We start from the raw sequence: 130,858 nt of genomic DNA, 5'->3' as shown, positions 1-130,858 counted from the left end.
AAACCGGGCCGGCTGAAAACCGAAAAAAACCGGAAATGTTTTTTAAAAAAATTAAACCAAACAACGTCGTTTGTTAAACGAGCCAAGTCGAACTCGAGTATTGTTGAGCTGGACTCGAACTTGAAAACTTTAAAAGTAAGCTCAACTCGATTCAAACTCACAAGCTAAAAATTATCAAGTTCAACTCAAACTCGAAATATAATATTGAAACTTGAACTCAAAAAGGCTTGAACTAAAAAAAATTAGAAGCTCGATTGAAGCCTAAAATTCGAGCTTGATTGAAGTGAAAGAATAGTTCACTCAATGCTCACCAAAAGGCTCCATGATTATAAATGTCAAATTACCTCTATTATTTATAGAAGTTAGTTGTGATGTTCTTCTATGTTTCTTAGCAATGTGGGATTGTTTTGTTCTCATATTTTTACTCTTTAGACTTTTGGGATACTCTTCTATGTTTCTTAGCCATGTGGGATTGTTTAAAAAAAATTAAACCAAACAATATCATTTTGTTATGATTTTTAACCCCAAATTTATTTTTTAATTATAGTTATAAAATTATATTTATTATTTAATATGTTTTACCTTAAATATTATGTTGTAGTTAATTTGAATCATTTTGTTTCACTTGATTTTATGGTTTTTAACTTATATATGTTATGACTTGCTTTGAATATGACTTGTGATATAAAAAATTATTTTTTATTAAATATTTTTGGTATTTTTATTTAATTTTTTAAATAATTATGACGTCGTCCGGTTCTTCCGACCGATCGGACCGATTCAACCGATTGAACCAATGAACTAATAGCATGGCCGGTTCGCTACCCGACCCGGTTTTGAAAACCATGTGTATTGCTCAATCTAGTAAGAACCCTTCATAATAATGGTTATAATTCAGAGGCCAAATCATAAATAAATTTTATTTTAATATTTTATGAATTTTTATAAAGCTTATTTACTTTATTTTAAAAAAAGTTAATAGTATTTTTATTCTTTTAGAAATTTTTAATATTTAAATGTTTTTTAATTGTCATAACCGTTTTTAGACGGAACAATTATTTATTGTTTTAAAAAAACATTTACGACTTTTAATTTGGAAAATTAGGGATTTTGAAATTAAATTGGATAGAATTGAAAAATAGTCGTAATCGGCCTTTGGGTTAAGTAGGTCGAATACCTAAAAACGTCTTTCAAAAACAATTTTAAGAAAAAATATTTTTAAGACGAAAAACTGGTCTGCGTTTACAAAGATTCGATTAAAACGAATTCAGGAGTCAGTTACAGTCAAGGAAGGATTAGCACCATTGAACTGCCCTTTCGGTATCGTTTAATTTGTCGATTGTCTTAATTGCGAAAATTAAAATTAAAATTTAAAAATTCAATTCAAATTATTTACCTTTTATCGATTGAAGTTACTACTGAAAAATAAAAAAAAATATTAGATGGTAAAATAAAATTTTGAATGCTAAACAAAAAGAAAAATTTTAGAAGATTTTAAAAAAATAAGATAAAAATAAAAATAATAAAGTGAAATAATGTCACATGATAAATAAAAATGAAGAAAACGTTAAATGATCACCTAGTAATTAGACAAAATACCAAACACACAAAATTAGTGATTAAAATAAAATTAATATAAAATAAAAAGATCAAAATAAAAGAACATAATTTACATTAGTGACTAAAAGAAAACATGCATAAATTCCTAGGTCAGATTAGAATAAAAATATAAATTAGAGACTAAAATGCGAAAATGAAAATAATAGTAGCTAAATCAGAAATTAACAATGAATAAATTAAAATAAAACAATATCAACATGCATAATCAGAATAAAATAAAAAGGGGTGATCATAGTATAAACACGCTGAAACTGGAGATTTATGCGTGATTTACCCATTAATGTACGTGAACCAAGAAAAAGTATCTTAGAATCTGGGGACTTAATGCTTAATTAGCCCAAAAGTTTTTAAAGTTTAACACTCTCCCCCTGTTGTCGTTTCTGTCGAGATTTTCAAAATATTTTATTATTTTATTATTTTTTATTTAGAGAGAGAGAGTCTACCTTCTCTCTAAAATTTCGGTCGGTCGTCGGTGGACGTTGGCTACCAAAATTTTAGGGTTTGTTCGTCTCGTCGCGATGGTCATGGATCTGGGCTCTGTTTTGTCAGGGGACGCTCTGATCGTCGTGAAATGGCCAAAATCGCTCAGATTTCCCGGGCTTCGATCTGCGTCGTTCGCCGTTGGATCGAGCTCAAATTTCAGTATGTTATTCCCCTCCTCAAGATGCTCCTTCTAACCATTCGGTTCGTTGAACCGACCCTCTGAACGCCGACGAGATTCCAGTAGAACGGTAAAACGCCATTTTCCCCTTTTTTGTTATTATTTTTTATTTGAAAGCTAATAAATAAATAAAATAAAAATATCAAAAAATAACTTTGAAAATTTTTCTCTTCTTTTTATTGATGAATCCAACCCCTCATTTACATTTTTTGTTCGGGTTTATATAGCTCGAATTATACATTTTTTCTTGTTTTTTTTTCAACATGTTTGAAATTGTAGCAGTGGCATGTGGATGAAGCGGTGATAGTGGAGAAATCGGTGGGTAGCTTCTAGAAGGATTAGCGGCGGACTGGAAAACTGCGACTAATTTTTTTTACCCGGACAAAACGGGTGTCTACAGCTGCCCCTCTTTGGACATTTTTGTATTAACAAGAATAGGGCAAATATGAAAAAGACAACCAGTTTTTGTACGATTTTTTATGTGTTTGATGCTGGAGGACAACTGTAATTGAGCTTCAGGTTGAGCTTGAAATTGGGACTTGGTCTTCTTATCGATTTAAAGACCTCGACTTGAAAATTCTTCCAGAAAATAGTTACTCGTTGCTACTATGCAATGGATATGCCTTCGAACTGAATGAAATCGAACTTGAAAATTCTTGTTGACAGATAACCCTTCTTTGAGTTGGATATCCTACGTCGTGAAGTTGAAATCCAATATAGAGATGGATGTTGCTTGTGTGTACGATTCCCTTCATTGTGAAGTTGAAACCGTGGATGGCCCCTTCGTCGTGAAGTTGAGCTTTGACTTGAATATCCTTCGTCGTGAAGTTGAAATCCAAGCTTGTTCTATTTTGAGTCCAATATCCTTCGCCGTGAAGTTGAAATCCAAGCTTGTTCTATTTTGAGTCCAATATCCTTCGCCGTGAAGTTGAAATTGACTCTGAAACTGGAAAGTTTATTGACAGACACTCCTTCTTTGAGTTGGATATCTTTCGTCGTGAAGTTGAAATCCAATCTAAAGATGGATGTTGCTTAAGCGTACGATTCCCTTCGTCGTGAAGTTGAAACCGTGGATGGCCCCTTCGTCGTGAAGTTGAGCCTTGACTTGAATATCCTTCGTCGTGAAGTTGAAATCCAAGCTTGTGCTGTTTCGAGTCCAATATCCTTTGCCGTGAAGTTGAAATTGGCTCTTAAATGAAACTGGGAAGTTGTTTGTTGACAGTCAGTTACCCCTTCGCTGTGAAGTTGAGCTTGTGTTGTCTCGAGTCCAATATCCTTCGTTGTGAAGTTGAAATTGACTCTGAATGAAACTGAAAAGTTGTTTGTTGACAGTCAGTCGCCCCTTCGCTGTGAAGTTGAGCTTGTGTTGTCTTGAGTCCAATATCTTTCGCTGTGAAGTTGAAATTAACTCTGAATAAAACTGAAAAGTTGTTTGTTGACAGTCAGTCGCTCATTCGCTGTAAAGTTGAGCTTGTGTTGTCTCGAGTCCAATATCCTTCACTGTGAAGTTGAAATTGACTCTGAATGAAACTGAAAAGTTATTTGTTGACAGTCAGTCGCCCCTTCGCTGTGAAGTTGAGCTTGTGTTGTCTCGAGTCCAATATCCTTCGATGTGAAGTAGAAATTGACTCTGAATGAAACTAAAAAGTTATTTGTTGACAGTCAGTCACCCATTCGCTGTGAAGTTGAGTTTGTGTTGTCTCGAGTCCAATATCCTTCGTTGTGAAGTTGAAATTGACTCTGAATGAAACTGAAAAGTTGTTTGTTAACAGTTGCCCCTTCGTTGTGAAGTTGAGCAACCTCCATAAATTTCTGAATGTGTTTTTGAATTCTTTCATCTTGAAGTTGAAACTGGACTCTAAAAGCTGCAATAAAATCATGTATGCTAAAAATGATAAATATGACACTCTTAAATATGTCTAAGATGCATGCAATATGAGTTAGTTCTTGTTTTATCTCTTAAATAGAGCCTTGTTTTTTTGTCTGCTTGTTCCTGCATGTGGAGGAAAGGCCTTAAGAAGGTCTAATTATTTGCATTGGGATATTGAATTCCCAAAGATGCCCCGATATTTGACGTTGAAGCTCAAAATATGCCCCAACATTTGATGTTGAATCTTCAAATATGCCCTCTATTGCTTCAGCACTGATTTTAAACATGAGCTTTGCGTCTGAGAACCACATGTCAAATATCAAGATCCACTGTAGAGAGATTGTCTTGTTTGAAAAGTGTTTTTTTCTTCTTTTATTTTCGAGATCTGAAAACATCAATTATAAGAGTTTTGAAAAATGTTTGATCAAAAAGACTTGAAAATATTGCCCCTTTCTCGGTTTCATAATTGAGACGAATCATAAAACTAGATTTCATTGGACATCAAAGAATTAATTACACTGTTAATCCTTCAATAAATTATAGCTATTTGACAAGTGTCAAGATCAAAGCTATCTTTGGGAAATGGTTAAGTAAGGAAAGGAAAAAAAAAGTCTCAGGCTATTGTGTTTGGTCAATGGTTTGGCCTTCTTATTTCTTTGATGTTCACTGATCGGATGGGGTAACTTGTATGCTTATCTACTGGAAGTGTTCTCCGACTCCCAACTTTTATGGTCACGCTCGGATTGTGTGGTGCTTTATCAAGTAATTTGTACGATTGCTTCAGCTGCACCATTTTTATATTCGAGCCACCTTTTCAGGTTTTCAACTCGAATTCTCCTTTGGTTTCAAGACGTCATTTAGAATTTACATCTTGAACCCCCTTGGTTATTTTCTCTATCATGCATTAAATATTTTAGAAAACTCTTTGCAAATAAAAAATTAATCCTGATGGGCGGGATGAAATATGAAGATAGTCTCTTCTGTTTAGAAATCCATGTATGATTAGAAGGGACTTTTTAAGGCACGTAATGTAGGTCATGGTTCATGGTTATGAAAGAAAATGATAAATAGGCCCAAATAAGTGTTTCAGGGTATTGAACCAAGGATCAATTCATTCTGATGCCTTCAATTCTATCTTGCTCAATTTGAATATGCTCGTATGAGTTTCTCTTGATTTTCTCTAGATGCTCCATGATCTTCGAGTGAAGTGATTCTGTAATGATTGTGCTTGATCAATCTCATAATTTGAATCTCGATGCATAATTTGAATCGAGAAAATCTTTGCATATGTGTATTGTCTTCTTTTTTCTTCACTTATTCCTTTGTTTTTGTTTTGATTGGATCTTTGCACTTGGCATTTAGTTCACATTTTGGTATCTCCTTTGGGTTGATGTCTTTACTCATGTAGTAGATTCCTTCCACCTTGCCCCCAGTGTGGAGGGTTATCCTTGGTTAGGGTTGAATCAGAGAAAAAAATACTATAGGCACAAAAGAGGACAACAAGGGATATATATACATATATGGATAAATGAAACAAAGCCGTTCATCATCTCATACATAAAATTCCTCACAGAAGAGGTATCCCCAAGGGATAGATTTTCAAGATTAATTCTATTCACATGAAAACAGTGTAATTAATGCATGATAGAATTATTTCGAATGAATTCTTCTTTCTGCTTCTTGTTCCCAACATGTCTCAATGTTCAGACTTCTTGCGAGATGCCCCAAGTTATCTCTTAGAAGAATGCTCAAATGAACAACTCAATGCGTTAGGTTTTATTGAAAAAAATGTTGGCTTTACGTCTAAAAAGACTATAATGTGACTTTATTGACTCAAAGGTATGGGTATGACTCTTTGTATCTTCATGAATTATTTTGGGTAAAGAATCAAGGGATTTTTTTGTTTTATATAGGATAAGAAAGGTCTGATCTTGCCATATGTCAAAAATCTATAATTCTTGAAGAATTAAAAGAATCATTAATTCATTTAATATTCGAAGAACTAAAGATTAAAACTTTTTCAATTATTCCACCTTAGAAGATATCATAAATTCAATCGTTTAAAACATGAAATATCAAAAACATGTTCAAACAAAATAATGCTCTCAGTGCAAATGGTAGGTGCAATGCCCCCTTCTTCGATTGTTTATGCCCCTGGATCCATCAGTTTTTAGATCTTACGCTTCAGTGCCTTATAGTTCTTAGAGGAATGTCTGGAGCTTCCTATGTGGTAACTGCACACAACTTCAACATCGTAGCCCTTAGGATATGAGGACTTTTTTCTCAGACCATCTTCGCAGGCTTGGCCCTACAATCAGCTGATCAGACTCCCACTGTACTGATTTCAGTTTTAATTGTTAAAATATTTCTTCCATGTGGTGTTACGTGATTAAGAACACTCCATCAAATCCTCCATGAAGAGATTTCATGTTTATGAAAATGCATAAAAATAAAATGTAGATGTAAAAATGCAAAATGCATGAAATGCTTGAGGCATTGATCCGAAAACATGTATGCTATTATAAATAATCCTTATTGGGGACAAAAGTGTTTTATCTTTTAAGAGACAAAAATATCATGACAGCTTCTGACATATTGACTAGTCTTCTGCCTTCGTTTGTCACCGGTTGAATAACATGTCGAACCGATTTGGCTTCTCTGGATGAACCGTGCAAATGTTGAGTTGCTTTTTGTACTGGTCCAAGAAGACTCAAATGATTGTATCTCTGGCATTTATCTTTTGTTGAACCTATTCCCAATGAATACGTCATTGGAGCCCTCAATTGATGGAACTATATGAAGTTCATTTGTCTATTTCTTGAATTCGTCAGCAATGGTCTCCAATTTTAGCTATCGTTTTGTCATTGTTATCTTTGAAGGGACTCCCAAGATAGACTTTCATTGTGCTTGATGTAGACCCGGTTCATTCTGAGTCCTTTATAATGCAGCAGAGTGATATACTTTTCAATTTTAGGCACCATGTCTTCTGGATTGAATGTGACACATAATCGTCTTGTAGACTATCTTTTGCATTTTTCATCTCTTGTATTACAACCCCTTTGTCCATTAATGCAAATTATTTAAGTTTAACGAACACGTTTTAGTGGATCAACACCTATTTTAAATGATGCAAATGATAAAAATAAAATGAAAGAAAAAATGAAGAAAAAAAAGTTAGTGGGATAATGATAATAATCAAAACAATAATGAAAAAAAAATCCTACCCCACATGCTTATTATTCCTACTCGGACATGATCTCTATCCCACATGTTAATTTTGAACAAGTCCTAACCGCATAAATTTCTAGTTCATATTCTTTGAACATAAAATAAAGCAGGAAATAATCTCAAAATAGCCTAGGGTTTGAAATGAGGTTTTGGGGTGGGCTTTAACTCCTTGTAATCTCCCGGTTTATGTTCTAAAGAAGGTACCCGAGTTCTCCTTGCTGGTGCCCCCTTGGGCTAGCCAGACCCTTAGTCCTAAGCCCATTACAAGCTTGTGTGGACTAAGTTAAACTCGAGAGGATACATTCCCTTATGTCTGTGCGGTGAATAAATTCATACGAAGACATAAGGTATATGAATCCCGAATGCTACTTGCTAGGCCTGTGCGGAGAATAAATTCTCACGAAGGCGTCACTTTCACCCCCACTTAAAAAGGGTTTGGAGCTCGGGAAGAAACATGAGATGAAAACTTTTGAAAATCTTAGGTCATTGCAAAAACGTCAGTACAACTATTTATTTGAAAAATAATCAAAGATAAATATTAGAATCAAATAAATTAATTAAAATTAAAATTTATAATTTTCGCTTAAAAAGACAACCGGAAATTAATTCGGCCTGACTCACTTACCTAAAGTCCCCAGTGGAGTCGCCAAGCTGTCATAACCGTTTTTAGGCAGAACAATTATTTATTGTTTTAAAAAACAGTTACGACTTTTAATTTGGAAAATTAGGGATTTTGAAATTAAATTGGATATAATTGAAAAAGAGTCGCCATCGGCCTTTAGGTTAGGTAGGTCGAATACCTAAAACCATTTTTCAAAAATAATTTTAAGAAAAATTATTTTTAAGACGAAAAACTGGTATGCGTTTACAAAGATTCGATTAAAACGGATTCGGGAGTCGATTACAGTCAATGAAGGATTAGCACCCTTGAACTGCCCTTTCGATACCATTTAATTTGTCGATTATCTTAATTGCAAAAATTAAAATTAAAATTAAAATTGAAATTTAAAAATTCAATTCAAATTATTTACCTTTTATCGATTGAAGTTACTACTGAAAAATCAAACAAAATATTAGATGGTAAAATAAAATATTGAATGCTAAACAAAAAGAAAAATTTTAGAAGATTTAAAAAAATTAAGATAAAAATAATAATAATAATAAAGTGAAATAATGTCACAGATAAACAAAAATGAAGAAAACGTTAAATGATCACCTAGTAATTAGACAAAATACCAAACACACAAAATTAATGATTAAAATAAAATTAATATAAAATAAAAAGACCAAAATAAAAGAACATAATTTACATTAGTGACCAAAAGAAAACATGCATAAATTCCTAGGTCAGATTAGAATAAAAATATAAATTAGAGACTAAAATGCGAAAATAAAAATAATAGTAGCTAAATCAGAAATTAACAATGACTAAATTAAAATAAAACAACATCAACATGCATAATCAGAATAAAATAAAAAGGGATGACCATAGTATAAACACGCTGAAACTAGAGATTTATATGTGATTTACCCATTAATGTATGTGAACCAAGCAAAAGTACCTTAGAATCTGGGGACTTAATGCTTAATTAGCTCAAAAGTCTTTAAAGTTTAATACTCTACCCCTGTTTTCGTTTCTGTCGAGATTTTCAAAATATTTTATTATTATTTTTATTTTTTGTTTAGAGAGAGAGTTGACCTTCTCTCTAAAATTTCGGCCGATCGTCGGTGGACTTTAGCCGCCAAAATTTCGTGGTTTGTTTGTCTCGTCGCGGTGTTTATGGATCTGGGCTCCGTTTTGTCAGGGGATGCTCTGATCGTCGTGAAATGGCCAAAAACCGCTCGGATTTCCCGGGCTCCGATTTGTGCCGTCCGTCGTTGGATCGAGCTCAAATTTCAGTATGTTGTTCCCTCCTCAAGACACTCCTTCTCACCATTCGGTTCGTCGAACCGACCATCTGAACGCCGGCGAGATTCCGGTAGAACGGTAAAACATCTTTTTTCCCCTTTTTTGTTATTATTTTTTATTTAAAAGCTAATAAATAAATAAAATAAAAATATCAAAAAATAACTTTGAAAATTTTTCATTGTTTTTAATTGATGAATTAAACCCCATTTACATTTTTTGTTCAGGTTTATATAACCCGAATGATACATTTTTTTTGTTTTTTTTCAACATGTTTGAAAACATGTTTGAAATTGTGACAGTGGCATGTGGATGAAGTGGTGATAGTGAAAAAATCGGTGGGTAGCTTCTAGAAGGCTTGACGGCAGACTGAAAAATTGCAATTGATTTTTTTGACCCGGACAAAACGGGTGTCTACATTAATATTTTAATTTATTATTGAAATTTTAAATTATTAACAATTTCATAATTTTATTTTTTACTTACAAATTAAAGAAGTCCTCTATTACGTCCTCATTTACACATGAACCATTATACCAACAACATTAACTTCCACATTACTCAATATCAATTAAAGATGATTTTCATTGGTCGAAAGATTTAATTAATGTAATTTTTAAATTTGATAACTCGATTAAATATATTTAACCAATTAAGTTAGAATAAATTACACGTTTAATATCTAAACTGTTATTTTTATTTTATTTTAGTACCTAAACTTTATTTTTTTTTAAATCATACATAACATTTAGTTTAAGTTTTAATTTGATATCCCACTGTTAAAAAATTAATAGAACTATTGATGTGATCTTTTTATTTTTTCAATGATGATGTGACATTACCTTATGGTGACATGTCAACATCATCATTAAGTTTTTAACAATGGCAGGGGCGGAGCTAGAAAAATTATTTTAGGTGTCAAATTTAGAGAAAAATTATTTTTAAGTGTCAAATTTAAAAATTGTATGAAAAATTATTTTTCAAGCAGATGAAAATGAATAATGAGTATCGATTTATATTTAAAGTTGTTAATATTCTTTTAAAATATATTAATTTTATCTTTAAAAAATATTTTTATGTACATATTTTTTTCCAAAATTGTTTAGTGTCATATGATACCCTTTATTATAAGCCGACTCCGCTAGTTCTCGATTATAGACAAAATTTTAACGACACATTTCAAAATAATAGATACATTTTTTTAAAAAATAAATCATATTTTTTTACCGTAAATCTAAATTAAGTTCAACCCACAATTTGAAATATCAAATGTAATATAAGTACGAATAATTAAAGACGGAGTCATTGTACGAATCAATTAATATTACTTTGTAATCACTTTAGTTTAATAAAAAAAGATAAAGTCATTAAGAAGTTGAGAAGGTTATATCTTCATTTTCTATTATAATAATATTTTTAGTTTTTTTAATTTAAATATTAATTAAATAAGATTTTTATATTTTCTAATTTTATATTTATATACTTAATAAAGTTTTTGTTCTTTTGTCGTAAAACAATTTAGTTTCTCTCAACATTTGATCGTAACTTTGCTCCTATGAATAACTATATTTTAAAACCAAGAGTGCAATATATAATCACAATTACAAGAAATATATATATATATATATATATGAAAAGATTATAATCATGATGTATGCATTACAAAGCACGTGATTAATAATTGAAACATGTAACCAACAACCAGTTGGTCTAGTGAGATAAGGCTTTAGGTCTCTTAAACAAGGTTAGGATTTGAATCCTGGCGTTTATGAATAGAGCAAATTGGGTTGGGAGGATCGCCCTTGCCTCTGCAGTACCTAATCTAGATTAGTCGATCAATAGATCGAAAACCGATGGTTATATAAAAATAATAATTGAAACACATCCATACCCATCAAATGACTTCAATGGTTAAAAGTAGTGTTATTTTTCTTAGAGGTCTTGGATTTAAGCAATTGTGTTTACAAGGTGTAGGCATGTAAATGAACTGAACGTTCAACGAACCGTTCATGAATCGTGCGGCGGGAAGTTCGTTTATGTGCGTTTATTTATTAAATGAACGAACATGAATAAGATTTTGTGTTCGTTTAATTAAATGAACGAACATGAACATAGGTATCGTTCATTCATTTACGTTCGGTTATGTTCGTTTATGTTCATTCGGTTATGTTCGTTTATGTTCATTCATTTATGTTTAACCCAATATTCTTAAATTAATTTTGGGACCAATTTGTAAGTATCTTAAAAATATTAATTAATCTGATATTCTGATGACCAATTCCATAATTAACCTAATTTTATTTGGAAAACCCAACAATATTAACATGGTTTAGTTCTTTTTGAACGATCCATAAGCTGCATACCCAGCACCGTCAACATCTACTGTGCCGGAACCCTATGTGACTGCACCACCAGCTGGTTATCCGATGAGCAAAGAGGAGTCCCAGAAATCGGTTGCTTTCGAAACCAATTCCAAAGGTGATGGATTCCGGAATGGATGTTAAGTATTAAGCACCGTTTCTTCTACTCAAATAATCTTCTTTTCTTTCATATATAATGGAGTATTCGAATTTACAAGTAAATAGTGATCAACCAGCAACTCATGTCAACTTACTTTGAACTCAATAACCCAATAATGGTGAGGCCTTATTCCATAGGTTGAGAAGTTCTTTAACGCGCTTCATCAAACAAATTTTGTGCGCCATCCTGATATAGAAGTTTAGCCAGCTGAGAAAGAATGGTTTTTGATGTATGAGTTGATGTGAACAATAAACCAACCTACTTCTCTCATCTCCCAATTTTCAACTTCTACATAGCACGAAGCTAAGGACATGTTTGTTTGATCCCCAAGGATTAAGGTCGGCAATCACATGAAACACAATCTGTGTTCATCTCGACTGTTGAGAAAGGAAGAAAGAAAGTGGAGAAACGTTATGCAATCCCACATCAGTAGCAAACAAGTAGCTCGGGTTGGTAACTTAAATAAAAGAAGATGGGGGAGAATAGGTTTAAGCATCTTTGCGCTTGGGGCAATGTTGAGCTTGAATCGAGCTCAAAACCGAGCTTGAATCGAGCTCAGAATCGACCTTTAATCGAGCTTGAGTTTCGAGTTTTAATCGAGCTCTTAATTTTTTTTGAGTTCGAGCTTTTTCGAGTTCGAGTCGAGTTTCAATATTATATTTTGAGTCGAGCTTGATAATTTTAAACTCGCGAGTTTTCGAGTCGAGTCGAGCTGACTTTGAAAGTTTTCGAGTTGGAGTCGAGCTCAGCAATACTCGAGCTCGACTCGGCTCATTTACACCCCTAGGTAGGGTCTTCAACTTTTATGTTCGTGTTCGTTTATGTTCGTGTTCGTTTATTTATTAAATGAACGAACATGAACAAGTTATATTCCTTAATAAACGAACATGAACAAAAAAAATTATTCGTTTATGTTCGTGTTCGTTTATGTTCGTTTATTTATTAAATGAACGAACATGAATATACCTCCGTTCGTGTGCGTTCGATTCGTTTACAGGCCTAACAGGGTGAGTGTGTTGTCAATCTTTAAGAAATATTATGAACATATACTATATTGTAATCATCTAAACTATTTAAAGAAAACAACTCACATAAAATGAAATCTTAAATTAGATTATAAAACAAATAATTTTAAAATATTCTATTATTTTGAATAGTGAAATGATTCATTAAATCAATTTAAGCTAAACAATTTTTTTATTAATTTAGGGCGATTATAATGTAATATTTGTTCTAAAGGATTTATAGTCATTTGACAATAAAAGTTCAAACATCATTGCAGTCTCTGGAGTTTGAACCTAAGACATCTAGGAATAACAATTATTCTTTTAATCACTAGGATAAGTTGGTTTGTGTAATATTTTTATTTATTTAAAGTTTCTCGTAATCCCATTAGAAAATAAAATAAGTTGAGTTGGAAAAAATATAACATACCGAGTCTATCGTCTTTATAATAAATATTTGTAATATCTAATTTAAATTAATCGATTAATAAATTAAATATAAAATGATTATAAAAATTAATTAGTTTACCAAAATAGTATTTAACCATCCGAGATTGGGTCAAAGTCTCGACAGATTGATATCGAAAGGTAGTTACTATAGATTTCAATGCACCCAGCTGTCATAAAAGTGTAGTTCAACTACTTTTTAATATGTCAACCACAACTACTTTTTAACATAATAAAAAATATACATTTGGGTCTATTATATTATATTATATGATAGTTTAATTTAAGATTAATTTGTGACTGATTTTAATTTAAAATGTTATTATGTCTAATCTAAAAAGTTATAAAATTTGTAAGGATTTCAGTTACAACCGACAATGTTACATTTAAGTGAGTTTTAACTTAAAATATTATATGTATACTCTAAAAGGTTACATAATTGATTATAATATCAGTTATAACCGTTAGTGTCTTGAGTCTTGACGATAACTTTTAAAGTTACAATAAGAATAATTATGAAATTTATATGATTTGTTACGGAGAATATAATATTTTTTATTTCAGTCAAAAATGTTATTTTGTTTACTTTAAAAGATTACAACTTTGTTAAATTTTTCTACAATTGATTTTTATTTTTTAACTTTATATTAATCAGTTATATTTTAGACTTACATAAACTATATATTTATATGGTATTCATAATTTTCCTTTTATACGGTCAAATAATTATAATCTTTTGTTTTTATATGAATTTATAATATAAAGTATTTTTGTTTTTAAAAGAATATAATTAAATTATTGGGAATCCAAAGGGAGTAAATTTTAAGTCGAGTATTTTTTTCATATGTTGTTCAATTTGATTTAGGTTTAGAGAGACATCATTAACTTAATTTTTAGAGTAAAATTTTATATTTGTTCTTCACCCAATCTTGACATATATATATAAATCATTTTTATTATGTAAAATAGAGATATAATTAAAAAATATATAGAGAAAATATAATTATAATATAATTATGATTATCTCTAAATATTTAAAAATATAATTATATTATTATTTTGTGCTGGATTGAGTAATTTTTACCTTAAATTTGAACTTGACTAGATTCGACCGCATCCTTAACAACCCTAACTTGATCTGACCCTAACATATTTATTTAAAAATGATCTTATATGATTGAGTCAGATTAAAATTCATTGGATATGACTCAAATATTCATCCTTGAATCATTTTTTTCTAGTAAATAACTTCTCATTACCTTGTGCTTATTTTACTATCTATTTTTATTCATCTAACGATCTTAAATCTATATAAAATTAAAGAATTTTACACTGAATAATTGGATGATATCCCTTTATATATAAGGGCGAATACACTTGGCTCTCTAAGGACCAAGTACATACCCATTATTTTAGATAAATTATTAAATATAGTTGAATATATTAAAGAAATATAAAAAATTACATACACATTATGTTGAAAAAATATATTAAAATTTGTAAACCCTATTTTTAAATATTTAAATCCGTCGCTATATACACACACGTCATTTTGTACACGTATTACACAGGCACGGCATTCTTCATCAAGACTAGGAACCCACACCGGGCATTGTTGGGCAGTATATTTAATGATGTCATAAATGAATGAGAATGACTTAATTGCTGTCGTAGGGTTCTTGAATTTTTTTTTGGGCTGAATTAAGGTGTTGTTGAAATTATTTCTCGAGATGATGTAAATGCTATAGTAATCGGAGAGTTATCAAAAATACAATGCACCTTTCGGGGAAGACGTCGGAACACAATGCGTCTTCCCGTGAACACAATGTGTTTTTCCCATTTTTATGCCATTGGACAAAACCGAAGACGCATTGTCTTCCCGACGATTTTCCGAAGACGCACTGTGTTCCCGGCGACTTTCGACGGGTACTGTAGCATTTACATTAGACCAAAAAATAATTTCGGTGAGATCTTATTCTATCCAATAATGTTTTCAGAACACCATAAGAGCAATTCAATTGAATGAGAAGGGAATATATAAAATAATTTATATTTTATAAAATATTATTATTCAAAGTTTTATTTTATAGCACGAATTATAAATTATTTATCAAATAATTATATTTTATATCTCATTTATCATTGTCGAAACGGTTTTTCTTAAAAAAATAATTTTTAAATGTGATTTTTAAAAGATCTCGTCTCGATTGATTTGGTGTTTCCTTTTAATAAAAAAAGGTTCGAGGAGTCGCCACCAATATTTGATTAGCGTGTGATTGGGCATCTAAAAACATATTTGTCATTTTAATAAAAATATTAATTTCAATTAAAACAATAAATTTACGGTATGCATAACCAAAAATTTGAGTTCAGGAGTCAGTTACGCGCGAGAAAATATTAGCACCCCACAACGCCCTAAATCGGTACTTGGTCGATTAATTAGTTGTCTTTGCAAAGAAATTTACGAATTCAAGTTTAATTTAATTTAAGATCCCTGCCAATAACATTCCTTGAATTTTAGAAGGACACACAATAATATTTAATTATTTCATATCGAGAATAAACGATCTCTCATGCCTTAAAGCAATCATTTCCTACTCCAATCGAAATAAATAAATATTACAATTACATTGCTAAAGTTCATTAATTCTAAATTCAAATGCTTAAATAACAATAAAATAAAATAAAACAAATTAAATTTAATATTTCTTTTTAAACACATTCCTTGAATTTTAGGACGGAAAACGGCAATATTTAATTATTTCCAATCGAGAAGAAAAATATCTCATGCCTTAAAGCAGTTATTTCTTACTCCAATCGAAATAAAGAAATATTATAATTTCATTCTAAATTTCATTATTAATTCGAATGTATGAATGAAGATAAAAATAAAAATTAATTAAATACGAACTACCAATTTTTTTAGAAAGAAGAAGGATGTTCGATTATTTAAAAACATCGAGATCGGACCTTTTATAAGTTCTAATGATCATTTCTCGATAAATTTAAATAGACAAACATATCTTTTTCTCTCGCTCTCAAATTTTATGTGTAGCCAATTTTTAGGGTTTCACTTAATGGGATACACTTTTATATTAAAATTATCGAAAACAACTTTCTTATACGTTAAGACAGTCACTTCACAACAATCTTAAAATGATAGAATATTACCCTTAGTCAAATTATCTCGATTCGAGTCAAGTCGTGCTTATGAGGGTTTCATACATATCAATTAAAATAAAACCTAGACCTATATGCATCAAATTACACATTTACATACATAACATTTCATAAAAATTAATACTATATATATATATTCATTATTATATTTAGTATGCAAAGGTTAATAATATAGCACATATGTATGATTATTTCCATGAATCGACATACGCAATTGTTGAGTTAATCGATTGACGGAATCGGCCAAGAGGGGGGTGAATTGGCAATTAAAATTTTGTGGAAGCTTTTGCAGAAAATTAAAAGTAATTGCACAGCGATTTAGAGTGGTTCGACTTTCTCAATCAAAATCTACGTCCACTACCTTAACTATCCACACTAAGGATTTTCCAACAAATTCACTAATTTGTTCTTTCTTTTGAGGCCAAAGAGATAACCTTACAACACCCTCAAGAATATACCCCAATTCTTGAGAACACTCTTTCCCAAAGAGAAGATTACAAATTTGCAAACTTACAAGGAAATCCTCACAAGGTAGATTGTTTGCACAATTCTAGAACAAAGAAAAGAACACTCAAGAATGAACACAATTGAGTACAAGTAGTGTTCTTGAAAGCAAAATGAATATTGAATGAAAAATAGGCTTGAAATGCACAAACTTGAGGTTTGATGATTTCTCTTTGATTCTCTCTTGATTCTAGTTGATTGTTGTTTCTTGTTGTTGATCAATGGCTTCTAAGCTTGTTTAAATACACCTTGAGTCACTTCTGAACGTTGGGGATCATTAATGAAGTTATTTGAGCCGTTTAAGTGTGAAAACAATTAATATTTCTGGTTGGAGCGTGGGGGGAATCGATACCCCCTCATGGGGAATCGGTTACCTAAGTGTAAAATTCAAATATTCGACCGTTGAACAGTGGGGGGAATCGATACCCCCTGGGGGGGAATCAGTTCCCTCCGAGCATACTGGAATTTCTTGGAGCCAAACAATTCAGGGGGGAATCGGTACCCCCTTGGGGGGGAATCAGTTCCCTCTGGACAAACTGTAATTTTTGGCTTTGAAACGGTTCGAAATACTTTGTAAAATTGTTTTGAAATTATTTTTAGATTAAAACTTAATTTTACACTTGAGTAAGGATTAAAAATGACTTTTGAAAAATTTGGAGTAATATTTTGATATTCGAATAATTATATCGAATATACTTAGAAAATCTTTAGGAAAATCTTAAAATTCATTTATCTTAATTTGTTATATCGAAATATCAAAATGTAATCAACAATCTCCCCCTTTTTGATATAACAAAACATTTTTGTAATTTTAAGATTTTGAAATCAAGTTTTGAAATTACTCCCCCTTACTCTAACACTACTCCTTTTTAAAATGCTTTTTAACATTTCTCCCCTTTTTTGTTAAATCAAAAAGACTCGTAAAAGATTTTAAACAAGGTTTTTGAAATCACTTAGCCAATTGATTATATATAGTTTAAGCTGCTAAGATCACAATCAAGAGAAATGTTAGCCATTAGTTTCATAATCAATATTCATAAACAATGTGACATGGTAAAATTGGCCATATATCTAACATGATGTAAATGATGTAATAATGAATAAATTTAACCACACCAAATATATAATTTCAAACCATTCATAAATCCAAACAAATTCAAAGTCAATCAATCCACAAATTCAAATATTCCAAAATATTCAAAATGTTAAAATAATAAGCTTTAAGTTCAAAGTACTAAAACATAACACAGAATCAAGCATCCGTAGGAGGAAAATGAGCTCGCATAGCAGCCATCTCATGTGAGAGTGCATCAATGCGTTCATTCATAGAAGCGTTGTTTGTGCATATCTCCCGGAGAATTTCCAATTATTGAGCTCCCATTGTGGATAAATGAGATTCTATGGAAGTAAAGCGAGAATCCATGGAAGCATATCGGAAATCGAATGTCTCCATAAAGGATCGAAAGTATGGAGGCATTTGATCCTCTGGTTGTGCTTGTTTCTCTGCTCGTGCTTGTTCCTCGTGCTGTTCTGGTTCATCGTCGGAGTCGTCAACTTCATGCGGTTGCTCACTGGTATGAACCCAAAGACCAGTTTCTTCATTGATCTTCCATCCCGATTTAGTTAAAGAGAATAGATTGATTTGGTTTTTGAGGGGAAAGAAAGCATCAAGACCTACTCTAAGCCCATCATTCTTAAACAGATTAATAAGAATACAACCATAAACTAAAGAGAACAAGATTTACGGTTTCGACAAGTTCAGCAAAAATAATATGTGGAAGGTTAATTTTGTGATTATTTTGGACACAATGAAGCCAAAATAGATCTAAGGCTCGAAGAGTAGAGTAACGGCCTCCGGATGGTCGAAACCACCAAGAGATCATGAGGTGAAGAAAACGGTCATGAAGGTCTAGAACACTTGCACTATCCCTTCGCTTATACTGAGATCCTACCATAAGTTTTTCATTGTCTAACCCTTCATTATCTAATCCTAATGCTTTGGCAATGGATTCCGAGTCAAGATGAAAGAATCGTCCTAGAAGATAGGATCGAATCCCTATGGTTAAGTTTTTCTCTCGGTTTTTAATGCAAACAGCATTAGAGTAGAAGATATGAACAAGTTGATGGTAGACAATGGGTTCAAGCTCAAAGAGTTTTTCAAATTTCCACTCATGAAGAGTAGGAAGATGACGAAAATTGATGTCTAGCATGGCTTGAAGAGATGGGATACGTTCTTCCCGGATTTTGTAGGACTCAAAGTATTGACAAAACCTATACTAGATATTTTGTTTACGACTGGGTTCATTGAAACAAGAATTGAGAATGGTCATGTTTGGATCATCGGGATTAGGAATAGGAATTTGTGGGATAGGTGGAGGATTTGGAGGTGAGTTTGGAGGTTGGCTAGAACGACTAGAGGAGGCCCTAGAACGTTTATGAGACATGGTTTAAGATAATCGGAATGGAAAGATAACCTGCATTTTTTAAAACATATGTATGCAAAATAATCAATCCCAAAACTCAATTGAGTCCTCAATATTTCAAGGTTCCCCTTCAAGGGGGTATCGATTCCCTCTGCCCTATAATTAAAAAATCTGTATTTTAAACACTCAAAATGCTAAATTAATCTTCTCTAGTGGTTTTGGAAACTCATATATCAAAAATTAATTATGGTCAATCAATCAAATTAATCCTTAAACTACATTTGAACATAAAGTTAATTTTTCATCAAGAATCATAAACTCCCCCTAACTAATAGCAATGAATGTAATCAGAAATTACTATTATAAGCATTTTTCATTTATTCTTTAAAATGCTAAAATTATTTTAAACACTTAGTGAAGATAGGTCAGTTAAACCTAATTCTCTCCTAAGTGTCCAAAAATGTTCCTTGTCTAAAGGTTTTGTAAAGATATCCGCTAATTGATGCAAAGTATCAACAAATTCTAGAACTACATCTTTCTTAGTGACATGGTCTCTAATGAAGTGATGTCTTATTTCAATGTGCTTAGTTCTAGAGTGTTGGATGGGATTTTTAGTGAGACAAATAGCACTAGTATTGTCACACTTGATAGGAATGGTACCTACTTCAATTCCATAATCAAAAAGTTGTTGTTTCATCCATAAAACTTGTGCACAACAACTACCAGCTGAAATGTATTCGGCTTCAGTGGTAGATAATGCAACATAATTTTGTTTCTTTGAAAACCAAGAAATCAGCATATTTCCAAGGAATTGGAAAGTACCGGAGGTTCTTTTCCTATCTAATTTGCATCCTCCATAATCCGAATCAGAAAAGGCATGCAAGCTAAAGCTAGAGTCTCCAGGATACCAAAGTCCTAAACTAGGAGTGTCCTTAAGGTATCGAAAGATTCTCTTAACAGCTAGTAAATGTAATTCCTTAGGACATGATTGAAATCTAGCACATAAGCAAACACTAAACATAATGTCTGGTCTACTTGCAGTTAGATAGAGCAAAAAACCAATCATTGACCTATATAATTTAACATCCACACATTTACCTCCTTCATCAAAGTCAAGCTTTGTAGAAGAGCTCATTGGAGTGTCATGAGGTTTCCCATTTTCCAGTCCAAACTTCTTGAGCATATCTTTGACGTACTTAGCTTGATTGATGAAGATGCCATCTTTTCTTTGCTTGATTTGGAGTCCCAAGAAAAATGAGAGCTCCCCCATCATGCTCATTTCGAATTCGCTTTGCATTAGCTTAGAAAATTCTTGGCAAAGAACATCATTAGTAGAACCAAATATTATATCATCAACATAAATTTGAACTACTAATAAATCTTTACCTTTATGCTTTAAAAACAATGTAGTGTCAACCTTCCCTTTTGAAAAACCTTTTTCAATTAAAAAGTTTGACAATCTTTCATACCAAGCTCTAGGAGCTTGTTTTAAACCATAAAGTGCTTTTGTCAACTTAAGAACATGATCCAGAAATTTTTAATCTTCAAAACCTAGAGGTTGTTCCACATACACTTCTTCTTTTATAAAACCATTTAAAATGCACTTTTAACATCCATTTGATATAGTTTAAATTCATGAAAACATGCAAATACTAATAACATTCTAATTGCTTCCATCCTAGCTACGGGAACGTATGTTTCATCATAGTCTATGCCCTCTTCTTGAGTATACCCTTGAGCAACAAGTCTAGCCTTGTTTTTCACTATATTACCACTCTCATCAAGCTTATTCCTAAATACTCATCTAGTACCTACAGTAGATTTATTACTAGGCCTTTCAACTAATGTCCATACTTTACTTCTCTCAAATTGATTTAACTCTTCTTGCATAGCCATAATCCAATGTTCATCATTTAATGCTTCTTTAATATTCTTAGGCTCTATGCATGAAATAAATGCAACATAATTAAAAATATTTCTAAGAGAAGATCGAGTTGTTACCCCTTTGGATGGATCACCTATAATCTCACCATCCTTGACATAGTTGTACTCTCTTGGATAAGATACTTCATTTTCTTCAATGGTTGGATTCTCGAGAGGATCATGAGTTTCCTCATCTTTCGTTTCTTCCTTTGATGATGATTCTCCAACGTCGTGTCTAACGTCATGTGTATTTATAATACATACATCATCATTAGCACAAGAATCCTTCCTCAAAAGGAGATTATCATCAAAAATAACATGTATAGACTCTTCTACAACTAAAGTTCTTTTATTAAATACTCGATAAGCTTTAGAATTTAAGGAATAACCCAGAAAAATTCCTTCATCACTTTTAGCATCAAATTTGCCAAGGTTTTCTTTACCGTTGTTTAAAACAAAACATTTACATCCAAAATGATGAAAATAGCTAATGTTAGGCTTTTTATTTTTGAAAATTTCATATGGAGTTTTCTTTAAAATTGGCCTAATCATTACTCGATTTACAACGTAACAAGCGATATTTGTGGCTTCCACCCAAAAATATTTTGGCAAATTATTTTCACAAAGCATGGTTCTAGCCATTTCTTCTAAAGTTCAATTTTTCCTCTCAACAACTCCATTTTGTTGAGGGGTTCTAGATGCTGAAAAATTATGGCTAATACCATTTGAATTACAAAACTCATTAAATCCAAGATTTTCAAATTCAGTGGCATGATCACTTCTAACACTAGTGATAGAGTAACCTTTTTCGTTTTGGATTACTTTTGAAAATGTGATGAAATTTTCTAATGCTTCATATTTAGTACTTAAGAATAGAACCCAAGTATATCTAGAATAGTCATCTACCAAGACAAATGCATATTGTTTTCCACCCAAGCTAGTAGTCCTAGTTGGCCCAAAAAGATCTATATGGATCAATTGTAATACTCTACTAGTTGACACATCATTAATGGATTTAAAAGAAACTCGCTTTTGTTTTCCTTTAGCACAAGCATCACAGATTTTATCATTATCAAATTTTTGTTTATGCAGCCCTCGAACCAATTCTCCTTGAACTAACCATTGCAAAACACTCATGCTAGCATGTCCTAGTCTCCTATGCCATAACCAACTATCATGCTCATCCTTAGCAACTAGGCACAAATTAGTCATATCAATAGAATCTAAATGCACCACGTATATGTTTCCTATTCTATGACCAACAAGCATAACCCGATTAGATGCAATGTCAATCACTTTACAACCATTAATTTCAAAAATGACATTGAATCCCTTATCGCATAATTGACTAAATAGATTATGCTTTAATCCATTCACATATAACATATTTTTAATTTGTATGGAAGAGGCATTACCTATAATACCAATAACTTCAATGTGACCTTTTGAATTATCACCAAAAGTCACTTCTCCTCCATTTTTGGCGTTAAGCTCTATGAACCGGCTTTTGTCTCCGGTCATGTGTCTCGAGCACCTACTATCAAGGTCCTATGAATTTGGATTTGTTTCTCGTGCCTTGTAGCAATGCTCCTTTTCCTACAAACATAGATTAAATTCTAATTTTTGGTACCCAAATTCTTTTGGGTCCATATTCATTAGTTTCTAAAATCCTTGTCCCCTTTGGTATCCATTTATGAAGGACATCCTTATCTTTAGTAGTAATGAATTCTTTAGGAACCCATATACTCCTAACAATTTTACCATTCAAGGTTCGTTGAGGACTTCTATGATTGTAGCTTCTAAAACTTTTCTTAAAAAAGTTGGATTTTGAATTCTCACCTTTTTCAAAACTTTTTGTTACAACCTTATTAAAAGAAGTTTTAAGATCATCAATCTTCTTTTGATGATCATCATGAAATTTTGAAAGTAAGTTATGCAAATCAGTATTTTTCTTTTCAAAATCATTAATTTTGATTTGAAATTCTTTCATCTTACTTTCAAGCTCATTGTTGGTCTTGGATATAAGACTATTTTCATTTTTCAATTTTGAAATATCATTTTTGTATTTTGAAAATAGAGTCTTATAATCCGAAGCCAACCCATTATAATCCTCTAATAACTCATCATAAGATATTTCATCCAAATCGAATGAGTTAGAGGTTACCTTAGAATCTTCCCCGATAGCTATCAAGCACAAGTTTGCAACTTCTTGTTCCTCTTCATCGGAACCTTCTTCATCGCTCCATGTAGCTACATGAGCCTTGTGCTTTTTTTTTGGATTGACCATTTTTCTCAATTGTGGGCAATCATATTTGACATGCCTCGACTTTTTACATTCATAGCAAATGATCGGGTCTTTCTCCTTCGATTCAATTTTGAATCCTTCATGAAGTTTGAATTTTCTTCCTCGGTTAGGCATCATCAACTTTTTGAATCATTTGGCAAATAATGTCATTTCCTCGTCATCATCATCGTCATTCGAATCACTCTCATGTTTTGTGGATTTGAGAGCAACTCTAATGTTTTTCTTTTTCTCATTCTCCTTTGGTGTCTCGTCAATCTTATCGAGGTCCACTTCATCTTCAAGCATCATTTAATGAGTGAGAATGGAACCGATTAGTTCTTCAAGAGTTAAGGACGTTAGGTCCTTAGACTCGATGATTGTCGTCTTCTTTGATTGCCATGATTTTGGAAGGGAGTAGACTAACTTCCTCACAAGCTTTTCATTTGAAATGATCTCTCCATATGATTTGAGACCATTGACAATCATTTAAAATCTATCCGTCATAGCTTTGATATCTTCATTTGGTTTCATCCTAAAATTTTCATAGCTATGTGTTAGAATACTAATTTTAGATTTCTTTACCTCATCGGTACCTTCATGAGTGACTTGAAGTTTGTCCCATATTTTTTGGCGGTTGTACAAGATGAAACTCTTCCGTATTCATCTGGTCCAAGAGCACAAAATATGATATGGATGACTTTGGAGTTAAGCTGGAACATTCTTGTCTCTCCTTCACTCCACAATCTTGGATGAGTGAGAGGCTTGATGTATCCTTCTTCTATGGCATTCCATGCTCCCATGTCACTTTCTTGAATGAAGTACATCATCCTATTTTTCCAATAGGCATAGTTAGCCCCATTGAAGAAAAAAGGCTTGTTGACGGGCATCGAATCGAGACCGGAGTCGAAGTTTGAAGTAGAGGCCATTGATAACTTTGATTATTGATGTAACTCTTCCCAAATCGACTCAAGAGGCGATTAAACCTTCAAATGAGTTAGGCTCTGATGCCAATTATTGAGTTAATAGATTGACGGAATCGGCCAAGAAGGGAGTGAATTGGCAATTAAAATTTTGTGGAAGCTTTTGCAGAAAATTGAAAGTAATTGCACAGCGATTTAGAGTGGTTTGACTTTCTCAATCAAAGTCTACGTCCACTACCTTAGCTATCTACACTAAGGATTTTCCAACAAATTCACTAATTTGTTCTTTCTTTTGAGGCCAAAGAGATAACCTTACAACACCCTCAAGAATATACCCTAATTCTTAAGAACACTCTTTCCCAAAGAGAAGATTACAAATTTGCAAACTTACAAGGAAATCTTCACAGGGTAGATTGTTTGCACAATTCTAGAACAAAGAAAAGAACACTCAAGAATGAACACAATTGAGTACAAGTAGTGTTCTTAAAAGCAAAATGAATATTGAATGAAAAATAGGCTTGAAATGCACAAACTTGAGGTTTGATGATTTCTCTTTGATTCTCTCTTGATTCTAGTTGATTGTTGTTTCTTGTTGTTGATCAATGGCTTCTAAGCTTGTTTAAATACACCTTGAGTCACTTTTGAACGTTGGGGATCATTAATGAAGTTATTTGAGTCGTTTAAGTGTGAAAACAATTAATATTTCTGGTTGGAGCGTGGGGGGAATCGGTACCCCCTCATGGGGAATCGGTTCCCTAAGTGTAAAATTCAAATATTCGACCGTTGAACAGTGGGGGGAATCCCCCTGGGGAGAATCGGTTCCCTCCGAGCATACTGGAATTTCTCTGAGCCAAACCATTCAGGGGGAATTGGTACCCCCTTGGGGGGGAATCGGTTCCCTCTGGACAAACTGTAATTTTTTGCTTTGAAACGGTTCGAAATACTTTGTAAAATTGTTTTGAAATTATTTTAAGATTAAAACTTAATTTTACACTTGAGTAAGGATTAAAAATGACTTTTGAAAGATTTGGAGTAATATTTTGATATTCGAATAATTATATCGAATATACTTAGAAAATCTTTAGGAAAATCTTAAAATTCATTTATCTTAATTTGTTATATCGAAATATCAAAATGTATTCAACAGAAATATATTTATTACGTACACATACACTTAGACATTAACTAAAAGCATACGTATATATGTAGCAATGGACTAAAATAAAAAAAATCTATACATATATAGAAAACTAGAATGTAAAGCTACAGAAATTTAAACAAGCTACATCAATTTTTCACTAAATAAATAAAAAGAAATAGTAACTTTAAAGACCAAACAACAAACATAGCATGATATTTAGAGAAGTAGAGAACTAGTCAAACTATATAGTATACATGTGTAACCATTTCATACATAGAGAATACATATACAAAAGTAAAATAATATAATAATGTATACATGAAATAAATATACGATATGTTATTACTATAAATATACATACATATGTGCATTTATACATAAAAGAATCATGACATAGTGACCAAAACGATAAACAATTTTAAGATCCTAATAACAAATATGGCAAAGTACAAGTATTCGTATGTGAAAATTCATGAAATATAAGGACACAAAGGAAATAAACATATAAACATAAAGCAGGACTAAAATTAATTACGCGTAAAACAAGAGAGCCAAATCAGAAAACCTAAGAACCTCGAGTGATGACCAAACATGTAAATAATCCATAATCATCAATCGAAATTATAAATTTACCCAAACACATCATCATGTAATTGGTGACTAAAATGTAAATATAGCAAAATTTAAAGCTTGGAATCAAAAAATAAAAGTTACATTTAGTTACTAAAGTGAAGATGTTACAAACATTGGATGGCTCGTTATCCGATTATCCCATGCGCTGAAATCAGAAATTTTCTCCCTCAAAACTACGTCATTTTGGATTATGTACACAAGTCTCATTTCCTTTCATTTTCATTTTCATTTTGTTTTGTTTTTTTTTTGTTTTTTTTTTGTTTTTTAGAGATAGAAACTTTCTATTCTCTCTACAAAACCCGGCGAGGATTCTCACCGACCGTGACGGCCACCGTACGCCGCCGTTCTCTGACGGCTTCTTGAACCCAAATTTCACGAGATGTTTCATTTCGACGTACCGAACATGGATCACCGTAGATCTACAAAGAAACATGCGGCCCTTTTTAATTTTTAGCGACCCTTCCTCTTTCTGACGAGCTTTAAACCCGATAAGATCTTCTCCCTTTCCCCTCTTTTTTCGATTCTCTTCTTCTCTCTCTCATCTTTCCTTTTTTTACTCATCTCGATTTCTTCTCTCTTTTCTTTTTGCCCTTTTTTTTGAATCAATCTCTCCCTCTCTCTTTTTCTTTTCGAATGGTCTCCCTTCTCTGTTATATTTTTCTTCCTTTGCGTGTTTGGTGAGTCTAGAACCGAGGGGAATGATTGCTTCAACCCGAGCCCTAATCATCCCGTATTTTCAAGATTTAATCCCTTTTTTCAATGGGTTTAGTTGGATCTTGGTTTTTATTTGATTTGACTGATCTTTTCTCACTGTTGATGCGGGATGGAGAGGTTGGGGATGACTTCAGCAACAATGGCACAAGCAGTGACGTGGCGCCAGTGGGACTCTTGCCGGTGGTGGCGACGCTTGGAGGCCAAGTAACTAGGGTTTCAAAAAACCCTAAAACGTTTTGGGTTAATTAAGCCCTTATTGGTTGGGTCGGGGTCTTTTGTAATTGAGCTTTGGTTTTGGAACGACTGGTTCCTTGAATTGTAATTGGGCCCTAGGGTCATTGGGCCTGTAAAATAAAAAAGAAAAAAATATAATAATAATAATAACAAAATATCCGGACGAAAACAAATGTCTACAATCATAATATAATTTTATATTGTAGTTACATTATTATATTATATTTGATTTGTTTTCCTTGTCTTATACCTTGTTTTTTCTGGGTGGCAAGATGCTTGTAATAATCATCATTTCAATAAATTCTATCTTAGCCTAGGAACAAGAAAAAAAAGTCTAATTATGTTTCAATCATTGTACTCTTCAAACTTTTAAAATTTAGTCCCCCTGTTTATTTGAAATATTCTCCATAAGTTCAGGCATCAATCAATTCATTCTAAAAATTCAATGACTAAATTGAGAAAAGATCATTAATTTTATACACCAATATGTGTATTAAACCAATAAAGAAAACATCAAATAAGTACTGAGCAACAGCTGCAAATAAATTGATAAAAATCATGCACTGTCTTACCCTTGGTCCCCTCTACAAACCCATTTCTCCACTAAGGAGATTCCAATCCATGTCCATAATGATGTACGTGGAACAACTTAGGATTTTATATTTGAATTTTTAAATTTATTAAACGTTTAAAATGTAAAATTATAAAATTTTAATAATATAAAATTAGAGATGAATATTTTATCTGAATTCGATGGGTTTTGATTCGATTTAACTTAATGGGATTTTTTTTTTAAATCTTGTGGATTGGGTGTATAAAGTTGAATTGGTTAAAATTTAGGCTGAAAATATTTGACTTGACCCAAGAATAATATTATTTTTTATTTTTATATATTTCAGAATAATTGCTATAATATCTCATTTTTATATATATGTACCGGTGATTGGGTGCATGTTTTTAATCTAAAAATGAGTTAGATTTTGGATTGGTTGAAGCTTCCCTAAACCCAAATCGGATCATAAGAGGGGGTGTTGTGCTCGAGTCGATTTTAGGTGAGCCAAAAACCTGATACAGCATACGATCACGCCTATATAAAATTAGGTAATAAAAAATATAAAATAATTATTTAAATTATACGTTTTTTTTTTTAAAGATTACAATCGTCTTAAAAACCCTCTCAATCATTCCCACATGTACATGTGTATATGACGATGATAGTGGGAAAAAAGGAAACTAATTGAGGCCATTTAAGGCATATAAATATTGGTTGATTTTTATTTAGTTTAAAAAGGTTAGGTTTATGGCAGTGAATGAAGCAGAGACGTAAGTCTTCTTGGAGATAGGTACCTCGTACCTACACTTGCAGCTACACCGCCGGATCTGGGACCAGTTAACACCATAGGACAGCTCATCCTGTGGTCACGCTGCTGTGATTTCAATTAATACCAAAATTTAATACCAAAATAAGTCGTATACAATTAGTAGATAAAGTATTCATTTTACGTGTTGAATGTTATAAAAATAACATATTTATATTATTTTAAATAAAATTTTCTCAATGAATAAAAACAATCGGTTAATAAACGGTTAATTCTCTAAAATAAATATTTTTTTATCTCGAAATAGAATATTGAGGGCAAAAAAAACTCCAGGAAAAAAGAATAAGAGCTGAAATGACTGTTCGGTGAAACGCTACAAATCTTTAACCTTAAAATAAAACGTCAAGGATCAAAATACTAAAAAAGATAGGACCGAAATAATCATTTTAATAACTACGGAGAGCTACGACCATACTTTAGAGTCGGAAAATTAGAAGTACTAACTCGATATTGGTATTCGTAGAACTTTTGAGCCGTTTAAAGATATTTTAGTGAGATGATATAACCCCCATCCCTCATAATTGATAGAATCCCTTTAAAGATATATTAGTGAGATGATATAACAAATAAAAAAAATTGATGGAGTCCGTATAAAGATATATTAGTGAGGTGATATAACACTCGTCCCTCTTAATTAAAAGGGGGTTATACAGTAATGAAATAAGTGTTTAAATTATAATTTTTTTAAAGAAACAAAATACTTGTATAAAACTATAGCCATGCAATTCCTAAAGAGATAATGCAAACAATTTAGTATATTTTTCATGTTCATCAGCATAAATATTACATTGAAAACCTCTCTACGATACAAACGACGCCCACAATAATTTTTAATCTCTCTTTTATCATCACTCAAGGGCCAAGGCCAATGGGGCAAAAATATTAGACCTAAAATCAGGAATACTATATATTTTATAAAAAAATGGGGAAAATACCAACCCATTTGAAGGAACCACCCAACTGCTTTCTACCTGCCTTTGTCTCAATTTACAGGGAGAGAAGTGATAACTATGTAAAAAGACTGTTTTCTATCTTTTTAACGGCATAACATTTTAGTTGCATTTAGGTCATATTTACATGTGGTGGATAAATTTTACCTAGGCAATATTTATTTAGCTTAACTGATACTGCTGAGGAGAAAGGTTCTTTATTGGTTGTGTTGATGCAGGAACTAAGGAAGAATTTATTTGTCGATACAAAAATTATTTCCCAGGGCTAGAGGAACATAAGAAGACACATTGAGAAACATATTTATCTTGTCGAGGCAAGATTTATCTTGCAGATCTGACGTGGCTCAACAATTGCTGACGTCATTTGCCCAGCTTCATGTAAATAATCCATAACCATCAGTCGAAATTATAAATTTACCCAAACACAACATCATGTGATTGGTGAAAAATAACAACCCATTTGAAGGAACCACCCAACTGCTTTCTACCTGCCTACGATACAAACGACGCCCACAATAATTTTTAATCTCTCTTTTACATCACTCAAGGCCAATGGGGCAAAAATATTAGACCTAAAATCAGGAATACTATATATTTTATAAAAATTGTGGAAAATACCAACCCATTTGAAGGAACCACCCAACTGCTTTCTACCTGCCTTTGTCTCAATTTACAGGGGGAGAAGCCCAAACCAAAACGTTCAACTACGACGCTTGCGATCCGATTCCCAAACTAGCATCTTCCGTAAACCTCGAGGCATCTCGTGTAGTGAAAAATGGCTTTCAATGTGAGAGATTACAGATTTGGGAATGCCCGTATATGGCTGCGTGCTAAATGCAGAACACCAGAATCTCTTCCAGGTGGTTGCATGAGTCCGAATGAGTATATAGAAACAAGTGGAAAGGGTCTCTTATACCCAAGCCAGAGAGCCTCGATCATTTGCTACTCGAGGACGACTTCTAGTAGGCGTTGGAGGTCTGTTAGCATTCAGCTCCTGACCCACGAAAACGAACATTAACACGAGTATTCAGAGCGATGCTCGTAATACAATTAAAGGCATATAAAAATAATAGAAGTTTAGAGAGGCAGCACCTGCATCCATGTATCGTCTACATGACGTTCTACCGATGCTTCTGGCGATGACATTGCCGGTGGTAGAGGATGAATGAGTTTCGGAACTACAATGAGATCTCTACCCAAAACTAGGATTGCACCGGCATTATTTGCAGTACCTGAAAAAACAAGCATGAAGCAGAATTTAAAGGCTGAAATGGCCTGTCGACCTGAAAAATGGCAAGTATATTAAAGCAAGGTCAGGGACACACCACGATAATTGGTTGCCGAGAAAAGAATGATTAAATGTCCCTGAGCAAAAGCCGTCCATAACACACTAATGAGCTCGAACAATCAACTGAAGATCATTGTTGTTGCAGAATTCCATGACACAATCAGGCTGCAACAGGAAACACCATTTAGGTAAGCAGAAAATGCAAAACCAGAATTCAATTAAATTAACAAAGTTTTTGAAGTAACATGCTCACCCCCAACGTCACCCGGCAACCCTTCCACACTACCATTTTCTGTTGGATCAGACCTAGAGTAGAAATGGAAGTAAAATATAATTAGTAAAGAAAAAAGCAACGAATCCTATATTTAATGACCATAACAAGACAGTAACATGATCACGCCATAATAAATCCATAAGAACAATCAAGCCTGCTTCCATTGAAATTGGACGCGGTAGATTCTCAATCTGTTCCAGGTGATTTATAGACCGGCCAATGCCACCATGCATACAAATGATTTTCTTTTCAATTAGAGCTGCCAGAGGAAGCCAATTGAATAAATGGTTTATGCGATGCCATGCCCATATTCCATCTCTCTCACCCTGTTACATACAATCATATTTGTGAATAAATGTTAATAGACGGAATGCAGAACATTTTTCTAAGTTGATAGAGCGCAAGGCTCTTAACCTTGTGGCCGTAGGATCGAGTCCCACTGAGGGCAATTCATAATGGAGGTCTTCCACGGAAGCTGCTCTCAACCTGGCGCTGGGATAGCCTACTACCCTACCTCCTCTTACCCCATTACATATGGGAACAGGGTCAGCTAAAAATCTGAGAGAATACCATGTGGTACCAATGCCATACAGTAGATGCAGATTACACACGAGGAGACGACAGTTATTATAGATATTAAAAAAATGTCTGTAACAATCCTCAGCCATGTTGATAAATCACCAGTAAAAAGCCTTCAGAAAACAATATTCTTTTCACCAAAACACTTGCGATGTCCCCAGCCGTTGAAGGTGAACCATATTCATCAAAAAGGAGCATAAGATCCCCAAACTGTCCATGCAGATCACCAAAAATCTTAATGGGAACCTTGAGCTGTAAAACAGTTGGTTCGGCTGCAAATATGTTTTCAGCATTTTCACAAAGATCTGCTATTTCATTGCAATCTAAGAAAAATTGTCTGTGAACTGGAGGTTTCCAACCACGAGGCTTAAAAAGATGTGCAATGACCTGGAGTAGACACCATTTTAAATTAATGAATTAATATTTTCGAGATTCTGAAAGAGCTAACTGTAGCTCCAACGCAAGAATAATACAATTCTTAAGAGGAATACCCACTGCCTTAGATCTAACAAATACTCAAACAAACTCTTTGTTTGGTTCAAAAGTTCTCTCTTTCCCCCCCTTTTGCTCTTGCACAGGTTCATATTTGTTACTGGGATTCTGTTTTGTTTCTGTCTGAAATTTCATCGTAGGCTTATTTTATTCATTAGATCTCTTATGACTTGTTTCGATTTTAGTTCTCACTAGTTAGTTTGTTTAATTTCTTTATTATTTATTCGTAGATCTGAATGATTCTTGAGCTTTTAAAATTGAGTTTGCAGCTTTTTATGTTTATTACTTTACATCATATTACTTATTATTTTGTAATAGTAATTTGTAGATGTATTTTATGCTTGCGTTGTTTGAATTTGAATCTGATCTGCCAAATTTTCCCAGATTTACTCTCGATTTGCATCTCCCTGTAAGGCTGTAAATATTTCCTCTGATTTTCCTTAGTATTACTAATCATTAAATAAACTTATTAATACATCAGAAACAGATCTCTCTGCCTTCCGTTCCCCATTTCGATTTCCCCCTTTTTCTCTCATCCTTTTTATATCGTTAGTCGTTAAATTAGGTGAGCTCCATTGATTCGTTTTTTGAAAATTCTAAGATTTCACCTGTTAAGTAAGATATAAATCCAATAATTGGTTTCTAGCTGTTGGCCTTCAGTTAAGTAAGATAGTGTTAATTTGTCTTAAAATCCTATTAAGTAACCAACTAGGCTTCTTAGTATTCCTCAATTCTCTAGCGTTTTATTGGTGCATCTTCCGTCTTCTTTGGATTCTTTTTTCATAGTTCCTCATAGCTTCGGTTATAGATGATTACTTGAGGTCATGTCCTTCTTTTAGATCCCATAGGGCGTATAGGGGGAGGGCTCGACAGAGTGGTGTTAAGGAGACTAGACTTAGAGTTTGTTCGTTGAATGTAGGCACATTAAATGCTAGGCTGCTGGAGCTGACCGACGTACTTAGTAATAGGAAAATAGATTTTGCATATATTCAGGAGACTAGGTGGAAAGGGGCTTCCGCCAGAGAGTGTAATGGGTACAAGTTGTGGTATTCAGGCATAGATAACGCTAGAAATGGGGTGGGTATCTTGGTATCCTCTAGGCTCAAGGAAAATGTAGTTGAAGTTTGTAGATATCGGGATAGGATCATGATGATTAAGGTTATTATAGAAGCGGAAGTGGTGAATGTCCTTTCAGTGTACGCCCCACACGTTGGCCTAGGGGAGAGGGAGAAACGTTGCTTCTGGGATCAGTTAGATGATGTACTTAGGAGCATTCCGGAGGATCAAAGAGTTTTCATAAGGGGAGACTTCAATGGCCATATAGGTAGTGCAACCGACGGGTATGATGGTGTTCATGGGGGTTTCGGTTTTGGTAGTAGGAACGAGGAGGGGCGTACATTGCTTGAATTTGCTACTGCACACGATATGATGGTCACTAACTCTTTTAACAAGAGAGATGTGAACTTGATTACGTTCCATAGCGGGGGACATCGTATCCAAATCGACTACATCTTGGTTCGAAATCGGGATCGATGGGCTTGCATTGACTGTAAGGTGTTCCCTGAAGAGGCATGTGCATCACAACACAGATTTTTGGTTTTGGTGTTCCGCGTACGCCACGGGCGGAGCACTCATAGGAGGGCTAAACTTGATAAACCTAGGATCCTTTGGAAGAACTTACATGGAGTGACAGCTGATGACTTTAGGAGTAAGGTTTTGTCTAATACAGGTTTTGGAACTACAAACTCAAATAATGCAGATATGTTATGGGAAAATATGGCAAATTCCATCAGAGAGGTGGGCAAAAATACCCTTGGGTGGTCGACAAGGAATGTCAAGGAGCATAAAGAATCGTGGTGGTGGAACGACGAAGTCCAAACTAAGGTGAAGACAAAGCAAACTTGCTTCAAGGAGTATCTACAATGAAATGACGACGAAGATAGATCGAGAGCTAAACAAAGATACAAGGAGGCAAAGCGGGAAGCCAAGAAAACGGTGGCTAAAGCAAAAGATAAGGCATACGAGGAAATGTACAAGAGATTAGACACCAAGGAAGGACAAAAATGAATCTTCAGGCTAGCAAAATCCAGGGAGAATAGGAAAAAGGATCTAGGTAGCATTAGGTTTATTAAGAACAACAATTGTGTTCTTTTAGTGAAAGATCATGATATTAAGAGGGTTTGGGGTAGTTACTTCTTTGGCTTATTTAATGACGGTGCCTCTCCCTGTAGAGATAGTATCATTGATGGGTCAGTCGACCATCATACTACGGCCAATGACTGTCCTACAAGTAGGATTGGGTTTGAGGAAATCAAAATGGCTCTTAGAAAGATGGGGATGGACAAAGCTGTCGGTCCAGATCAAATTTCTATCACTGTGTGGTTGGCCCTAAGAGAAGAGGGAGTTAAGTGGTTGACCAACATCTTTAATATTATTTTAGAGACTGCCAAGATGCCAGAGGAGTGGAGAGAGTCTACGGTGATACCAATCTATAAGTGTAACACCCCCAACCCGTATCCGACCCTGATACGAGTCCGAAGTGTCACATTGACTTTTCAAACCTTGACTCTTAAGAAAAATCCCGGGAAATTTAAAACTTTATTTAAAACAAAATACAGACTTTATCAGAGTGCTCGTACTTAATGACTTATTACATGCCAACACTTTATACATAACCAAAAACATACTTTATCAAATATTTCTGATCTGATCTTTTGGTAAGGAAAACTGACCTGTCTTGCTCCGCATCACTCCTTACTCTTCTCGAAACCTACGTGTGAAACAATCACACGCTAAGTCGAAGACTTAGTGAGGCATAACCACTTATAATGCACTTTAAAACATATATTGATACATGCATATTCTGTTCTATCATGTTATAGCAATTCCAGGCATTTTTCATATCGTATAGAATCATATCAGATTAATCGCAGTAAATTCATACATACATAATTCATCATTCACATGTTATCATATAATCACATACTTTTTCAATCAAACACTATACACACAACATCATATAATTTCTATAGCATTTATCATACCACTAACTTATATTTGTTCATATCTCTGGATTAGCCCATGTATATATGTGAGAACTATCGATATGTGAGTCTATAGAGGTTGTGCACTATGCTGTCACCACAGCTCGTATAAATGCACCGAAGTGCCCCGTAGAATTGCACCGAAGTGCCCGTAGAATTGCACCGTAGTGCCCGTAGAATGATGTCCATAAGGACCACGTAGAATTCCTTAAGAATCATATACATATACTATGGATCAAGTATGTGTCTTTCAAGACTTCACACAGGTTCCAAAGGATATACATATGTCCTAAAGAACCGAATAAACCCTCGACTCTTGGCATGCCAACTATACCCCTAGCTCTCATGACACATAACATGGGCGTTATCATTTATTTCATTTCAAATATACACATAAACTTGTAATTCACTTTCACATATCACGTATCACATAGCTTCTTTTCATATGATCACATAGTCACGTAGTTCACTTACCCGTAGATCATTTCCATATAATTCACATGTCACATATGTCATGTTTTCATATAATTTTTATCATTTCTCACCCAATCACCTTTATTCATATAAACATACTTATCATATCTTGTTCACATAAGATCATATACTTCATATAATATATCGAAACACCTAGAACACTTTCACGTAGCTTATAGTCATAAGTTTTGTCTCGTATCATATACTTGTTTTCACATATATATTTCCTATCAATTCTTATACCATCACATAATTCCTTTAACATACATAACATATCATGTAACATTATAATAGAAATACTTATAAGTCATATCACTTAAAGCACATATACTTATAGTCACATTGCTTATATCTTAATCGTATGCCTTCTCTTAAACATATATATTCACATGTTCAGGTAATTCACCATTTCATCACATAATTGGGTATTCATATAACTCATTTCATTTCATTTCATATCTATCTATATATATATATATCCTCAAGATTATCCTAATATAAATCATATAGCACTCTTATATTTCGTATTCATCTAGGACAGACTTATAAACATATCTCACTTCTATTATTTCTATATATAATCTAATCTGTTACTTAATTCAATTTCTTATAGCTCTTATAATCTTCTCATATAACTTCACAAATTTCTATCATTCAACCCATGTGTTATAGCTTTATTTAAACCTATGAATCTTTCCCATCTAGCTTATCTTATACGTTCATCTTATCATTTATGTTCAAATCCCCTAGTTGGTGTACTATTTTCACTTCATCCTATAGATCAATATTATCCAGTTTATTTCACTTATCATATAAAAATATAATTATATTTTACTATGATCACATAGTTTATATCTCATACTTTGCTTTCTCATGTTCACCTATATCATGTCATATGGCTCATATCTTTCTCATGCAGTCACATAGTTCAGTTTCACATATGTATATATATACCTTATATAGCACATACTTCTCATAACATTACATTCAAAAGCATGTCAACACATATATTCATGCATACATACAATTCATGTCATTCATATACGTATAATCATATATTCATGCATTCTAACATAGGAAATAGACTTGTCGCAAGTCTTGTTTCCATTTAGCACCATAAACTAACTAATATGCACTCACCTGGCCTCACTAGCCAAATCCAATCTCTTATCTTTCCCTTGATCGATCTTACTTGCTAAACGTTCCGGAATTGCTTTATGCGTAGAATCTACATAAATGTACATTTCGAGACCATCATTAGATACCTACACCTTGTAATTGGATACTATCAATTTAAACGAACTTATTAAATCCATATCCCCAATTTTCCTTTAGGGGGAATCGGTTCCCCCCCCATGGGGGTATCGGTTCCCCTATGACATACTGGAAATTCTTGTTCGTTTGAAGGGGTATCGGTTCCCCTTGAATGGGTACCGATTCCCCTTGCCCAGAAATCATATTTTCAACCCGAAAATTACTTCATTTCCTCTCAAACACTTCATATATCATCCCCTTTTCATCCTTAACTCTAGTATACATACTTAAACCAATCTATATTCATTTATTTCATCTTAAACCTCAAAATTCTATCTTCCATATAAGATTCAAAAATCATACCAAATTTCCAATGTGTTCTAATTCCAATTCTAACACTTCCTACCTCTTAATTTAATCCTTGACAAGTCAAATTCAACTTCACAATCTATTAACTCCTTCCATATCAAAAATTCACTTAAAAACTCATTTTTCTTAATTTCTCATAACTTGTTAATCTTTGAGGTTTAAGCCCCCTAAAGCTTTCCTTAATCTTTCTTAATATCCCAAGAATCAAAACAAGCTTTAAAACGAAAGAATTAACCAAATAAAGACTCACTTACCTTATACCAAGCTTCACGGTGGAGAGGAGGAAGAAGAAGACTGAAGAATGCTCTGGACTCTTCTTCATACGTGCTTATTACCCTTAAAAAAAATTATAAAAAATCTTTCTGGTCAAATGACCATAATACCCTTAATTTCCTTTAATAATTACCAAATAACCTTCAATATATATATTCAAATAATCATTGAATTCTTTCATTCTTCTACTTTAGTCACCAAATTCTGAAACTTTACAATTTGGTCACTAACCCGGTATTGCGGATGTTACAAATCTCCCCTCCTTTAAAAAAAAAATTCGTCCTCGAATTTTTCACTAAACAACTTAGTAAGAACATATCTTCTAATGTTCTTATGTTACTTCTTTTACTTAATCCTTCTTTCTCTTAGTTCTTCAACTACCTTTTTCCTTTATACATCCTTATCCTGTTACTTATCATATAACCAATAGCATCAGTTCTTATCACTCAAAATCCTTAATCAATCAAATTCTTTATCAATCTTTAATTACCTTATAACCATACCAAACTTGTATTTCGTCATCATTTGACCAAAACTCAAATTTAAATCTTCTTCAATGTGATTAAACATATACTTTAAGGAGTCAAACAATATTTTCACATCACCTTGCACACTGGTCTTATTTCCATATCAAAAATTGTCTTCTGTACTTCCATATTTATCGTATATGATCCTTTAAATCAATCCCTTTCATTTCTTTATTCCTTATTCCTTATACATTAATCATATATTTCCTTTCATGTTCACATACTCTTGTCTTATTACTTATACTCATCTTTATGTACCAATCTTCATTGCATCCTCATTACTTTAATAACCCATTTCTTATACATAACTTCATTCTTTATCATTCTTATACTTGTATTTTTCTTCCTGAAGATTCCATGCAAACACTTATCTCAGTTTCTACATCATAGCTATCTGCTCAGAATATACAACCATATTCAAATTCACATCATAATCAATTAACTCAACTTTATCTTTTCCTTCAATCCTATTATTCTATCCCTTTTACTCTGACAGCTAGTCAATAATATATGTTCAATCTAGGGTACAAACCCTAATCAACCAAACACATACATCCTGTCAAATCGAAATTATCTTAAAAATTCACTTACTCAACTTATCAATTTCACCTCTATTCTCATACATCCTGAAATTTCTTTTGCTCAAACTCAACATTCTGACTTCCTGTGTCTTATAATCTGATCATCGATATACACATTCTCAAACTCTTCTTATTAATCCTCAGCTTTATTTAAAGATACCAATTCTTACTTCCTTTTCCTTTACTATACCTCATTATTATGATCCAAATATGCAACTGTATCCAGATCCATTGCAGATCTGGTTATCATATCCTGACAATATTTTATATCTTATAATTCCAGTACATTTCCATCGCATATTCTTGTTAGCTAACGCTAACTTTTCCGTCTTAACTGCAAATCCTTATCATATAAACGCTCTGGCTTATACACAATGTTATTCCTTCATTTCGAACTCATAAGCTCTGACATATACATCTTATACACTTGTCACTGATGCACTTATCCTTGAGTTCTTCTATACGTAATCATCACGTCATTAGATCTTTTTAACATTCTTATGGTGACACCCGTTCACCATATTCTATCTTATTCACATAATAGCAAAACTACTCTACATCGTTTTTCCGATTCCAAACGATGAAAATTTTCTATCATTATTCAGATATGATTTCAGCTTTCTGAAATCAACTTTTGATCTTACTAGGCATTTCCTGAGGTGTCCGCTCTTCATCCTGCCTGGCCAGGGCAAGTGAATAGCTATCACAATCAGGAATATCACCTTTCACTTACTTCGAAATTATCACGATCGGATTTCTACTGTGTTAAACTATTCTTATTTTATTAGCAAGACAACGTATTCCTTACACTATCAGATCAGAAATTTTTCAATCTATGTTGGCATGTACACCTTTTATGACCTTTTGGACTTCGGTTTATGCCGAGAATCGGCTAAACCATAGCTCTGATACCATTAAATGTAACACCCCCAACCCGTATCCGACCCTGATACGAGTCCGAAGTGTCACATTGACTTTTCAAACCTTGACTCTTAAGAAAAATCCCGGGAAATTTAAAACTTTATTTAAAACAAAATACAGACTTTATCAGAGTGCTCGTACTTAATGACTTATTACATGCCAACACTTTATACATAACCAAAAACATACTTTATCAAATATTTCTGATCTGATCTTTTGGTAAGGAAAACTGACCTGTCTTGCTCCGCATCACTCCTTACTCTTCTCGAAACCTACGTGTGAAACAATCACACGCTAAGTCGAAGACTTAGTGAGGCATAACCACTTATAATGCACTTTAAAACATATATTGATACATGCATATTCTGTTCTATCATGTTATAGCAATTCCATGCATTTTTCATATCGTATAGAATCATATCAGATTAATCGCAGTAAATTCATACATACACATAATTCATCATTCACATGTTATCATATAATCACATACTTTTTCAATCAAACACTATACACACAACATCATATAATTTCTATAGCATTTATCATACCACTAACTTATATTTGTTCATATCTCTGGATTAGCCCATGTATATATGTGAGAACTATCGATATGTGAGTCTATAGAGGTTGTGCACTATGCTGTCACCACAGCTCGTATAAATGCACCGAAGTGCCCCGTAGAATTGCACCGAAGTGCCCGTAGAATTGCACCGTAGTGCCCGTAGAATGATGTCCATAAGGACCACGTAGAATTCCTTAAGAATCATATACATATACTATGGATCAAGTATGTGTCTTTCAAGACTTCACACAGGTTCCAAAGGATATACATATGTCCTAAAGAACCGAATAAACCCTCGACTCTTGGCATGCCAACTATACCCCTAGCTCTCATGACACATAACATGGGCGTTATCATTTATTTCATTTCAAATATACACATAAACTTGTAATTCACTTTCACATATCACGTATCACATAGCTTCTTTTCATATGATCACATAGTCACGTAGTTCACTTACCCGTAGATCATTTCCATATAATTCACATGTCACATATGTCATGTTTTCATATAATTTTTATCATTTCTCACCCAATCACCTTTATTCATATAAACATACTTATCATATCTTGTTCACATAAGATCATATACTTCATATAATATATCGAAACACCTAGAACACTTTCACGTAGCTTATAGTCATAAGTTTTGTCTCGTATCATATACTTGTTTTCACATATATTTCCTATCAATTCTTATACCATCACATAATTCCTTTAACATACATAACATATCATGTAACATTATAATAGAAATACTTATAAGTCATATCACTTAAAGCACATATACTTATAGTCACATTGCTTATATCTTAATCGTATGCCTTCTCTTAAACATATATATTCACATGTTCAGGTAATTCACCATTTCATCACATAATTGGGTATTCATATAACTCATTTCATTTCATTTCATATCTATCTATATATATATATATATCCTCAAGATTATCCTAATATAAATCATATAGCACTCTTATATTTCGTATTCATCTAGGGCAGACTTATAAACATATCTCACTTCTATTATTTCTATATATAATCTAATCTGTTACTTAATTCAATTTCTTATAGCTCTTATAATCTTCTCATATAACTTCACAAATTTCTATCATTCAACCCATGTGTTATAGCTTTATTTAAACCTATGAATCTTTCCCATCTAGCTTATCTTATACGTTCATCTTATCATTTATGTTCAAATCCCCTAGTTGGTGTACTATTTTCACTTCATCCTATAGATCAATATTATCCAGTTTATTTCACTTATCATATAAAAATATAATTATATTTTACTATGATCACATAGTTTATATCTCATACTTTGCTTTCTCATGTTCACCTATATCATGTCATATGGCTCATATCTTTCTCATGCAGTCACATAGTTCAGTTTCACATATGTATATATATACCTTATATAGCACATACTTCTCATAACATTACATTCAAAAGCATGTCAACACATATATTCATGCATACATACAATTCATGTCATTCATATACGTATAATCATATATTCATGCATTCTAACATAGGAAATAGACTTGTCGCAAGTCTTGTTTCCATTTAGCACCATAAACTAACTAATATGCACTCACCTGGCCTCACTAGCCAAATCCAATCTCTTATCTTTCCCTTGATCGATCTTACTTGCTAAACGTTCCGGAATTGCTTTATGCGTAGAATCTACATAAATGTACATTTCGAGACCATCATTAGATACCTACACCTTGTAATTGGATACTATCAATTTAAACGAACTTATTAAATCCATATCCCCAATTTTCCTTTAGGGGGAATCGGTTCCCCCCCATGGGGGTATCGGTTCCCCTATGACATACTGGAAATTCTTGTTCGTTTGAAGGGGTATCGGTTCCCCTTGAATGGGTACCGATTCCCCTTGCCCAGAAATCATATTTTCAACCCGAAAATTACTTCATTTCCTCTCAAACACTTCATATATCATCCCCTTTTCATCCTTAACTCTAGTACACATACTTAAACCAATCTATATTCATTTATTTCATCTTAAACCTCAAAATTCTATCTTCCATATAAGATTCAAAAATCATACCAAATTTCCAATGTGTTCTAATTCCAATTCTAACACTTCCTACCTCTTAATTTAATCCTTGACAAGTCAAATTCAACTTCACAATCTATTAACTCCTTCCATATCAAAAATTCACTTAAAAACTCATTTTTCTTAATTTCTCATAACTTGTTAATCTTTGAGGTTTAAGCCCCCTAAAGCTTTCCATAATCTTTCTTAATATCCCAAGAATCAAAACAAGCTTTAAAACGAAAGAATTAACCAAATAAAGACTCACTTACCTTATACCAAGCTTCACGGTGGAGAGGAGGAAGAAGAAGACTGAAGAATGCTCTGGACTCTTCTTCATACGTGCTTATTACCCTTAAAAAAAATTATAAAAAATCTTTCTGGTCAAATGACCATAATACCCTTAATTTCCTTTAATAATTACCAAATAACCTTCAATATATATATTCAAATAATCATTGAATTCTTTCATTCTTCTACTTTAGTCACCAAATTCTGAAACTTTACAATTTGGTCACTAACCCGGTATTGCGGATGTTACAATAAGAATAAAGGAAATAACCAACGTTGTGGCAACTACAGAGGTATTAAACTACTCAGCCATACCATGAAGCTATGGGAAAGGGTGATAGAAGCTAGGTTGAGACAGGTTACTAGGGTTTCGGAAAACCAATTTGGCTTTATGCTAGGCAGGTCTACTACGGAGGCGATTCATCTACTTCGACGGCTTATGGAGAAATATAGGGGGAAAATAGAGATCTTCACATGGCGTTCATTGGCCTTGAGAATGCGTATGATAGCGTTCCCCGCGATATGATCTGGAAGACCTTGGAAACGAGACGGATCTCAACTGCTTATATCCGGGCGATTCGTGATATGTACTGTAGATCTATTACATACGTCAGGACTACAGTTGGCGACACCGATGCATTCCCGGTTAGCCTTTACATCTTTGCCTTGATTATGGACGACATCTATTGTGCGACACCAGATAGTGTTCCATGGTGTATGTTTTTCGCTGACGACATTGTCCTAGTTGCTGAAACAAAAACTGAGTTGAATAGTAGACTGACTACCTGGAAGACTGCTCTGGAAGAAAAAGGTCTAAGGATCAATATTGAAAAGACGGAGTATTTATGTTCAAACTTCAGTGGGAACCAAAACGATGAAGATGTAGAAGTATGCATAGAAGGACACGTTCTCCCCTCAAAGGATTGTTTCAAGTACCTAAGGTCTATGATGCATAAAGATGGGGGTGTGGATGATGACGTTACACTCCGTATAAAGGCGGGATAGCTAAAGTGGAAGGCAGCTACTGGAGTTTTTTGTGACAAGAAGATGCCTCTAAAACTTAAGGGAAATTTTATAGAATGGCAATAAGACCAGCGCTGCTGTATGGATCAGAATGTTGGGCAATTAAGAAGGATCACGTAAGGAGGATGAAGGCCGCAAAAATGAGAATGCTTCGATGGGCATGTGGTAGGACTTTGTGAGACATTACACCAAACTTTGCTATTAAGAAGTCCTTGAGGGTAGTGTTTGTATCTGAAAAATTGAGAGAGGGAAGACTACGGTGGTTTGGGCATGTCCTTAGGCGACAACTGTCGGATGCGGTCAGGAGGGTAGAGTCGATTACAGTCGACGGTGCCAGAAGGAGAGGACGACCAAGGCGAAAGTGGGAAGACTGCTTGAGATCTGATTTGAAGGATTTAGCCCTTACCGAGGACATGACCAGGGTAGCCGAGTAGTGCGGGTCACATCCATAAGGATGTATCATCTCTGTCTTCTTTTAATGCCTTTGTAGTAATTTCCATGACTACTACTTTTTATACGTTTCTGTCATTGGAATTTATGAAGGCTTAGAACTAGGGTGGCGGAGTAGTGTTGTCTTAGTTTAGGTTTTAACCCATTTGACTTTATTCCTTCTCGTAGCTTGCTATCGTTGACTTCTGTGTATCTTTCCCTTCATGTTTTCTCTTTTTAAATTTAGTCGGGTCTTACGTTTCTGTCTATATGCAGAGATTTTTATGCAGGGATTTATTTGCAGCGATTACTTCCCATTACAGACGCGCATATGAAGACTACATATGAAGACTGTTCAACTATGTATTTATTTATTTATGCATGCATTGCATTTTATCTTTATTTTTAATTTTCTGACTGCCGGAGGTCTTCCACGGAAGCTATTCTCAACCTGGCGTTGGGAGCAGCCTACTACCTTACCTCCCCCTTATCCCATTGTATATGGGAATAGGGTTTTGTTGTTGTTGTTAAGAGGAATTTTTATCAGCCATAACATCATCATTATCTCGGTGACCAATAGAAAAATAAATCTGAGGTTTAATCCATGAGTTGTAAATAAGATAAGGTTGTTAGAGTTTGTTATTTCTTGTAGATAAATCTAATTAGTTTAAATTAAACAGGTTAGTATTGTATAGTTCGAGGACTCTTTTTAAGAGTAAAACTCTTTGTACTGGAGTCTATTTAAAAGACTCATTCTTGTAGATTTTCTGAGTGATATACAAAGAAAACGAATCTGTTTTCATCAGATTCAACAATCCATAAGAATTATTACAACTAGATTATAGAACTGGAAAAATCAAGGGAAAAAAGGATTTTTTATGTCCGGTAATCCAATTAAAACTAGAGAAACTCAAGGATGAATTCTTTACACTCAATAATTAATCCAAAAACATGCAGGTGCTGCTTTATCATGTAAAACGTTGGAGCTATTAATACCTTTTTTGGGACACTACTTATGGACATCTTCCTATCTAAGAGCTTCCTTACTGCAGTTGCATTCTCTGGAGTTCCATAGCTAACCCGCCTGCCTTCATTTTCAAATTGGTCAATGGAAAGCTGTCTGATCATTCCAACTAAAGCTCCACCAGTCTCAGCAGCTACAACAATCTGTTGACATAAAGGAAACATCAGACACAAAATTATACCCAACAGAAAATGCCAATATTGACTCGAGACCAGTGTTGTGTAGACCGAAATTTCCAATACTGACAACTCTATGGTGAAGCCGAATTCCAGCTGGAGTAGCATTATTTGACCCGGCAGAATCAGGCATCTTAATTGAGGTAGATGTCTGTTTTCCACTAGGGGCAGCTTCTTCCCCTCGATCCCTATCGGGAAGTTCAACTTCTCCATTAATTTGTTGTGCCTTGGCAGCAGCCAGTGTGGCACTAATAGCCTCAGCTTCAGCAGCTGATGCTTCAACCAAATGCAATATAAACCACATTGTAGCAGCTATTTGGGTTAATTGAGGAAGCTTAACCATTAAGCAAAATGACACTAAAGATGAGTGAGAGAGACAGGAACGTAGAGAGAGAAATTGAAAGGAAAGTTTTCTTCCGGGAGTGTTTGGTCGGCGTTCATCGATAATCTAAGTAGAAGAGTGTCTCGACGAGAGTTAAGGGAGTTGTTCTCAACTCAGGGTCCGGTAGTCAGAGTGCTCATTCCTAAAGAAACAAGGAATCTGAAATACAAATTCTCCACTTTCGCCTTTGTTCATTTTGGTAACGAGGAAAGTCTAAAACGGGCTATTAACAAGCTGAATGGTTCATTGATGGATGGTCGGAGAATTACAGTTGGTGTTGCACGATTCAAGGATGCTCGTATGAGGTCAGCAGAGCAGAATAGTTCACTGGAGATGACTTTAAAGCAAGTCTTAGTTGATACTTCAAGGTCAAAAGAGAAAGTTGATATTAATAGGAGTTTTAGGGATGAAAGATCTTACAAGGATGCCTTACTATCTAATAGATTGAAGAGTAATGTATTGGACCAAAGGGAAATGGCATATGAAGGTTTCAACAGAAGGAATGGCATAAAAAATATGTGGGAAATGCATATTCCTTCAGAGAGCTCCAGTTGGGTGAAGAGGTCATTAACGGGGATTGTTAAACATTCTTTTGAGTTAGAATTAGTCCAGAAGTCTCTAGTTAATGAAGGTCTTGAAGTTCAGATTGCCAGATGGGGTTACGTTTGGAATTCATGTGTTGTAACCTTTAAGTCGGATGAGGAAATGTTGGATGCATGGTCGACGAAAAAAGATGAATTACTTTTCTGGTTCGATAGGTTGGCACCTTTATTGAATGATGATGGCATTCCAATGGCTTTTTGCCTCATAGAACTATATGGGGTTCCACTATTATGCTGGCAAAACACCTTCTTGGAACGTTTAGCAGGGAGGTGGGGAATGGTGGAAGATATCCATGAAGATACAAAAAACAGAGAAGACCTCTCCACGGCGAAGATTTTGATCAGGGTGGCGAGCCCATATGATGTCCCTGAGGTGTTAACACTTGGAGCTTATGGAAGATCTTATACAGTGAAGATTAAGCGGGGTTCGGTGCTAGAGTATAATTCAGATTTTTCTAGCAAAGCGCCGGTGGGAGGTTCCGATGAAATTCAAATTGGTGAGAAGTTTGCTGGAGAGGAAGCTGACAGGAGTGTGTCAGAAAGTATGGAAAGTGCTGAACATTCAGAAGAACACAACAGACAAAAGGTACACTTATGGTTTGACAAAGGAGCTTTTATGGGTTTGGTTGGAACAGGTGGGGAAAATCATATCCCAATGCTTAACAGAGATGGGAAAAGCATTAATTGTGAGGTGTCAGACTACCAGGACCTTGGGAGAAACAATTTAGGTGATTATGCCGGTTTGGGATGCAGATTTTTTAATTTTTCGGCTGATGGGTCTGAACCCCAGTCAGTTGAAAGTGGACAGCCTGGTTCTACAGATTTTAAAATAATTCTAGCTGGGCCAGTTATTAAATTGGATAGTTTTGGGAGAATGGACCAGAACCAATTTATTGTTCAATCTGTCAACATGGAGGAAGCAAATAATGGAGGTATACCTCATTCCAGTTTGATGCCGCGCAGTGGGGAAGGAGTGTTAACAGCAGCAACTAAGATGATTGACTCTAATGCACATGCTGGAAAAATGATTTCTAGGGGAAGATCACTTCATCGATCTAATTCATCTTTAACTACTAGGAGTGAGCCGTTGGAAAGGAGAAGAACGGTTAGCTACAAAAGGGTGTATTCAAGATCAAGGGAGAGAAGACATTGGCCATTAACTGCAGAAGAGGTAGCCTTAGACAAGCTAAAGGGTAAGGACTTGGTGCTAAATTCAGTTCTGCCAGTCAGTCCAGTAGCAGATTTTAATATGGATGGTTGTGTGGAGTCTATTGAGGAGAGGCATGTTGCTAACAGCAGTTTGGGTAATACGTGTGAACGGTGATTTTCAGGAGGTGATGGTTCTGATTTCAATTCCACTACATTGATTCGAAGAGCCAAAAGGTTGTTGATAGGGGAGGCATTGGATCAGGCAAGCATTTCAACAGTTTCTTCTCCAGCTTTTTCAGTTCTATTGGAGGAAGCCTTAGCTACTTGGGAAGTCGGTAAGCTTCTGGGGGTGTCTTTCAAGGAAGGGAAGTCATCTTTTTTGGAAAAATTTATTAAGTTGGAGGAAGATTTGAGGCTGGTTTGAGCTTCGATTTTCTTGGCAGGTCTGGTTTTTTTATTTTTGTGATGATTAACCAATTAGCAATTATTTCATGGAACGTTCGGGGATTGGGAAGAAAGGAAAAACAAAGATCTGTTCAAAATTTAGTTCTAAAGAAACGCCCTATTTTTCTTTTGCTTCAAGAAACGAAAATGGAGAAGATTCAGAGGCAATTTTTTAGGAGTGGCTTGAATACCCTTAAAGGGTTTTCAGAATCTCCAGCAGTGGGTTCTTCTGGAGGTTTATTGAGTTGTTGGGATGAGGGCATGTTTGAAGTGGAAAATCATGTTATAAACAGAAGGTTCATTGCTACGTTTGGGAAATTTCGAACTTCACAACTTAGGTGTGGTTTTATCAATGTTTATGGTCTTTCTGTCGAAGAAGAAAAAGCTTGCTTTTTTTAAGAGTTGGCTGGTTTTATTTGTGGTCAGAGTATTCCTCTTTGTGTGGGAGGTGATTTTAATGTGTATCTTTCAGAAGAAGAGAAGATTGGAAGAGCCCAAAACAGAAATTCAATTAGAATTTTCAATCATTTTATCCAACAGACATGGTTAATTGATTTACCTCTGCATGGGGGTAGGTTCACATGGGGTAGCAATCAGGATATACCCACCTTTGTTAGACTGGACAGGTTCCTTGTTGATGTCCGTTTCTTGGAAGCCTTTCCTGAGACTATACAGTATTTGTTTCCTAAGGCTATATCAAATCACAATGCTATTTTTCTTGAGAATGGTGGAGTTAGTTGGGGTAAAAAACCATTCAGGTTATTTAGTTATTTGATGGATGAAGGAGGTTTTCAGAATTTAGTTGGCTCTGCTGTACAAAACTGCAAGAGTAAACACAACAGAGCTGGAATTTTTTCTATCCTGAAATCTACCAAATTGGCGATCAAGGAATGGGCAGGGAATAGAGATCAATACCCAGCTGTAGAAATTGCAGAATTAGAAAAGAATATCCACTTAGCAGAGGAAAATTTCCAGCAAATGCAAGACTATAATGGCTGTGAAAAAGCTACAGAATTGAGGACTATGAGAACAGAATTATGGAAGCTTTATAAAATTGAAGAACAGATTTGGTTTCAAAATTCGAGATCAAAATGGGTGCAAGTAGGGGATCGTAATACAAGATTTTTCCATGCATGTGCTTCAGTCAGGAGAAAGAGGAATTTTTTGAGTGTTCTAAATATCAAAGGTGAGGTTATTCCAGATCCAGCTATCATCAAAGCTACTGTTAAGGACCATTTTTTTGGAATCTATAATTCTAAGTCTACCTTAGAAGTTGAAGATTTGAAGCTGAATTTTTCTAGAATTTCTGGGGAGCAAAATGTGTTTTTGGAAAGAGAATTTACAGAGGAAGAAATTTGGGAAACTCTTCAATCGTGTGATAGTAACAAAGCTCCCGGACCGGATGGATTAAATATGGGCTTTTTCAAGAGATTTTGGTTTATTCTAAAGGTAGATATTCTGAAATTTTTTCATAATTTCTATAAGGGGAAAGATTGGGAACATGGAGTCAATCATACTTTCATTACTCTTATTCCCAAGGTGAATTAATGGATAGAATATCTACAACTGGTTATTGTTCATTTGTTTGGGGAAATCTGGTTAAATGGAGAAGTAAAAAACAAGCGGTGGTGTCTCGAAGTAGTGCAGAATCTAGAGCAATGACACTTGGAATTTGCGAAGGAATTTGGCTTCAAAGAATGTTAACTGAGTTGAAACATTAGTTTGGCAAATTGTGCTTCAAAAAATTGCAGTTAAATCCGAATTGGTTAAAAGAGGAGTTCAAGGTATTGAGGATGGCTTATGCCCTCTTTGTAAAATGGTTGAAGAATCTTCTTCGCATCTATTCTTCTCCTGTTCGGTTGCGTGGTCTTTGTGGAATAAATTTCTAAATTTTTGGAGATTTAGTTCTGTGTTTTCTGCAGAAGCAAAAAAATTTCTTCTTGCTTGGGATGAGTTGAAATCTAATTCGGTAATTTGGACTTTCATTCCTGGGGCTGTTATTTGGACAATCTGGAAATTCAGGAATTACATAGTTTTTGAAGGGGGGAAGCTCGATCAGACTGAATTATTCTTCTTAACAAGAGTTAGGCTGGCCTCTTGGTATTTAGCAAAGAATAAGGATGTTTCTATTTCTAAGGACTCCTTAATCTCTGATCCTTCTATAGGGGATTCTTACTCGTCCTACAATTTCTTGAAGTCTTCCATAACCCCTTGGTTACCTCCCCCTACGGGTTTCATCAAGTTGAATGTGGATGCAGCAATTAGTTGTGATTGGGAAAAGTCAGGTCTGGGTGGTCTTATGAGGGATCATTCTGGTGCAAGGTTTTACATGAAATACGACAGTGAAGTTTTTCACTGTTCCTTACCTTTGTCAATTAATTTATTTCATCACTTAATTCCTTTTACCTCACTTTACATTAGTCCTATTTTCAACACCATATAACACAACAAAAATAAGTGGTAGCTTACCGGGATCCTTGAAGCATGGCATTCTCAGTGCTTATGTCAGTATAAACATCCCCATTTACAGGGGGGCAACTGGATTTCCCAGCACAACTGCTCCATCAGGAACTGCTTCAGGCATTGTTTCCCTTGTTTTTTCAACAATAAATCCATATCTTCCATGTAACCGCTCAGGCTGCACATTAGAAGCTGCAGCTGCAGCATGTGAAGCTGCTGTCGTCATCTCAGCAGCAGCTAGGTCTTCAGCGACAAGCAAGTCATCAAGCAACACCCCACAGCATTGATACAAGATATTATGGCATTTCAGATTATCAAGCACCGACTCCCATATGAATTAGCATTAACTACCAAAGTTCTACAGAAATTAAACTCCATGATAACTTCCATGAAAAACGGAGATCAAATATGAAAAGAGAAGAAGGTGCATGAAATTCACTCTTCGCTAATTTTAAACATCCAAATTTGATCTTATAAAGTGGGGAAGAATCAAGACCTCCAGAATTATCCCTCGGATCAACTTTGGTCCAAACCACCAGCTTCCAAGTTTATACAAATTCTACAATGTAACAGTGTCCCATTGAAATGTTAAGAAAATGAGGCAAATGAATACATTTTGGCGCTTGCTAGTTGATGCCTTTCATCATCTACATGCTACCATCAGTCAATGCACAGGTATGGAGATATGTGAGCCGGAACGATACTGCTTTATAATTAGGCTTCCTCAAAAACAAGTTACTTACTTGAGGCATAGGTCACCAGCCAGAACAAATCGCTAACTCAAAAAATAGAAGCAAATGAACTAGGAAGATCATTTTATAAAACAAATGAAATGATCCAACCTAAAGGACTAGGTTTGAAACCCATAATGCATCAATTAAATATCACAAATACGATTAGTAACTGACAAGATTAAAGATTAAATTATGTATGGGAAAAACATCTTTATTTCTCAAAATATGCATCTAATCGATAAGAACTCCATGCTGAGGCTAAAAAGTGGGGTATACATCTTGTAGAATAAAAAGCTATCTTACCACCACGTAAACCACCATATATAAATATCAAGTCACCAATAGCAGCAGCCGCGTGTCTGCAACGTCTTGTCAACTCAACTGAAGCATCTCCGCCAGCAGCATCAGCACTAAATCTTCCCGTTCCTGGACTTGTAACAACAGCTTTTGTATCACACCAAACTCCCACAGCAGTATCCAACACTACCAACAATGGGAACAATTCAGGAACTAGTAAGTTTTCAGCAAAGGTGTTTCCTTTGCTCAACATGATAAAAATATCAGTTAACATGTAATGTCAATAATAAATAAAAGATATTGAAAATTTCCAACTTTTTAAAATAAATTTAACAAAAATCCAGAAATTTATACTGCCCGAGTTGAGGTAATAAAACCATCAAGAAAAACCTAGGTTTTGCAACTTTCTGATAAAGATTATTAAGATATCAAACAACAATATTAATTTTGGTTTGTTACTTACAGATGTGTATGTTAATGAATTCAGCTATAACTTCTCACATAAGAGGGGGGGGGGACAAAAAAGCTAAGAAAAGTAGTTCCCTTCTTTCTACACTATCATCACGTCCTTCTCACAGCAAAAAGAATAATCCACATTTGGGAAAATTAATAATAGGTTTGACCAGAAAAACTACTTCTAAACCTAAAAAATTTACAAACCTATGTTTGATGCATACAAGTAAAACAACCAGCAGTGAACATCATTCAATAAAGAAGTCAAGACACTAGGGAAAATATCAAGTACCTGCAACACTTGATGAGTCTTCGACCATGCGTCCACCACCAAGTGCCCCACCGGAAGCATTGAGCCTTGCATTGACAAAGACTTAGAAACACATCATCTGCATACTGATTCCAAGGGTGTGTAATGGGGAGGCTGACAGGTTAGCAAAGATGGGAATTGGTTGATGTTTAGTCGTTTCCAGTGCGTTGTATCGTTTGAGTTTAGGTTTTTGGTTGTCTGTTGAGTAGCTTAGTCTGTTGTGTTTTTTCAGTATGGTGTTTATGTTAAATCTTATGTAATTTCGGAGGAGTAATAAAGTTTCTAAGGCACTCTTTTCCTCCTTCTATAATCAAGGAGGAGGTTTTTAAAGAGGCCTGTCAGTCTTATCAAAAAAAAAAAATCTAACTCAAAGGCGTCTTAGATGAACTAGGTTGTTGAAAAAAAAAAGTAGGGGAAAGAAAGATCTCATTCTCTCTACTGCATGTTGGTATCTAGGAGATGGTGAGACACCTGGTGCAATTGTTCATTCCCAACGACCATCCCTATGTTTCGCAAGTCCGTATGCACTTGCCAGCGACTGAGAAAAGAATCAGAGAGAGAAGAACCGTGAAGAGAAAATCTAATGGTGCAAAGGGATGTAAACATTTTAAAAGGAAAAAATTAGGACACAAATTACATGCATCTCAGCTCAATCTTTTAAAAAATCCGCCATTGATATTATTTTCACGTTAAGAATTCATTAGAATGCCCCTCTCCCTACGTACACAGATAAAATGTACATACAGATTAGTACCAACATTTATTCAGATTATTTAAACTTCTCCCCAACTGAACAAACCCAAATGCACTAATAATTGACAAGACAACTGCAGGTTATGAAATCTTCAGCCATATTTTTCAGAAAACAAAAAATTATGAAAAAAAAAACTATGTCGTTTATTTGCTAAATCTAGACACCACATAATGCAAACTTCTAAACTTACTACACTGTTTGCATCCCTCCCACCACAGAGAAGAAGAAGACCATCTGTGCGTGCACTGGCAGTACCATACCTAGTTAAACAAAAAATTTCAACAAGGAATTAGCCTACAATCACTTTGGTAAACCATCATTATAAATAAAAATGAATAAGAATAACCAAATAGGATGCAAGCTTGGCATCATGTCCAACCACATGCAGATTGAATGCTAGGCATATATGGTATTGCAAAGGCGACAGTGACTTTTTTTCACATCATGCATACCGCTCCTTCTAAGAGACCCAAAACTATAAAATAGAACAGACTGTATAATCTAAGATTGATGTTGACAGAAGAACAGTCAGTAGATGAGAGTATGTGTGAGAGAAAGAGAGATTACATGCATGGAGGTGGGCCTTCCCCTTCAGGTTCCAATTTACGCCATTCATAAGGCTTAGCAGCAGTGTCCAAGGCCCATACATCAGCCAAAGGTCACTTTCCTAGTAATGATGCATAAAAAAAAATTCCACAAAGAATTCGCTAGAAAATTTCCTGATAATCTTTTACATGTTAAAAAAACAGAATAACAGATTATTTACCATCATTCCCACCAATCACCATGAGATACCTTTGCCCCACCAAAGCCATCACATGTCCATAGCGTGGCCCTGGCCCAGGGCCTTGAACAACAACTCTGAAATATCAAATATCATAAAAATTCATATCAACAGACAAATCTTAACACTTCAAGTAAGGTGCAGATACAAAGGTCCTCAGCAGACAAACCAGCTGGACCAATTCCACCCTGAGTTAAAAATAAAAAAGATCCATTCAATGAGTTACTCACTGCAGAGAGAAGTTCAAGAAGATAATATGGTAAACAGAGAAAAGGTATACTAAAATTGTTGTGTACTAACCTGAACAACAACCATAGTTCCGACAGCAGTTGCCACATGTGCAGCCCTTGGTGTAGATGGCTCCCCCAAGGGTTTGATCCTGTGAAATTAAACGCATGATATGCAAGAATAATTTAGGAAAGTAAACTAGCAGAAATGAACCCTTAATACAAGGCTTACCTAGACCATTTATTAGTTAACACGTCATAAAAGTGCACATCAGCAGTAGCACCAGTTAGTCCTGGAATTTAATTGGAATTAAGATAAAAAATTTAAGCATGAACATCATCCAATAAAAGGTTCTTAAGAATTAACTGGTCCAAAGGGGAGTAAGGGGCAATAACAAGAAGCATTAGAATGCCATGCCATGTTTTACAAACAGATTTCTAGAGGGTCCTGAACAAAAATCAAGCCAAACAAGGTCCTAGTTATGCATTATAAATTGAAACTACTGAAAAAATCATGAAGTTTTAGTCTTACACCATAACAACATAATATATAACTATATGAACGTTATGTAGTTGACTCCAGAAGAGATGCTACCATAGCACTATGTCACATTATTTCGATTGTTTGTTTCAATTTTAGGAGCATGAATGATAACAACAGGAAGATATAGGCACATTATTTCGATTCATTTAATTTGGTATTCAACAAAGATGAACCTAAAAGAAAATTATATTATATTGTTACTTCATCTCTTGTTCCAATAAATGTATGCCTTCTACTTGCTTTGGCACCCCTACGTTTTTATAAACGTTGGCCCTGCTATGGTTTCTCACACATACATATCAAAATTCTTTGGGTCTTAAATCACTTAAAAGGGAAATAATTTTTGAAGTTGTTCTAAGCAAAAGGGGGGAAAAGTACTGATGCCAGCGCTTCCAGCCGATAATGGAGCTCCTGAAGCAGTAGAATTCCCTTCTAGTGCCGTGGCACCACCAAAATAACCAGGCGTACCTTCTTCCCACGGCCGTTAGGGTATGCCCACACCTAGGGCCGGGCCCATCTTCATTCTTCTCTATAATCGCATTCACCACCGAATAAGGAAGCGCACACTTCGGCCCCACCACCGCCGTTTGAGCCTGTACTTGACCATCAGGTGCGACCTGTTGCTGCACCGGCGGAGAAGAGGATCTACCAGTCCCCGGTGGCGAATCCTGTTTCTCTAATTGCTGATTTTGTTGATGTAGCTCCCTCTCCATCGGCGAGTCCACATCCATTCCTTTTAATGTTCCCAAATTAAGCCTAAGGTTCAAGAAATCGTAAGCAAAGTAGGCAACTTATCTTTCCCTCACGCTAGTGCTCCTTCATTGATCGTGAAAGCTTGAGCTCTAACTTTGTACTGCTCGATTTCCGCAATTATTAAAAGCGCCTTAATAGAATGTCAATGAAGTATGATACTTGAGACGTGAAAATCGAAAGCTGGCTTTCAGTAGCCAGAGAAGTCACCACTGCCGGCTAAAAGAAAGTTCTAAGCAAGGCAAATCAATATCAGCCAGCTAATCAAAATCAAATCAGATCAATTTCACATCTTCGAACAACATTTCGAAAACCCTATCTCAGATCGTGGATTAACCGACCACCTGATCAAATACGACAAAATTTCCAGGAAAATTGGTTTTATTTTATTTTCACTTTCTGTTTTTTCCTTTTTCTCCTGTTTCGAAGTTTTTCTTTTCCCTTCTCTCTCCCTATAAACCTCAAGGTCGTCAACGGGTTTGAAAGTAAAAATTTAAGGATAAAGATCATTATATTATTAGTAAGTTTACAATTAAGTTATTGTAGTAAAAAAGTCATAATTTTATCACTCAATTAACGATTGAAACAATCACGTGGGGTTTGATTGGATGGAATCTCTTGGAATTTGGGGAATTAGAATCTAATTCCATCAATTTCCTATGTTTGGTTCAAGTTTTTTAAGGGAATTGGAATCCTTCATGGCTTCAACTTTCCATCAAATGAGGAAAAGTAAATTTTATCCAATAATGGATAGAATTCAATTCCCTTATTGGATGGAATTGGAATTTAACCATATTACCCTCATCAATCTTTTAGTGACTTATTCATATATTGAATAAAAATATTTTTTTATTATTTCGGGTCGTGTCGGGTTTCTAATTCATATATTCAGGTCGGGTCGGGTGAAACTTTATTTTGGACGGGTCGGGTCGGCTTTTTTAAATGTGATATTCGGGTCGAGATCGGGTTTAGGGTGAAAAATAATCGACCCGAAAATATATATAATTTTACCTTATATATTTAGGAATAATTACAATAATACCCCTCTCTATATATTTTTTCAATTAAGTCATTGTTTTTATTAAAAAAAATATTTTTTTATTATTTCGGGTCGGGTCTGGTGAAACTTTATTTTGGTCGGGTCGGGTCGGGTTTTTTAAGTGTGATATTCGGGTCAGGTTCAGGGTAAAAAAACCGGACCGACTCGAAAAAAATATATAATTTTACCCCTCAATTTTTTACAATAATACCCCTCTATATATAATTTTTTTCAATTAAGTCAATGTTTTTATTGAATAAAAATAATTTTTTTATTATTTTGTGTCGTGTCGGGTCGAGTTTCTAATCCATATATTAAATAAAAATAGTTTTTAGTATATTTTTTTGTAACTAATTAACATACTCTGATTGGAATGTATCGAAATATCGTTCTATCTTTTGGTAATTTATTAACATATTTTGATTGCGATGATTTTAACTTATGATGTTTATTAGCATGATTTTTATAATTTATTGAAATGAATAATCAATCAATAAAATGAAAATCTAATATTTTTTAATTTTTTATAATATATTACTACATGTACGTTGTAAAACAAACTAAAATAAAGCAAAAAAACACGAAAGTAATTCTGTTATTTTACATTACTGAAATCAAATTCATCTGACATGTCTGCGAACCAAACAAAATATGAAATTGGATTCCAATTCCATTTCCTGTCAACCAAACAGAATATGGAATTGGATTCCAATTCCTTACATATTCCAATTCCTTCACATATTCTAATTCCCTCACAGACATTTCAACGAACAAAACGCCATCTCATATCATTTTGTTAATAAATCTCAAATAAACGTTCATTTTGAGTAAATTTATATTTTGATCATTTACGCTCGATTGTGAGTAAATTACATTTTGAGTTTTTTTTTTAATTTCTTATATGATGAATAATAGATTCTTTATTGTCTTGGTGTCTTTTATTTTTAAAACAATTTTTTCATACTTTTATATTGCATGGATCTACAAATAAAAACAAAAAGTGTAACACCCCAACCCGTATCCGACCCAAATACGAGTCTGAGATGTCACATTGACCTTTTAAAACACTTTTCCTTACAAAATAACAAAATATTTGAACTTATTTTAAGAAAATACGATAATATACTATTAAATTATGTTCGGTATAAAATTTTGGGGCAAAAACATATTTATGAATATAACTATACGGTATGAACATTACCGTGAACATTAAGAGCAATACAATTAACATTACCCTGCTACAGTACTAAATGTTAAAATTTCCATATTGTTAACAGGGAACCGATTCCCCTGCTACAGGGAATCGATACCCCTGCTACAGTACTGCCACAGTACTTCTGTGAAACATACATAAACTCTTAAAATTTAACCTTTCATCGTTATACAAAACTACCCTTTACATATATACTTTTAAAACATTTGAAAAGTAGATCAGAGTGTTCATACTAAAACATTTATTACATGCCAACATACTACACAAATCGAAATACATACTTTATCAATTACTTCTGATATGATCTTCTAGCAGTGTTGTTGTTCTTGCCACTTCTATTTCTGCTATTCTTGGTTCTTGGTACCTACGTGTAAATCACTTACACGCTAAGTCATAGACTTAGTGAGGCATAAAATAAAATATATATATCAATGCATTCATGAAACATACACTCTTACCATTCAATCATGACATTACAACTTGCATGTATGTATTACGCTATACAATATATAATCATGTCATGCACATATGAACTTACCTTCTTATGCACTTTCACTTTAATTTAACTTTCAATTGCCCATGTACATTATTGAGAACAAAATGAACTTGAGTACACTGAGGTTGTGCACATATGCTGTCACCACAGCTCGTATAAATTCCCACTAGGGGCACTGAATATTTGTCCCGAAGGACCACTATGTCCCGAATGACCACTGTATATGTCCCGAATAACCACTATGTCCCGAAATACCACTCCTTAAGAACCATATACATAATACAATGGACCAAATAAGTGTATCAAAGTACCACATATATGTTCCACAGAATTACATATATGTCCTGAAGGACCACGTAGAACTCTCGACTCTTGGCATGCTAATTATACCTATAGATCTCATATTAAATCACATGGGCTTAAATATGAATACATTTCTCATTTTTCATATATTTTTCAACACTTTTCATATAAACATATATTTCGCTTCACATGTACACATATGATCACTTTCATTATTTCACATACCTGGATTGATTCTCTGACAATTTCATTATTTCATATAATATCATATTAAAGGATAAATGAATTATGCATGAAATTATTGTATCCAATATATATATGTGGATGCATGTACATGAATATGAAATCATGAATTCAACTATAAGATATAAACTTATCACAAATCTTGTCTCTATAAAACTTTATCTAAAATATGCACTCACCTTAGCCTTGCTGGATTTGAACCAATTCTAGAACTTATCTCTTTATCAATCGTTTATAATCCCTCGATCGTTCTTACTTGTCACTCTGGAACTCGTTTAGGCTCGATATCTACATAAACATAATTTCTGAGACAATTATCAAAAGCCTAAACCTTATAACTTGATACTAATAGCTTAAACGAATTTAATGAACCAAACTTTAACTTTTCCTTTAGGGGGTAGGGTATCGATACCCTTATTACGTTTTGAAATTTTTCACCCGAAAATTCATCAACTCATCACTGAATTTCCTCATACAAAACTCCTTTCATACCACTAAATTCAACTACAACCATTTTAACTAACTTTTATCATTCACACATTTATTATCTCCAATACTTCATTCAAATTCTTAAAACTAATAATCATACCAAATTTTTCATGTTATCCAAACTTATTTCTAACACTTATAACTTATTATTCACACCTATGAAAAGTCAAATTCAACTTCTAAATTTACTTATTAACTTTCAGAAACTCACTTTGAAACACATTCTCTTTAATCTTTCATAACTCAAAACTCTTTGAGTTTCTAAGTCCCTTTTTCCTTCCATCATGTTTCCTAAAGCTTCATGAATCAAAACCATGCTTGAATTTGAAGAATTAACCAAAATAAATCAAACTTACCTTGAGCTTGAAGTGCTTCACGTTTGGGAGAAGAAGAAGATGAAGAAAGAAGGAAGAAGAAATGAGAGAAATCTGGAAACATTTGTTTCCTACATAAACCCCACGTAGGTTATAAGATAACCCCATTTAATATTTTATTCACTCCCTTGTTCAATGACCATTTTACCCTTTTACTCTTCCTTCATTTGCTAATTAATCCTACACCAACATCTTTCAATTAATTCCTTAACTTTTTCAATTTATTTAATTTGGTCATTGGATTTAAAAATCTTACACTTAAATCACTAACTCGGTATTGAGTATGTTACAAAAAGAATATTTTATATTTGAATCAATACATTTACTCCTCAAGAAGGAAATGGTATGTTAATGTCAATGACCATACAACGATTATTATGATGATAAAAACATAGTATATGTTAGATATATTTTCAATAATTTAACAATCAACATTTAATATTTTTATAGACGTCGTACATAAATTTAGAACCTCTAGAGATAATAATTATCCTTTTAACCACTGAGATTGTTTGATTCATGTTGGTTGGAGTCATTTGTATTTCTAAAAAATTTCGTTTGTTTAAAAAACTAATTAAATTTATTAAAAATAATTATATTGTAAAAAACTATAAACATTTACCATTTAAAAAATTAAGAACTTTGAATTATCTAATTGAAAATTATTAATTATTTGTGAATGCTTAAATAGTTTATTTTATTAATACAAAAATAGTTATTTATTCATTTAAAAAGTAATTATTTAGTAATATAAAAACAATTTATTATTATATATATGGTTAGGATCTATCTACATAATGTAAACTTATTTTAGTTTTATATAGATTTAATATCGTTGGATAAGTGAAAATAAATATTAAGATTAACTCCTTATTTTTTTTCCAGTGAATATCTTCTCATCTACTAATGTTAATCTTGATCCTCTATTTTCACTCATCCAACGATCATAAATATGTGTAAAACTAAAAAGTTGTACATTATATTATTGTGTAAGTAGATCATAACCATTTTAATATAGTTTAAGTGTATTTTTAAATTAAAATAATATCATTAAATTAAATGACACACAATTAAAATAAATGTTTTAAAAATCGAAAGAAATAATTAAATTACAATTCTTCTTTATTTTAGATGTCTATTTTTTCAGTCAAAATAATAGTTTAGCTTTTCCAAAATTACAAGTTAATGAATCTTCTATTAAAAAAATTTATTATTCAATCAATGTTTGACACCTAATATGTTGTTTAATTTTTTTTAATTAAAATAACATTTTACATTCTTAAAATTTTCAAAATCTCTAAATTTTCTAAATCTATAACTTTAAATGCCTAAATCTATAACGTTGAGGTGAGTACTCAAATGAACGATGATTTTCCCAAAAAAATCACCCTAATCCCTTTTATTTTCCTATCAGGCACCGTTTAGATTATATTTTTTAATTTAACACCTTTTACAAAAAGGAGCTCATACACGGGAGAAAATGATAAGACAAAACGGTTTTTGTGAAGCTTGAGTAGAAAAGATCAACTCTTTGATCAGATGTTTATTCGTGGTACAATTGAGTTGATATTTAGATAGCAGTTAGACAACTTTGAGTTATTGACTTTGTACGATCAAATTTTCATTCGATTCATGTTACTTTTCACACCTATGACCGTTTAACAATCATAAACTTGATTAAAATAAACTTTTAATTACAATTGAGGGATCAAATAAATTATTATTTATTATTTTTTAACAACAGTTAATAATGTTTATTTATTTTTAATAAAATTAAAATTTAATATTTATTTTAAATTTTTTAAAATTAATATTAGAAAGAATATTTTTAAAAAAGAGGTGATATTTTTTAGCTTTACATTATATTTTTATTGAATTTTATTCTTTTTTATTTTTTATTCAAATTTTATTTATTTTTTAAAAAACGAATAATAATTCATTTGTTATCTAATTAAAGGTTTATTTTAATATTATAATATTTTTAAATATTTAATTTTAAAAGACAATAAATATTATTAACTTGGTTAAAAATAATATCAAAAAATTATCAGATCAAATTTAATAAAACAAATACTAAGAAAGAAAAGAAGAAGAAAAACTGGGAATTGATTAAAAGAAAGTTCTATAAAAGTTAAAGGCTGCTCCTAAACCACTGAATTTGCATAACTAAAACGTGTCAGTCAAAATATGAATACAAGTTGTGTGTAAAAAGTACCTGATCAATTGTGTTAATCTTTAATATACGACTCATTTGTGGAGGCAATTCATTACTAGAGATGTACCACATGCATTTTGTTCTGGAGCAAAATCAACTGCATGACTTTCCTTTTTGTATTATCTAAATAAATTCTGCTAAATATTGTTGTCGTGTAATAAAATATCACTCCCCCCATCTGTTTCCGAGAACTGCAGGCATAATAATTGTTTATCTTCCTACATTGAATCTTAAGAAGAGGATTTCAAAATAGAATTCTTTTCAAATATGCGTGTCTATTTTTCTTTGTATCGTAATCAAATCTTATATTTTAATTATGGTCTGCCCTGGTCCCTTGTTTATTGTTTTACTGACTGTTAACGCTTATTGACTGGCACCTGACAATGTGTATTTAATATTTTCAGGGGAATGTGCTTCATAAGCAAGGGAAGTTCAATAACGCCTCTGAGAAATATTTGCTTGTAAGGCAGTAATCTTATCCTTAGTCTTTTTCCAATTATGGGAACATTTTTTCTGTTTATTTTAAAATTTAATTTATTGTATTTTATTTGTATTTTTTTTCCGCATATTAATTAAAACCCTATTTGCCTTCTTCACAATCTCAGGCAAAGAAAAACCTTAAAGGACTTCCATCTGCGAAAGGAAAAACACTTCTACTGGCATGCTCTCTTAATCTCATGTCATGTTATTTGAAAACAAGGAAATATGATGAGTGTATAGAAGAAGGCTCTGAGGTATACTTCTCCTTTTATTATCATTCATATGGTACTATAGCTTTTGTCATAAGTCAAACCCACAAGTTGTCCCCCATCCCAAGATAATGGCATAAAATTATTTAATACCTACAGACTAGGCTGCTAATCATTAAACAAATAGATTAATAGTTCTCTAATTAGCATTTCGTTCTTTGTGATCTTCTATCTTCTATCTGGTTAAAATAATTATGTTTTTATTTACAGGTTTTGTCTTATGATGCAAAGAATGTTAAAGCTCTTTACCGAAGAGGTCAAGCATATAAAGAACTCAGCCAATTAGAAGTGAGTTCTTTGTGCATATGGATTTTGTCAATGGCTGCTGAATTGCATTTCTAGTACATTTTCAAATTTGGGAATACCCTCTTATGTTTTTGCTTTTGCTGATTAACCTTTTCTGAAATTATTAGGATGCCGTCTCAGACTTGAGAAAAGCAAACGAAGTTTCACCTGATGATGAAACAATCGCCAATGTCTTGAGGTATTAACACTTTTGAATTAAGATTTTGGAAACAGATCGTAAGTTTTCGTCTGCTGCATTCATTTATAAAGTTGGTTTATGCACCAATATCAGCCCATCATGACCATTGTTGGTTAGGATATGATAGAATATAGATGCATTGAGTTCGATTTTCTTTACTTTTGAAAAACAAAAAGCACTTGCGTTAAGATTCACCTGGTATGCTGCTTAGTATTAAATATTATTCATAAAAATTGATGAGAATGCACTAGTTGTTGAATGCTTTGTGGTGGTCAGTGATATCAACTTTCAATGCAGGGATGCTGAGGAAAGATTGGCTAGAGAAGGCAGTCATCAAGCACCTCGGGGTATGTTTCTCGCCCTCTATTTTGCATTTTCCTGTGGGGCTACTCGCTTTCTCTCTTTATTTCTCTTTGAAGTTTACATTTCTGTTTCTCCTTATTTTTCAGGAGTGGTAATTGAAGAAATAATTGAAGAAGCTGCAAGCATCTCTTCTTCTAATCTTCAAAGTCCATCTACTGAACCTTCGTTGAAACAACCACGAGAAAGTACTGGATTCTCTAAGAGTGAGAGTGTGAAAAATGTTGGGGACTTGAGAACCAATTCCGAGTGTCTGCAGGCTCTGAAGGAGGATCCAGAGTCGGTCAGGTTTGTTTCCATTATCACAAAACCTGATAAGTGATCTTCATTTGCTGAGTCTGGTAATATGGTATTCTGAGTCTGACTACTGATTGGATTATGCCCAAATATATAAGAATGGCAATGGGATTTCTCTCTCTTAGTTTCTCCTTGTTTCGACTCTGAATTCTAAGTAGCATTAATTTATAGTAATCGCATGATAGTTATGCTCATAATTCCAATTCCCTTTATTGTCCATACATGGTGAATAGACAATAGTATGAACATAAAATGGTTATTGCTGCTAGAAGCAAAACTTGGAAGATTCAAAGGAAACAAGCGTGGCATGTTTCACCCACATATCCAAACTCACTTCTCAACTCTTTTCTCCCTTACCTTTCCAAATGAAACTTCATGTTCTGTACTTTTGCAACCTTTTTGTGCTCTGTTATTAATTAGTTTAGAGGGTCTTAAAATTTTCAGTTCTCTTTTTTCCCAATTTTGATTAGCAGGTCATTTCAAAATTTCATTTCTAGTGCCGATCCTGACACCCTTTCTGCTATGAGTGGTGGTAAAGTTGGAGAGGTGTCACCAGACATGTTAAAGACTGCTTCAAATATGATCAGCAAGATGTCACCTGAAGAGCTACAAAGAATGGTTCAATTGGCTTCTTCATTTCATACAGAAAACCCATATACAGGTGGATTTAGATCTGGTTCCGCTCCTTCAAATGTGACACCTGACATGCTTAAAACTGCAACTGATATGATGACCAAGATTCCTCCAGAAGAGCTTCAGAAAATGTTTGAAATGGCAGCTTCTTTGAAAGGGAAAGAATCTATTCCGACAGCAACAGCTGTAAACAATAACAGGCTAGATTCAGATGCTGAAGTTAAATATCCCGAATCTCAGGCAGCATCTCTCACCAATGTTAATAGTGGTTTTGGTGAAACCGGGCCTTCTAGTTCTAGTTGTTTTCCGAATTCAAGGAGTGCTGAGTCAAGTTTTCCAACATCAACTGCTGATATACAAGAACAGATGAGAAACCAAATGAAAGATCCAGCTATGCGGCAGGTATGGCAAATATATTTTACAATTATGTCTTTGTTTTGTCTTTTTCTATTTTTCTAGAATAATTTCTTTTTTACTTTTTAATGTTTAAACTTAAATAGGCAATAGCTGATAGAATCAATTGCAATAGTTTCTTCATAAATAAATCTTGCATTACCCCTAGGCCGTGTCCGTTAATGTTTACTTTTGAACTGAGCAGATGTTCGCATCAATGATGAAAAACATGAGTCCAGACATGATGGCAAACATGGGCGAACAATTTGGATTGAAGCTTTCTCGGGAAGATGCTGCAAAAGCTCAACAAGCTATGTCATCTTTATCACCCGAGGACTTGGATAAAATGGTACATTTATTAAACTGCTTTTACATTTCATTTCTGTTTAGGACTTGGTAATGTATAAATGATAGAAAATTCATCATCATGTTGCTTTAAGCAGAAGTCTAATGGGTCTGAAATGTTCCATTGATTGAACTGTTGTTGATGTTTTGCTGAAATATTCTCCCCAAGGGTTCACATCCACACTTAGGTCCAGCACTTTACCCTTTCAAATCCGTACAAAAACGTTAATGTTTTGAACATACTTGTGTTGAACACATATTTTCCAGCACCAAGACCTAAGTCCGAGTAATATATGGTAGTAGTCCCTAGTAATTGCCTTTCTTTTTGACCACTCATCACCATCATCATCTTCTGTGCTAAGATAATTGATTTAGACGATTATGGTGGATTTTTCTGTCCTCTCATGTTAACATCTTTTCCATGAAACACTAACTTTTTCCGTTGGTAAATTGTGGCAGATGCGCTGGATGGATAGGATCCAGAGAGGAGCCGAAGGTGCGAAGAAAGCAAAGAACTGGTTGCTAGGGAAACCTGGTATGATTCTGGCAATATGCATGCTCATCTTGGCGGTGATTCTTCACAGGTTGGGTTTCATTGGTAGTTAGAAACAGAACCGATTTTCATTTCGTTCGTAACGGACCCCGGAAATTCTACTTCTAATCAAGTTAGTGTTGGAAACTGGCTTGCTTCTTTGGTTGCAAGTAGACTTGGGCAATTCATGTTTCGTCGCGTGTTTATGGTTTTTCTTTCTCGTGTCATAATCGTGTTTAAGATATATATTTATACAAATTTTGATACTTTAATAATTTGTATTATGTAGATTTTAACACGATCTTGTGTTCATATCGTGTTTTAGTAACTTTTCGTCTAGTGTTCGAAATTGTCGGGTTTAGTTGTTAGATGGTAAGAGTCATTTCAAGCAATATGCTATCTGAGTTAGGATCCACCAATCCATTATTTTTTTAATCAAGCAATACATTTATCATTACTATTCCTATGCTTATGGATAGGTTGATCATTGAAGTTAATTTATCTTAGCAGATGTTTTAGAGGCATTAATAGTTGGGTTAAATATATATTCTCCAAAATTATCAGTTTATTTTCATTTTGGTATCTAAAGTTGCAAATTGTTGTATCAGTTAATGTTAACTTTTACAGATTTGGCGGTTTTAACATGTGTGATTTGGCATTTTCCCTATATGTTATAATCTCATTTATGGTTGAATTATAATGTCATTATTGAGGATGGGTATAGGTCGAGTTGAGTTGGATTTTTAATCGATCAGAACTCAATTCGAGAATTCTATTTGCCATCTAGCCTGACTCATGTTTAAGGAGGTTCTATCCGACGAAGAAATTTAACACAACTTTTTAGATAAAATTTTGTACTTATTTTGATTCAATCATATATATATATATATATATATATATATATATATATATATATATATATTTTTTATTAGGTTCGATCTAAATATATGGGATAATTAAGTTATTTTCTTGGGTCATATATGTTTCTGTCATGCACGAGAGAGAAGGCAGAGAAGAAGAAGTTAGACTCGAAGAAAGTAATTTGGGAATTACTAAGAAAGGGTTAGGGATTGAGAGTAAATCAATTGGGAAATTTAGGGATTGGATGAAAGAGGAGAGTGTACGTAGGAAGCAAGTGATTATTAAAACAATAGATATAAAAAGGGAAGTCCATTACCTATCCAACAAGAACAGGCATGCAATCCAGCCAACAGCCCAAATGAGGAAAATATTTAGTTCTTATCTGTAGGGAATATGTTAGAAGTTAGTTATACAGCTGTCACTTTCACAATTGCCATAGTACATTGTAATGCAAATAAAATCGTGTACTGGGGAAGAAAGAAATCACCTGATGAATGAATGAAATTCTGATTTCTGAAATCTCTATGCTTTTCTTCTTCTAAAACCTTTATTCCTTCGATTTTTCCTTCTCTATTCTCCTCAGTTCATAACAAATTGGTATACAGAGCCATCACTCTTGGCAATCAACGCTTGAGTATGCCAAAAAGAAACCAAACAATGCCAGAAAATCCTGATCTTTCTGCCATACGAAAACAACTTGAAGATTTAACAGCTTTGATGAAGCAATCACAGGATGAAACTAATCCTCCTAAATGGTGGAAAAAGCAGGAAAGCAGATTGAGTACGTTGGAATCTAAACTGGAAACAAATCAAAGATATGTGGAGCAGATCTTACATATTCTGAATGATAAAAAGAGTGAGCAAAAGCAAATTAATGGGGACTGTTTTACTCAACTACAGGAACAACAAATTCATGGGGAGAAAGGAATGGGTCAACTTTCACTGGGTGAGTCTAAACCCATTTTCCTCACTCCTAAAAGGATGTTATCGGTGGCAATAGAAGGCACATATAACGTTTCTCAAATGTTCGATAAAATGTCAGCAAGTGTAGCTAGTGTTGTATTTCCATCTATCACCAGCACCATGAAAGCTAATTCACGGCTGCAACAGAACGTCAGTCTGGTTGGATACACCAAACTGATTTCGCGAGAAAATCGACTGCATCAGAACGTCAGTCTGGTTGGATACACCAAACTAATTTCGCGAGAAAATCAAGAATTGCCTATGTCGGTTCAAGTTGCTACCTTTCAACCATTTGTCGTGGATTTATCCAGACTCTTGGAGGGCGAGACTCAAATGGTTATAAACTCACAAAAACAATTAGTTGATTTTCCTTCAAAGGCAAAGGTGGTTTATTTTCTACAGTGTCAAACAACTGGTAACTCAAATAAGCTGAATTCTATAGTTCAATCCATGCTTAGAGAAATTTATTTCATGATGTTTATGACGACCAATGAACATATTTCGACCCTTGATCCTTATGTGTTTAGACTTTTGTGGATGGGACGGAGTATAATTTATTTGGTTAGGAATTGGAGTGTGAATCAAAGGTTGCACCTTACGCTTTCTATTCTGTTGAAGTTGGGTATACCGAGCATTTTCAGTGGTCTCCTAAAATTATTTCATGACTCCAAGAATGCACTGGGTAGTCTCTGTTTTGGCATAGATTGTTTTCATGCATGGTGCAACTTGAAAGTCAATGGGACTAGGAAGAAACTAAGTAGTCCTAAAGGTCAGGGGAACAACAAATTAAATTTCATCCGTGCATAATCCGAACATTAAAGAGAAAAGGTTTTCTTGTTATTTATATGTCTGTTGGGCATGAACAGATTGTGGTAACTTATTTAGGTGGATATAGGTATATTGTTGGCTATAATTTTGAAAGAATGAGAAGTTCTATCCATCATTCCAAGTCTGAAAGTGGGCCGTTGGGTACAGGCGACAATTCTTTTGTTGCAAAGAAGAATAATGTTGTGAGTTATGAGGTGGAAAAGGGTAAAAGAGTGGACTGCAGAAGCAAGGAAAAGAATGAAAAGGTTGTCTCTGGTCGAGTCACTAGATCAAGAAGTTCTGCTCAACCTTCCATGTCTATGAGTGGGCTTTCAGGTGCAGGCAACACTTCTACTATTTCTAAATAGGATGGTACGGTACCAGCAGAATCCATCTGCAAATCAAGACAACAGCTTGATGTTCATGAGTTATTGGAGTCAAAATTTGTCAGACCTGTTTATAATATTGTATATTGTGGTGTGAAAATTGAAGAAAGAGGACAATGCCGGAGCAAATCAAGGAGTGAAGATGTTTTCACAAGGTCAAGAAGTTATGTTCAATCTCCAAAATTTGAGAATAGTTCAACAGGTGCATAAAAAAGTTCTACTGTTGCAAAGCAGGATAATATTGTGCTAACAGAATCCATTAAAAAAATCAGGACTAGAGCATGTTGTTGTTGTTGAGTTATTGCAATCTGTCAAACTAATTGATGATGATGTAACATGTATGGTAGAAAAGTAAGAAAAAGGTCGATTTCAGAGCAAGGATCATCTGAAGGAGAGGGGAATTTGTAGTGTTGGAAACTATACACGGTATAGTGCAAATATCATGTTAAGTGGGTTGGTGGCAGATAAGAAAATTATGTTTACTCATCTAATGGAATATGAGGGTGTATTACGTTGGACTATTATGGATTCAAAGATATACTATAGGGAGGAAGAATATTCTAGTTGCTATGAAGGATCAACTCTCCTTAGTTGGTATGGAGAAATTATTGACAGAACAATCATTCTCATCAATGCGGTTAATGCTAAAACTTATGAGGTTACTGATGCAGATTATAACAGTCCTCTGTTATTTGGGTACACATCGGTTCGATCAGATTCAGCTGCTGGAGAACTTAGATTGTCTGAATCAATTGAAATTTTTTTCCTTAAACTTCAAATGGTAGAGATGCTTGCTCTTATCGGAAAAGAAATAGAAGGTGGTGAACTAAATATTGTTGAAGTGATTCCAAAAGTTGAAACCCAACAGTGGGTTTGGGGCAAATATAAGAAAGATGTGGGGTGGTCACAATGGAAACTTGGTGAACTACAAATCTTTGAACGATTATTGTTCCAGTTTCAATACTAGTCAGAATTTAATCTTTTGGAGTGCTCTAATCTTGCAGCTGCCAATCCACGACCCATGCTTAGCTATTGGGTTTCTACCTCTTTATTATGTTGGTCTTCGAGTTAGGCAACTTGTTATATTGAAACGGAGAAATGAGAGCCCAAAAGATATAGGGAAGAACAAAGTTTCACAAAACAATCATGGGGTGTTGTATGAAGTGAATGTGAATTTCGATAAATCACCTACTCTGCTATGGTGTTTAGAATTCACAGTGCATAAGGTCCCAGATATATTGCAGAACAAAATTAAACAACATGCTGATAAAAATCGAAGTGAACGACAATTTCAAATTGGAGAAGAAGTATACCTAAGATTGCAATCTTTCTGCCAGAATTTACTCGTACGAAGGATGAACTTGAACTCAAATCACGATACTTGGGAAGCTCATACCAGCCTCATGTCTCGGTTTTCAAGTTTCGATCCTTGAGGACAAGGATCTACTCGTGGAGGGGGTAATGTCATGCACGAGAGAGAAGGCAGAGAAGAAGAAGTTAGACTCGAAGAAAGTAATTTGGGAATTACTAAGGGAGGGTTAGAGATTGAGAGTAAATCAATTGGGAAATTTAGGGATTGGATGAAAGAGGAGAGTGCACGTGGGAAGCAAGTGATTATTAAAACAATAGATATAAAAAGGGAAGTCCATTACCTATGCAGCAAGAACCGGCCTGCAATCCAGCCAACAACCCAAAGGAGGAAAATATTTAGTTCTTATCTGTAGGGAATCTGTTAGAAGTTAGTTATACAACTGTCACTTTCACAATTGCCATAGTACATTGTAATGCAAATAAAACCGTGTACTGGGGAAGAAAGAAATCACCTGATGAATGAATGAAATTCTGATTTATGAAATATCTATGCTTTTCTTCTTCTAAAACCTTTATTCCTTCGATTTTTCCTTCTCTATTCTCCTCAGTTCATAACAGTTTCATCTTAAATCTGAATCTCATTCGAATTTGATTAGAACCAATTTGATATTATAATAAAAAAAACTCAAATTCTATAAAGTTAAACTGAATCAAAATTCATTGCGTTCAGAACTCGTGTCCACTTTAATAATTATATGTTGAAATAGTCAATTTCATACGTCTTATTAATAAATGAGTGTAGTTTATTTTATAAATGTATTTATGTTCACTATAGTATTTGAGTTTGATGAATTTTATAAATATAATACTTAAATATAATATTTTTTGGGTAAACTACACGGATAGTTCTTTATGTTTTCGATCTATCAGATTTTGGTCATCACTAAAAAAAAGAATGATTTTGGCCCTTCATGTTATTATTTCTGTAACATCCCAAACTAGAGGTTAGTGGCTAAATTGTAAAGTTTAAGAATTTGATGAATTAAGTAGAAGAATGAAATAATTCAATGATTTATTTGGAAATAAGTCCTAAAAGTTGTTAGTAATTATTAAAGTAGATGAAGGGCAAAATGGTCATTGAATAAAGATAATATTAAATATTAATAAATGGGTATTATAATACATGATCTTCATCTTCTCTCAAACGTGAAGAGCCAAGCTTGCAAAGGTGAGTTTCTTTGTTAGTTGATTATTTGCTAAATTTATGGTTGGGTTTTGATCATTAGATAATAACTAAGCTTAAGGAAAGCTTAGGTTATCTTAAGATTGAAAGATAAAGAAGTTATGAAAGATTAAAGAAAATGGGTTTTTAAAGGAAATTTTGGAAAAGAGTTAATAAGAGATTTTTAAGATGGAATTTGACTTGTCATCAAGAAGAATAAGAGATTTATGAAGTTAGAAAAGATTTATAACAAATTTGAAAGTTTAGTAAGATTCTTAATTTTAAGAATCTTGATGAAATATAGAAGATAAATATGATTTATATGGACATAAGTTGGTTTCAATAATGATAGTTGAGTTTAAAGACATAATAGGGGATTAAAATAGAAGAATTGAATGAAGAATTGATGAATTTCGGGCTTGAAATACAATTTCTGGACAAGGTGCATCGATGCACATTCATAAGTGCATCGATGCATTCCTTTAAAAGAAGAACATCGAATGCCTTTGATGCATCGATGCATAGATAATGCATCGATGCATAGATAATGCATCGATGCATCCTTTTAAAATAAAAACATCGAATGCATTTTATGCACCGATGCACAAGTAGTGCATCGATGCATACCTTCATTGAAAGAGGAAATTGGCTTTTCTCTTAGCCTAAGAAGTGACAGTTTAGAATATATCAATTGGAATATTGATATGAATCTGTGTATTGTTATGTAGAGATAGAAAGTGATCCGTTTCGGGACAATTGAGGAATTAGAATCGAATCAAAGCAAAGCTAAGGTGAGTGCAATTTATTTTGTACTTATTTTATTGAATTAACATTGGCTTGAGATGAGCCAGTGATGGAGTTACTATGGTAAGAAGTAATTTCTAAATTGTTATGTGATTACCATGTTTGCATTAATACATAGAAATAGATGGATGCTATGTTATATGATTTATATGCTTAAGTGAAAATGCAACATATGATATATGTTATTTGACATGACATGCATGGTTACATGAAAGAAAGCTATGTGACTACATGTATATGTGAAAGAAGCTATAAGCTTATATGCACATGTGATATATGTGATATGAATTACATGAAATGATTTACATGAATACATGTATATACATAATACATGTGATATGATATGAGATATATAGTTACACATACATGTGGTATGTGACAGAAGAGAAAGAACAAGTGATACAAAATGTATAAATAAATGCCCATAATATATGATACGAGAGCCATAGGTATAGTTGGCATGCCAAGAGTCGAGGGTTTACCTATGTTGAAAGGTTGCCGAGGATCTTTATGACCTCTGGATAGTTACCGGGGTTCTTTGTAACCTCTGGACAGGTCCTTCGGGACGAATACTGAACGAATGTTCGGTGCCCCATGAGGGAATTTATACGAGCTGTGGTGACAGCATTAGTGCACAACCTCAATGTACTCACATACCTCTATTCTCAATAATATACATGGGCAATGAAATTAAAAGACAAATGAAAGTGAAAGTGATACAAGAAGGTAAGTTGCATGTGTGCATGACCTGATTGTATATTGTTATCATACAATAGATTCATGCATATTGATATGTCGTGATTCAATAATATGAATGCACATACATGAATTATATGATGTTATGTGTGTTTCTGGGTATAGTGATATATGTGTTATATGATGAGTATATGGTAAGTGGAAAGGATTATTGATAGTGTTTGCATATGTATGCCTTTTATTTATATGAAATGATATATGGTTATATTATATGTTTTATATGCCTCACTAAGTCTATGACTTAGCGTGTAAGTGATTTACACGTAGGTACCAAGAACGAGAAGTGAAAGAATAGAAGTGGCAAAGACAGTATCACTACTAAAAGATCAGATCAGAAGTATTTGACAAAGTACGTATTTGGTTATGTATAAAGTGTTGACATGTAATAAGTCATTAAGTACGAGCACTCTGATAAAGTCTGTATTTTGTTTTAAAAAAAGTTTTAAATTTCCCGGGATTTTTCTTAAGAGTCAAGGTTTGAAAAGTCAATGTGACACATCGGACTCGCATCCGGGTCGGGTACGGGTTGGGGTGTTACATTTAATGGTATCAGAGCTACGGTTTAGCCGATTCTAGGCTAAAAACGAAGTCAAAAGTGTTTTAAAAAGTATACATGCCAACGAAATAGTGAAAACTTCTGATCTGATAGAAAGTAAGTATATTGTTTTGCTAATAGAATGATATGATTGTATTTTATTAGATGTCTGGACAAGTCAACTACCGAGACGTAGCGGGAAATGATAGATTAGCTGAAGGTAGTAATTCACCTGCCCTGGCCAGGCAAGGTGAAGGACAAACACTTTCTGGAGTGCCTGTGCAAGACCAAGACGTTTTCTTTAGAACGTTAGACGCGGTGTTGATGCGTTTCCAATCTCCTGCTCCTTCCACTCCAAGAAGGAATATAGCAAAAGATTTAAAAGGATTAGGAGCTCCTGAATTCAAAGGTGAAGTTGAGGAGACTCCTGTTGAAGCGGACTTTTGGCTCAATGACGTAAAGATTATGCTAGATGGACTTCATTGTTCTGATATGGAAAAGTTAGACGGAGTAGTCTCCTTGCTTCGTGGACAAGAGAGAATATGGTGGACGAACATTACTCTAAGAATGACAAGTGAACAAGTGACCTGGTTCTTGTTTTTAGAAGAGTTCAAACACAAGTATATAAGAGACCAGTTCATCAAACAAATGAAACAAGAATTCTTGAATCTGAAGCAATTGGATCACACTATATATGAATATGAGTGTGAATTCAATAAGTTGAGTCATTTTGCGGCTGAGTTAGTTCCAACAGAAAAAGATGCATGCGAATGGTTTGTGGAGGGCTTACGCCCGAGATTAAAGGAGATGTTGATTGTGTTAAATCTGTCCTCGTTTCAAGAGGTAGTGAATCGTGCAAAAGCTCTTGAAAGAGCTCAGAATGAACGTTATGGGGATCAAAGAGTTCAATCTTTTAAAAGAACGGGGCCTTCATCGAGTTTAGTATCAACCAAAAGAAGTAGAGATTCTGGTTTTCGATCTCAAGCACGGTCAGAGTCGATGACATCCTCCGCTAGAGGATCAAGTCAGATGAGAGATAGACAGACTCAATTTGTAGAGTCTGGTGATAGAAGAGCACAATTGAGACATTGTCAGAATTGTGGAAGATATCATGGTGGGATGTGTAGAATTAAATCTGGAGCTTGTTTCCGATGTGGGGAAATAGGACATTTCATGAGAGATTGTCCATTGAAGGACAGAGAGCTTGCACAATCGGAACGATATGTTTTGATGTCTCAAAGAGGTAGGGGTAGAGGTAGAGAAAGAAATCAAACAGAATCTTCTACTCAACAGGAGATGCGCTCCACTGCTAGAATATGTAATCTTAATGATAATGAAGACTGTGAGGACCCAGAATTATTAGCAGGTATTTTTCGGTTGTATAGTAAATGCGTTATGATATTGGTTGATTTAGGCTAGCATAATTACATTTGAACAGTAAATTGATGAGAGAAGTACTAATTTTAGTTATAAGTTAATTGTAGTAGTTTTATTGATATAAACCCATTAAGGTATAGTGTTCAGGTAAATAAGATTTATGGTTACTTGAGTGGATTAAATAGCGTATGAGAACATGAGAAAATATATGGTTTAGTTATGCTATAAGGAAATCTTGATAATGAGGAATAAATAGAGAAAGATATGAGAATGATAGAGTTTAAAGAATCAAGTAAGATAAGTGTTATAAGTGGTGTTAGATTGTTTATAGCATGAGTGAAAGAGATATGTATTGAGTAATAAAAGAGGACTGTATATAAGGATTGCTTCATATTGTTATAAAGTGAAAATTCGAGGACGAATTTTCTTAAGGAGGGGAGAATTGTAACATCCCAAACTAGGGGTTAGTGGCTAAATTGTAAAGTTTAAGAATTTGATGAATTAAGTAGAAGAATGGAATAATTCAATGATTTATTTAGAAATAATTCCTAAAAGTTGTTAGTAATTATTAAAGTAGATGAAGGGCAAAATGGTCATTGAACAAAGATAATATTAAATATTAATAAATGGGTATTATAATACATGAGATGTATGATTGAAGAGATAAGTTTTAGACTTATCTTCCATCTTCATCTTCTCTCAAACGTGAAGAGCCAAGCTTGCAAAGGTGAGTTTCTTTGTTAGTTGATTATTTGCTAAATTTATGGTTGGGTTTTGATCATTAGATAATAACTAAGCTTAAGGAAAGCTTAGGTTATCTTAAGATTGAAAGATAAAGAAGTTATGAAAGATTAAAGAAAATGGGTTTTTAAAGGAAATTTTGGAAAAGAGTTAATAAGAGATTTTTAAGATGGAATTTGACTTGTCATCAAGAAGAATAAGAGATTTATGAAGTTAGAAAAGATTTATAACAAATTTGAAAGTTTAGTAAGATTCTTAATTTTAAGAATCTTGATGAAATATAGAAGATAAATATGATTTATATGGACATAAGTTGGTTTCAATAATGATAGTTGAGTTTAAATACATAATAGGGGATTAAAATAAAAGAATTGAATGAAAAATTGATGAATTTCGGGCTTGAAATACAATTTCTGGACAAGGTGCATCGATGCACATTCATAAGTGCATCGATGCATTCCTTTAAAAGAATAACATCGAATGCCTTTGATGCATCGATGCATAGATAATGCATCGATGCATCCTTTTAAAATAAAAACATCGAATGCATTTTATGCACCGATGCACAAGTAGTGCATCGATGCATACCTTCATTGAAAGAGGAAATTGGCTTTTCTCTTAGCCTAAGAAGTGACAGTTTAGAATATATCAATTGGAATATTGATATGAATCTGTGTATTGTTATGTAGAGATAGAAAGTGATCCGTTTCGGGACAATTGAGGAATTAGAATCGAATCAAAACAAAGCTAAGGTGAGTGCAATTTATTTTGTACTTATTTTATTGAATTAACATTGGCTTGTGATGAGCCAGTGATGGAGTTACTATGGTAAGAAGTAACTTCTAAATTGTTATGTGATTACCATGTATGCATTAATACATAGAAATAGATGGATGCTATGTTATATGATTTATATGCTTAAGTGAAAATGCAACATATGATATATGTTATTTGACATGACATGCATGGTTACATGAAAGAAAGCTATGTGACTACATGTATATGTGAAAGATGCTATAAGCTTATATGCACATGTGATATATGTGATATGAATTACATGAAATGATTTACATGAATACATGTATATATATAATACATGTGATATGATATGAGATATATGGTTACACATACATGTGGTATGTGACAGAAGAGAAAGAACAAGTGATACGAAATGTATAAATAAATGCCCATAGTATATGATACGAGAGCTATAGGTATAGTTGGCATGCCAAGAGTCGAGGGTTTACCTATGTTGAAAGGAACATATGGATAGTTGCCGAGGATCTTTATGACCTCTGGATAGTTACCGGGGTTCTTTGTAACCTCTGGACAGGTCCTTCGGGACGAATACTGAACGAATGTTCGGTGCCCCATGAGGGAATTTATACGAGCTGTGGTGACAGCATTAGTGCACAACCTCAATGTACTCACATACCTCTATTCTCAATAATATACATGGGCAATGAAATTGAAAGACAAATGAAAGTGAAAGTGATACAAGAAGGTAAGTTGCATGTGTGCATGACCTGATTGTATATTGTTATCATACAATAGATTCATGCATATTGATATGTCGTGATTCAATGATATGAATGCACATACATGAATTATATGATGTTATGTGTGTTTCTGGGTATAGTGATATATGTGTTATATGATGAGTATATGGTAAGTGGAAAGGATTATTGATAGTGTTTGCATATGTATGTCTTTTATTTATATGAAATGATATATGGTTATATTATATGTTTTATATGCCTCACTAAGTCTATGACTTAGCGTGTAAGTGATTTACACGTAGGTACCAAGAACGAGAAGTGAAAGAATAGAAGTGACAAAGACAGTATCACTACTAAAAGATCAGATCAGAAGTATTTGACAAAGTACGTATTTGGTTATGTATAAAGTGTTGGCATGTAATAAGTCATTAAGTACGAGCACTCTGATAAAGTCTGTATTTTGTTTTAAAAAAAGTTTTAAATTTCCCGGGATTTTTCTTAAGAGTCAAGGTTTGAAAAGTCAATATGACACGTCGGACTCGTATCCGGGTCGGGTACGGGTTGGGGTGTTACAGTTTCGTTCGCTTTTAATCCCTTAGTCGTTAACTCTCTTTAACTCATTAACGAAAGTCTAAGTTGACAATTAATGAATTAAAAGAAAATCCTTGTGTTTTCTTTCTTCTTCTTGTTCACTCCAATGACATCATGCATGGCCGACGGAAAAGTGAGATATCGATAGTTTTTGATACTCGCAGACTTGTTGTGTTGGATATAGTCGACACCATGAGGCGTTGGTTATGGCAGAGGTGAGTGATAGAAGGCCATTTGGCAGTGTGAAGGTGGGGTGTATTGTAATCATCAGCCTCATTGTTGGAATCCGTTTCTTTGTTTAACCTACCTAACTAAAGTATTGCTGCGTATGATCCTTTCAACGTTGTATTTGGTGATTGCAGCAATGTCATAAGATTCGGCTGCTGATGATGTCTACACACAAATGAAATGGAATCTTCATTAAATCATACAAATTATAGTATAAAAAATGAAGTCCAATTACATTAGCAGAGATAAAACCGTGTCAAAACATTGACACCCTTCAAAGAAATATAATTAATTTTATTTGAATTTTAAATTTTAAATTAATTCAAATTCAATGGCTGAGATCATAGAAAAAGTTGAGATTTTGAGAGATTTTTGTTGATTTTTCTCATTACATTTTTACCTAAATGCCCTTATCTTTTAGCTATAAAAGGATGTCATCTCTTTCATTTTCAACTCACTCATTTGTTTTTCTCTCTTCACAAGCATAATGAAGTTTTTCTTTTTCGGTGGCTTTTGATATTTTATTCCGGTAGTATTTTCTTTGGATAAAATATTTTTCTTTTATCCAAAAAGAGTAATACTATTCAGAGTTTCACTTCCTTATTTCGGGTGTACGAAATTCGGAATACTTTGTTAACCATGGGGAGTGGAGTCCATTTTCGAGATTATACTAATCCGGACGAAATTGCTTCTAAGACAATAATTACACGGCACAATAATTATATCATCTTAATTTTATTTATTTATTTATTTATTATTTACGTTAGTCAAGACTAACATAAAAATATCTTTTTACTAACACTTTAGAACCCACTACTTTTCCTGTAGACAAATGCAGATTTTAACTTATCATCAACAAAAATTGAACTTAGATGAAAATCAGTACCAACCTCCTTAAATGGCCAACATATTCCCGCTGCTTCATGTTTTTCATTTCCTGAACTTCTTCACCGTAATTTTCAAGCTGCTAGGTACCATGCAAAGTTTATTATTTTGAGTACTTAATATGATTGAATGTAAGTTTTCAATGATTTGACTCACAAAAAGGTTTAAATGCGTCGAAGGTCCCCACTAATAAGAGCCGTAAGATCATAAGTTCCGTCAATTTTCTCTTCCATATAATAAAGTAGAAGAAGACACATGTTTTTTTTTTCCTTTCATTTCTTAAATTTTTAATTGTCGAATCAGGCTTCGTTAATGGTTCAACATTATCAACGGTAGAGGGATTAAAATCGGACCGGACGAATTGATAACGTAAGGATCAAAACCACTCCTTTTGAATAGGTGATCAAAATCAGACCGACTGAAAATATGAGGGACTATCCGTATAGTTTACCCATAATTTTAATATGTTATCTTTTTATCACGTGTTACAGTTTTATTGATATATTAAAATATCATATATGTCTTTTTAATAAAAAAAATTTAATTACATAAAAAACAAAAAGAAGAAATTTCTTTATTTGCCCAAATTCAATTTTTTAATAACTTATTTTATATACTTTTTTTGAATCTATAATAAAACTTACAGATTTATAAATATTATATTATTAATATTAAAAACACAAAACTTTTTAAAAACATTAAAAGCAAATTATAAAATTTTAATGTTATTATATCTAATCAACTAATTCAAAATCAGATCCTGCATAAATAATTATTTTTAAGATTGCGTTTTGTTAAAAGACTTAACATTTTATTTTGTCCGATCAATTGATAATTGATATATTTATATTAGCCTTATTAATTGAGTCATACTATCAAACTCTAGTAAAAAAATTAAATATAAATTACATTTAATTTTAAGTTTGATTCAAGTGGATGCGATTTAGATTTAGTTTGAAATTATAATTTTTGTATTCAAATATTAATTTATTTAAGTCCATGTTAACTTTAATTCAATTCAAATTATAAATTAAATTTAAATCATTATATATATTAGATAAATCGATTTTGATAATGAATAGACTATTTAGAGTTTAATTTATAGTCGAATGATTAACGAGAGAATTTGATAAAACAATGAATGGTGAAGAATATTACAGTGTAATTGCCACGTTTCACTATCACAGACTCCATTGGACCCGAGCCCGACCCCCGCTTGAGGTTGGTTTGTTTTTTTCCACCTCCTTCACCCCCCCACCAAGTCAGCAATTTCAGCGATTCTTCCCAAACAACCCCAATTTCAAAGTCTCCACCTTTGCCCAAAAAAATTTTCTACGGTCTTTTGGCTCGGGTTCTATCAACCGATCTACTGTGTTGTTTTTCTTCTTTGGAGGTAAACTGATTTCTGGGTGTTTCTTTGATTTTGTTTTCATGGGTTTCTTCCCTGGTGTTTGATCGGTGAGAATATCGAAGAAAAGTTCTAGAATTTGTGGGGAAAAGTTGGGTGATTTGCTATTGTGAATTTTGGAGGTTCGGCGTAGTTTAGCCTTTTAAAAAAAGAAAGTTTTCTAGGCTTAATTTGCTGATATTTTGTTAAAAGGGTATTGATTTCACCATTTTATGCATTTGATCAGTGTTGTGTAGGTGTCTTCCCTGTTGATTGTATATGAACTGTTTGTAAGGTCGCAGTTGGTTTCATTTCATGCATAGGACATGATTTAGCTTCATTTTTCTGTTTGTTTTATCTTTAGAAAATTGGGATTCGAGATCGAAATCGGATGTTTTCGTGTTTGGCCTTTGTAGGGGATGGAAGAGATCAATTCCGAGGCAAGTTTAACCTCAGCTGCGGCTTTTGTGGAAGGGGGAATCCAGGATCCTTGTGATGATGCCTGCAGTATATGCCTGGAAGCATTCTGTGAAAGCGATCCCTCCACGGTATACATCTTTGAGAATTTCGATTCTCGTTCCTTTGATATTTGAATGTACATTTCTTGATCGATGTTCGCTGTCACTTACAGGTGACTGGCTGCAAGCATGAGTTCCATCTTCAGTGCATACTTGAATGGTAGTATAACCAATATCCATTTTATCGAGTTCGTTGTAGTTTATATCAGTTTTATTTTCATTGTACCTCTGTCTGATTACTTAAGATCACTCGTTGAAATGACTTGGTAAAAAATCCAAATCGACCAGACTCGTGAAACTGGTAAAATTTGTACCGACAGAGTTCATCTACTTAATTTGTCATTTTACTGTTTTGATCTTGCAGGTGTCAAAGGAGTTCCCAATGCCCCATGTGTTGGCAGCCAATTAGCCTGAAAGATCCTACCAGGTTGGCATTTCAACTGGTTCTGGTTCTTTTTGCCGTTTATATTACATTAACGATTTTCTCTTGCTATGGCAGCCAGGAGCTGCTTGAGGCTGTCGAACGGGAAAGGAGTCTCAGGTTCAACCCTTCGAGAAATGCTACCATATTTCGTCATCCGACTCTTGGGGATTTCGAACTACAACATGTTTGTATTTCTTCTCTGCTAGCCTGATGTGTAGCATCTTCATTCTGTGATCATTAAATTGAATCCAATCCAAATTCTTAAGAAAGAGCCGTTCTCATTGGGCTTGCTTTTAATTGCAGTTGCCGGTGGGAGTGAATGAGACAGAACTTGAGGAGCGCATAATTCAGCACTTGGCTGCTGCTGCTGCAATTGGGCGAGCACGCCACATTTCAAGAAGGGAAGCTCTGAGGAATAGGTCATCAGCTCAAGGGCGTCTTCCACAGTTCTTGGTATTTGCTCCTTCGAATGAACCCTCCTCGATGGATCATGTATCTTCGTTATCTCCAACTCAAAGTGAAGGTGAACCTGCCCCTGCGATCACTGTTGGAACTCCATCCTCTCCTGCAAGAACAGTGGGGGGAGAATCTTTGGCATCAATTACTCTACCTTCCGTCCTAGCTGATCAGCAGTCTGTCTCGGCATCTGGCTCCAGTGCTCTTTCGGTCAATGATCAAGGAAATTCCTCGAATACCAGGTACTTGCTATTCCCCGACTTGATTATCCTTATTTTCCGATTATCAGGTGATTCTATCCGACACACTTATTTAGAACACATTTTTCTATCTTGCAGGAGGTCCCCTAGTCTGTCTTCTCCAAATAGTCAAGATAGAGCCAGATCTTCAGAAGTTCAATCATTTTCCGAATCACTAAAATCACGGTTTAATGCTGTTTCGACGAGGTATCTGTCGTATGGAGACATTTAAGATTTTAACTAGGAAGATATTCATATATTTCCTTTTACATGGTTTATTATGTAAGTTTGTGCCCTCGTTCTGACTTATGAATCTCTTTAGATACAAAGAGTCGATTTCAAGGAGTACAAGGGGCTGGAAAGAGAGATTTTTCTCTCGCAACACTTCCATGGCTGATATTGATTCTGAAGTAAGGAGAGAGGTTAATGCTGGCATTGCAACAGTCTCTCGCATGAAGGAACGTCTAGAAACCCGAGATAATATAAACAGCACTGATACTATAACAAGCAGCTCCGAGAATAGTTCTAATCCAGAACCAAATAATCATGAAACCAGCACGGCTACTGTAACTAGCAGTTCAGAGAATAGTTCTAATCCAGAACCAAATCACCACCAGATATCAGACACAGGTGAAGCTCCCTTAACCGGCACCAGCGTGCAAGCTTCATGTGCTACAAGTTCATCATCCAAATAAGTATTGTTTCAGTGATTGCATCAACTGAAAGTGTTTCAGCGTCAAAGGTAGGCTAAAATGTCAGTTTCGGTCGATTTCAGTATCCATGTATCAATGATCTTTTGTCTGATATACATTCCTATCTAAAGCTATGATGTTTGGTTCCATGTGGTTATCACTCTCTTATTATACAAACACACACATATATTATGATCTTTAGTATTTATTTATGGATCTTTCATTTTATCTCTTAAGTCTTATCATGTTGGACCTGCCAGGAATGCTGGAACTGTATTCATGAATAAGCTTTCTTTCGGTAGATTGGCTGGCCGACACCGGCCTTGTTGCCGGAGGTCAGCTCCCCCCCTCTCTTACTAGGTCGTATTTATTTATGGATCTTTATGAAGTTGGACTTGCCAAGAATGCTGTAACTGTATTTGTGAATAAGCTTCCTTTCGGTAGATCAGCTGGCGAAAACTAGCCTTGGTTTCGAAGGCCGGCTCCCTGCCCCCCTCTTACTAGGTCGTATTTATTTATGTATCTTTATGAAGTTGGACCTGTCTAGAATGCTGGAACTGTATTCATGAATAAGCTTTGTTTCGGTAGATCGGCTGGCTGACACCTGCCTTGCTGCCGGAGGCCAGCTCCAAACCTTTTATTGAAGGAAATTACGTGCTTACTCACGTCCTCCAAGTTATAGTAGTAAGAACGGTACCTATTAAACTAATCCAGTTTAATTTTAGGCTTAATATTTACTTTAGCCTCTTTATTTTAGTGGCGTTCTCATTTTAGTCCTTTTATTAATTTTTTGATCAATTTAGCTCTTCAACTTTCATTCCGTCGGCATCGTGTTAATCTCTACACATTTTTCAAGGTGAAACTATAATGGACAAAATCAAAAGTTCAAATAATTTGCTAACTGTGATAGAGCTGCAGCAAACTTATTGGGACAAAAGTATTGTAATGTTAACAACTGGTTTCATCAAGTTGCTTCTAAAAGGGAAAAAAAACCTTTCCGGTATCAAACCAAACATTATGTTTCCGACATGTCACCGTTATTAAACAGATGGAAACCGAGCAGGCACTGCTTTCAGCAGCACGATAAGTTTTACAATCGCCTCTGGGACTTGTTTTCCCACCACTCCATGAATTTGACTTGTGCAGCCATTGTGTCCAACCTGTAGAGTTGATACCAGTGGTTTGCGATTTCTTGTCCGAATGTCCAACCAAAAACGCCTCCTCCTAAGAAAGCCAGTCCGGCACCTGAGAAAAATCGGGTTTGAGATGCTTAAAATAACTTCCTCATGTCTCATGACATTAACCAAATCACTTATAACACCGAGCTATAACACAAAAACTCATCTTGTGAATGAACAAAAGTTATTTTTTTTCTTCCAGGTCTTTTCGTGTTATTGTATCCGAGAAACCAATGTGGAGAAGCTTAAAATAACTTCCCTTCGCCTCGTAATATTAGTCGAATCAAGATCTAACACCGATTTATAACACCAGTAAAATTGCAACATAGCATATTCTTAAATGAACAAAAGTTATTTTTCATCCGAGTCTTTTTGTGTTTTCGTTATCCGGAAAACCAGGCTAATTGTACTTTTTTCCTTCATTCTTTCTGTTTCTCCTATCTACTTTAGCTGTATTAGTATAAACCAAGAGCCCGGGAACAAGCTGGACCATGCTAGTACTAGCAGTGCTTAGAAACCAGCAAAGAAAGATACTAGTAAGACCTTGACAGGCCACCAAGAGACAAAAAACCTTATAAGATACTAATGAACTTCAGTTCACGCGGAGAATGCAGAAAACACGAGGGATTATGACTCATTGCGAACAGTGAGATTGCCTTGTAAAACTTCTTTGACTACCGCAGGGGAAACATACACCCCTAATTCTTCAAAGGAACTGGGATTTTGATCAGTATTCAGACCGAACCAGATTTCGACAGTTCCATCACTATTTTATATAACAAAAAATGAGACCAAAGAGAATAAGCAGAGCATGTTACCATGTAAACTCTTTGAGTATTTCCAGGCCAGACCTGCAGTTGAGATAGCTCCAACAGCACTTCCTGCCAAGGCAGTGTTTGCCGCTTCCCTAGCAGTCTTCAACTGAAAAAGGAAACAAATGAAATCAAGCAATTTGAGACTTTCTACTGCAATGAAATGACAATAGCATTAGCTGCATATGGACCCTAAGGAGATAACATTCGATATTTGAATCAATTAGAAAAAAACACAACATTTTCAATAGTACTTTCAAGTTTCAACATTATAAAATACTCAACATAAAATCACATAGAAGGACAACAACGTGTTCATATTAGAAAGAGAACAAAGCAATACTATGTGAGGGAACAACTGAAGGCGGAATCTAGCAGCTATGGGAATTCTAAAACAAAAGCTACTAGCTAAAAAATGGATAATCTGAGAAAATATGTGAACCTACAACTCTCTAGCCTCTAGAAGTTGCAGGGTATGGCTATGTTCTTGCATATATATGAACCTAGTGCATTAACATGACTATGAATGGAAAACCATAAAACTCTTTATCTCTTTCTTCTTTCTACTATCTTCTGGTTTTTACCTTCTTCCTTCTTTCTCATATATATATATATATTGTTGAAACACTGTTCTGTGACAAATTGGTAATCACTGAGCATAGCCATTCCGCTCAAACGAGGCGGACACAAGCAACACCAAAATATGATTAATATAGCTGAATTCCTTGGAGAAGCAAGTTTATAATCTTCAGATTCAGATTAAGGCTTTCGAATCTGCTAAGCAATGGCTTCTAAGTGGTGGGAGCAGTGTTCACGACAGTTGTGGATGATTTACCTCTTCTGGTTTGGATAGAGAAATTGCGAGTCACCTAACTATGTGAGAGGGGAAGAGAGATGATAATATGAGGAAGAAGATGAACAAATGAGAGGGTTGAGATTTTGAGAGAGAAAAGAGAGGGTTCTTCTATTTCGCAGGACGAGTTATATATCTCCTCTTGTTGCTGGTGTCAGTCCTAAGGCGATGATGGCTATTTGTAGATCGACAAGATGAGTAGACCTGAGGGTTATATAATAAATTTAACCAGTGATGAAATTGACAACAATCAGATCGGCCTATAGAATTTCAAAGGTCATGAAATTCCAAAGACTTCTCAAGAATTCCGGAGGCTCCTATAGGCGGAGGATTGGCAGCGAAAATACGATTTGTGGATACTACCCGGAGGAGATACAACAAGTAGCATAGGCAAAACTTAGAAGTTGTACACCCATAGTTCCACTACCAATTACACCAGCACCAAAATAGCTTCCTCCAAATTCATTACTATACTTAGTTTCCTTTCTAACTACTGGTTTCATAGTTTCCTTTCTAACTACTGGTTTCATAGTTTCCTTTCTAACTACTGGTTTCATGACATTATTCTAAAACGTAAACTCCATCGATAATCAAAATTTGCTAGAATTTGAACTAAATCAGGAAACCCGATTCCAAAAAAAATCAAAAAATGAAAGAGAAAGAAAGAGCGAAAGGGGAAGAGATTATTACGGTAGGACCGTGAACCAAATCAGAAGCGATGAACTCATTAACATCGGATTCAGACCATGATGGAAGAGACTCTTGGCGGCTGATGAATCTAGAATAGACATCAGTAAATGGAAATCGTTCGGCCCAGAATTCTTTGTATCCTTGCCAGTGTTTCTTCAAGAACGAATCTGTTGATGATGAATCTCCCATTTTCCTATCACTAAATTTTTATTTTCTTAAATTAATCTATCGCTTTCTCTCAGTCTGGTTCTTTGGCCTTCTTCCTTTTAAGATGTGTGTGAGGGTTTGGGTACTCTACAATGATGGCTTAGGTTGTTTTGGGCTCTTACCAATCACATCATTACATGCCAAATTTTCCTTTAATTGTAAACGAGATCATTACCAAACCAAGGAAAATAAAAGTTTTAAGTACTAAAATGTGGAAAGTAGATAAGTTCATGGGCAAATTTGGAAAAAGAAAACTTTGGTATCAAGAATAGAATACTGAGAGAGATCGAGATATTGAATTTTAAAAGGCATACTGATCAAATTAGCCTCCAATGTTTGTTTGTATGATCATTTTGGTTTTTATTTTTTTATAATTTTATTCATAATATTTTAATTTTTGATAAAAATAATCTCTAATGGATGAAAATTATTAATTTACTAATGGATCAATGCATATTGCTGACATGACATTTTAACATGTAATTAATTGATGATATGTCATATGTCATATCACCAAAAGTAATGATGTATAATATACCATATCACCTAGAGTGATATTGTAACATGTGCCACATCATCAATTAAACAAATATGAAAATACAACTTTAGTGATATGAATTGATCGTTCGTTAACTAATATTTTCATCCAACAAGGGTTATGTTGATCAAAATTGAAATATTAAGGGTTAAAATACTCCAAAAATAATAGTGATTAAAATGATTATTTAGACAAACGTTGGGACTTAATTTTGTTAATATACCATTTTTAAATATATATATATATATATATATATATATATATATAAAAGCTTTAAACTCAAAATTTTGAAGGCGATAGCTGATTTAAATTTTGTTAATTTACCTAATATTTACATTTATAAATACCTAAATTATTATTATACCAAAAATTTTAGATGCGGAAATCTCTCTTTCCCTTGTTTAATAATGATGTCATCAGTACTAATAGAAAATATACAAATTCAAAAGCTAAAATATGATTTATCTGTATTATATATACATGATAACTTATTACTTCACGGTTCATATATTTATATATTTTCGCTTTATCCTATACTTTATAAGTTGTAAGCCAAGATTTTATCATTTTATCTTGATCCGAACTCAAAATTCTTAACTTTTTCTTCGATATTATATCTCATGTCTTGTGACCAAGATAACAATCATACCATGCAAGAGAAACAAGAAAAAAAAAAAGAATAATTCTATTGAAAGCAAAACCAAAAAGAAGAAACCAACACTTTATGTTTACTCGTTCTGTGTATATAAAAACCATCAAGAACAATAGGGCTTTCGTATTCATTTCCGGAAGACAGTAATCAAAAGATTTAAAATTTCAAAGGGCTAATTTGATAATAATACCAAGACATGGATTCGAAGCCAAACGTCGTCTTCGAGGAGTTCGAGGTGCCCACTGAATGGGTTCGTCAGGTTGCAGACGACACCTTAATTGCATATCTACCAGGTCTTGATCCAGTCCTTTTTATATGTAATTTGAAAATTTTATTATTTTGATTTTATCGTTAATAGATAATATTATCGTTACTATATATTATAATTATATAATTTTAAAAGGATTAAATTACAATTCTGTCATTTCGAGGACTAAAATATATTTTCACTATTTTGAAGGGACTAAACTTGATATTGTAGCATTTATTCTATAACATATTATTATAATTTTAAATATGCAGCGGGGCAAAACAATAAATTATTATCGACTATTAGAACAAGGTTAGTGGCTCAAATTCTAAGAATAGAGAAAATTAAGTTGAGAAAGTCTCATAATGAACTCCTGCAATATTTAATCCATATTAGTCGATAAATAGATCAAATAATAACGATTATATTAAGAAAAAAGTATAAGGAGATTTTAATTTAACTATTGATCTTTCAATCGCATAACTATTTAGATGATGTCAATCAAATTATCTACAGAGGAGTTAATATCATCTATCATTTAAATAATTAAGTGATCTAATTGATAAAATTAAAATATCGATGATTAGATTAAGATCGTTCATAATTAAATGGTAGTTTACTTAAAAAAAGTTCACTTGATCCTTATCTTTTATTATTTCTTTATGTTCTTTCGATAAGGTGATAGTACATGTTACTATTTTATTAGAGAATTAAAATTATTAATTTGAATCTTTAAAGTGATCTTAGTGACTAAAAATAATTTTGTTCTTTCTAGATGATCTAGACTCAAGCTATGTTGTTTGCATGTGTGTGAGTTTAGATTTAATTAGAAATTGTTAATTTATTTTAATTAGAATTAAGATTAAATTGATAGAATGTATGAGTAATGAGATCAAATGATACAAATTTATTTAAGTACTATATCTACAAGACTACAACTCCTTTAACAATTAACCATCAATTGCTTAATTGAAATTAATTTAATAATCGTCTAATTGAAATAATTTTTTATTCGTAAAAGGTAACTTTAGCCTCTAGAGTAGTTTCAATTAATCATTTTTCCCCTATCGTATTTTCGTATTAATTTAACCCTTGAAGCTGCTCAATTGTATAATTCTATACCCTAAACCATCAATTAGAACTCTAAATTGAGAGTTTAAAGTTAGAAATTAAGGTTTAAGGTTTAGAGATAGAGGTTATATAGTTATGGTTTTGAGTTTAGGGTTATCAATTTAAGGTTTTAAATTAGGGATGAGGTATAGAATGATACAACTAAATAATTTTGAGGATTAAATTGATGCGAAAATTTTATAGGGTGAAAATGATAAATTGAATTGACTACAGAGACAAAAATTAACCTTTGTCTTTTTAGTTTAATAATCAAAATAAAATTGAATTCATGATTTGAAATAGATAAATTTAAAATTTATAGGACGATTCGAGTTTTGTTGATGAAATCTAAATAATTCACTAAACAGGGTTCAAGAAGGAGCAACTTAAAGTTCAGGTAACCACCGGGGGAAACATGAGGATATCTGGAGAACGCCCAATTGGTGTCGACAAAATTAGCCGATTCTTCAAGGAATTTTCAATTCCATCGAACTGTGATCAAAGCAAAATTAGAGCAAACTTCAATGGCGGCATGCTCCACGTTAAATTCCCCAAATTGATAATCCATGCCGATGAAGATCAGTCTGATCAAAAGCCTACTGCTAAGACACAAAACGACACCGTTATTGCTCCTCCCGTGGCGGCTCCACCGCCTCCAAGCCCACCTGCACCGAAACGAAACGACACCATTGGACGATCTCCTCCCCGTCCTCCAATAACCGCAGTGGAAAAACGAACAGGAGATGATGAGGAGAATAACATTGCTGATAATGGATTTCGTAGTGATCCGCGAGATGTTGTGGACCGAAAAAACCCGAATCCAAAAAAACCCGACGACTTCGAAGAATATCAGACAAGGATTCGTATGAACAAGGGGATTAATAATCCGAGAAAAGTTATGAACATGGTTTTGGTTGTTTTGTCGGTTGTGTTACTTCTTGTTTATATTAGGAATGCCATTATGTTGTTAGGAACCACCCTAAATTAAATTTGAACGATTTGTATTTTAAATATAATTTCTTAAGGTATATGCCATTCGTGTTTGAAAATCCATACAAATAAAAAGAATAAACTACACTATATACCACTAAAATTTAAATGTTATATTGTTCATATCACCGAATTTTTAATTTTGTCAATTATAATATTAAACTTCGATTTTCACTTCAATTATGCTACTAGGATGTTAAAATTCAAACATAGTGATGACGTGGGCGATGATTACTGATACCTAAAACGACGTCATTTTTTGTATTGAAGTTTAGGGTGTATCGATTTTGTCAAATTTTAAAATATATTCATTTTTGACATTTCATTTTACGATCGTCGTCGGTAGCCAATCACCACCTGTCATTGTTCATCTTTTATGAAAATATCGATATTAAAATGTTCATACCATTCCTCTTTCTTCTTATAGGTTTGTTCGTATGTTTGTGCTTCTTTAGTATATATGGTTTCACAAAAACCAGAAACGTCGAAATGCAATTGTTGTGGATGTTGCACAAGTTGTTACCTTTGCTGATAGAGTAACTTCATAATATATTGATATTATGAAACTATACTTTTCTCTTGATATAAATGTTTTTTCACATACTGTAAGTGATGTGGTCTGGTTTTTAGTTGACTCGAATTTGATTTAAATGTTATATTCTTTCATTCGTCATTTAATTCAATTTAAATTTAGGGAGGCTCTATCATACCCGAAATTGATTCGATGTTTGAGTAAAAAAAACCTGGCCCCAAAAAATATAAAAAGATAAATATTATTACAATTATCCTTAAATATATAAAAGATAATTATACTATTTTTTCGTATCGAAGACTTTTCACATAAACTCGGGCCCAAATCATACTTCAAAACAACCTAATTAGAATCCAAATTAAAAAAATGATCATATAAGATCGGATCAAAATCTGTCGGATCCTATACCCATCCCTAAGAATCAATATGAAAATCCGGATAATTTAGGGGTCAATTTAGTAATAAAGCCCAGGAAAAAAAGTAAACAAATGAGTTCGTATGAGAGGGAATCAGATGCCCTACGGTATTGGGCCCTTTATATACACGTGTTATACATTCGCTGTTATTTTTCTCTTCGACTTTCTTTCTCCTGAAACACCTCTTTTCCGAGAAAAAGAGAAGTGTCGTAACCGGTTTTCGTCCGGGTACGAATTTTTTATTTTTACGGAAAAAGTGATGTGAATAAATGGTTTTTAAAAATATTTTGGGAGTCGCCATTGGACTTTTGGGTCAGGTAGGTCAAATACCTAAAAATTATATTTTAAAAAAGTTTTTAAGAAAACATTAGTTAAAAGATAAACTGATCTGCGTTATAAATAAAAATTCGTGTTTTTTAATAATAAAAAGGGGTTCGTGGTCGATTACGTTTGGGGAAGGATTAACATCCCCACAACGCCCAAAATTGATACTTATTAATTATAAATTGTCTCTATTATTAGAAATTAAAAATTCAAAGATATATTTAATTTATAATCATGTTATTTCAAATTTATTAATATAATTAAAAGAAAATATATATATATATATAATAATATATTTATTTATTTAGAAATATCAGAAAAGGACTTCTAGGTGCTTTAAGACAGCTCTTTCTTTTGATATTAAAAAATAAATAAATAATAATAAAAAACTATTTTAATATAGTAAGATATTTATTTATTTAAAAATATTAGAAAAATGTTTCTAGTTGCTTTAAAATAACTCTTTCCTTCAATATTAATAAATAAATATTAAAATATGTAATAATTTTTTCCTACAAATAATTTAAATAAAACTAAATTATAATATTTATAATATTTAATTATTTAAAATACCAGAATAGGACATCTAATTGTATTAAGACTGCCCTTTTCTTTGATATTGAAAATAAATAAAGATTATTATTTAAAAATATATATATTTATGTGACTAATATGAAAATAATAATAAAATAATATAAAAGTAATAACAAAATAATAAATAAATAATGATTAAAATAAATTAAAAAGCAATAATATTAATTTGCAAAATATAAAAAAATCAGGGTCAAAAATGAAAAGAAACAAAATATTGGTGACTAAAAAGTAAAATATCAAAATTAAAGGGCATATTTTGAATTATTATAAAAATATAATTACTAATAGTGTAATTTAAACTAATTAATTAATAGGTGATTAAGATAAATATTAATTAAACTATGAGGGACTAAAATGGGTATTTGCCCTAATATACATATAAAATACAGGTAAGGACTAAAACATAATAAAATAAAATTCGAAGACTGAATTAAAACGTTCAGAAGTTAGTTTCAGTGACTAAAATGAATAATTACAAAACTCGGATGGTGGAGGAAAAGGTTTACCCATCAGCAAAATTACAGAAACACCCTCCCCAAAACGGCTTCGTTTGGGAGAGGGTATTTAAACCCAAAACCGGCTGGCCCTACAGGCCATTGTTCTCATTTCTTCATTTCCTCTTCTCTCTCAAAAATGAGAGAACCAGAGTTCTCTCCGGCTTCTCTCTAAAATGAGAGAACACAGTCCCGGTCAGCCATCGCTGCCGGGCTCCGACCACCGCTGTCGGCCACCGTTAACGGGGGCCAGAAAATTCTAAAATATACCAAAACGAGGCCCTAAATACCCTAAAGCCAAAACCGAGGCCCGTTTAGCCTAAAAATCCTTAACCCGACCTAGATCTAAGCTTGTTAACTTCTGTATTTTGGTATTTTAACAGCGTAGGGAGGCCTCGATGACAATAATCTCCTCGGTAAGTCTCTCTCTTTCTCTTACTTTCTGTTTTTCTCTTGGGTTGCTGTCGTGGTTGTTGTCTGTGTCTTCTGTTGTGGCTTTCTCCGTTCTTGCTTTCCGTGGCTGACTCCTCTTTTTCTTTGCAGGTTTGGTGATGGCTTTATAGCCACCACTGGTGTCCTCTTCGATCTGGGTAAAGAGAAGAAGTTCGGTGAGTCACCAAACCGTAGGTGGTGACTCACCCCATAGTTGAAATGTGGACGGCGTTCCTTGCTTCCTCTGGATGTTTCTGTTGAAGCGTAGCAGCGACAGAGCGACGTGGAGAGGCGGCTGGCGTTGGCAAGATGTTGGCAGCCAAAGAGTCGGCGACGTGTCCCTAGGGTGATGATAACCCTAGGGTTTTTTCTGGCACATCTGGGGACCCTTGGATCTATCTTGATCTGACGGTAGAAAGGAGCTGGCGACTGGCTGAGATGATATAAATTTTAAATTGGGTTTAGGGTTTCCTATGGACTTCTAAATATGGACCGATCACTGTTGGACTTCAGATTTTGTAAAATGGGCCTCTAGGTCTTGGATTTGTAATTATTTATTTAATAATAACGGTAATATATAATAATAATAATAATAATAATATATGAAAGTGAAAAATTAGTGTGAAGTAGTAGAAAATGGCCGATCAGCTTACGGACGACCAGATCTCTGAGTTCAAGGAGGCATTTAGTCTCTTCGACAAAGATGGCGATGGTCCCTTCTCTCATCTCCCTCTCTCTCTCTCTCGCATTTATTTTGTTATTGTTTTTTGTATTTTAATTTTACTGTAGTTGTTTTCTTATGCTAAATTCAGCTTTAGTTTGCTGATCTGAATGTCTTTTTCGTTTGTTATGCTTAATTTTTGTTTGTTTTTTCAATTTTGTGATCGTATCCTTTCGTGATTCGAATGGTGTGATGGATCTGGGGTTCCGAATTATGAATTTATGGTCGTGATTGATCTTCGTTTTGGTTTCGTACTTGTTCCTGATTGTTCTTGCTCTTGATTTCTATCCTTTCATTTACGTTCTCTTCATCCTTTTGTCATTTTATTGATTTTATTTATTTGACTCGGTTATGTTAGATCCTTTTTCATGCAAAAGAGACTTACCAAGACCGCCATTTCATCTGTTGATTTTCCTTTTAGCTTATGTTTGAGATTTGATTTTTGGTTTAATCATGACTGCAGGTTGCATTTCTTTTGTGTAAATTATGTTTAGTATTTACTACATGAAGGTTATTGAACCAGAAATCATATATGGGTTGGACGTATTAGTTGATCCATGAGTTTTCGAACTTCTAATTCTTTATGTTTCTGCATCTTGTAACTTTTATGGAACAATAAGTTTGATTTAATACACTGGCACATTCAAAAAATGTTCACAATCCCAATTCTGCCGTGTATGTTTGCCTATCATTTTTGTCTGTTTCTCTTGCAAAAATTATTCAGTCATCTTGATTGTTTCATAGCCGATATTGCAGTCTTATTTCGTTGCATTACATTCCTTTTTCATCCTTATTGTAGGTTGCATCACTACGAAGGAGTTGGGGACTGTGATGCGATCACTTGGACAGAATCCTACTGAGGCAGAACTCCAAGATATGATCAACGAAGTTGACGCTGATGGAAATGGGACCATTGATTTTCCTGAATTCCTTAACCTCATGGCAAGGAAAATGAAAGATACCGACTCTGAGGAGGAACTTAAAGAGGCTTTCAGGGTGTTCGACAAGGATCAGAATGGCTTCATATCTGCTGCCGAGCTCCGCCATGTTATGACAAATCTTGGTGAGAAGCTTACGGATGAGGAAGTCAATGAGATGATCCGTGAAGCTGATGTTGATGGTGATGGGCAGATCAACTATGAGGAGTTTGTCAAAGTCATGATGGCCAAGTAAGGATCTCTCCAACCATAACCAAGATCCAAAAATTGCAAAAAAAAAAAAAAACAGATAAGTTCGCAGATATTTCAATTTCAAGTCCTCAATAGGACATCTATGATTTTGTGTTTTTTCAGTTGGTCATCTGTTTATTGATTGCATTGTTTTGTGCACTGGCCTGTTTGCTCTGCAGCGTCATCCATCTTTATTTTTACCATTTGGCGTTTTCTTCCTATTCTTGGAGCCAAGAAACCAGAACAATTTGCAACAGGATTCCATATTTTTGCTCATAATATTATACTTTCAATCAAACTAATATTTAACTTGAACTGTTACTAAAATTGAAGATCAGACTAGTCTGATCAATTAGTTTTTGCTCTTAACTCTCGACTTTTTTTCCGATTAATAACAGTTCGTATTATACTTTATTTTATACCTTTGGCCGAATAGGTTGAACTACTAATTTTATTATACTTGATTTTATATCACTGGTCGAATCGATTGAACTACTAATTCGAGGTTCAACTAATTGGTACGGCCAAGTCTGGTGCTTGTCGGATGGAACGATAAAGAATCCGATAACCTTTAAGCATAAGTATTTTGATTCTTATGAAAGGAGGGAATAATGTCGGAAGAGATTGTCATAAAATTGATTCATAACTTGGTTTCGAGCAAAATAACTTGATTTTTGTTTTTTTTAAGTGAGTTTCGAGAAAAATTAATCCGAAAAAAAATGAGAACATTTTTAGTTCCAATTATGTGGGTAAGTTGATTCTTGGGAATTAGGGTTTAATGATAAAAAGTCGATTCAAGAACATTAATGTTTTAATTGTAATTTTTTATAGTTTAGTGACCTAAACAAAAACACAAACAAAATTTAGTGAATAATGGTGTTTTACCTTGTAAATTTTAATTTCAATTCGACGTTTTAACTTTAAAAATTAATAATATAATATTTTTGTCACAAAATAAACAAAGCTTATTTTTTTATTAAATGTATAAAAAAAATTCTTTTAACATGAGTCCATGTGGGCTATGCTGATTGGTTCCGAGGACTGCAATTACATAAAAAAATCAAATGAGGAAAAATGGTTGCTGAAGGCAATGAATAAATTCAAATTTCACAATTATTTTAAATTTCATCCTTAAAAATATGTTAATCCAAGTTACTCTTGGATTTTTAGTTATTTTACGACATGAGATCATGATGTTCTGTTACATGTCGTAATTTTAAAATAATATATCATCTTTATTCAAAAAACTAATATATTATATTAAAAATAAAAAAAATAAAAAAAATAAAGTAATCAGATATTATTGAATTATGTTCAAATGAATGTATTTATCACCGAACTTTCAAAAGTCATAAAAAATAATAATGTATACTTTAATGATTATTTTGAAACTTTTAAAAATTCAATGATCAAAAACATTTTTTAAGCATAGTTCAATAACATCTAATGTATTTTACTCAAATAAAAAATATTTCAAGTTTGAAACGGATAATATCATAAATAGAGATCTAGTTGAATAAAATAAATAAATTCAGTGACTAAAATCTGATTTATTCCAATGATATTACTAAATTCAAAAAAGAAATAGTAAATTCAATAAATAGCCATCATATTTATTGGGTGAAGTTTAGAGAAATTCGTTATTTCATTAGTTATAATTCTCCAGCAAAGAAGAAAGAAATATCAAAAGCGAAGGTCTCTCTCCTTGTCGGTTCCATTTCCCGCCAAGTTTCTCTCGGGTCAATCCTAATCTCTTCTTTATGTATCTACTTTACATTTTACCCCAATTTAATTGATTTTATTTCGATTTTCCAAGTTCTCGTATTTGATTGTTTGGTTACGAGAGAGAATAGTCTCATGGAAAATTTGAATTTGTTGTGGTTGAAATTTATGTTTGCACTTGTATAGTTACATGCATTTGGATGCAGAATATATCTTCTTCTTTTTTTAATTTTCTTAAACGATTCTAGTTTATCGCAATCATAGTACTAAATTGAGGTTGCAATGCGGTGTTGCGGTTGCCAATGTACGGCGTGATTTGTTTCCTGAAAATAATTATGTTTCTAAATTTCGGACACGGTGAACTTGGTTTGCGGCTGCATTGCAATCACAATTTAGAACTATGATGACAATGTTTTTATATTTATTTTTTCATAACGAATTTAGTGTTTAATTGAAGGATATAGTCTTGTACCTTGATTCTAGATTTTAAATTTCAATGCGGTGTGGTAATTAGCCAGAACGGAATGATGAGGCTGCAAACATATGCCGGCGTCAGCATAGTCGCTATGCTAGCTGTTATTTATCATGCATTTAACAGTAGAGGCCAGTTTTATCCTGCTATGGTGTATTTATCAACCTCGAAGATCAGCTTGGTGCTGCTTCTCAACATGGGGCTCGTCTTTATGTGCACCTTATGGCAAATAACCAAGTGGATATTCCTTGGTTCCCTTCGTGAAGCCGAGGTCGAGCGATTAAATGAGCAGTCGTGGAGAGAGGTCATGGAGATCCTCTTTGCGATCACTATATTCCGGCAGGACTTCTCCGTTCCATTCCTCACGATGGTTACTGCTCTGTTGTTAATCAAGGCTTTGCATTGGTTGGCACAGAAAAGGGTTGAGTACATTGAAACAACCCCTTCTGTCCCTATGTTGTCTCATGTTCGGATTGTTTCTTTTCTGGGTTTCCTTCTTGTTCTAGATTGTCTGTTTTTGTCCAGCTCAATCAAGTTTCTGATCGAAACACGGCAAGCGTCAGTTTCCCTATTTTTTGCATTTGAGTAAGATTTTAACTTGGCACATTTTTTTCGTTTGCGATTAATGATTATTGGTCGAAAAGTTTCTAAATGCAATTCTTCTTGTCATGTTTTACAATAATTTACATAAAATGACTAGTTCTTATTCCTCCCCCCTTGTTTCTTTCAAAGTGTTCTGTACATCTCCAATTTTTCGCATGTATCTTTGTTCTTTGTCTGTTCCAGCTGCACTAGGGAGTGATGGATGTGTGTTTCTCCAGTTTATCTAATTTCACTCTTGACTAATGTTGAGTTTTTCGGGTCTAGGTACATGATATTGGCAACGACTATAGTGTCAACTTTTATAAAATATTGTTTCTATGTAAGTGACATGCTTATGGAAGGACAATGGGAAAAAAAGCCTGTATATACCTTCTACTTGGAGCTCATCCGGGACTTGCTTCACTTGTCTATGTATTTATGCTTCTTTCTTGTGATTTTCATGTAAGTAAACTTTTTCTGTTTAGTTTCTGCACGATCAAGTCTCGATATCTTAATTTACTTGTGTGTGTGTGTGCATATTCTACATATTGATCGATGATATGGTTGTTGATTTTTAATGTGTTTCTGCAGGAACTATGGCGTACCTCTTCACTTGATACGGGAGCTATATGAAACCTTTAGGAATTTCAAAATTCGTGTTGCTGACTTCATGCGTTATAGGAAAATCGCTTTGAATATGAATGATAGATTCCCTGATGCAACCCCTGAGGAGCTCACTGCGTGAGTCAAATAGTATTTGTTTATGTACTCAGTTTTATATATTTAGGAATCTTTTAATTGCATTTTGTATTCCGGATTCTTAATTGCTTACCGATTGGATGACCAGAAACGATGCAACTTGTATTATATGCCGTGAAGAGATGACCACAGCAAAGAAGTTAATCTGTGGACATCTTTTTCATGTGCACTGTCTTCGATCATGGCTGGAAAGACAGCATACCTGCCCTACATGTAGAGCTCTGGTTGTACCACCTGAAAACGGAACAAGTTCATCCAATGCTCAAGGGCAAGGTAACCTCATTGTAACATCATCTATCATAAGATGAACTCTTTCTTTGCAGTTATCATTCTGACATTACTGTTTGAAAAACGTGAGCTAATTGTTTAAAGTGGGAACAGGGTCCGGCACAAGTTCAGCTAGACAAGGTTCTGACGGTGACATGGCCGCTGAGAATTTGACCCAGAATCAGGCCAGGCTTCAGGCTGCTGCCTCTGCAGCATCAATATACGAGAGATCTTACGTCTATCCTTCTTCAAACACTCTAGTTTGGTAGGTGGTTTTATGCTTGTCATGCTGCATGTCAATGAAATATGCAATTTCCTAATTTTTTCCGTCTTTATAATCTCTCCTCATTTTTTCCATTCGACTTTTTTATCTGCCTATCGCCGAGAACTACTTAACAATCATCTAAAATCAAGACTTACTGAAGGAGCTACATGATACTTAACTGAGTATTTGAAAGTAAAATGCATAACCGCGATTGAAAGGGAGCGATTCTGCTATACTCCTATTAATGCTGAGCATGTTGCACTTTCTTCTAATTGTGCATTGTATATGCAGGTCTCCTGGATATGCTGTACTTCCCAAGGCTCTCGGGTCATTGGCCGATTCCATGAAAGTTGAAGCTAACGGCGCAAGCACATCCACCGGAGAACAAGTTGCCATTCCCGGTGGACAAGCTAGCATGCCATTTCCACAATTCCCGCATTATGCTTGTGTTCCTTTCCAATTACCTTTTGCTAATGGTAACTCGGGAGAGGCATCAAGCGGTAACTCGAACGTTGCAGATTCTCACTTGGAAGCTCAGAAAAAGATAATTCAGCAACAAATCGAGGTATCATTTATGTATTGATGATTCACTGCTAACATACGAACATGCGCATGATTGTGTGATCCGCTGCATGGCACGAGATTGTAATGTCACAACTAGGACAGCCTCCTAACTTGTTTCTTTTGTTCTGTTTCGAAACCGACTAGGTGCTGCAACACCAGCTCAAACTCCTACAGATGCAGAAGCCGAAAATCGAAGGAAGCACGGACACTGGTCTCGCTGCCTCCTCGGATAGAAAAGGAAAATCCATATCTTCGTCTTCTCCGGAAGACTGAAGAAAAGTAAGTTCCTCTTTCACGACTACAGTTTCTTTTTTGTTTATATTGAAACACGCCATACTCACATTCTTGTGTTTAGGCGAAGATGATTTTGTTCATTACATTGTGGATTCGTTAAAAGAATGTTATTATTGTAATTGCATTCAAACAACAATATTATTTTTGTGAAGTTTAATTTTAATGCAAAATACCAAAATATTTTCTAGTAAACTAGGCCGAGATGTTATCTTTTTCATATTTTAGTCATCAACCTTTAAAATTCTGTTAAAACTTGATGATATTGCATGATATAATAACAATTTTAGTTTTAAATTTATATATTTTATTAATGTATTATTAATTTCAATAATTTAATAAATTACTCAATAATATTTAAAATTCCTACTAATTTATAATTCTTCAACACATTCATCATTATCATCTTACAGCAACTACTACAAATTGTACAAGGCCAACATATTCATTATATTACGAATATTCACTGTTTTTTAGTGTATACTATATCATCATATTTAGGGATAATTATTTTATCTGAATTTGATGGGTTTTAGTTCGATTTTATAAGATCATTTTTCTAATTCGAGTTTGAGTTTAGTAAAGGATAAGATTAGATCGGATTTAAGTATAAGTTTAGATTAAAAATCTCTGAATTGACTGAACCTGAGATAATAATGTAGTTTTCTTCTATATATTTAAAAATAATTACTATAATATCATTCTCTATATTTTTCTCTCAATCAAGTCATTGTTTTGCCGAATAAAAATGGTTCAGGAGGATACAAGTTTTTGACCTAAAAATCAAATCGAGCATTAAGTGGGATGCGAATTTTTATCATAAAATTTAAATCAAATTTATGACCGAAACAAATTTATAATTTGACCCGACCCGAATTAAATCTGACCTAAATCAAGCCCAAACTTGAAATAACCAAATCTAAAATAACTCGACCCAAACGAAACCTGATTTGAATGACCTCTTAACCACCTCTAACTAATTTGAATAATCGTTTTCTGATAAATAATAATAAATTACCCGCAGTTTTTCTTTTAAAGAAAAAAACCATAATCCTTTTCGCCCACGTAAAGCACTATTGGAGGAATCCGTACATAATTCAATCTCTCCCTCTATATATAGACATAAATCCCCTTCCAAAAAACAAACAATTTCTATTAACCGATAGTAATTTTATTCCATTTGAACGACAATGGCGAGGACGGCGATCACTCAAGTTTACTGCTCTCACTGTTGCTGCTACAACAAGGCGGCCATTAAAGTTGGCTACTTGTAAGCGTTTTTTGTTCTCTTTGATTTATCGATTCTTTTTTTCTTTAATTTTTTTGTTATGAATTTAATTATATTGCGACTAATGCGGGATCAATCGATCTGATTATAGATCGTGTTCGATTTGCGGGAAACTTGTATGCAAGGCTAATGTGAAAGGAATTTTAAGATTGTTGTTGGTGAAGATGAAGATAAATTCTCCCAGGTTTAAAAAATCCAGGAGACCTCTTTCACCATCGGAGGAGATTTTGGCGAAAATATTTAGCGATTTGAAGATGTAACTTAGAATTATTTATTCATTACGTGTTCAACAACGGCTTATTTTTTTTTTTTAATTTTCTTGGAATCCATTTTTGAATTTATCAGAATTATTGAAATTTGTTTAGTAAACAATTACATGATAAAAAAAAGAAATTTATTTATTTGTATAATATTTCAATCGGAATAAATTTAGATAATTAATTTTATCTTTTTTTACTAATATAAGTTGAGTATAATCACCTGCGAAGTTTATGACATAGTAATTATGTTTTTAATTATGCTTTTAATTATGCTCATAATTAGGATTTGCCGTCTAATTAACTTTTCTGATAAAATTAATTCAATTAGTTAATCAATTAATTACTTTTTTATAATTTAAGAGTTCGAGTGAATTTATAAAAAAATTAAAAGAATTTTTTAATAGATTGATATCCAATTTATTACTTAATTAATTCGATATTCGAGTTTATAAAAATCTATTTCAAAACATTCTTTTAACACTCATATTCAGAACCATGATCCTTTTCCCACTCGAAAAGGATTAAACTCGGATCATTCTATTTATGAATTATAATAATAAGATCACTTAATTTATTAATTGTTACAATCAAGTCATCAATTGTAAGTCAAAGATTAACATACGTTGCACGATTAGCGACAAGTGACATGTTTGTAACAATCATTAATAATCTCATTAGTAATACATATTATTTCTATTATGGAACCATATCATTTTAATCAAGAGTGTTCTATGGATCGAATCGAGCTGCCTGCTTATTTCGGAAAAATCCATCATAAAATAAGAATATAAAAAAATAAAGCAATAATTATAACAAGAAAACAAGCAACAATGATATGATTAAAATCCGATGCTAATGTGTATGAATTTTATCATAAATGAGAAGCAGGATATATATGTTGGAAGCTTAGAGGAATATATATAGTATGTAGCATACCAGATGTTATGTTTTCACCTTCGAGTTAATGCTGCGTTTGCTATGACCATTCACCGGATTCTTCTTGGCAGCAACCGAGCATCGATTGCTTTGTCCACCCTTACCATTCATCTCGATCTGAAGTCTGCGCCGCCTCATTCTATTCTCCAAACGTATTCCTCTTAGAGCTCGGGCCCTCTGCTCGATTTCTAGAGCTTGTGAGAAGTTCCAAATACGAACGACACCTTCCTCACCCCCACAGACGATTCGATCTGCTCCGATATTGACCGAGTATAGATTGCACCCGAATCCATGCAGCATTCTCTGGGGTGGTTCTATAGTATTTTGGTCAGATTCTTTAACCTTTGGAACTCTTTTCCCTGAAAACTGCCTACTGGCCCTCAACAACTTTCGAACATCAATTAAAGCGAGTTTCCCGTCACTGGAAGCTGAAACAAGCCAAGGAAACTCAAATGCGAGGGCATAAACAGCTCCTGAGTGAGGAATCCATGTTGCGACCTGCAAAATGACATGTTCTTTAGACTCGGTTATGATCTCGAACATATGTACTGCCCCATCTTCTCCTCCGGTAAAAAGGAAGTCTCCAGTGCGGCTCCGTGCTAAGGCATATGCATAACCAGCATGAGCATTGTGAATGACACTTAACAGAGTCCCACTGTTAGTCTCCCAAACATACACATCCGAACCGGACGTGCTCGCAACAGTCGTGTCGTGAGGAACAAGGCTCCAAATCCAGTCACCATGCCTCAAGATCTGTGTGCACTTAAATGATGAACGGTTCCAGACACGAACCGTCATATCCCAAGAACCACTATATATCCTAGTAAGGTCCAAAGCAAGAGAAGTTATAGGCCCCTCGTGTTCCCAAAGCCGATGTTCGGTGTTTGGTTTCTCAACACCCGTTAGGTCAAAGAAATGCTCAAGACCCTCAACTGCCTTCCAACAATGGATAAATCCATCAGTACCCCCAGCAACCAATAGTTTAGTATCTGCTGCAACTGCCCTAATAGTACAACCAAGTGGCCGGGACAACGAGATTGACAACCCCTCTTCCATATCCCACATTCGGACAATCGAGTCATATCCGGCTGTAAAAATGAGCTTGGCAGAAGCCAATAAAAACACGGTTCGAACAGCTTCAGTATGACCATGTAGAACATCGATGCTATACCTTCCTAAAAAAGTCTTGCTCCTATACTCCCTCTCCACAAACAATTCCTTCCATGACTTCTCATCAGAAAACCGAGCAGTAGGTAAACCCCACCTCTCACAATAAAATTCCTTCCAAACCCGATGCTCAGATGCAATATTATGGAGAGTGGCTGACACACAAGACACTACACCAAGCTCTTTAGGGTCAAGACAATTCAAAATCTCTGATATCAAGGCCGGTGGGAGATCGGTGATCGAGCGCCAGACATTCGAAAAAATGTCATTAGGAGGTATCTGTTTCGAACTACAAGAACTCGGAATCCCTTTCTTAGGATTACAACCCAATGTCAGTTTCGAAAGTTCTAAATCCTCGTTTACGGAATTGGAACTAAAATGATTTGTTTCAGAACAGTTTGCTAGATTCGTAAAAGCCTCGGTGCTTTCCTGGCACTCAAATTCCATAAAATGAAAGAATTTTTAACCTAAAACTGTTAATTCAATGCCTTAAACCAAAATCCCCGGACTGGAAAGATTAAAAGGGAAATTTTACCCAGAACCTCAACTTACTCCTACAATCAAAGAAGCCCAAATCTAACAAACCCTAGAAGTTAAAAACCCAAAGTATTCAAATCAAACTGCAGCAGGTTAAAAAAAATCAGAAAACATCCAATCAATTAGACTGCAGGATCTAATAAAAAAATCCAGAAAAAAGAACGATACCTCTGACGATTTATAATTCGTCCTTCGGATCAGAGAAGCTGTTCGAAGATTACGAGAAATTAGAGAAATATGCAGTGGAAATTTGGGGGCAAAAGCGGTGAAAGGGTGAGGGGAGTAGACTTTTCATCACCGTTCATTTCCAAGAAAGGATCGACGGTAGACATGATGAGATCAGGTGTCATGCAATATTGTGGGACGTTGGATTAGAATGGGTCACGCCCAAACATGTATCTATGTTCATTATTTTAATATATATAATATAGGGTTTATTTGTTAATTGCCCCTAAACTATACCAATTCTTAGATCCAATAGATTCAATAATTTTATGAGAAAATAACCTCAGTGACCAAAAATCCTAGATAATATAGGATTTTGACCAATTTTTTTTGAATTTGTGAAAATGACCAACAAAATCGTAATGTGATCTCTAATTCGCATTGCGATCTCCACTATCGCAAATTCGCGTTGCATTTCGCGTTGCGATAGTTGAAAATCGCGTTACGATTTTCCATTTCGCGTTGCGATAGTTGAAAATCGCGTTGCGATTTTCCATTTCGCGTTGCGATAGTCTACAGTTGTTGTTGCGATAGTTAAAAAAAAGATTTTGTTTCTTAAGAATTTTCTCTAAAAAGATAGTATCCGCGCGGACGTGTCGAAGACACGTATGACCACGACCACGACCACGACCGAGACGGACGACGGCGGCTGCGGCGCGCGAGAGTCCCCCTTGTTCTCTATCACTCAACAAGGAAGTGGGAAAGCCAAGCCTTAAATACCATTCCCTATAGTGTTTCCAATACTATGTGGGATTGAGCATTACCAACACTTGTTTCCAATACAATGTGATTATTCAGGAAATAATTAACAATCATGCACCTTAAAACAACTGAATTAGCAACCAATTGCATTAGTATTATGCGATTAAATATGTCATAATTAAAAGTCAATCTACAATCAATCGCGATTATTGCAATTTTAAGCAAAACATTAAAAAATAATATCACTATTTAAGGCTCAATCCCACATAGTATTGGGAACAAGTGTTGGTAATGCTCAAATCCCACATAGTATTGGAAACACTATTGGGAATAGTATTTAAGGCTTGGCTTTCTCACTTCCTTGTTGAGTGATAGAGAACAAGGGGGACTCTCACGCGCCGCCGTCGTCGCCGTCCGTCTCGTCTCGTCTCGTATAAAAATACTATTGAAAACACTATTGGAAATAGTACCTTTTAACTTTTAATATTTTATTAAAATAATTTTCTTATAAAAATAATTAGTTGATTAATTGATATAATATTTTCATATGTGTTTAATTATTGACATGAGTATCATAACCTTATAATAAAACTATATCTTTTTTTAATAAATAAATTTATGGATAAATATATAAATAGTCCCTAAACTTTTAGAATGCTTACATTTTGATCACCCAACTTTTGAAATTTACAATACAATCAACAAACTTTTAGTTCATTTTCAATAAAGTCTTTGTCGTTGCCTCTCGTTAATTTTAACTGACGTGACACTTAACTCTAGTTAACCCACTTCTTCTTCTTCTTCTTCTTCTTTCTCACCTTTGATCACTCATCTTTGGTCAGCGGTGGCTCTCACCATCATACTCACTGTCCACCGTTCATCCCAAATCGTAAGAAGATCGTTCGAACACCCATCATGATCTCCTTCATCAATCGCCAGTAACCGTCAACATCGGTACCAGTAGGAGTGCCACCCCATTCCGACCAAAACCCCGCTAGCCATTGGCAGAGACTCACAACCGTTCGCCGTGGAGAGGCCCTCGAATCTCATCAGAAAAACCCATCGCCACTGATCTCCTTCATCAATCGCCAGTAACCATCAACATCGGTACCAGTAGGAGTGCCACCCCATTCCGACCAAAACCCCGCTAGCCATTGGCAGAGACTCACAACCGTTCGCCGTGGAGAGGCCCTCGAATCTCATCAGAAAAACCCATCGCCTCATTTTTATTTTCATCAATTTCTGGTCAATTCGACCATCCATTCGGCACACCGCCACCACCATTGGAGGCCTCACACCGTTCCAACCAAAACCTAGTCGGTCATGCCTCCTCGCCGTCTTCCTTCCTTTGTCCGCCGTTGGTTAGGAAAAAGAAGAATAAGAAGAAGGGGTTAACGAGAGTTAATGTCACAAGAAGGGGTTAACGAGAGTTAATGTCACATCACCTAAAACTAACGGGAGGCAACGGCAGGTACCTTACTGAAAACTAACTAAAAGTTCAATAATTGTATTGCAAGTTTCAAAAGTTAGGTGACTAAAATGCAAGCATCCTAAAAATTTGGGGACTATTTATATATTTTACCCTAAATTTATTTACCAGACATATCATATAAAAAAATGGGATCCAATCGAATAAAATTTAGATCATAAACTTCAACATGAAATCAATTAACATGCAGTAGCATCAAAGCTTTGATCAGTTCTTGAATTGCTCGTTGATTCCGTAGGGAATAGCAGAAGAAGCTCGACCGGTATTAACGGATGAGTATTTCGAGTTTTTGCAGGCTTGTTCCATCTACTTATACATACAGTAAAACAAAGCATACCTATTTGATATAGAATTTCATCCAACATTTTTTCTGAACACGATTGCTTTTATTAATCCCAATGTTTGGCTTAGTTATCAAGAGTGTTTACCACTCCATCCAAGTCGCGAATTCAAGTTATAAGATTTGTTTGTGTTAGAAGCACGTGAGTTGTAAAAAAAATTAGGATAAACCACCTATTTAGTCATCTACTTATTCCAATGTTTCTGTTTTGGTCACAACTACTTTTTTAAAATCTTAACATTAGGTTTTGTTTCTGTTTTGATCACCCGTCCTTAAAAAGATAACGTTAATTTTTTAAAAAGTAAATAAAAAATACCATAGCAATATTAACATTAACTTTTTAATGTGCGATCAAAACAAAAACAAAACGTTAAGAAAGTTGAAATACCAAAAGAAAGATATGAGAATAGATGAGTGATTAAATAGGTAGTTTATTAAAAAAAGAAAGATAGCTTGGCCACAACAATAATACTCAGAAAGATTAGAAGGGAGCTGGTCTTTGGAATTCTCTAATAATAAGAGTAAGAATGTTTATGTATCATATTACATTACCTGCAAAATGACCCACTATTTTGTCAGTGTAATTAAAATTTTATATATCTACCCTTTACTCCCAACCCATTCTGTCCATTTGAAGAAAAATGATCGAAATCCGCAGCACCTCTATTTTCAACAAGCGCTATACTCGAATCCGACACTCACTTCAAATCCGGATAACATAGAATAACACCCTCCTCCCACCAACCAATTTCTTCTGTTCCAAGACACCACTCTTAATGTGAATGACTATTTGCAAAATCTTTTATGCCAAGACAGAAACTAAAAAGAAAACACAAGTGCTGGCATTTCGAATTCCTATTGTATAATTTGTGTAAAGCACAAAAAAGCTGGGATGAGATGAGCAAACCCTAGCCAGTCAGCCGATATATCCATTTTCCTGTGGCTACCATTCACCTCTTCTCTTGCATACTTAATATCCGAAAAATCAATATGCAAGGATTATGCTCTTAATTAATTAATCATCGTGTTCTGTTATCAAAGCAAATGAGAACGGTTTGAACTTGTACCCATCACCGTGGTAGAATTTATTTTGAAATTCCACCCAGTGAAGACGCAGGGCGTGAAGGAAAGCACTGAGGGTCTCCATCATGAGCAGTATGAAAGCAGTTGCGAAAGCAAACACTGCAAGCCCGATTAATCGAATGATGAAGCTGTCGTACCTGTAATAATAATTCCTCGTCGAGTCATTATCATTCCATAGAACAGTTACAAGGATCAAGAGAACGTAAATGCTTAAGCACATTGGGCACATGAAAACATGGAGCGTAATAACATATCGACAGGACTAAATCTTGATTCTAGTTTCAATGCCATGAATTATTCAAACTGGGCAAAGCTCCAACTAGAGAATCTACTTTTTGCTATCCGATGAAGTTATTCAACTCACACTCAAAAGCCGTAACCTCGGAAAGAGAACACGAAGAGATGGACAATGCTGAAATATGCACAAGAGTAACATGCACCATGTAGAACAGTCAAAGAACTCACCCCCATGCAAGTAGTAGGACTTTCTCGTAGAAAACAGTTGATAATTCAGAGTGCGCCAAGCTGTAACGTATTAGAAGCAGACATTAACCAAACATTTATTTAAGATATGGTGCAACACATTGGAACTCAGAAAATCATAATTCTCACCTCAGAGCCCAAAGTCGAAGATACGATGCCGTGTTCGAGACAGCACCTAGAACAAACTCGATAGAGTGTATCATTTGGTGCACAAAAACCTCACTAAAGTTGAACTCCTCATGATGTTGACGTGCAGAATCAGGTTCCACGTCAAGATCAAACTCAGATGTACCAAGCAAGCCATAGGTGCGACCTTGAAATCTCTAAAACATATTGACGGGGGAAAAAGTTCAAATGATCAACAAGACATTTATTCAAATTATTCCAAATTTATTCTAACAGAAGAAATAGTAAATTAGGATTAAGAAAACAAGCCCCACGAAAGGCCAACCACATAGTACCTCAGAATGAAGCTTCTTCAAAATAAAAGGTTTAGGAAAGAGCATCCATGGGACCGCAACTAATGCCAAAAGAAGCAATAAAATCTGCACAATTTAAGCAGCAATAGACTGCTTAGAAGACTTGAAATACAATAATATGGAAAATAACAGTCTGCAACAGTAGCCGGGAGAGAGAAAAGCACACCTGAAGTGCTCTTTGGCCCCAAAACAATTCATTATCACCAAGATCATCAGTGGGACTCAAAAACATATAGATCATCACATGGTAAAGGTCTGCTTGAGAGCCAGTGCACCACTTAATTATAACGAGCAATGAAAGATAGCCAAAAAGGGAGTTGAGAAATATCATCTGTGGCACAAACTGAAACCTAACATCAAGATGCAAAGTAAGCTTCAGTTTAATCCCTTTAGTAAAGCAAGTGGAAAACAGAGCATAAGTTAGAGGAAGAAACACACACCTAATATCCAAGGAGTTGCGGAAAAAACGTGCATTGAAATAACTTAATATAATTCCTAAGTTCATCTGGGCCACACCGAGCAAAATTGACATCTTCATTTTAAGAGAGTTGAGAAAAGGTAACTCTGAACGACTTCCGCGCCAGCTTGGATCCACACCAAATGGGTATGGATCACGAAATTTAATTAAACCAGCAGTCTGAGCATCACTGAGCAACACAAAGAATAATAGCAGTTAAGTAACAAAATTAGTTGAAGAAAAGGAATACACTCTTCTCAGAATATGAGAAATTAGTTGAACTAAAATAGTTGCGGAAAAAAGAATACTTTATTTAGGTATCTAAAAGTAATAATATAAACCTGCAAGTAGCATCTCGGCATTTGTAAGCAGAACCACCAAATATGTGAAAGGGAACAGAGAAGAATTCGTTGTAAATTAACCCACAATAAATTGAAAAAAGCGACATTAAAAGGAGTACATAGCGCCCTCCAAATAGCATTTCCATAAAGCTTCCAAGCTTCTGTAAGGTACCAAATGAGCAAATTAGATTACAATAATTACAAGCTACAGATAAATTAACAGGTTTGAAAATAACAGAGGAAGACATCATAAACATAGAAAATATGTTTGAAGGATATTCATAAACCTGTATTACAGATTTAACGAATCAGACCAGTTTATGAAGTATGTTATCAATAGGTCAACCCAACGGTACAATCCATCAGTGAAGTAAGAGTAAATAAAATAAAATGCAGCCCTGTGTCATTCTGCTTAACAGTTCCAATGAGAAATCCTACCCATTAAAAACAATATCTAGTCCATATCGTTATAACAATGTTTCTACCATACACATAAAGGTTCGCCTGTTAATTTCAACTCTATACAGATATGTTTGCAAACATGCCTGAGTGCTGAGCCTGCTTTCTCGAGAGATGAGGACCAATGCTCCCAATAACAAGCATATTCCGTGACCCCAATCACCAAACATCACCGCAAAAAGAAATGGAAAAGTAACCACAGTGTAAACTGCAGGATTTGCCTCCTGATATCTAGCAACACTGCAAAAAGTTCCAATGTCAGTATTCTGATAAGTTATATAGGTAGCAAGCAAATATGTCACTACTAAACATATAAATAGCATATCCTGAAGTCCCTATGACTCAATGAATCATTGAATAGATCAAGAATGCATAAACTAGCAGTTATAATATGGAGGAGATACTTCAACTTTGACATATTAGTGTCATTACGTAAATGTTTTAAAAACTACTAGCTTAATTGTTAGGAAGCAAATCATGTTGGCCATGAAACAGGTGTTTTCCCCACTAGCATAATATATTTACCATCTAAAACACAGATCATCTATATATATGAAAGCATGTACTCAGGTATAATTGAATACAATAAGATTCTTAATATTGGACAACTATCATATTTAAAGTGAGTAGTTTATACATTTTTTTCTTTATATCATCAGCAAAAAGCATGTCAATCATAAGTTAAAGCAACGGATCATCATGCTAGAACTCACCCATATGCATCGACAATTTCCTGATAAGCATTTGTGAAATGGTTTGTTCTGAAATATGTAGGAGGTGATTCCACAGCATCCATAACATGAAAAATTATACCTAGTTGTGAATTGCTATCAAATGTTGCCCGTTGCAGTGCTTCTTGAATCTGTTAGGCAAAAGAACCCATTTCCTCAATTCTAAGGCTGGAAAGCTCTAACAGAAAATAAAGAAGGAAGAGAACAAAACACAGAAATTAGATTGTTGATGCATAATGAGATACCTGAACTTTTGCAAATACAGGGCACCATCCCTCCCCAACAAGACACTTTTTAGTAACGTCAAAGTTCAACATATTCAATGTATCATATACAGCTTTCTCCCTTCGTACCTAGTTTAGAAAAAGAAAAGTACAAGGTTCTCAGTTGATAATATCACAGCAACATACCATATGGGAATTTTATGTGCTAATTTAGGTATTTTGCACTTTTTTTATTTTTGATATTTTTGATATTTTGCACATTGTGATGTTCATTGCTCCAGCAAATTCACTAAAACACATCTTACCATGCCCATCCATTGTGTTAGATGGTAACCAATTGAAGTCAGAGCTTTATTTCTATGGCGAATACCAGTATCCAATGTGGTCTCCAAGTCAGAAAGATGTGACGAGACCTGTACAAAAACAAATATCAACCGGAAGAATACAGATTTCCATTGTGACTCCAACAATGAAAAACCATCTGAAGCATATTTATAGACAAGTGTGGAAGATAATACATAGCCGAATTAAATTGAAGTTTGCATTGACTCTTGAATATTCCAGAGTAAAAAATACTAAAAGGAAAAATCAAAGTTGTTGGGTCATCTCAAAGAATCAAGGGCACAGCATTTTAGGCCTGGTTTTGAAGATCAAATGAACATTAACAGAATTGTATTTAACTCAAAACATGATTTGATTAGTATAAAAGGCACAATATATATAAAATGGCAATTTCCAGACTTTTGCTTTGAATTGTCAAGAGGGTACATAAAATAGTTAACCTCATGACCCTGCACTTACTTCTCTAGTTATTTGCCTTTGTTTAGTAATGTCATCAGGAACAGGGTAGCAATTAGCGGCAAATGCTTCACAAATTTTCAAAATCTTTGTCCTTGCCTGTTCCCCAGAGAAATGAACTACAAATACTGTTTTCTCAACCTGAAATGATGAGCAGAAAAAGATAGGGGGGGAGGAAAGATAGCTTAAGTAAGAATTAGCAACATAATTAATGGAGATAAGGGGGGAAATAAACAAACCATTTCACCGGTTAAAGGATCCATAATTTCTTCAACGGCCGGTGCCTGATTAAAAAGCATATTGCCTCTAGTAGCACGAAATAACATCCTCTCAAATCTAAGAGCCTTGGACTTGCAAATAATTCCACTTACGAATCTTAAACCAGATTGGTCTGCAGGCCTCATTTCCTGTACAGTGAATAATCATATACTAGATGAAAACCAAAGTAATAGGTTTGCAAAAAAAAAGTAATTTAATCACAAAATCAACAAATACCTGCTCAAGTAATGATGATGTCTCAACATAATCATTATTAGAGAATACATTCTCACTTAATTCCCTTTCCGCAGCACCTGCATGGTCACTACTTGGCAAAAGAAAACCACATGCCTGGAATTTGAGCAAAATGTGTGAGAAAGCATCCAGTATTCAACATAAAGATTTTAACCCAAATCTTTCCAAAAAACACAACATTAAAAATGTAAACGGAAAACAGCATTCACCTCATGTGCTACTTGCCTTGCTATCATATGATATTTCTTTTTAATTTCTCCCTTCGGTTTTGCACAGTAATTTCTATCATGTTTGATGGAACAAAGAGCAACAAGACAGGTAAAAAGCTTAACTCCTTAACAATGGCTTAATATGAAGTACGAACTTGATACAAAATATAGAAATACTTATTGCTAAACCATGGATAGCAACACAATGGCTTCAGGAAATCAACCAACTGAAGGAATAATTAAATATTGCGCATTTGATCTTTTCGGTAAAGAGGGATCAAATAAAGTTGGATATAAAAGACTAACATAGCAAGTTACAAAGGCATTTAGAGGAGGGAGGGAAGGGGAAAAAAAGTAAAACCCTAACATGACTCTATGCAGTGAAGACTGGAAAGAAATTGATAAATAAATGCAAGAAATGCTCCCTATCACATTAATATCTAAGAACTGAGGAAAAATGAGCCAAGAAATTCACCTTTTGCAAAACCAACTTGAACTCAAGGAGTTCATTGTATGTTTGTCGAAGTTTCTCACTGTTGGCGTTCATTTCAATTAGTTCATGCTCGTGCTCGGCAAGTTGCATCTGAAATTGTATCAAACACAAAATATGATACACTTTATCCACAAAAGACAACTATATCTTACATTAACTATTGTTACATTCAATAAACTACAACTTTCTGTAACTTCTGGAATAACAAAATGGAAAATGCTAAGCAAGTCAAAGGGGGAAAGGAGTCATTATTTGGTAGGGGTAGAGCAGATGAACCTCTAATTCTTCCAATTCTAGATCTGGCTCCACAACAGGGTGTACTGAAGATAGTAACCAGCTTTACTAATTTGATCTTTGAAAAAGCGTAGCTTTCTTGACATTTCTCCACAACGCTTCACCTGTTAAGACCTCTCAGAAATTAAAGTGACTACAATAGATGATAATCACTAATCACTCAGTTTGATTCACTTAAATTCTACACTGTATATACAATCAACTACACAAGGATATATCTAAAGAATTGGGAGATTCTCTCATTCAACTGACCTTGCAAAATTATTAAATAATACTTGATATTTGCTCATTAAAACAAATATTTAATAATTGATTAGTAGGCCAGAACATATAGCACGAAACTAAAACTATGCCATAAATACATACCTGATTAACAAAGGTTCGTTGGAAAGGACTTTTCTCAGAGTTTAGCTGCCACAGGAGAGGCAAAAGTATGTAACCATTAACATATTCAATTGATGGTTGCAAAAGCAATGTCCAATTTAGTTAGCAACCAAAACACAGCCATATGGTTATAATACCAAAGAACCATTTTACCAGAATAAGGAGATGACATGGGAAACAGTCTTAACAACTTCTAAAGCAAATAATAATTAATTAATTAAAAAAACACCAAAAATCCATCAGAATATGTATGCTGAGAACATAGAAGCAAAAGCAATTCAGGACTAGAGACATTCAAGATCAGTAGACATTTGGAAATATTTTCATTCCCAAGAAAACTCTCTTGATATCAGAGCACCAAGACAAGGTTACAGTACATAATATCAATGCAACATTATGAAAATTCTAGAAAATGGTTATTTCCAAATTAAGGTCTCAATAAAGCAGTCTTTAAGGTGCGGTTTGTCTGACCCTTTAACACCTTTGCATCAAGTTTCAACTTGTTATCAGTCATCACCTAAATCCAGACTCTTACACTTGGCCTTCACATGCATGAAACCAGCAGGTTTTAATTACAGAACCGATATACATATAGATATTTTTAGTTTACCAATATACATATTTTTAAATAACATCTTCAGTCATGACTACTTATTCATAATAGAAACGTTTCTTCCTGACAAAGTAACATATTTTGAATCCCATGCTCCATTCGTATAAAATCAGCAAAAAAACTACATTTTATCCGCTGGATTAAACATCAACTCAGCTAATTGCACTTCTATTTAGGTGGATGAGGGTTCCAACTTAGGACTTATAAGCCCACCAAAAGCTAATTTATATGTTTTATTCCCGAATAAAGCAAACCTCATTGAAAATATTAAATGTCACTTTACTTTATAGGCAAAACTTAATGCCATGTCTAAATTTACCACAATATTACCTAAAAAGGCATGCAGTACCATCTTCTCCAATAAGTTCAAAGCTAAGTCCTAAATAAGCTCAAATTCAAAAATCTCTTGAACCAAGCCAGAAACTACCTTGTAATTATCAGAAACCAAAACTCGATCATTATAACTTCCTTGCTCTGAATCTAAATCTAATGTATCTTAACAAGATCCAGCAATTACAGCAAATATCAAATCAAACAGGGGACTGATGCAGAAACTTAATTCAGATAAGATCCCACGCACTCATAAAATTCAACCACCGGAAAAACACCAAAAATAATGACCATATTCATATTCGCATCGTCTCCAACAATGTGAATATGCAGCCAAACAATAGCAGGCTCTCTTACGTCAGCTGAACGTAAATTTCAACTAAAAATATCATTTCCATTTCCTATTGATGCCAAAGAAAAATCAGATCAAACCCGGAATTCTCCTCGTCGAGAATTATTCGAGAAACGCTTAAAACTAAAGCAGCGTAAGAAAGATAATCAGATCTGGGTATAGAGAGACGCACATCACGGAACTGGAGGAATCCGAGTTCCCCAAGATAAGAAATGGCTCGGTGAGCTGACTCGACGGGAATAATAAGTTGAACAAGCGTCATTTTCTCCGACCGCATCAGATCCATCGACGGCAAGTTATCTAAGAACTTCTCTATTCTTTCCATTTTCTCTCTCTCTCTTTCTCTCTCTCTCTCTCTTTCTCGATAATCAAACAGGAAAAAAAATGAAGTTTGGATCTAAGTTTGTGGATCTGAGACTAAGAACGTTTGCCTTTGCTTGGTTTCCCCATCGCAACTGATCGAAAAAAAATGGAATTTTCAGAATAAATTCGCTTCCCTTTTTTCAAGTGGAATTTTGAAACATGAAAATTACTAAAGAGAACCTTTTATTCTTAGTGTCTTTGGTTTTTTAGTTTTTCAGTGGTATAAGTTTGAATTTAATCCCTAGCTTTATAACAACTCTAAAATGAGTTCATCTAGTTTAACTTATTTTGACCATACTTTACAATAACTGAAAAGTTAGTATAATTAGATAACAATGTTATACCTTGTTGTTAACTTATGAATTTGAAAATCTTTAGTTCTATCATTTACATTCAACGAATTAATGAAAATCGATAAATCATTAAGTTATATGTAAGAAATTAGTAAAAACCAATGATTTAATCATTTATTAAAATTTTTAAAAGCAACAATTCGATAAATCATTAAGTTATATGTAAGAAATTAGTAAAAACCAATGATTTAATCATTTATTAAATTTTTTAAAAGCAACAATTCAAAAATTTATAACAAAATGACCATCCAGCTCAGTTGGTAGAGTACAAGGTTCTTAATCTTGAGGTCGTGGGATCGAGTCTCATGGAGGGCATTTCATAATTTGGAGGTCTCCTACAGAAGCTGTTTTCAATCTAGTGTTGGGGGCAGCCTACTATCTTACCTCCCTCTTACCCCATTACATATGGGAACAAGGGACAGTCATTTTTTTTAATTCAATAATTTATAACAACAAAGTATAAAATTAAGGGTGAGGATTCGATCGAGTCGAGTTAAGTGAAAAAATTAAGTTATTAAATAATTTATAACAACAAAGTATAAAATTAAGGGTGAGGATTCGATCGAGTCGAGTTAAGTGAAAAAAATTAGTTATTTAAGTTGACAAGTCATATTTTATAACTCAAACTTTATTTGAAATTTTTTTCAAGTTGAGTTGAGTTTATCAAATTCAAGTGGAGTCAAGTTGTTCAAGTTTCTATTTAAATTTAATTGTAAATATTTATAATATTATGGTACAAATTGATTCCAATTTAAACGGTTTTCTATTACCATATACGATATACATCTATATTTATTCATATTTTTATATGAAATATACATAGATCATGCAAAATAGAGAGACTCTACTTTAACTTGAAAATCAATCTACTAATTATTAAAAAATTTAAGTTATTTGAATTATTCGAGTCGTATTTTATAACCCAACTCGAATTTAAAATTTTTTTAGTCGAGTCTATAAAATTACGAGTCAAATCAATTCAAATAATTTTTCTAACATCAAATTAGTAAAAAAAATTAATCTTTCGAGTCGAATCAAATTTTACTCACACATATTAATACAACAAATTATCAATCATTTATAGCAACAATTGGATGAATTTTTTAGTTTTCATAAAGTATGCGGACTACAATTTGAAAAATTAAAGTAAAAGAACTAAATTTTCAAGTTTTGTAAAGTAGGGATGAATTTAAGTAGTTAGACCTTTTCATTTTTAGGGTAAATTGCATGTTTAGTACCTAAATGGTCACCTTTATCTGTATTATACCTACACTTTATTGATTTTTAAAATCATACCTAATATTTAATTTAAGTTTCAATTTGGCACCCCACCATTAAAAACTTATCAACAGTGATGATGTGGAATTATTTTCCTTTTTTTTATATTCCATGTGTCTTGTAATGTAAGTTCCACGTCATTAGTACCGTTAAGTTTTTAATGACGGATACCAAATTGAAACATAAACCAAACGTTAAGTATAATTTTGGGAAAAATAAAGTTTAGGTATTACAACAGAATAAAAGTAATAATTTAGGTACTAAACATATATTTTACCCTTAATTTTATTTAGTTAAAATGGGAAGTGATTTTTAAGGTAGAAATCAGGTTGCTTGGGCCCAATATTGCTTGGTTTTGGATATTAAACATAGAGTGGATTGCAACAATTTTAATACATATTCAAATTAAGCATGTAATCCTTCAAATATATTAAAAATAAAAAAAAATTAAAAAAAGATTTCGAATTGATTCAAATAATTTGGTTTTTTCTTTTTCCTTTTTCACTTTTGAGTAATGAATCGAACCAAATACTTTTATTTAATAACTGAACTGAATACTTTTAAAATATACATTTCAACTCGATTTTCGACTTTTTTGAACTTTTTTTCTCAACCTTAATTACAAGAACCTTGGCCACCGATATATTTTTTTTAATAAAAGTGGCTAGTTTTATTAAAAATAGAAAATATACATATTATAATAAAGATTTATAACATAAATTAAACACATTATAAAGATATTTTCTTATAATCATTAACATAAGAAAACTAGTCACTTAGGATCATAAAATGATCATATAAGGAAAATGTTAAAAAATCGAAGAAAATAAATTCGAACAAAAGGTAGATACAAATGTATCTAACTGCATTGAAAAACGAACCACAAAAGTGGATCAAACTATTGAAAGATCACCGACAAATCATAAATCATAGTCGAGCGACATGAAAAAACTATCAACTAACACAAATCATATATCTAAATCCGATTTGAGGGTCCAAAACAGAGAAGATCAGCATGATAACAAATAAGTGTTATTTTGATCAGTCGTAGCGATGCCAAATCTAACCTTGAGAGAATAGATAAACGAAAACAATGACCAAATACACGTAAACGTGGCAAAGGTAAAGGAAAATGTGCTATAAAGACAGAGGAAAACGTGTCATAAAGGGAGAGATTAAAAAATAAAAAACAAGAAAAAAATACACTATAATAAAATAAAAGAAATCAATGAGTACTAACGATCAGGGATCAGCACAAAGGCTGGTATTATTGTCGATCACAAAGATGAAGAAGAAAAGAGACTAATTGTGATCAAAGAAAAGAGAGAAAACTGAGGTGTTCAAACTTCAGTTAAAAACTAATTTAACTGACTTAACTGAAGTTGTTTTCGATTAATTGGTCGATTAATTTTAGGTTCGATCGGTTAACGGTTAATAATTTTTTCAAACTTCAGTTATTAGTTAATTCAATTTGAAATCGTTTGGTTAACCGAATTAATCAAAATTATTAAATATTTAGTATATTAAATATATATTATTTATATATTACTTAGCCTTAATAGCATTTAAACTTCGGTTTTAACCTAATTAACCGCTAGAATTAACCAAAAATATATAATATATAATTATTTATAAATTTTGATTAATTCGGTTAACATAAATTTGTTTGGTTCGATTAATTATTTTAAGAAAAAATTTGGTTCAGTTAACGGTAAAAGAAAATGAAATTTTGAAAGTTTGGTTCAGACCAATAGGAGTTGGTTCAAGTGGTAAGCAGCTTGATATCGCTTAAGTAAAGTCTCGAGTTTGAGTCTTGTGTATGCAAAAAATCCCTGCTGAGAGACTCACCCACCAAAACTATGTGTGCATTTAGGGCTAAAGTTTGGTTTAACGACTATTTTCGTCCTTATAGTATTTCCGCATCAATTTAGCCCTCAAAGTTGTTTAGGGATATCATCATAGCCCTTGAAGTTCGTTGACTGTTTTCAAAACAGCCGTTAAACTAAACTTTAGTAATTATTTATTCTTATAGTATTTCTGTATTAGTTTAGCCTTCAAAGTTGTTTAGGGGTATCATCTTAGCCCTCGAAGTCCGTTGACCGTTTTGACTAACATAATCGTTAGTCATATGCGTCTATGGATTATGGAATCATGTTAAAATATTTACTAAATACAACAGTTAGAAATAAATTTCCAAACTTTTATTATTTATTTTAGTGAGATTAAGGGATTATGTAAAAATTTTGGATATTTTTTTAATAATAAATAATTTTAAATATTTTATTATTTATTTTTTAATAAATGTCACGTCATCATCAAGCCACGCCAGTAATATTGACGGACATGAAAATTATTGGCGTCCATAGACGTAGAAGACTAACGGTTTTGTTAGTCAAAACGGGTTTTAAGGGCTTTGATGATGCCCCTAAACAAATTTAAGGGTTAAATTGATATAAAATTATGATTGGAACAAAAAATAATAAATTGAATATACTACGGAAACAAAAATAACTCTTTTAAGGCTTAAAGTTTTAACATACCAAAAGGATTAAAAGATTCCTCAACCATATTCATAAATTAAATATGTTTATTTTGATAATATATGTATATTGGGAGATGTAAATAACTTGAATTTCCGGCGAACAACGTCAAAGTTTTTTTAGTCAAACTCTAGTCTATGCTTTAGACTGCACCAACCACCTGCTTGATGTAATGTTAGACCGTCCGTTAACCCTGAATCATGACTGTTTGTGGTCCAGCCCATTTGTGGCAACCCAACTTTATAATTATGTAGAACCTCATCTCTCTCTGTATATATAACTAACGTTTATATAAATAGTTATTATGATCTTTATTATTTTAGAGTATTTTAATTTTTGGTCAAAATATTTATGTTGAGAGGAAGTCGTTAATTGATTAATTATCAACACATATTACTAACATGACATTTTTACATATCTTAATTATTTACATGAAACATATCATTACAATAGGTTATGTGATAATGACACATCATCTTTATAGATGATATGACATATGTCACATCATCAGATAAACACATATATAAATTTAATGTCAATAACATGCGATGACTGTTAATCAATTAACAGTTTCCTTTCAATATGAGATATTTTGACAAAAAATTAAAAAGTTAGGGTTAAAATGCTTCAAAATAGAATAGGGTCAAAATGACCATTTATACAAACGTTATGATACACTACAATGTATTTTTTAAGTTTTACACATTTTTATGATCGATAAATGAGTAAAAATAGACGATTGAGATTATCATTATTTTATTTTTCAAGTGAATATATTCTCATTTGCCATTGTTAATGTCAATTGTCTATTTCTATTCATCTAAAAATCCTAAAAAAGTATAAAACTAAAATATTATATGGGTTACAATCCACTCACGCAGTTTTAAATTTAAAAAAAGTTATATATATATATATGTAACAACCCGGAAAAATTTACAATAATATTAAATTGAAATTGGAGGTTAATTGTGAAAATTGGTAAATTTTGGGGACTAAATTGAAAGATTTTAAAACTTGAAGCTTGTTTTAGAGTTAAAGAAAATTCAGGGATCAAGCCCTAAATTTATCCTAAAAGTATCGACAACTTTAGTAATTTAAGCGTGTTTCTGGTTTCAAATCAGAAACCACAAATGTTAAATTGCTTAAGTTTTTCTCCTCTTGTACCCTTACTTCCAAGTCCGATTATGAAGTCGTTCGACCTCCAATCGTAAAATTGAAACCACCGTCGTGTTCATCTTCAACCCGTGAACAAAACCCAGTAAATCAATTATAGCGAAACGCTGCCAAACGACGTGAATTTCGAGTCAAAGTCTCGACGTTTATTTAGCACAACCACCGAGAAAATCTTAAATTCATCTCCGATCGTTGATTGGTTTTCGACACCTCCTGCATCATCGTGTTCCTTGTGCCGTTTCGAGTCCGCCGGTGTCAACTTTGTTCGCCGTCGACGGCGGTGCGTGAGGAGGTGGAACAGCCAAAGATTCGGCCGAGTTGAAATTCAAGTTCTCCGCCGTTCAAAAATTTGAACCGATCGTTGTAAGTATCTCGAAATCGCTCAAAATAATTTTTAGAAAATTTCCCGGAATTTTTAGGCCACCGGAGGAGTCCTCACGCGCCACACGCGCCGCCGCAAGGAGAGTGAGCTGCTGGAAAATCGGTTTGACCGGTTTTCAACAGGTTTTGACTGGTTCCGACCGGTTCGACCGATCTGAACCGATTTGACCGGTCTGACCCGACCCGACCCTACTGACCCGACCCGACCGTTGACCCGATCGTTAACCGCTGACCGTTGACTTCCTTTGACCAAAACTTAAAATGGCTTTGACCGAGCATTAAACGACCGTTAATCTTTTCCGAGTATACCTATCCTGATAGTTTTCGACGTGCCGAATCTGTTTCCACTGTTTCGAACCCGAAGGCCTCCAAATCGACGGTCAAAGTGGTTGACTTTGACTTTGACCAAGAATCCGAAATTTTGGAAAGTCATACCTTATGTTTTTCGACGTCATGATTCCGATTCCGCAATCCGTTTGGCCAAATTCAGACTCGAAATACCCCAAATTGTTAGTCAAAACCCGAAAATGCGTATATACTTAAGAATTCTAGCTTTGAACAATTAAATAAGATTTGGGCTTATTAATATTTATTGTTGAAGGTACAAGAGACTCCGGATCGTTCGACAGCTCGACCCAGCTTCTAGACCAGTTAAACCACGTGTGCCAGTATTCACCCGTAAAACCGTAAATTTATGATTTTAGAGATCTATTTATATTACTCATAAGTAATATAGTGTTATTGTAAGATAGGTCGAAACTGTAGCAGAGCGTGGTGAAACAGAAATCAGTAGATTTGCTATTTGAACTATTGTCGAGGTGTGTTCCCTACTTATTATGAACTGTTTTATTGGTTTTAATATGTGGTACACCGAATTCATTGGTTATTGTTTATGGATGCAACAATTTAATGTGACAATTTATGGAATACGGCTGCTATCTAATTTTTGTTTGAAATGGTATATGATTACCATGTTTTTGGATTTATGGAATTTATGTCACGGTGCAATGAATTTTGGAATTGAATTACGATGGAATAGCTCTGATCAAGCTAAATGGGCCTAATGTGACTTGAGGGCCCCAAGATGTTTCATTAGGTCGACTTTCCTTTGCTGTGTGCTTAGGTAAGCTATATGGACTTATTGGCTTGGGCTTAAAGATACAAGCTTCATAGCCTATCCTTAAGTCGGCTTTCTTTTTGCTATGTGCATAAGTAAGCTATATGGAAAATAATTTGGGAACTACTGATGGTGTACCAGAAAAGGGTTTAAACTATGATTTTCAAAAGTTAAACTCTTTACGAATTTGTGAGATTTACTGGACTATGATTTGTACCTATTGTGATTTTATGGAAATGTGGGACACACTGAGCCTAGCTCACTTTCGAAAATGTTTTCCCCCTTCAGATACTGTTGGTTAGATACCTCGGTTCGAGCACTTGGAGGATCAACATATCTCTTGAAGTAAATCAGATGTAATGTTTTTATTTTGCAAGTTGACTTTATTCTGGAAAATTCTTTGTGATCCACTAGACTTAGTCGAAACGCATACGGGTCTAGGGGTTACAATATATATATATATCTATATATATATATATATATATTGGATGATTTAATTAACTAAATTTAATGACTGAAATTGAGCTTTTAAATTAAAGATAATTTATTTTTTTCATAAAAATATTTTTTATTATTAATCTTATAATCTATTTTCAATCATTTAACTATAAAAAACTTTTAAATTTAACATTATCTCAACATATCTTACATATACATATTATAAAATATTTAAATTGTAAACTATCTAATAACACCTAAAAATTCAAATTAGACACAATTTTATGTTAAATATATTCAAATTTATTATCTTTAAAAGATAATATTAAAAGATAATCTTTGAAAATACAATTTCAAATATATATGGTAACCTTTAAAAGGTAATTACAATAGTTAATGGGATAAAGTACATTTAGTCTTTGGATTTGATTTTTTTAATTTAATCTTTAAACTTGACAACTTTTTTCTAATTTGGTTCATTTGATCCATATTAACTTCGAAATTTAACAATTATTTTTAATTTAATCCTTAAACTATGACTATATTGCACATTTTAGTCCTTATCAAAATCCAAGTTCGTAGACTAAGGTGGCGTTTGATTCGCTAGAATGTTTCTGAGGGAATTGGAATCTGTGAAGGAATTAGAATCTGTAGGAATCTAAATCTAAAACATGTTTGTTTGGCAGGAAATTGAATTGAAATCCAATTTCATATTCTGTTTGGTTCGCATATATGGCAAATGAATTTGATTTCAGTAATATAAAATGACAGAATTGTCCTTCTTTTTTTTGTTTAATTTTAGTTTGTTTTATAACTTACATGTAGCAATATATTATAAAAATTTAAAAATTATTAAAATTTCATTTTATTGATTGATTATTCATTTCAATAAATTATAAAAATCATACTAATAAACATCATAAGTTAAAATATCCCAATTAGAGATGGCCATGGGTCGGGTTGGGTCGAGTTTTTGGTTCACCCGACCCAACCCGAGAACAAGGGAACCTCCACCCGAGACCCGACCCAACCAAAATAAAGTTTCACCCGACCCGAATATATGAATTAGAAACTTGACCCGACCCGACCCGAAATAATAAAAAAAATATTTTTATTCAATATAAACAGTGACTTAATTAAAAAAATTATATATAGAGGGGTATTATTGTAATTATTCCTAAATATATAAGGTAAAATTATATATTTTTTTCAGGTCGGGTCGGGTATTTTTTACCCTAAACCCGAACCCGACCCGAATATCACACTTAAAAAACCCAACACGACCCGAATATCAAACATAAAAAAACTCGACCCGACCCGAACCCAATTTTTTTTTATAAAAAAAATCCGACCTCGAATACCAAAAGATTAACGAGGGTAGTTTGGTCAAATTTCACATTCCCTCCTCCAAATGATTTCAATTTCATCATGCTATGGATGGAATTTACTTTTCCTCCCCGATGGAATTTGATTCCGATTTCTCCTTTGAAAACTTGAACCAAACATGGGAAAGTGGTGGAATTGGATTCCAATTCCCCCTAATTCCAAGGGATTCTAGCGAGCCAAACGCCACCTAAGTTGCAAAATGTTCATAACTCCACGACTAATATGGATAAAAGATTCAAAGATCAAGTCTAAAGACTAACATGAATAAAAAATTAAGAATTAAATTGAGAAAATTATAAATTTTAGGGACTGAATACTAATTTACCCTTAAGTTAACTTATATCAAAATGGAATTTCTTGGCCAATTTTCTTTTCCCCTATACCTCAAAATTTCAATCAAGCTAAAGACTAACATGAATAAAAAATTAAGAATTAAATTGAGAAAATTATAAATTTTAGGGACTGAATACTAATTTACCCTTAAGTTAACTTATATCAAAATGGAATTTCTTGGCCAATTTTCTTTTCCCCTATACCTCAAAATTTCAATTTTAAAATCAAATTAGATTAATTCAGATCGAAAACCGTCAATGTCCGAGTTTTTTTTTTCATTCGTAAGTGCATGCACTTGAAATGTTTTGGAAGCTAACAAAATAACTCACGTGCCACGTACGTTAGCAATTATTTTGATAACGGCTGTCTGTTCGCAATTCCGTTACGGGATACTCTCTGTCCTTATCCGTAAACAAAGACAATATAAAAGTCCGTTACCAACCGTTATTGTTACGTCATCTTGCCTCCACCACCGTCAACTCTTCTCTCGTGCCTCGCGTGATACTCTATTTTATACTATAAATTTATAAATCCAAATTTATAAATCAGGGTAAATTACATGTTTAGTATATAAACTATTACTTCTGTTTCATTTTGGTATCTAAATTTATTTTTTTCAAAAACCATATTTAATGTTTAGTTTATGTTTCATTTTAGTACCCTTTCATTAAAATTTTTAACGTTGATATCAACGTATCATCATAAGATAATGTCACATCATCATTGAAAAAATAATAAAAAAATCACATCAACATATTTGTTAAATTTTTAATGATAGAATACTAAATTGAAACATAAATTAAACGTTAAGAATGACTTTAAAACAAAATAAAATTTGAATATCAAAACAAAACAAAAGTAACAGTTTAAGTACTAAATGTATAGTTTACGCTATAAGTTATTATAAACACCACTATTGTTATAATAAAATAAATAAATATAATTATCGAGTTAATTTTATTTTGGGTAAACTACATGTTTAATGCCCTCTGACTATAATTTTTGTTCAATTTTGATCACTCAACTATGTTTTTTCAAAAACATACCTAATGTTTAGTTTCGATTTTATTTTGGTCATCAACCGTTAAAAAATAACGATGATGTTGACGTGTTACTATAAGATAATGTCACGTTGTCGCATCTTTCAGGTGGGCCCAGAATTGGGGTTCGACTTAAATAAAATCGTTAGAGTCGCCACCGATCATTTTAAAATTAATATTTAGGTTGATCGGATATCATCTTACATGATTTGCGTTGTACCAGAAATATGTCAGATTCGGGAGTCGGTTACAGTCAAGGAAGGATTACCACCCTTGAATTGCCCTTTAGGTACCATTTAATTTGTCAGATGTCTTAATTGTGAAAATTAAAATTAAAATTTAAAAATTCAATTCAAACTAATTACCTTTGATCGATTGAAAGTATCCCTAAAAAGATAAAAATATTAGATAAGAAATAAGAAATAAATATTAAATAAATCAAAATAAAAAATAAAAAAAATCAAAGGAAAATAAAATAAAATATTAAATAAATCAAAGGGAAAAATAAAATAAAAAATGTTAAATTTCAAAAGTAATAAAATAAAAATAATAAGAAGTAAAAAAAACATACTAAAATTAAAAGGGAAAATGAATAACTAAAATAAAAAAATGCTAAAATTAAAAAGAAAAAAATGAATAACTAAAATTTTAAAGGTTCAAATTGAAAATAAATTGAAATTGATGGATTAAATGGGTACTAATAATGAGCTACAAGAGAAAAATAAAAAGTTAGGGGTTTAATTGCATAAATATAAAGAATATGAACAAGGATTAAATCGAAACAATTCAAAATTCGAGGGTAAATTCATAACATGTGACCAAAATGAATTGCGCATCAAAACTGCAGGACTGCATAAATAATTTAAACATTTACTAATTACACAGTGGCCCCCTATAAATACCCATTAAAACCCAAAAAAAATCATTTGTAACCATTCACACACAAAAAAACATTCCTCTTTACAAAAAAAGCTCTCAACCTTTTTCCGTTCCCCCCATCAGGCCGAAAAAATCAAAACTTGCCCGAATGTTCTCCCCAACGTCTTAAAGGTAACCTCGAGCCCCGATTTCCCAACTCAAACCTCAAACGGTATAGAAATAAAGAAAACCATTCGAGTTTTTTACCTTGGTTCGGCGACTCTTCACCTTTCGACGATTATTCTTTTCCCGAGCCAACACTGGTGTTAATCCTTGCTTTTTCCAATGATTGCTTTCTTGTATGTTTGTGATGTGGTTCAATTTTTTTGTAGTTTGTTTTCGTTTTTTCGTATCCTTGGCTATTGTGTTGTTTTTTGGTATATTTGTTGATGTCTGCTCTCGTGTTTGGTTTGATTCCGATTGTTGTGTTGTGTTTCGATGTTCCCTGTTGCTTGGCCTCATCGGGGCTTTTGGTCGTTCTGAGCCCTGAAATGAGTGGGGTTCGTGGTTGTTCATGAGTTGACCGAAAACCCCGGGATGGTGTAGTCCTGGGTTCTTCGGCCGAACGTTTCGGATGGTGACTGGAATCTACTAGCGTGTGGCTTTCACGTGCGTGACTTGTTCTCCCCATGCGACGTGATGCTGAATGTGTAACCCTAATTTTTCAGGTTTGGTTATGGGCTGGTCATGCCCACTTTTCTCCAAATTGGAATTCATTGGACTGTTTGGACCTAAAACGAAAAAGAGAAAGAAAAAATGAATAATAATAAATAATAATAAATAATAAATAATATTAATATATATATATATATATAAATCATTTTTAAAACTATATATATATGCTTTTAAAAATTGTTTTCAAAACCATATAATATATATATTTTCAAAAATTGTTTTAAAACCATTTAATATATATTTTCAAAAATATATATTATATATATTTTCAAAAATATTTTCAAAAACTATATATTATATATTTTAAAAATGTTTTCAAGAACTATATTATATATATTTTTAAAATGTTTTAAAAACTATATATTATATATATATATTAAAAATGTTTTCAAAAACTATATATTATATATATTTTCAAAAATGTTTTCAAAAACTATATATTATATATGATTTCAAAATTTTCCAAAACTATATAATATATATATTTTCGAAAACAATTTTTAAAACTGTATAATTTATATTTTAAAAACCCAATTTTTTTTAAAAAGTATATATTATATGTTTTCTAAAAACTAATAAAATATTTACAAAAATTAACCTAAAAAAAACTCCAGACGAAAATGAGTGTCTACACACATCATCATTGAAAAAATGACACGTCAACGTTCTGTTAATTTTGTAACGGTGAATAACCAAAATAAAACCAAAACATAATGTTAGATATGATTTCGAGAAAAAATAATTCAATGATCAAAATGAAAATAATAATAATTAAGATACTAAATGTTTAATTTACCTTTTATTTTTAATAGTTTTATCAATCTTGATTGATTAAGGTGATCATGGGTTTAGGGTTTTAAATATGGATGCGCATGATGTAGACACTGATTTTTCAGTTTACTTTTATTATTATAATAAATATATTATAACAGGCCCAAATACATTAAATCCCAGAGCCCAATTACAAGAACCCAAGCCCAGTTTACAAGCTTAACCTCGGTGGCCCAATAGAACCCAAAATCCAATTAAGGTTCATCATCTTAGCACCCAGCCGCCATCATCAGCAGCCGTTGGATCTGGCAAGATCCAACGGTCCAAAACCCTCAGATGAAAACCCTAGGGTATCATACCCTAGGGCCACGTCGCCGCCGTCTCTGCTGCCACGACGCCAACCGAAAGCTCTAGAGATCCCAACGCCAGCCGCCCACGTCGCAAGCTATAGGGTGAGTCACCACCATAGTTTGGTGACTCATCAGAAATTGTCCCTATTAACCGGTCCAAAGTGAGTCTCGGTGGTGGTTATAAACCCACCAAACCTGCAAAATAAAAGAAAAAACAAGAACGAGAGAACCGAGAGCAACAAACAGCAGAGACAAAGACGAGGAGAACAAAAACAGAAAAATAAAAAGAAATAGCAAGTCAAATAACCAACGATCCCAGACAGTGTCAAATCGAAAGAAAAAAAATAAGCCGAGAGAACTTACCCTTGAAGAGCCCAACCGTCGTCGGAAACCATTGAAGTTTGAAGGTATAATCATAGATCTACTATGATTAGGAGATTTTTAGGGGAAACTAAGGCTAGGTTCGGCTTTGGGGTATTTAGGACTTTATTTTGGTGTATTTTGGGATTTTCCGACCACCATTGACGGTGGCTGGCGGCGGTGGTCGGTGCCGGAGTAAGGCGGCTGTCCGTTGTCTGGTTTTCCTCCGGCGAGAGAAACTTAGAGAGAGGGGAGAGCATTTTGGAATCTCTCTCTTTTAGAGAGAGAAGAAGAAAAAGAAAATGAGAAGAATGACTCGAAGGGCCGGCCATTTGGGGTATTTATTTCCCTCCCCAAACGACGCCGTTTTGGGAGGGGTGTATCCATAATTTTGTGTATGGCTAAACCCTTTTCGCAATCCCCATAGATTTGTAACATTTCAATTTAGTCACTGGAATTAATTTCCGATCCTTTTAATTTGATCTCATAATTTTATTTTATTTTATTTTAGTCCTTATATATATATATTTAGGATAAATAGTGCATTTAACCCCTTATAATTTTATAATTTTTATTTTAGTCTCGAATAATTAATTAAGGCTAAATTACACTGTTGGCATATATATTTTATGATAATTCAAATTAGGCCATTAATTTATATATTTTACATTTTAATCCCTAATAGTTTGATATTTTTCATATAATATATTTTGCATTTTAATTTTATAATTTTAATTTCTTTTATTTTAATCATTATTTATTTGTAATATTATTTTATTATTACTTTTGATATATATTTAAATTATTACTTTCATTATTATTTATTATTATCTTAGTCATATATATATATATATTTGTTTAAATAAATATTATAAAATTATATATTTAATTTTATTTTTTTATTATGAAAAATTATCACATTTTCAATATTTATTTATTTTTTAATATTAAGAAAGGGCAGTCTTAAAATAACTAGACATTCTATTATGATATTTTAAAAATTAATAAATATCCTACTTATAAATGTATATATATTTACTTAGTTTTTATTATTTTTTTGGAAAATTATTATATTCTTATTAATATTTATTTATTTATTAATATTAAAGAAAAGGCAGTCTTAAAACAACTAGATGTCATTTTTGATATTTTTAAATAAATAAATGTCATATTTATAAAACCCTAAATATATATATATATATATTTAATATTTTTCCTTAGAAATATCAGATTAAATTTGAAATAACCTAATTGTAAATTAAATTCATATTTGAATTCTTAAATTCTATTATTAGAGACAATTTATAATCGATAGGGACCAATTTTGGGCGTTGTGGGGGGTGTTAATCCTTCCCCAAACGTAACCGACCACGAATCCTTTTTTATTATTAAAAAAGAATGAATTTTTGGTTAAACACAAACCAGTTTATCTTTTAATTGATGTTTTCTTAAAAACTCTTTTAAAAGATGATTTTTAGGTATTCGACCTACCTGACCCAAAAGGCCGATGGCGACTCCCAAAACATTTCAATAAAAACCATTTATCCATATTATTTTTCCCGCCAAGTAAAATTTCGTACCCGGGTAAAAACCTGTTACGACAGCTTGACGACTCTGCTGGGGACCCTGGTTAAACCTAAATCAATTATAAATTGTCTCTATCAAATATAAATTAAGAATTCATATTTATTTAATTTATAATTCTTTTCTTTCAAATCTTTATTATTTATTATTTTTATATATCCTTATATTTTAATATTTTTATTTTATTTTCAGATATTGAATTTCATTTTTTGGTTGATTGTCAAAGGTTTGAGAATTTCTCCTCACACACAAAACTTTCATTGCATAACATAAGCTTTATAATTGAGCTTTTCCATTTTAAGTGGGAGTGAAAGCGACGTCTTCGTGAGAATTTATTCTCCGTGTCAGACCTAGTAAGTAATTTTTGGGGTTTATATGCTCTATGTCTTCGTGAGAATTTATTCTCCGTGTCAGACATAGGGAAATGTATCCCTTCGAATTGAACTCAATTCGCTTAAGTCTGTAATAGACTAGGATTGAGGGTTTGGTAGCCCAAGGGGGCACCAACAAGGACAATTCGAGTACCTTTACTCTTAGAACCGAACCCTGCATATAATAAACCCTAGAAATTCACCCGATCTAAGATAATACTGAAACCCTGTCCGTAGGTGCACACAAAGGAGAAATAAGCTCTAGCTTTTAATTTATTTCGTTTTTTTTCTAAATAAATGCATGCAAACTAGTAATCATGCGATTAGGTTAATTTTTCCAAACAAAGCATGAAACTAGAAAGCATGAGGTTAGGATTTTTATATCATGATAGATAGGATCTTTTCTTTCCATTAATTGGTACTAACCAATTTATTTTTTCCTTTCTCATTTTTATTTTTCATACATTTTGTTTTGTTCTAACTTGTTTATATTGATTCCTTTTGTTTGCATTTCATGATCATAGCATAATCCAAAAGGTGTTGATTTGAAAGACTGTTCATCAAATTGGAAAGAATTCATAAATGGACAAAAGGTTTTATGATCAAGCAAACTATGACGCAGCTAAGGAAAGACATCCTGAGGGAACTCTGAAGATAGAGGAAAGCTATACATCCAAAGATTGTATGCCCATTGAAGAGCAAAAGGAGATACGATAAATAAGAGAGCAGATGTCCAAGATGATGGTTAGAATATCTATTTTGGCCAAAGGAAAAGATATTCCTACACAAAAAGAGATAGAGCTCAATGAAAATAATCCTGCAATCTCGGATATACAAGGGACTTCTGATCCTAACCAATTTGAGAAATTACAGACAGTCGTCATTCGTATTCACAAATTGTCTGGAGATACCAAAGCAATGGTGACAACTGTAAAAGCTCCCAGAGACGAGAAGAAATCATGTAATATGAAATCATCGAAGTTTAGTATGCTCCTGACGTCTAAAACTCAGGTTCAATCCAAGATAAAAGGCAGTTCTCATTTTGATGCTATCCCTATATCATATAAAGAGTTATATGAAAAGTTACTTGAAGCGTGAGAAGTGTTTCCATACTACATAAAACTGTTCCAACCTCCGTATCCGAATTGGTATGACACCAACGTTTATTGTGAATATCATGCCGGAGCTCAAAGACATACCATTGATAATTTTCTTGCCCTCAAACGTCGAGTCCAAAGTCTTTTGGATCATGGATTCTTACAGTTTATGATAAATGATCGACCTAGTTTGGTAACTGAAGGTCCTGCTAGATTAATACCAAAAGTGGTCAAAGGTAATAATATCAGTAGAGACACCCAGAAGGATGAATATTTGCTGAGGTCTGAGGCTCAAATACATCATTTAAAGATTGAAAATGATAAATTGAGCACCAA

At 33.6% G+C, this 130,858-nt stretch overlaps 8 protein-coding genes and 1 pseudogene across 9 annotated transcripts; 5 read left to right on the top strand and 4 right to left on the bottom strand.

The window, feature by feature from the left end:
• Positions 1-29,920: 29,920 nt before the first annotated feature.
• On the bottom strand, positions 29,921-55,474 carry LOC120170407 (annotated as a pseudogene).
• A 6,372-nt stretch (positions 55,475-61,846) lies between these two features.
• On the top strand, positions 61,847-65,315 carry LOC120170406 (outer envelope protein 61-like; the record flags this gene model as incomplete). Its single annotated transcript, XM_039178340.1, has 9 exons — positions 61,847-61,909; positions 62,054-62,182; positions 62,408-62,485; positions 62,611-62,681; positions 62,979-63,028; positions 63,131-63,329; positions 63,812-64,373; positions 64,570-64,713; positions 65,169-65,315. Coding segments are annotated over 9 exons (1,443 nt in total), but the record flags the coding sequence as incomplete, so codon positions are not given.
• Positions 65,316-79,488: 14,173 nt separating this feature from the next.
• LOC120170283 (E3 ubiquitin-protein ligase RHF2A-like) lies at positions 79,489-82,131 on the top strand. Its single transcript, XM_039178256.1, has 8 exons — positions 79,489-79,600; positions 80,011-80,142; positions 80,226-80,272; positions 80,477-80,539; positions 80,612-80,720; positions 80,840-81,234; positions 81,331-81,438; positions 81,554-82,131. The coding sequence occupies exons 2-8, from the start codon at positions 80,014-80,016 to the stop codon at positions 81,924-81,926; spliced, it is 1,224 nt and encodes a 407-aa protein (XP_039034187.1). The 5' UTR covers positions 79,489-79,600; positions 80,011-80,013; the 3' UTR covers positions 81,927-82,131.
• A 679-nt stretch (positions 82,132-82,810) lies between these two features.
• Positions 82,811-85,724, bottom strand: LOC120170357 (succinate dehydrogenase subunit 6, mitochondrial-like). The gene is made up of 3 exons (XM_039178316.1): positions 85,457-85,724; positions 83,920-84,022; positions 82,811-83,168 (listed from the first exon to the last, which is right to left on the bottom strand). The coding sequence occupies exons 1-3, from the start codon at positions 85,643-85,645 to the stop codon at positions 83,014-83,016; spliced, it is 447 nt and encodes a 148-aa protein (XP_039034247.1). The 5' UTR covers positions 85,646-85,724; the 3' UTR covers positions 82,811-83,013.
• Positions 85,367-114,468, bottom strand: LOC120170353 (V-type proton ATPase subunit a1-like). Its single transcript, XM_039178311.1, is given in 21 exon segments — positions 85,367-85,378; positions 98,617-98,622; positions 106,706-106,971; positions 107,300-107,359; positions 107,447-107,640; positions 107,779-107,862; positions 107,963-108,146; positions 108,237-108,443; positions 108,595-108,755; positions 109,140-109,293; positions 109,767-109,915; positions 110,030-110,137; positions 110,314-110,421; positions 110,810-110,947; positions 111,046-111,213; positions 111,302-111,415; positions 112,004-112,111; positions 112,298-112,332; positions 112,335-112,419; positions 112,682-112,726; positions 114,167-114,468. Coding segments are annotated over 19 exon segments (2,460 nt in total). The 5' UTR covers positions 114,320-114,468; the 3' UTR covers positions 85,367-85,378; positions 98,617-98,622; positions 106,706-106,766.
• Positions 87,009-92,340, top strand: LOC120170405. The gene is made up of 4 exons (XM_039178339.1): positions 87,009-87,146; positions 88,582-89,179; positions 92,107-92,171; positions 92,264-92,340. Exons 1-4 carry the CDS (start codon positions 87,050-87,052, stop codon positions 92,338-92,340), a joined length of 837 nt encoding a protein of 278 aa, XP_039034270.1. The 5' UTR covers positions 87,009-87,049.
• LOC120170356 (calmodulin-7-like) lies at positions 90,346-93,943 on the top strand. Of its 2 annotated transcripts, XM_039178315.1 has the most exons (3): positions 90,346-90,360; positions 92,616-92,707; positions 93,516-93,943. In XM_039178315.1, the coding sequence occupies exons 2-3, from the start codon at positions 92,632-92,634 to the stop codon at positions 93,887-93,889; spliced, it is 450 nt and encodes a 149-aa protein (XP_039034246.1). In that variant the 5' UTR covers positions 90,346-90,360; positions 92,616-92,631; the 3' UTR covers positions 93,890-93,943. The 2 variants fall into 2 exon arrangements, with proteins under 2 accessions (XP_039034246.1, XP_039034245.1); XM_039178314.1 differs by lacking the exons at positions 90,346-90,360; positions 92,616-92,707 and adding an exon at positions 93,304-93,458 and having other exon boundaries at positions 93,496-93,943.
• On the top strand, positions 96,098-98,804 carry LOC120170355 (ERAD-associated E3 ubiquitin-protein ligase HRD1B-like). The gene is made up of 7 exons (XM_039178313.1): positions 96,098-96,664; positions 96,947-97,123; positions 97,253-97,402; positions 97,509-97,693; positions 97,802-97,952; positions 98,244-98,517; positions 98,661-98,804. The coding sequence occupies exons 1-7, from the start codon at positions 96,132-96,134 to the stop codon at positions 98,787-98,789; spliced, it is 1,599 nt and encodes a 532-aa protein (XP_039034244.1). The 5' UTR covers positions 96,098-96,131; the 3' UTR covers positions 98,790-98,804.
• Positions 101,163-103,314, bottom strand: LOC120170354 (F-box/WD-40 repeat-containing protein At5g21040-like). Its single transcript, XM_039178312.1, has 2 exons — positions 103,164-103,314; positions 101,163-103,044 (listed from the first exon to the last, which is right to left on the bottom strand). Exon 2 carries the CDS (start codon positions 102,903-102,905, stop codon positions 101,298-101,300), a length of 1,608 nt encoding a protein of 535 aa, XP_039034243.1. The 5' UTR covers positions 102,906-103,044; positions 103,164-103,314; the 3' UTR covers positions 101,163-101,297.
• Positions 114,469-130,858: the final 16,390 nt, after the last annotated feature.

This window comes from Hibiscus syriacus, unplaced genomic scaffold (assembly GCF_006381635.1).
Source record: "Hibiscus syriacus cultivar Baekdansim isolate YM2019G1 unplaced genomic scaffold, ASM638163v2 tig00111779_pilon, whole genome shotgun sequence".
NCBI classification, from domain to species: domain Eukaryota; kingdom Viridiplantae; phylum Streptophyta; class Magnoliopsida; order Malvales; family Malvaceae; genus Hibiscus; species Hibiscus syriacus.
Note: the sequence above shows the minus strand (reverse complement) of the source record. Positions and strands in the feature narration are given on the sequence as shown.

What these genes read in the sequence shown, in the direction of transcription:
- LOC120170283 (XM_039178256.1), top strand. Translation starts at nt 80,014, where the DNA reads ATGGAAGAGATCAATTCCGAGGCAAGTTTAACCTCAGCTGCGGCTTTT. An exon ending in AGCCTGAAAGATCCTACCAG is followed by an intron (nt 80,540 to 80,611) that starts GTTGGCATTTCA and finishes TTGCTATGGCAG; the next exon opens with CCAGGAGCTGCTTGAGGCTG. An exon ending in GGGATTTCGAACTACAACAT is followed by an intron (nt 80,721 to 80,839) that starts GTTTGTATTTCT and finishes TTTTAATTGCAG; the next exon opens with TTGCCGGTGGGAGTGAATGA.
- LOC120170357 (XM_039178316.1), bottom strand. Translation starts at nt 85,645, where the DNA reads ATGGGAGATTCATCATCAACAGATTCGTTCTTGAAGAAACACTGGCAA. An exon ending in ATTTGGTTCACGGTCCTACC is followed by an intron (nt 84,023 to 85,456) that starts GTAATAATCTCT and finishes TTCCTTTTTCAG; the next exon opens with TTGAAGACTGCTAGGGAAGC. An exon ending in ATACTCAAAGAGTTTACATG is followed by an intron (nt 83,169 to 83,919) that starts GTAACATGCTCT and finishes GATTTTTCTCAG; the next exon opens with GTGCCGGACTGGCTTTCTTA.
- LOC120170405 (XM_039178339.1), top strand. Translation starts at nt 87,050, where the DNA reads ATGGATTCGAAGCCAAACGTCGTCTTCGAGGAGTTCGAGGTGCCCACT. An exon ending in CTTAATTGCATATCTACCAG is followed by an intron (nt 87,147 to 88,581) that starts GTCTTGATCCAG and finishes TTCACTAAACAG; the next exon opens with GGTTCAAGAAGGAGCAACTT. An exon ending in ATTAGGAATGCCATTATGTT is followed by an intron (nt 89,180 to 92,106) that starts GTTAGGAACCAC and finishes TTTTCTTTGCAG; the next exon opens with GTTTGGTGATGGCTTTATAG.
- LOC120170356 (XM_039178314.1), top strand. Translation starts at nt 93,367, where the DNA reads ATGTTCACAATCCCAATTCTGCCGTGTATGTTTGCCTATCATTTTTGT. An exon ending in AGTCATCTTGATTGTTTCAT is followed by an intron (nt 93,459 to 93,495) that starts AGCCGATATTGC and finishes TGCATTACATTC; the next exon opens with CTTTTTCATCCTTATTGTAG.
- LOC120170355 (XM_039178313.1), top strand. Translation starts at nt 96,132, where the DNA reads ATGATGAGGCTGCAAACATATGCCGGCGTCAGCATAGTCGCTATGCTA. An exon ending in TCCCTATTTTTTGCATTTGA is followed by an intron (nt 96,665 to 96,946) that starts GTAAGATTTTAA and finishes TTTCGGGTCTAG; the next exon opens with GTACATGATATTGGCAACGA. An exon ending in TTCTTTCTTGTGATTTTCAT is followed by an intron (nt 97,124 to 97,252) that starts GTAAGTAAACTT and finishes GTGTTTCTGCAG; the next exon opens with GAACTATGGCGTACCTCTTC.
- LOC120170354 (XM_039178312.1), bottom strand. Translation starts at nt 102,905, where the DNA reads ATGGAATTTGAGTGCCAGGAAAGCACCGAGGCTTTTACGAATCTAGCA.